General features: G+C 36.4%; 2 protein-coding genes and 1 pseudogene across 3 annotated transcripts; 2 read left to right on the forward strand and 1 right to left on the reverse strand.

Moving 5' to 3' along the window:
* The first annotated feature begins 34999 nt into the window (after window positions 1-34999).
* LOC150099195 (uncharacterized) lies at window positions 35000-52289 on the forward strand. 2 transcript variants are annotated; one of them, XM_090403778.1, is made up of 2 exons: window positions 35000-35488; window positions 49382-52289. In XM_090403778.1, exon 2 carries the CDS (start codon window positions 50225-50227, stop codon window positions 51581-51583), a length of 1359 nt encoding a protein of 452 aa, XP_090259904.1. In that variant the 5' UTR covers window positions 35000-35488; window positions 49382-50224; the 3' UTR covers window positions 51584-52289. The 2 variants fall into 2 exon arrangements, with proteins under 2 accessions (XP_090259904.1, XP_090259905.1); XM_090403779.1 differs by having other exon boundaries at window positions 35000-35181.
* An 18276-nt stretch (window positions 52290-70565) lies between these two features.
* Window positions 70566-97659, forward strand: LOC150099196 (uncharacterized). The gene is made up of 2 exons (XM_090403977.1): window positions 70566-70755; window positions 95414-97659. Exon 2 carries the CDS (start codon window positions 96178-96180, stop codon window positions 97372-97374), a length of 1197 nt encoding a protein of 398 aa, XP_090260103.1. The 5' UTR covers window positions 70566-70755; window positions 95414-96177; the 3' UTR covers window positions 97375-97659.
* A 33881-nt stretch (window positions 97660-131540) lies between these two features.
* LOC150099197 (5S ribosomal RNA) lies at window positions 131541-131659 on the reverse strand (annotated as a pseudogene).
* Window positions 131660-144179: the final 12520 nt, after the last annotated feature.

Genomic DNA, 144179 nt, shown 5'->3' on the forward strand with positions numbered 1-144179 from the left:
CCAACACAAAATACGCACCAAAAATATTCCAAAAGGTCACAACGGCGTAGGGAAAGAAATTAAAAACTATGTTTATGTTTATTTTAGTTGTAAGTATAGTTGTTGAAAAGTAATTATCAATTAAGTAATACAATTACTAAGTTAACATAAATAGAAGAATCTTCGAAAAATAAAATTGTGTCTTACATGAAAAGTGCCGCCCGGAGCGAACCGCTACCACCGAACCCCCTAGCTACGCCACTGCATCGGAGGTGTGAAGAATAATAATATTACCCCTTGCTATTACCAAATTCGTGATATGTTAATAGGTTTAGAAGGTACGTGATAGTGTTACACGATTCATCTAACATCTAACAATTATTACTGTTTTTCAAATTAATCAGGACCACGATAGCAGTGGTCCTGATAATTCACATAATTGATACACAGTCAAAATAAGATATAATGTAAACAACAATTTGACTGGAGATACAGAACAAATCAGATTCTACCCAAGAATCTAAAAATAGTCCGTCAGGTAGCGCTGTAAAATATGGACTTTTCCAAGTAATGCTGTTTTTTTGTAGGTCATATCGGGTCACTTCGTTGATGTTTAATTGCTGTAAACAGTTGGATAGCTTCTTTGAAATTACACCAATAGCACCAATAACTATTGGGATAACTTTTGTGTGTTTTTTAAGCCACAACTGGCCAAGTTCAGTTTGCCAGATCTCGATATTTAGTAATTTTTTTCCAGTGCTTTGTTGGTGATGTTGTTATCACTGGGTACTGCGATATCAATAATCCAAACCTGTCGGTATTCGACAATTGTGATGTCAGGTATATCCTGTACCAATTACCGATCAGTTTGCATTCTAAAGTCCTAGAGAATTTTTGCTGTTTCGTTTTCCAATACTGTCTTTACATTGTGCTGCTACCAGTTATCAGAAATAGGAAAGCCATATATTTTGCATATATGCAAATGAATTATTTTGGGCACTTGATCATGGCGGTATTTATAGTCAGTTTGGCTATCTTGCTGCAGGCACATATTAGATGTTCTACACTCTCATCTGTCTGATCGCATAATCTGCATTTGTTGTTATTATTGATGTTCAATATTTTTGCTTTGATTGTATTAGTCTGTAATGCCTGTTCTCGAACTGCTAGAATAAATCCTTCTGTTTCTGTTTTAATACATTCATATTGTAGCAACTGCCACGTCTTGTTCATGTCAATTTTGTCCTCAGAATCTCGAAGAAATTGGCCATGGAAGGGTTTATTTTTCCAGCGCATATATCGGATCTTTTGTTGTTATTTTTGTAATCGTATTCTTTTCCTATTACTTTTAGAAGTCTCTCTTCTGAAATGCCTTAAAGCATTGATTCAGAGCTATTGTCAATGTAACTTCTTAAACTAATTTCTTCTTCTTCTTCCACAGTCTGTCTCACTGGTAGCAGACCTCTTCCACCTATTCTCCTTGGTAGGTACAACCGGAAACATCACTTCGTGGATGTAATGCACGATGCATAGTCATTAATTTTCTAGTTTTGTGGTCCAATATTTCCAGGTGTTTTTTTGTATAATCTATTATGCCAGCTGTACATCGAATCACTGGTATATCCAAGAATTCATTGCTCTAATTGAGTGTCATCTATTTACTTTTGATTTCAGAATATTTCTAACTCTTTTGGTGTATGCTGTTTCTGCCTGTTGTTTAACTTTCAGGTGGAGAATGCCACTGGCTTCTAATATTCCTAGAGATTTATAGTGTTCAACAGCTGAAATTGCTTTTATATTTCTCTTGATCAAAATTAAAATTGCTAGAGTGTCATTATTTTTTCCTTGTTTAATAGATAAAATTGTGCATTTATCTAAACCAAATTCCATTTTGATGTCCTGACTAAAAATACAAACTGTGTTCAGTAAAGAGTCTACTTGCTGGGCCGATTTTCCATATAACTTCAAGTCATCCATATACAATAGATGGGAAACTTTAATATTACATTTAGGAATTTCACGTCCTAGTTTTGTTTTGTTCAGAATCATAGATAAAGGTATCAAACAAATGTTGAAGAATAATAGTGACAAGGACTCACCTTGGAAAATTCCACGTTTAATACTGATATCTATGAATCGTTCATTATTCACTATTAAAGTTCTTTTCCATGATTTCATAGCAGCAGCCAGAAACGAACATATGGTTTTGCTAATTCCAAATATTTGTAGTGATTTTAGGATCCAGGAGTGTGAGAGGGAATCAAATGCTTTCTTATATTCTATCCATGCAATGTTTAAGTTAGTTTTACGTTTTTTTTGAATTTCTGAGAATCATTTTGTCTTTTGTTCCTCTAGATTTTTGAAAATTGCATTTTTGTTTAATGGAATAAATCTGATTATCTATTAAGTAGTGATATATGGAGTTTGCTATGATTGCAGCAAACAGCTTAAGCATAGTTGGTAGGCATGTTATTGGACGATAGTTACTTGGGTCTGCACCATTATCCTTATTTTTCATGAAAAGAAAAGTACCCCCAGAGATCATCCAGTCTTCCCCTGAGCATGACCGTAAGAAATAATTAAAATGTTCTGCCATTCGATCATGTAGACTAGTTAGATGCTTTAACCAAAATCTATGTAGTTATTCTCTGCCAGGTGCACTGCAGTTTTTAAATTTTCTAGCTTGTGCACTGACCATTTCTGTAGTGATAATGACATTTTGCCATTGTTTTAGTTTCATTTCCGATCATATTTCCTTAACCCATGCGGCATCTTTATTGTGTTCCATAGTGAAATTTATTATTATTTTTTTTATTTTATACGTATTTATTTAATTTATCGTCAAACCTTCAAACTGCGCATTTATCTTCTTTTCCCGGTCAGTCGTATTACCGAGTTTGTAGTCGTTGCTTGAGCTAGTTCGATCACTCTTAATCCTTTCTGGTTATTATTTACTTTTCCCACTTTTTCAAGGTCGCAGTTATGCTAATTTTCACTTGTTCTTAGTCTAGACTCAGGAAGTGCTTCAAGTTGGAACCAGGTTCCCTTGTCTATATTGCTGAGTTTCACTTGCACTGATCTTTAAAAATTTATTTGATTTTTGACTGTGCCATGAAAGTAGAGGAATTGTATGTCTTTTCCATGCATGCAAGAGAAACATCCAGCTCAACACGGAAATATCTCTAAAGTCTAATTCTAATTCAAGCAACGTTAAAAACTTAAAATCAGTCAGTCGTGGCTATTCTATGTTCAGGACACACAGGTTCTATGTTTTATGAAACAGTGCATTTGCAAATCAGAATCAGACAAGCAATTAACAAACAAAATTGTTTATTCATTCTAAATATAGGTAATTACAAAGATTAATTTTATACATATCAAAATATCTATCTCTGATTAACTCAGCTAAATAACAATGGTGACAATGTGAAACACGTGTCTGGTTCTCCACGCGATTAGATTAGAATTTCTCGCTTGAGCCTTATGGTATTAAACAATATACATGCTCATAACAATCAGACACATGGATAGACATATATATACTCTAACGTAATTTAACTCAGTCTAAAAAAGAATTAGGCATAAGTAAACTTTACAATCAATTTCCCGTTCATCACATAACATTAGTAAATTTCTCTGAACTCTGTAAACAATTAGATCACCGTTAATTAGAAGTACGGCTTTCCGAATTCACCAATGTACTGTACACTAACTAACCATGGGATCAGCACTCTGTGCATTATTTTTTACAGTCTAGGAAAGTTCTGGAAACTTCTTACTTGTAACTTTCTCAGCTAGTTCAGCACACTAGATCCTAGAGATCATGGCCACGTACCTCTTCCTTCCGGTGAAAACCACATTCGGGAACTAGTTTTCGGCAACGATGATACAGCATACTCGGAGATCGTCTAGAAACTTCGCGGTGGGACTTCTGCAATAGCCCGTCACTGCTGTTACATAACTCCTATCCTCGTTGGACTTCTGCTGGCAGGACGTGACTCCTTCATCCTTGGAACGACTGGACACAGGAACCTCTTCGAAACGAGACCGGAAGCGAGAGCCAGGAACAGAGCGCTTTGGCTCTTCGATTTCTCCCTTTTATCCTACTCTCACGACCTTGGAACGGCCTCAGATTAAACCGCCCGGATATTCTTGGAGGGTTTACTCTGCCACCCCGCTGTTCCTGAGTCCTGGCGGGAAAACCCGTAGCCCGTTGACCATCGCGATTTTTGCTAGCCTCAGGTCAAGATGTCTAATCCAGTCTGAGCTATTTCTTTGTCAGTACAATTTCAGTGGTTCTTAAATATTTCAACAATTTACTGTAATATTTTAACAGATTCAATACACAAAAAAAATTGAGGTAAACGTTAGTTCAATTACAAGTATTTTGTATAATTTGTTATTTCCAAGTAAAATTGGTATAGAAAAAATGTTGTTCTAATTTTTCTTCATACAAGATTTTACAATAGGATGATTATCGCAGATTGACTTCCAAAATTTGATTGTTTCTTCTTTTTCTGGTGAATTATTATTTGCATATGTATTTCTCTGGAGAGACTGAAAGAATTGACGTTGATTCTGTCGAAATTACATATTTTGCACATATTTGTTTATTCTTGCTTCATATCTTTTAATTTTCTGTGCAGTGCTACAATTCTTTGTTTTAGCTCTTCAGTAATTTCAGCAATTGTTTCGTTGGTCAAAGTATATGTGTTAATCAGTTTGTTTTGGATGCTATTATTTTTCAGCCGTCCTATAAAACTCTTTAAGTTGTCAGATCAGCTCGAAGTGTGTTGACTTTCGCTCCAGCCGGATTTTTCATGGTGCAGATTGTTTCATTCTTGGCTTTTGCACTTGTGGCTTGCAACCAAGGTTCACTATAATTATAAAAGCTGTGCTGTATAGTAGCTGATTTGTTTCTTTTTTACTGTTGGTCGCGATGGTTTTAATCACAGCATTTGTGTCTAAGAGAAGCTGTTTTAACTCAGATTTATGTAAAGATTTTAATGGTAGTAGTCTTATATGGCCATTTATGTAGTTCATATGTTCCAATATCCCTGACTTCATTTTACACTGCGCTTCTGTCAAAACATTCTGAGGTATGTTGTCAGCTTGATATTTACTGAGTTGATTTCCAAAGTTTGATATATCTACCACCTGATGATTTGCTGTTACTGAAGTTGTTCACTTATTACATAACTCTTTCGCTCAAGTTCCGTAAATAATTTGTTACGAAAAATGAAATTATTTTGATTCATAAATCTTTGTTCTCTTATTGCAGATTCTGGGAGTTTTTGTTTCCAAATTAAATGCATACACTTTCTAAAACCTCGTTTTTCTGGTGTTGAACTGTAAAATATTTTCTAACTTCTCTGTTTTCATATACAGTCCATGTTTTGCATTGGTTTTTGTCCAGTCGCTTTTCAGCTTTCTGCTCTGATTGCCCAGCAAGGAGAGCTGGGTCCTGTAGCCACTTATCGCCTGATGCCCAGGATTCCCAACATCTGACGTAGACCTTGATGGCCCAGGCATCGACTGATCCGGTATGGATCTCTTCTTCCTTTTCACTATTAAGATGGGAGATAGAACACTGTTAGTCTGGCTTCTCAGTTGAGACCTGTCTGAGAAGGGTGGCCCTGCTGGCAGCTATGCTACCACCAGAATAGCTCTCAACATCACTGAAGCATGCAAGTTCCACTGTCACGCCAAAGCGGTGGAGCTTGCATTCTTCAGTGATGTTCTTGCGTGCTTCAAGTAATATAATAATAATAATAATCCCCCTTCGGAGATTATTATTATTATATTACTTTCATTCTATAAGAATAAAAATATTTAAAAAATCTAATTAAAATCTAAATGAATAATGCATAAAAAATATATTTTGTGAATTTTATCTGGCACTGCATTTACTTTATGTATACTAATTACAATGCAATAAAAAATCAGCCAACACCTTTTATTCCCATATAGGGAGTAGGTGAGGCCTTTATACCTTATCTAGCTTTTGGAGACTGAGTGGGCAGTTCAATCTCCACCGGTACCCAATCAGAGATAGCTTGCCCATGTCTATCACTAATTATAGTAGCCACCGATGAAGAGGCTGGCAAACAAGTGCTGCCATCTCTTGGTACATAACCCTAACAAGATATGTTACTATCTGAAATAATGTGGGTATTACCGTCGATTTTCTTGAGTTTATGGGATAAAAAACCTGCTTGCCAATGTCAGAGATCGACTAACTCGGGAATCGGTCGAAGAAAGGCTTAGAAAAAGTTCCTCCAGTCGGCAACTAGACTTGAACTTAAGTCTGACTTCGAGCGACCAAGCACAGAGGACGCAAGCGCTACTTCCTCTAATCTCACAGGCCTCTGCAATATCATTTCAATTTTCCTGCGAATATTTTCCGCGATGAATTTTCCTGCAATGAATTGTCCATGAACGGATGTAAAGCAGTGTGTGTTGGATTTTAACAAAAATACTTTAAAAAAATAAAATAAAAAGAAATAACTTCTATGAAACCAAATTGGGGACGCAATTTTCACTTCTTGTCTCTGGCGGAAAAAGAGGTAGTTAGGATCCGATCACCACATTCTTATAGAACTCGCTGCAAGATGTACAGCAGTGCTTGTTGGATTTGCACAAAAAAAAAAAAAAAAAGAAATGAAAAAGAAATAAATATGGGGTGATAAATAAATGAGGGGTCATTATTGGCATATATTTTGTCGACATGAGTGTATTTTGTAAAATTCTTCAGTTATAATAGCACGGTTGAATCGATACCACAAATTGTACGAGTTATCCAAAAAAAAAACTAATAAACTCAGTGATGGATTATTACTGTTTCGAATCCTTTTAGGATAAAAACGCTTCAATAATACTGAAAAAACAAACTACTTTGAAACCATGCACACAGCGTAGCAGGTGGCGATATAATCATTAATTATTTTTATTTTTTTTGACAAAAAAAATTAAATTTACCTTAGGTACAAAGAACGAAACTGTTACTAAAAAAAACTGGCTGAGAGTATCTTTCTAAAACTTTTCATACTGTATATTACACTAGTTTTTAACTTTCTGAAGAAGCTATTCTTTTAAATAGCACAAAAGGCGGTAGTAATACATTTAATAAAATATACAATGAATTCGCATGTATAAACTTAGAAACTCTGCATACAATGCACTTCAATATTGTCCACATCTGATTTCTATTTCATTGAAGACAACATCAGGACTACATTTACAAGGACTAGAAGCATGTCATTTTTTGTGTTTAGGTAAATGCAGTATAGACACTGAAATCTGAGTATCTGTGATTGAATGAAGCTGATTTGCAAGTTTACCTGCCGTGGTCCATTGATTAAGTTTTGGTGCCATGACAAAACATTTGTCTACATGCTCGGTATTAGACCGAGGGCGATTCGTAGCCAACGTCTGGAACTGGTTTGAAACACTGACCAGAGCATGGATACAAGTTCCAGTGGCGAGCTATAAGAGGTTCGTTACGGCTCGCGCCAGCCCTTGGTTAAATTTTTCTCAAATTTTCGAGCCCCTTGTTCTTCTTGTTAACTTTTTTATTTTTTCAAAAAAAAAAAAATTTTTTTTTTTTGAAACATATTAAGCGACAAACTCACAAGGTAACCTAACAAAAATTAGTCTGTTCGGCAGATTATTTGGAATTATTGTTTCAACTCCTGTATAACGAATGCGCCCAAGTTTGAAAATAATATAATCGCATGCGCTATCTTTACCCTTCTGGTAGCCAATTGCATGGTAAAACTAGTAGCCAATCAAATGTTTTATAAAAGATTATAAAAGTTTTCATCCTTATTATATTTTGATAGTTTAAAAATGTTTTTCTTATGTAAGATAAATTAACACAGTTGATTGTGTGCAAATATTTCATGTTTTGATCATGAAATATTTGTTTAAAATGATAGCCTTCAGAGGTTGATTGTCCCTTCATACTTTTTGATTGGAATTTGTACACAAGCAGTATTAATAAAAGTCATTATGTGAAAAACGGCTTTTTTATTGCTCGACGATGCGAGCTCTTTGTTAAAATTTCCATAGCTTACCATTGGATACAATGTTGTGTGAGATTTCGATCTGTCTGGCATTATCAGTCATTCTGAGCCCTTCCAATAATTCTTCATTGTGTGAAACCATTGATGCGGTACAACACATCCAAGTCTGCAACTTTATTCCTTCGTGAAAAGAACTTCCTTGAAACCAAATTTGTTTAGCGGAATTTTTTGCCTATTGAATGTTACCACGTGACTCCTTTGGCGCAATTCGAATATTTGAATGTGTACCCGCTTTTTACTCAAATTTGTCAGTCACACAAATTGCAGCAATCCGATTCCACTGAAATTGGCTTTGACACCAGCGTGAAAGTTAATAAATTACAAACTCAAGACAGACCTTAAACAAAACCACGTACCCCTCCCCACCACCACACCCACCACCCACCACTTCCAAACAGAGTATCATATTTTTAGAAGCCACTTCCTAGAAATAATTGAAATATTAGATACGAGGGAAGAGTAGATTAAAAGCATGCAATCTACAGATTTTGGTAGACAATTGAGACTTAAACTGTTGTGAGGTATTTAATATCTAGATACAGGAAAGATTTTTCGAACAGTAGAACAAGTGGTAGGAAAGGATTGGTGAATAAGAAAGTATGACTTTTTCTCTTTTCAAGTGAAGTGAAGAGAGTGAGCATAAATATTGTTATTATTATTATTACAAGACACCTCCAATGACTCATCGCAGGAAGGCACTTTACTCTACTCTTATCCACTACAAACATCTCACCATCTTCGCTACTACTTAATTCTCCAAATACACACAACTACAATACTACTATTACTACTACTGTTTCCATCATCGCCATCTAGTGGTGCCCATCTCTACCAACTAAGGGATTTTCAGTCTGTAAATTGTGTGAGTTCTCATTTCATACTAATATAGGATTAGTGTTATACTACATAATGTAGGATACATAATACAGTAGAATCCGCTTATTGTGATCGCGGATAATATTATCAATAGGCTACTGTTATCAAAATCAGTCGGTCCCAAAATATACCATTTAAAACGAATTAAAAATAATCCTTCTATTATAATCAAAGTTCCAGTTATTGTTAAAATTATGGAATGCTTAGCCTTTTGCCTCTCAGAATTCTAAGAAATAAGGGTTAATCTGGGGAAAATTTGAAAAAGAACATTTGTTGAAACCTAACGTTTTTGTTAATATTTTAATCTTATTCTTCCGTAAATATCTTTCAGACAAATGCAGATGGGTAATCTTAATCTTTTTTTAATCTTAATCTACCGTAAATCTTAAATCTTCCAGGCAAATACAGGTGGGTATAAATACAGTCTAATTGTGATTTTTCGAGTTTATTTTCGTGCTCTCTTTTAGTAAATGAATTTGACTTTAAGTGCTAGTTAAAACAGCCCTTAGCATTATGGCAGAAGCAAGTAAAAAACGTATACATTTATCTTTTCAAGAAAAGCAAAAAAATTTGGAGTGCTACAATAAGTTGTCCAAAATGTGTCAGTGTAGTGTGGCATACATGTAAAAATTTCACTACTACTCTTGTGTAAGATCTTAAAAACAGATCAAACACTGAAATTTCAGCCTTTGCTAATGAGAACATGGATTGGAAGAGAGCTCGATTTGGCAAGGATATTCAAGTTGAATCAGCATTAAAAGTTTGATTTAGTGATGTTCGTGAAAAGAATGCTTGGATTAATGGGCCTTTGATGCATCAAAAAGCAGAAGAACTTACAATTGTTAGTTAAGTGGAATCTTAAACTAAAGCGAAAACGTGTCTCGTTAGTAGAGAACTGCACTGCAAACACAAACAATTTATCGTTAAAGAACATCAAAGTAATTTTCTTGCCTTCGAACACTACGTCGTTACTTCAACCATGCGACCAAGGCATCATACGAGCTTTCAAAGCTAATTATCGTTGGGAAGTTCGTGTGAGAATTATATCTGAACTCGATTTTATAAAAGACCAATCTGATGCAAGTGCAATTGCAAAAAAAAACATTTCCCTTCTTTATGTATTGCATTTGGTAGCAATATCATGGAAGCAAGTCTCAGAGAAGACTATTGAAAACTGCTTCTAAAAAGGTGGTTTCTAAGATATTCAAACTCTGAATATCTCCTTCTTCTTCAGAATTTGAATATCTTAGAAATGAAATTTTTGATAAACCCTCAGACGGTATGTCAAAAGGAGAATTTGAAAATTTGTTGGATATTGATAACAACGTTCAAGTGGTAGTTACAATGACTGTCGGAAATATGTCAAGCTGCTTCCAATGAGAACTTTAAACTAATAGAAGGGAGCGAACCTAATACAAGTATAGAAGAACAAATTTTTGAAGCTCCTTCAGCCAATGGCTAGAATGCAAGAAGCTCTACGAATACTCCGTCGCGATGTGCAACATAAACCTCAAAAAACATTCTGAGTATGAGTATGAGTATTATTTATACATGAACTGTTATATTCAAAGACACGACAGGCAACAGTAGAAAATTTTTTTAAATAAATTTTATGTTGTGGCTTATTAAAAAGTTATTTATAACAATAAATTGAAATAAATGATGCAATTTTTTATATCCTTTGCTTGATGTTATCAGCCGGTTATTGTTATCGAAAAGCAACTGTCTCAAAATGATCACAATAAGTGGTCTACTGGATATCCTACATCATGTATCGTACAGTTTAGGATACAAAGAGAGCTTACCTTACATGGTGAAACTCCCCAACATATTCGATGTAGTGCTGTGCATGTCATAATGCATGTCATAATTTTATAGTACGAATACTACCATAGTAAATGATTCTTCTTCTTCTTCTTCTTCTCCCATAGTCCTAAATGAACCGTTGGGTCATTAATGGCTGGTAGGTGATACTCTTTGCTAGCCTCCTCCACTCGTCTCGGACTCTTATTCTTGATGTCAATTGAAAAAGGGAGGAATTTATCCATTTTTTGATGTTATCAGTCCATTTTAATCGAGGTCGGCCCCTAACCCTTGATCCCAGAATGATTCCTTCTAGTGCTTGCTTTGGAATGCCATTATCCTTTTCCACGTGTCTGAACTATTTCATCTGTCTTCTTCTGATGACTGTCAGAATATTTTCCCTTTTTCTCCCATCTATGGAATCAATCACTTTTCGGACATTTTCATGTTGTAATGATTGTAACAAAAGACAATTGTGTATAGTCATTTTATAAACTCAGTTACCTAGTATATATATCCACCGGATTCTGCACTTTTTCATTTTGTTAATTTTAATATTTTTTTTAATTTATATAAATCCAGTGGATAATAAATCCAGCATTATTTCAAAGACGAATGTAGAAACTGTATATCAGGTTTTATATTTATCAATATCAATATCGTAGCAGTTAAAGACGTAACTATTCTGACTCCATTTGGCGACAGTGATCATGCGGTACTCACAAGGAAAGTGACTGAGTTTATGAATGCTCCATTCAGAAAACTTTACATCCGGAACTACAAAGCGAGAAATTATGGCCAACTGAGGAGTATACTGAGTTCAGTGGAATCGGATCGGTTGCTGGATGGAAAGAATATCGACAGTACATTAGAAGCATTTAATGATGTGATATCAGAATGTGTCCCGAAAGTTTGAAGAATAAATAGAGTAGGAGTCAAATAGATGTGTAATCTTATTAAGCAAGAGATTCCTAAGAAAAGGACAATGTGGAAGGAATACCGTTTGCATAGGGATGACGTACGTTGTGAACGTTATAAGCAGCTGGCTAGAATAGTCACAACTGTTATACGGAAAGAAAAGTCTGATTATGAAAACAAACTGGCTCTGCGTGCCAAAGACAACCCACAAGAATTACATCGATATGCTGCAAATAAAAGAAAGAATGAATATGAAATACTAACTTCTAAATACAGATGGCGTGAAGGTTACAGATGTAGAAGAGGTTGTTCAGTTAATGAGTACCCATTAAATTAAAAGCTATCAACTTGGTGAACGCAACATTGAGCTCAGTGTTATCTCTTTACTAGATGAAGAAACGCAGGTATGTGAGGTATTACAGCTGTCGCACAAACTGAATAAGAATTCTGCAATAGGGACTGATGGAATATCAGCACGTGTGATAAAAGTCTTCAGCTGAACTGGCCATTGCTTTGACAAGGATGTTTAATATGAGTCTCAGAACAGGGAAGATTCTACAGGAATGGAAATAATGTGTGGTAATTCCATTGCAGAAGGTTGGTGCAAAGATCGATGTATCAAATTATCAATCAACCCTTTATTATCTCAAGAGTGATGGTGAAGATTTTGGAAAAATTGGTTAGGGCCGCATTCAGAAATGGGTTGACAGTGAATCTCTACTTTGCAATGAACAACATGCGTTTACTAAGGGAAGGTCATGTTTTAGCAATTTGCTCACATTCTATAAGTTACCATTAAACTAGACAAGGGGAATGGATACACCATGATACGTTTGGATTTTGCTAAGGCTTTTGAAAGAATACAACATGACAGACTACTGCATAAATTGGAGAAAATGGGTTTGAGTTATACAATATTAGCATGGACAAGAAGATGGCTGACTGACAGATATCAAAAAGCGGCATATGGGGATCTGAGTCTGCACGGCTTAAGGTAACATGTGGTGTACCACAAGAATCAGTACTTGGTCCACTGTTATTCAATATGTACATAAATGATATTGGGAAGGATTTGACAAGCGACATACAGTTATTTGCTGGTGATGCAAAGATAGGTAGGGTAATAAGAAATGCTGGTGATATACAGTCTTTGCCGAATGATTTGAATAGGTTGGAATTGTGGGCATGAGAAAATGGGTGTCAGTTCAATGTCAATAAATGTAAAGTCTTTCACTTCGGCATGATTACCTATCCAATGTCGTATTATATTGAAGGGATTAAGCTAGAGGAAACTGATGAGGCTGGGGATCTTGAAGTGTTAATAGATAGGAAGTTGAAGTTCAGGGGCCATGTGACAAACATTGCAAATACAACTCAAAAGATAATTGCAATGGTGAAACAAAAACGTTCATATTTAAAGAAAAGAATGTTATTTGCCTCTTTACGAGGCCTTTATAAGGCCTCACTTGGACTATTGTGCACAGGTCTGGTTTCCGTTGTGATTCTGATATATTGGAGAGAGTACAAAGGAAAGAGTTAAATATGATATCAGGATTGTGGAATACTGATTATGAAGAGAGATTGAAAATTTATAGACTACAGACACTAGCAAACAAGAGAAAGAGGGGTGATATGATTGAGATTTACAAACTTCTGAAAGGGTCATGAGGATTTCAATTGATGGAATTTTTCAATTTATGGAGAGTGGGGAAAGGACGAGAGGGCATCCTTGGAAGCTGAGAATGAAGGGCTCTATGAAGGGTGTGAGGGCTAGATTTTTCTCTCAGAGGGTGGTGCTTGATTGGAATGGATTGCCATTCGATGTTGTGAGTGCAAACAGTGTGAATGAATTGAAAAATAAGTATGATAGCTGGTGTGTGTAGTATCTGGCCTCCTTCGATGGGTCTCTGACTCCCTGGAGGCGTCTCTTAATAATAATAATAATAATTAAAATAATAATAATAATAATAATATTCAACATGTTAGATATTGTCATATATAAGATTCTTTTCTTCTAAAGCACTTCTGACTGAATCAGTCCTCCTGTTTATTGTCAGTTGAATTTTATTCTTCAAGTAATCAGATAAATAAAAGTGAGAGAGAACTTACACCCTTTTTTGTTTGCTTTTCTTTAGAATTTAACAAAAAGTAATTCTTTATTAATCTGTTTTATATTCAAGTTCAATATATACTATTAAAGAAAACTGGCGTGTTGTATTTCTTTCATCAGTAAATTAGTGAATGTTATTTTTATAATAGAACAGTAATATTAACATTGAAAGAGAACTTAAGAAGTGAAATAAGAAACAACGCCCTTTTGTACTAGAATAGCTACCTCCCTAATTTGAATAGGAATATTTTTTATGTACTGAAGATATAAATGGCAGTTTTTTTATTTATTTATACCACAGACGGTTGGAGGAAAATTCATCGAAAAACATTTAATCGAAAGACAATTCATCGAAAAAGCAATTCGCAGAATAAACAGTTCATTGAATGACAATTCGTCGAAAACACAAATCATCGAATTACCAATTCATCGAACGACAGTTCATCGAAAATGCAATTGATCGAAAAAACAATTAATCGCAAATCCATTTTTATTGCGAAGTATTGTTTAAAAATGTTCAGTAACAACACGGAACATTACTCATGATACAGAGAAGATATGGAAGTGGTGGTCATTGAAACGCAATAATTATTTTCTTGCATTTTAGAACATTTAATGTAAGTGCACAAACTGCTTCATTGGGCAGATAGCGATTTATCTGTAGAGAACACATTTTGTTCTACCAAATTTTGTGACAATAACTCTAATCCGACTGAAATGAAAAATTTCATTAAATTTCATCCAGCCAGAACGTAATTGCTAATATCATTTCGGAACTTCTTTACGGAAATGTTATGATAAAAGTGATCTATTTGGAACTAAAACTGAACTGTGCAGACAGCTTCTTGTACTGAATACTTCTGCGAATTCTGCTAAGTCAGCGAGTTATTGTAATACATAATTTCGACACTTTTCTTTGTAGCCCCGAATAGAGCTGAACTGAAAACTGGAACGGTTCGACAATTTTTTGTAAAAGTTTCAAATACGGAATCCGAGTAAAATTTGTCCATTAATAAATGTACGAGGCAAATAATTTTTATCAGTCCTCTTCAACTGAAGGTAAGTTAGTAGGCCTAATACGGAGATGACTAGGCTACTCCTCCTAGAAATAGGCAAATCAGTCCCATGAACACACATATATACAGACAGGAAACACTTATCGGACAAGAAACACAATAAGAATCCATATTGTTCTATAATTATTCCTTAGTAAAGTAGCATTGCTATACCAACAATCATTATATTGAGTAGAATGAGGGAAAATAGTATTAATCATTAATATTACTACTACTACTACTACTACTACTACTACTACTACTAATAATAATAATAATAATAAATTGATTCTTTGATGTAAATATTTTTCACAATATAATAATAAAATATACAAGAATTCAGAGTAAAAATATTGGAAAACTTGAAAAAAATCATACCTGAAGTTTTTCAATCCTGCTTAGTTTCTCGCAACGTTTTTCCTTCAGTACCTCCTTCAATTCCTTCAGAGCTGCTGTAACCGTTTCTCCTTACCGAGTACCTCAAAAAAGGTGAAACGGTTACAGCAGCTCTGAAGGAATTGAAGGAGGTACTGAAGGAAAAATGTTGCGAGAAACTAAGCAGGATTGAAATACTTCAGGTATGATTTTTTTTCAAGTTTTCCAATATTTTATTATTTATTTATTCCACAGACGGTTGGAGGAAAATTCATCGAAAAACAGTTAATCGAAAGACAATTCATCGAACAGCAATTCATCGAAAAAGCAATTCGCCGAATAAACAATTCATTGAACGACAATTTAACAAATGGCAATTCGTCGAAAAGGCAATACATCGAATGAACAATTCATCGAACGACAATTCATCGAAAATGCAATTGATCGAAAAAACAATTCAATGTTCCTAAGAAACCTAAGGGACAATGGCAAGAATTTTCCCTGCTGACTTTTTGGTTCGAAACTTCTATGGCCATGGAGAACCTTTGTGTCTCCACTCCATTGACTGTTGTTTGTTCTCTGGGCCATAGTAACGAGGCCATGTTTCATCAACGGTCAGAATACGAGCTAAAACTTTTGCACCTAATTTCTCAAAATGATCAAAAATCCCTTGAGATGACAGCATACGTTTTCTCTTTTGGTCGGCATTCAAACCTTTGGGGACACTTTGCTGAGAGTATCTGCATGTCCAGAGTTTGGTAGATAATGACACAAACTCGTTCCTGTATGTCTCGAGAATCTTTGCGATGTTTTTGGCTGGCATTTGTTCATCAAGGATCATGGCATGCACTGCATCGAAGTATTCAGGTGTGATCGCTGTGAAAGGTCTCCCTGACCCGATAGTATCTGTGTCTCAGGATGCCCAGCTTTCAGTTGTTGGTTATACTGAAAGACACAGTCCCTTAAATTTTCACGCAATGTTTGGTGAATCTCAGCTGCAAACTTTTCTTTCAGCACGAAAAACCTGATGGCCCGCACCGCTGTGACTTCGAATTTCTTCAAAACAACCAACATGTTTTCTTACATAAACTAAATGGAAAACAATAATTATTACGATTTCGGGAAACATAGGTGTTAAATGGTTTTAAGATATGGACTTCCTTGTGGTTTATATCAGATACTTTAACATCATTTTTGTTCTAGGTGTTTATCAGAACTTATCAGTACCCCCCCCCCTCGTACAGCTTTCAACTGGTCCTTTCACCACATCACTAGTGACTTCTTCTTCTGTGATATCGCAAAGACACATGTTGATATATCAACAAATCCTACATGCTGATTGATATCGAGTTTACTGAATTCCTCATGTAAACCTCCAAGTCACTTACTACCATCAGTGTTCCTTCTCCCTCCCCACTGATCTTAAGTTCTGAAGGATGTTATTTTCACGAGGATGAAATATCTTTATGAAATGTTCATTTAACATCTCAACTATATCCGCCTCAGTGGATATCATTCACTGCAACCAGTATGCCCCGCAAAAAAATCGCTTTCCGAAAGAAGTAGTATAAATAGTACTTTACTGTATATAAGTGAACTGAAAGTAATATCCCTCTCAAAACAATTAAAAAAAAAAAATTGCACACACATCTTCACCCCATATGCCTTATAATTCATCTTTTGATGAATTCTGATTTTTTTCAATAAATTGTTGTTTTTCGATCAATTGCGTTTCGGTGAATTATGTTTTCGATTAACTGCTGATCGGTGAATTGCTTTTTCTGGGAATTGCCTTTCGAGGAATTGCTTTTTCTATTAACAGTTGTTCGATGAACTGATTTTCGATGAATTGTTTATTTGGTGAATTGCTTTTTCGATAAATTGTCGTTCGATGAATTGCATTCGATGAATTGTCTTTCGGTTAACTGTTTTTCGGCGAAATCTCCGGATACCCCCACAGACAAGGGTAAACGAACCAGTAGCATTAGATCGTTTATCACACTCTTGCTTGTGTAAGACGCAGATAAGGGTTCAGAAAGAAGAAATCGATTCATATATTTCATAAAAATCTGGAGGCGGAAGTTTTGGGGAAATACGTTATGAGAAGGCTGTTCGAGGACAAATACAGATGGAATAAATGAGAAAGCGGATAAGCATGTTTGATATGCTTGCTGTTGGAGCAGGGATCTTGGAAGTACCTGTGGAAGAGACAGAGAGCTTAAGCATTGCATCTGTCAGATGGAGGATGAAGTGAGCCTGTGAGAGAAGGGTCATCTTTAAGCCAAATTGCTCACCTCTGGCGAGCTTCAAAAATTTGGAAGGAGAATTTAGGTAAACTCTCTGTCTCTCTCTCTCTCTCTCTCTCTCTCTCTCTCTCTCTCAGTAACCAATAAAGTACACAAGTCCATGTTAAAGTAAAATAAACTAAAAAATAAAATTAAAATAAAATAAACTTAAAGCTAAAATTTACACTTTTAGAAAAATAAAACAGTAACAATTAGGGATGACGACAAAGAATTAAGGAAACTGACTAATAATATTATTATTACGTGACATCTCTAAGGAGCACAAGGACTCTTCGCGGGAAGACACCCTGCTTCCCTCCGCTAAACACATTTCCCCGCACTATATGGAACTGCCATCATCGTCATTATACCACCCATCTTTACCACTAGCAGTATTTATTGTTTGTAAATTGCATGGGTTCGAAATGCCGATTTGCGTATCCGCTGGATAAAAACCTCCACATTCCGTGACAACACACCCTGTCTTCCCTACTACTCAATTCTTCCACTACACACTACAAAAATCACCGCCATCTACCACCAACTCTATTTATAATAATAATAAAAAAAAAAATCAGCTAACGCCTTTTTATTCCCGTATACGGGAGTAGGCGAGGCCATTTAGCTCTATCTAAATTTTGGAGACTGAGTGGGCAGTTCAATCTCCACTGGTACCAATCAGAGATAGATTGCCCAAGGCTATCACTAATTAAGCGGTACTCAGTGAAGAGAGACGGCTCAAATGTGCCGCCATCTCGTGGTCCCTAACCCTAACACAATATATTTAATGTCTGAAATAATGTGGGTTCTACGGTCGATTTTCTTGAGTTTACAGGACGAAAAACCCGAGTTTCCGGGAGGAAAAACCTGCTTGCCCGTGCCAGAGATCGACTAACTCGGGAACCGGTCGAAAAAAGGCTTAGAAAAATTTCCTCTAGTCGCCGACTAGACTCGAAACCAAGACTTCCTTCGTGCGGCCAAGCGCCGTGGTTGGCAAACGCCACATCCACTGAGCTACACAGGCTCTCAATAATAATAATAATAATAATAATAATAATAATAATAATAATAATAATAATAATAATAATAATAATAATAATAATAATAATAATAATAATAATAATAATAATAATAATAATAATAATAATAATAATAATAATAATAATAATAATAATAATAATAATAATAATCAGCTAACGCCTTTTTATTCCCGTATACGGGAGTAGGCGAGGCCATTTAGCCCTATCTAACTTTTGGAGACTGAGTGGGCAGTTCAATCTCCACTGGTACCAAATCAGAGACAGGGCCCAAAGCTATCACTAATTAAGCGGTACGCAGTGAAGAGAGACGGCTCAATTGTGCCGCCATCTCGTGGTCCCTAACCCTAACACAATATATTTAATGTCTGAAATAATGTGGGTTCTACGGTCGATTTTCTTGAGTTTACGGGACGAAAAACCCGAGTTTTCGGGAGGAATAATAATAATTTATCTGCATGCAGGATGAAAAACCAGATTTTCCGGGAAAAAGAAACATGTTAGCTCCGTATGAGATCGGCTAACTCATCTTCATATTGAAAAAAAAAAAAAAAAACACTTCTTATAATTCCTCTCGTCACGACGAAAGAACTATTTTATAACTGAGAAAATGTTTGCTGTGATTATTTCTATTGGCATTATTTCAAATAATTCTGTGTATTCCTTTTAATTTGTTATTACACGGCATCACCAAGAGGCGTAGGATTCATAGTAGGAAGACAGTCTGCTCTTTCGTTTCAATTATCAAGAAGATAATCTATTGCATTTTAATGAAAAATTTGTGAATTTCTATATCTTTAAAAAATGAAAGCAATGCATGTTAATTTCTCCAATATGCAGATTTTTTTGGTGTGTTTTGGTTTCTGAATGGATCTTCGTAATTTATAAATAAACATATCCACTTAGTATTCTGATTCCGTACGATATCCTTAATAAAAACGATGTTTATTGTTCCTCTCAGAAGCAACTGGAAGAACGAGTTACGTTACACCCCCCCTCCCCCTTCTACTGGGCACAGGCCTAAGTTCGTCTCTCGTAGAGACGAGAAGATCCTTTATATGGGTTTTCAATTCAAGGTTAGATAGCGGATCTCGTAATAATCTAACGTGTTTTTTACTCCCGGAAACTCGGGTATTTCATCCAACATAACAACCATTATCATGATTATTATAAATACTGTTCGTGGAGGTGATTGCCAGTAGATGACAGTGATTGCAGTTGTGTGTAGTGGGAGAATTCAGTACTAGGGATGACGCTGTGCAGTAGAGTATCCTCCTGCAAAGGTTCCTTTCCTTGGACTCCTTTGAGTTGTCCATTTTAATTCTAAGGGCATCTCCATGGATTCATCGCAGAAGACCCAAACATTTACACAATAACAAACCTCTTCCTAACTTCATTCACAGACGAAACACTCATAAATGAGTCAGGCAACGCATTCCATTCATTAACCACTCGCTAAGAGAAAAATCGAGTGCTCAAACTCTTATTAAGCACACTCTTAATTTTCTGAGATGATATTTTGTTCTTCCACCGCTAGTCAACTGCAGAAATATTTATTAATAATAACAATAATATTGGGGGTGTCAGGAATTTTTTTTTAAATATATTTTATTGATTGTTAAAATATTCATACATACAATAAACATCTTGTGTGACATTGCATCTTATAATTTTACAGAGTTCAGCACTAAGTGCTGCAATTCTTACATTGGATTTCAATTAAAATTTTTAATAATACTTTTTTTGTTATTAAAAGGATAAAAATCCTATGTTGTTATATAGCCATAGCCAGTAAGTGAAACTCAAGATCGAGAACTACGATCTATGAGTTTCAATTCCGAAAAACTATCGGCGAAGGCAATTCGAAGCAAAGGTGGAGCAAGCTCCCTCACTATTCTTGATATTCTCTCATAATGTGAAACACAGCTCCTAGGAGATGTAATACTGTCATTACATTATGAGGAGAGGTCACTACCCAGACCGGTTTCAACCTTTTTTGAGGTCTCATCAGTGAGTAGGTAGACCTGGAAGATATCAAATTGACAATTGACATTTATGTCTTTAGGGGTGAAGCAAGATGCTTTTCATATTCCCCGCTATCTGTTGTGGTTGCAGTGAAGGTAAAATTTATGAGCAGAATGCTCGCCCTGATTGGGCATGGAGATTATGCATCACTAAAGGAGGCCAATATAGCTTTTGGTCTTCTATATTTGAATATGTCCGTTGGATCGTATGCTGTAGCTTGTTGAACCAAATCGTTGGGATGTGTGGACGTCTTTAGGAAAAACTTGGTGGCTAAGGATCGTAGAAAAGAGAAAATATAGGGAATATTTGTGTCTCTGTGGAGTTGAATGTTTCTAACATACCACGGGGCGTTCAATATCATTCTCAGGCACTTGTTCTGCACTCGCTGTATTTTGATGATGTTAGCATTAGAGGTGTGGCTCCAGGCCGGAGAGGCATAGGTGATTATAGGACGAATTGTCATCTGGTATAGTTGTAATTTGATTCTGTTGCTGAGCTTGCTATTTCTATTAATTAGCGGATAGATCTGTGCTATGGCTTTAGATGCCTTTGTGCATGCAGACTTGGTGTGCTGATTGAAAGATAGCTTTTTGTCGAGAATTACACCCAGGTAATTTGTTTCTGACTGCCAGGGAATTTTAGTATTGAATAGTAACAAATCTCCTACAGGAGACATTGGCCTTTTTGAGAAAAGAACGGCTGAGCTTTTCTGGGGGTTGACTTCCAATCTCCACTTAGAGAAACAACCCTCCAGCTTTAGAATTTTCTTGAAGCCTTCTGGTAATGAAAAGGGGTCTGAGAGATCTGGTTAGAATTGCCGTATCGTCCGTATATAGGGCCAAAATGGAAGTCATCGGATTGTGCGGGATGTCTGACATGTATATAGAGAACAGTAATGGAGCCAGTAGAGATCCCTGCGGCACTCCAGCAAAGATGTGGCGCTGGGAGGAAGTAGAACCGTTGATTTTTACTTGCATTGATCTATTTTGAAGATATGAGTGGATTAAATGAACCATTTTAGGTGAGATGCCGGCTGAGATAAGCTTGTGCAGGAGTCCAAAATGCCAGATTTTGTCAAATGCTTTGGATAAGTCTAGGAAAACAGCGCCTGTGCACTGGCGCCAGTTGTAGCTGGTTGTGATGTATTCAACAATTCTGTGGATTTGCTGGGTAGTACTATGGTGTTGCCTAAAACCAAACTGTTCTTTTGGAAGGATGTTTAGGTCATTTATTGAGGTCTGAAGTCGTGAGAGGATGACCTTCTCTGCAACCTTACCCAGATTTGAGATGAGACTGATTGGACGATAATTTTGGGGTAGGTGTGAGTCTTTGCCTGGCTTATGTATGGGAATTACGTCAGCCAGTTTCCAGGTGGAAGGAAAATAGTGAAATCTTAAAATTGCATTTATTATACTGGTCAGGTACACTACTGCCCTCTGGGGAAGAAGTTTAATCACACGATTAGTAATGCCGTCTGGTCCAGGAGCTTTTTTGTTCTTTAAATTTTTAATAATGTCTTATATCTCAGCAGGTGGTGTTGATGCAATATGGTCAGTGCTGGTGATAGGAAGTTTGAGTGAGTGTCTGACCTTGCTGTGAATCTTATGTATGTGGTCAAAGTCAAGGTTTCCATACGAAGGCCTGCATTGCTCTTCCAAGCTGTGCGCTATAACCTCTGCTTTGTCCACATCTGTGTGAGCAAGGCCCTGATCAGTTAATATTGGGGGAAGGGATCTGCCTTTGTTTTTGGTATTTTTCAGTAGTCCCCAGATGGAGTGATCACTAGGTGAAATGGAGGATAACTTTTCATCCCATACTTGGTCTCTAAGGGCCTTGAGTGCATCTCTTACTGCCCCATTTAGTCTGTTTAGATTTGTTTTGTCTTGTGGTGCACACGTGTTACGGAATCTTTTTCGAGCTCTGATTTTATCTCTAATTAAGTTCATGATGTCTTCAGGCAAACGATCTGGCTTGCGGGCAGATTTGTAGGAGGAAGCTACCTTTATAGCAGAATTAATTTGTTGTGTGAGATTTGTAACTGCAGTTTCTACTTCTTCTTTTGTGCGTATGTGAGGAACAGGTCCAATATACTCCTTGAGTGCGGCTGACAGTCTTTCCCATACAATGTAGGAGTAAGAAGGAGGACACAGGAATTCATGATTTCCCAGCTGTAGTAGAATTGGATTGTGATCGGATGATAGTTCATCCATAGATATGATACTGTACTGAAGTTTAATATCCTGCAGGATAGCTATATCCAGAATGTCAGCAGTGCCGAACGTACTGAGATGAGTTGGTTCGGTGGGGCCCGCCACAACAGCGTTGCTTGATCCTAAGTAATTGAAAAGGATGTAACCATTCTTGTTTGTGGTTGAACAATTCCATGCAGGATGCTTGGAATTCAGATCCCCGGCAATAATGGTGGGCCCTCTGATGCCTAAGATGGCATTTAGATCAGAGTGAAGTAGAGATTTTTGGGGAGGGTTGTAAGCTGAGTAGATTTTCAGTTTGCCAGTGGAGCTGGTGACTACTTCCACTCCTGTGATCTCAAGGTTAGTGGTTGAAGGAATGCTCACAGAGTGGTGCTTAATGTAGTTTTTAATGAAGATGGCAGTGCCACCGCCTCTGTAGAGTAGTCTGTCATTTCTGTATAGGCGATAGCCCCTTATTGTAGGATTTTCTGAGGGTCTTAGATGAGTTTCGCTAATTAGAATAACATCTGGCTGATACCTAGATGTGAAGGCACGGAGTTCCAGGATTTTGTTTTTGAGGCCATTTGCGTTCCAAGCAACTATTTGAAGAGATGCTGGAATGAGTTTGTTTCTATTCATTTATGAGAGCTGTGAGGATGACCTGTGTTTCACGAAGAAATCTTTTAGTGGAGGTTTCAGTAGGGTTTGATAGGCTAAAATTTTGTAGCATGTTTGCTAGTGAGGTCGTGATAATAGCTGTTAGGTTTTTAGGTGCTCTTGGTTGATTTTGTTCTGGAATTGGCCTAATTGTACGGGTCACATCGGCATAACTTCTTGTTTTCTTTTGGTTGGAGGTCTCCGACTGTGGCCGCAGAGTCTCCGGTTTTGATGTCTGGGCCGCTGGTGTTCTTGTACTGTAGGAGGAGGGCTGACTGATTGCCTCCATCCGTCTGTTCTTTGGGTGTTGAGCACATCCTTTGTAGTTCGCCGGATGAGGGCCACTGCAGTTGGCACATTTGGCCGAGGTGGTCCTTGGCTTAGTGCAGGTATTGGTTGGGTGGCTGTCTCCACATTTTAAACATCTATATTCTGCTCTGCATAGGTTCTGGGCATGGCCAAACTTTTGGCACCTGTGGCACTGTCCAGAAGATGATCTTTTACGGAGTGGTTCCGGTGTGACGATGAGACCACAGACTGTTTTAAGTTGTAGATATCCTTATATATTTTGTGAATCTCAACAAGTACTAATGGCATGGGAGTTTTGTCTGTTTTGTACATTCTGCTCACCTTGACAGGTGGCAGATTCTGAGAATTTAGGTCAGCAGCGATTTCTGCTGTGTCAATGTCTTCACAGACACCAGGAAGGATATATAAAAAAAAAAATATCAGCTAACGCCTTTTTATTCCCGTATATACGGGAGTAGGCGAGGCCATTTAGCCCTATCTAACTTTTGGAGACTGAATGGGCAGTTCAATCTCCACTGGTACCCAATCAGAGACAGATGGCCCAAGGCTATCACTAATTAAGCGGTACGCAGTGAAGAGAGACGGCTCAAATGTGCCGCCATCTCGTGGTCTCTAACCCTAACACAATATATTTAATGTCTGAAATAATGTGGGTTCTACGGCCGATTTTCTTGAGTTTACAGGACGAAAAACCCGAGTTTCCGGGAGGAAAAACCTGCTTGCCCGTGCCAGAGATCGACTAACTCGGGAACCGGTCGAAAAAAGGCTTAGAAAAATTTCCTCTAGTCGCCGACTAGACTCGAAACCAAGACTTCCTTCGTGCGGCCTACCGCGGTGGTGTGCAACAGGCTACTCACCAGGAAGGACTACTTTTAAATTTTTTTCGGAACTGAGCGCAAAGGTATGATACTGGATGCCTCTGTCATCCAGTTCCTTGGTCAACCTTCTATAGTCTGTCACTGTTGCTGGCTGAATTTTTATGCCTTCATCCATGTTTTTGGGCTTAACCCTGAGAATCCTGTTCCATTACAGTATTGTCATTGTGCGGTTCTTCTGTTGTTCTTCGCTTTTTGCGAGCACGCACTTCTACAAAGTCTGAAGGAGTAGAAGGCATCGACTCTAAATGATCTTCAGCGACAGCGTCTGAGACACATTCGGGGGGGAACGTGTCATACAGTTTAACTTTTCCCGGCCAATTATCACTCAGTAGCTTTCCCAGTCTGAGGAATTCCCTGTAAACTTCTTCGAATTTGGTCTCATTTAGAAGTTTTGCCATTTTTTAAAATGTGTTGAGACACAGGTGGAGAAAGAGTAGAGATCCCTCAGGTGCCCCGAGCAGGCAAAGACAATCCTGTGGACTTTTGAGGGTCCACTAGCAGATCCCGTAGACTCTTAAGTGTCTACAAGCAATAAAATGTTACTCTATATATATATATATCCTGTAGATCAAATCGATCTACCAGCATCGGTAGCAAATATTTCACCTTAAAAAAAACCCAGAAAATGAAGAACACTTACCTCTGTATATATTATTTATCATTCAAAACTATCGCCACTAATTAACAACACAGTGACTCATCTGACTCTTAATTCCATCATCAATAATACACGACACAAAACACTAACATTCGGGCCGCCATTTTCAATTGCCGCAATCCTCTCCGAATCTGGAAGATATCAAAGCTTAGTGAAAAGAACTTGCATACCTTCACTATACGAATGCCATAAAGGTGTGCTTATATTTTGTAATTAAAATGAAAAGCCAAACAGCTAGTTTTCTGGCAACTTAATAGATATTAAAGGGATAAAAATCCTATGTTGTTATATAGCCAGTAAGTGAAACTCAAGATCGAGAACTACGATCTATGAGTTTCAATGCCGAAAAACTATCGGCGAAGGCAATTCGAAGCAAAGGTGGAGCAAGCAAAGCCGATAGTTTTTCGGCTTTGCTTCAAAATACAGCGAGTGCGGAATAAGTGCTTGAGAATGATTCTGAACGGCCCGTGGTATGTTAGAAACAATCAACTCCATAGAGACACAAATATTCCCTATATTTTCTCTTTTCTACAATCCTTAGCAACCAAGTTTTTCCTAAAGACGACCAACACATCCCAACGATTTGGTTCAGCAAGCTGCAGCATACGATCCAACGGACATATTCAAATATAGAAGACCAAAAGCTATATTAGCCTCCTTTAGTGATGCATAATCTCCATGCCCATTCAGGGCGAGCAATCTGCTCATAAATTTTACCTTCACTGTAACCACAACAGATAGCGGGGAATATGAAAAGCATCTTGCTTCACCCCTAAAGACATAAATGTCGATTGTCAATTTTATATCTTCCAGGTCTATCTTCCAGATCTACCTACTCAAGTTCGAAGTCCAGCCGCTGTGTTTTTCCCGAGATCGAGAGTGAAGATCCTGTGCGAGCCTTGCTGCATGATACCTGCAAGTCAACTTCGTAAGACCCCTATCTTGTTATTTTCCTTGTTTTTCTGGTATTTTGGATCTTGCATGGTGCCTGTCTGTCAGTCTTCCGCCTGTTAGTAGGAGATTTCTGCGGACGGGGAACGCTTGGCGTTTCTCTTTTTTTTTTTTCCTGGAAGGCCCATTGGTTCCTTCCTTTTTTTTTTTCGGGAAATTTTAACAAGGATATTCTGAACTTTCTGATATGACTTCCTTCTTACCTAGAGTGAAAACCCTCGGTTTCTAGGTAAAATCTAACATCGAAAAGCGGACGTTCGCGAAAGCTTTAATAGATACTGTAGGGATTAACAATATATTCGGATTTACCCCGTACGGGGGAGGGAGGTTCCAGGTCGTTGTAAAAGACAAAACAACGAGAGAAAAACTCTCTTTAGGAGTTCAATGCGAAGGACAAAAATACCTCTCTACTATAATAGGAAGTATGTTAAAAACGATCAGAATAGACAGGTTCTCAGTCGAATATTTAGAAAGCGGGGATGCTCTAATTAAGAATCTTTTTTTCCAAATGGGGAACAGTTAAAGAAGTTAGAATAATGCAGGACACTGACTTCCCAGAATGGAAGTCGGGGGGTGGTATACGTCTCCATGGAGATGAAAACACCCGTTCTCAACTTCGTCTTTATCGGTTCAGCCAGGGTAATGATCAATTACCCTGGTGTCAAGAAGCAGTGCTTCAGATGTGGGTCCTTCGAACATATGGGGGCAGACTGCCACAAAGGAAAATGCCAAAACTGCTTAACAGCAGGACACGGTCTGGATCAATGCGATCAATCATGTTTAAAATGCGGGGACACAAAACACAAAGTAAATGCATTCCCGCAAAGAACACATACGGAAAGAATAGGAGGGAAAATAACCCCTGTCTCTCTGCAACACCTATGGGAAACCCTGAGATGGCAGAGCAAGAAGCAGCTCCATCCGTACAACCACCACCTGACACGATGTTGACAGCAGATCCAAAAGTGTTGAAACAAACCACACCAAGAAAAACAGAAAAGAAGAACCGCTCCGCAAAGATAGAAATCCCTACTAGTAAAACAGAAACAGGAGAGAAAAAAATGGAAGCAAACAGTGCCGCAAAACGCACGAGAGACTCGGATGCCATAATTGACAGGTCTGCGGAATGCTCCCTACCAGGATAGGTTAAGGTTTTGTAGGTTATTACAAAGTTTAGTTGATAGGTGGAAAAGAGGGCACACGATAGACACATTAAAGATATTAAAGATATTAAAGGTTCTGAATTCCCTGATAATGAATGGATTCAAGGGGAGTTGTGATAGGATTTGTGTGTATGATGGGTCATTTGTGTCTCCCACGATATGATTCTCTGGCTTCCATTGAGATGCCATAAAATAATAATACTAATAACCATACTTTTTTGACATTGACGTTTCATAATAATAATAATAATAATAATAATAATAATAATTTTTTTAATCCACCAATAAATAATAATAATAATAATAATAATAAAGTCAATATGAAATCTATGACATTGGAGCAGACTCTAAGGAGCTTAAAGGAGCTACTGATTATTGGTTTAGAGGAAATTTTAAATTGGAGAATGGAATCATGTTTCTCAGTAAAAGTAGCATGCCTGTCCACAGAACTAGGGTGCCCAAACAGTGTCGACCCAACTTGATTTCTACTCGGCGACCAAACGACTTTTTCTTAGCTTTTTTCGAGTGGTACCGCAGTTAGCTGATCTAGTAAGGAGGAGCTTAATTTTCCACCCGGAAACTCAGGTTTTTTTTCTTCCTGAAAACTCAAGAAAATCGACCCTGAATGCACACCACATCAGAGAATAAATATTGTTAGAATTAGGGATTATGAGAAGACAGCAGTTGCCAGCAGCCTCTATTCACCAAATGCTGTGTATAATTATTAATACTTTAGGTCAGCTTTTTCTAATTGAATACGGATGGACATAGAACTGTTGCATTCTTAATCACGAAAAAGTTAGATATAGCTAAAGCCGATCGCGCCTACTCCCCATATGCGAATAAAAGGCAGGTTAGGGTTTTTTTTTTTTTTTTTTTTGTATCATCACGAAATTTGCTGATTAGATAAAATATGATATTAATCTGATGCAGCATATTCTTATGTCAACTTTCACTGGATGATAAAGTAAACATTGCAGAGTTTAAATGTTTTAAACAAATATAATTTACCATTGTTTATTTTATCCCTTAAAATTTTGTATGTCATTCTTTTATTTCTGTATATACATTCATCCCATCAGTTCAAGTCTAGTCGCCACTAAAGGTACATTTTTTCGAACTGTTCCCTGTTAGCCGTTCTCTGGCACGGCAAGCGGCTTTTTTTTTCCTGGAAACTCATATTTTTCGTCCCATAAACTCAAGAAAACCGACCTTAGAACCCACACTTATTCAAACATTAAAAATATTGTGTTAAGGGAGACGAGATGGCGGCACTTGTTGAGCTGCTTAATTAGTGATATCTTGAGCCAGTTATCTCTGATCGGGTACCCACTCAATCTCCAAAAGATAGGGCTAAAACGGCCTCGGGTACGCCCTATACAGGAATAAAAGGCGGTAGCTGATTTTTTGCTGATACATCCCAACTGGCAACTGTTTAAGGATAAACAGTAATTTCTCAGTTAAACTAGGATAGTTGTTTGGTGTGCTCTGACAGAACCCTGATTATTTGCCGATTTCCGTATAGAATGAAAACTCATATTTTATTGCAAGTTGCATGCATCCAACTGTAATCAGTGGCGTACTCAAGATTTAATCTTCGGGGGGGGGGGCCGAGTTGGGTAGACGATTTGAGAATAGACACCACGCCTTGCATATGACCTATGACTGAGCATCTGCAGTGATCGCCAATACATGAAACCTGTGACCTCCTCTGACCCGGCTCTGGCAAACGAAGTGGTGCTCGGTCCGCCCGAGCACTACTGCGTTCGTCTTGCGTTCACAGCAGCCGTGATTCCCGAGAGCTATAGGGTATTCCCACCTTATGTGACTATTAATTCATAAGTAGTATAGAAATAGAAGAGACGACACAACATAAATAATAATATTAATTTTAATTAGGAAAGGATTTTTGGAAATTTTTCTAGTGTTTTTTCCTTTCGTTTGGGGGTGGGCCTGGAACCCCTGGCCTCCCCGGGTGCGCCACTGACTGAAATATATTTAAATACACTCTTAAATTGATTCCAATAAACATCTTGAAAATAATAAACGATATTATTATTTTACGCGCCACCTATTTACATTTTCACAGCACGCACTGTTTATTGAGCTTAAACTTCAGGCATTTTGCGGATTCAAAGTTTCATAAAAGGACGACACCTGTAAACTACATAATATATAGCGTAGGGATTAGCGATTGACTTTATTATTATTGATTTTGCAAAAGGTGATTTCGAATAGCAGTCGCATGAACTCGACAAATTACCTAAATTCATATTTATGCGAAATGAGTTCAAAGTTAGTTTTACATGTTCTGTGATGCACTTAGTTCCGAAAACCCGTTTTTCCATGAAAAGGAATTGTTATATACCGAAGTGATTAAATTTCCTCAATTATTTTCTTATTATTATTACGTAACACCTCCAGGGTGTATCATGGTTATTACGTGACACCTCCATAGACTCATCGCGGGATGAGCACAGTACTCTACTACATGTAACTATAGCTAAATACATCTAACCCTCTCCACTACAACTTTATTCTCCTACTATGACTACCATCAACACCAGCTACTGTCCATCATCGCCAACAACAGTTTCTTTTTGTCTGTGAATTGCGTATATTCTGAAGGCCGATTTGTCTGTACCTGAGATGAAAAACCCCAGTTTCCTAGAGAAAAAACCCTGAAAATTGAAATAGCCCATAGGGCTAAATGGCTTCGCCTACTCCCGTATACGGGAATAAAAAGGCGTTAGCTGATTTTTTTTTTAAGTTTCCCCCCCTCGTCACGACGAAAATCGAACCCAGGTCTTTTCCAGGTCGAAGGGCGCAATGTTCCACTGTTCTTCCAATTGTGCTACGGAGGTATATCATAATAAGAAATAGGTTGGAATTTTTGTTTTCATGTGGCGAGTTGATTGTGACTAAAACAAATAAAACAATTAGCTGATTGAAATCCTGTAGTAGCGTAGCTCTGAATACTCTCCGGAATGATTCTTGTCCGAGTTATTCAATATTTTTAATACGGGGTGTGTGTGCAGTGCTGCCGGATTTACATATAAGCTAAAAAAGCTACAGCTTAGGGCCTCGCAATCTGCCGGGGCCTCAAATAAAAAAACAAAAAGACCAACTGATGTAATTTAAAACAGTAGGGGGCCACTGGGTTTTGTATAGCCTAGGGTCTCAGCAACTCTAAATTCGGCCCTGGGTGTGTGTGTGTTAAGTTTGATGAGTGTGAGATATTTGTTGTCGTTTGTTGTTAAGTATGGTATTGGTATTTGCTTTAGTTCATATTGTTTTCGTTTCTGGTGTATATTGTTCAGTCCATTTTGCTCGTATGAAGAACAGCGGTAAACAGTGAGAGCTTTGGTCACTTGGTGTCGCACTGATTAGATCGTCGGCTTGTCGAGAGCTCCTGATAAGATTAGTAGTATTTTGTGTTCACATTAGATATTTTACTAGAATTTTAAGTAGTATTGTTTGCTTTTGTTTCTTGGTGTGTCTGTGCAATTTTTGCGTGTTTTCTGTTATTTTAATTATTATTTTTAAGAAAAGATAGCATACACATGGCACCAATAAAGAAAAAAATGGCGGCCAGGTCGCCATGTTTGTTTAAGAGTTTCGATGTAAACGAATTTATGCAATGTGATGTCTGTGGGATGTATGCCTTGCAAAGAGCGGTGGGAGTCTGGTTAGAAAGTGATAGTGGAGTTAATATGTGTAGAAAGTGTAAAGAGAATGAGGACTTAAAGCGTGTTTCGTGTGTCGATAGTGATATCGTTAACGATAGTCAGCATGTAGAAAATGGCGGTGTGCTAGAGAATTGCGTGGTAGTGCCAGATAGGTGTGAGAGCGTCGTTGAAAGTGTAAATGAAGGTCGAAACACAGAAAGAATGGATGATTTGATCGATAATGAAAATGGTGAGATAAATGCGAGTAGCGAAATTGCCCTTTTGAATGGTGCGATACACAGAGCTAAAAGACAACTGGAGCGTATGGGAAAATGTGTGTTGAACGTACCGACAAATAACCGGCGGAAGTCTGTGACGGCAAATAATAGAATGTTCGGAAACGTCAATAAAATGAAGGAGCGAGTGCTGTATGGAGATTCGCTATTAAGAGGCGTAATAATTGAGAGTTTAACGAAGTCGTACCAGCCGGATGCGAACATAAAGGACGTCAGCGAATCTATTCGACTGCAAAAACAGAGAGTGAAAGAGATGATAATCGTGGCAGGAACGAATGATTTGAAAGAGGACAAAATGGAAATGATAGAGGATGTGAGGGAGTTGTTTGAGGTAGCAAAAGAGAAGAGTGAGAGAGTTAGGATGGAGAGTATCTTACCGCGGTATGACAGCGAAGTGTTTCGAAGGAGGGCCATAATTGCCAATGACTTTATGCGTGGGTTATGCATGGAGAGTGGTGTGGAATTTGTGCATGTGTGGAATGAGTTCGATGGGCGAAAGGACTTATATAAGATGGATGGGTTACATTTGAATGGAGTTGGTGTACGGAGACTTGAAAGAGTGTTGAGGAATGATGTGAAAGTGGATGTACGGACTCAGGGAAACTAGATTTATTAAGAGGGGGGGGAGTATATATGCAGACTTTAGGGGAGCAGTTAAGTGTATGAATGAGTATATTATGCCCGAGCGAGTAGGAAGGACAACAAATCAGAATGGGATAGTTAGAATAAGGCATTAAAGTAGGGATGGGACAAATGGGCTTCTGCAATTCATGTACACTAATGCCAGGAGTATTAGGAACAAGAAGGAAGAGTTTTTGGCCATGGTTGGCACTTCCAGGCCACAGGTTGTCGGTATTAGTGAAACATGGCTGACAGAAGATGATAAAGCTAGTGGGATTGAATGTGATGGGTATAGCGTGTTCAGGAGCGACAGGGTGAATAAAAAGGGGGGGAGGAGTGTTATTGATGATAGCTGATGAGCATCATCCAAGGAGTATAGAAGTTGAACTGCAGGATAGGGAAAAAAGCACATTTGAGGCTGTTTGGTGTGAGATAGAATCTAGCAGAACAAAATATACAATTGGGTGCTGCTATAGACTGGGTGATGGAGTGGATGGTGGGGATAGTATGCATAAGCAAATAGAAGAAATGAGTGGAAGGAGGGTAATTATTATGGGTAATTTCAATTATGGTAACATTGACTGGAAAGAGGAGAGGGCACATGGGAGGAAGGAATTGGATTTTATGCGGTTATTAAGGGACAACTATATATGGCAACATGTATTGGAAAATACCAGGGGGAAGAGAGTGCTGGACCTAGTAATTGCAACTGAGAATGTGGCTGTAACGAACATGACCATGTTGCCACTAATTGGTGAGAGTGATCATAAGGTCATGACTTGGGAGGTGGCTAAAGGAGTCGAATTTACAATTAAGACAGGGTACATGTGGAATTACCGGCTGGTAATTATGACAAGCTTAGGTGTGTGCTTGGCTCAATGTCATGGCATGTAAAACTGCAAGGGCTGGATGTTGATAGTGCATGGGAGGTGGTTAAGAACTGCTTGCAGGAGGCAATGGTTGACTGTATACCAAGAGCCCGAATAATAAATCATGTAGGGGTTAAATGGATGAATAACACTATTAAGTTTGATCTGCAAAAAAAGAAAAAACTATGGAGGGAATTTAAGGAGAAGGGTGACCATCAGGTGCAGGAACAATATAAAACTCAGGCCAGGATGGTAACAAGGGTGGTAAGAAAAGCAAAAGCAGATTACGAAAGGAAATTGGCCACGCAGGCTAAAGAGAATCCCAAACAGTTTTTTCAATATGTTTCAAGTAAAAGGGAAAATGCTCATGGTAGAATGATCTTAAAAAATGCTGAGGGTAGGGAGGTAACCGAATCAGTCGATATTGTGGAATTACTGAGCTAGCACTTTGCAAGAGTATATAATCCAGGTGGTGACTTTGTAGGAATGGAAGAACCAACAGCTTATACTGGAATTGTGATGAATGAAGTAGAGGTAACTAGTCTATTACAGAACCTCAATGTCAATACATCTGTGGGATTGGATGGTATACCAGCTCGTGTCGTACGTGAAGCGGCCAAAGAATTGTGAAAATGGTCAAGGGGACACGGCCCTTGACCATTTTGTTTAATTTGAGCCTCAGGACTGGGTCAGTCCCAAGTGGGTGGAAAGAGGGGAAAATAGTTCCACTGCACAAAGGTGGTTCCAAGGCTGCTGTTGAAAATTACCGGCCAATCAGCATAACAGGAATCATTATCAAGGTCTTAGAGAAAATAGTCAAGAGGAAAATACAAGATTGGATAGAAGAAAATGGGATACTGTATCGGGGACAGCATGGTTTTGTGAAGGGTAGGTCATGCCTCAGTAACTTGCTCAAGTATTATAACACAGTGACGGCTGAACTGGATAAGGGTAATGGGTTTACAGTGATTCTACTGGACCTTTCTAACGCCTTTGATAGGATACCACATGGAATTCTAATCAGTAAATTGCAGCATATGGGAATGGACATAGGGTTGGTGAGATGGATAGGAGGGTGGTTGATGGAGAGATATCAGAGAGTGGTTTACTCAGGAGTAGAGTCCACAAGACGGCCTGTGACTAGTGGTGTACCACAAGGATCTGTTCTTGGACCACTGCTGTTTAATTTGTTCATAAATGATATAGGAAAGGATCTGAGAGGAACAGTTCATTTGTTTGCAGATGATGCGAAGTTGGGTAGTGCAATAGTGAAAGAAGATGACGTCAAAATTTTGCAGGATGATTTGGATAGATTGGAGGTCTGGGCTAAGGAGAATGGATGTCAATTTAATGAGGCAAAATGTAAGGTTATGCATTTTGGGGTGAAAAGATTGGCCGCAGTTTACTGCATTGGTGGAACCGTGCTCCAGGAAATTGATGAGGCACGAGATATAGGAGTGTTGGTGGATAAGGAATTGAAATTTAGGGGATACATTGCAAAAGTGGCCAAATCAGCACATCAAATCACTGGGTTGCTGAAGAATACGTTGACAAGCAGAGACAAGCAGGTTATTGTTCCTCTGTATCGAGCCTTGATAAGACCCCATCTCGACTACTTTGCTCAGATTTGGTCACCTAGGTTTCTTCTTGATGGGGAGGAAGTGGAGAGGATCCAGAGGCGAGTGACCAAGATGATAGCAGGTCTGTGGAATGAACCGTATGAGAACAGGTTGAGGATTTGTGGGTTGCAAAAATTGGTTGGTAGGCGGAGGAGGGGAGATATGATTGAGACATTCAAATTACTGAAGGGTTTCTATAAAATTAATTCAGAAGATATTTTTGAGAACAGGGCTGGTGGTGGGAGGACTAGGGGACATCCATGAAACTGGGCAAAAGTGTGGTTAGTAACGGTGTTAGAGCTGGGTTCCTTACTTTAGAGTAGTGAATCAGTGGAATGCGCTCCCTGAGTCTGTGGTGGATGCTGTGACAGTGAATGAGTTTAAGTCGAGGTATGATAGATACTGTAAGAATGTCGAATAGTTGTGATGAATATGATTTGGGGCCTCCCTCGATGAGTCCAATGACTCCCTGGAGTTGCCCGTAATAATAGTAATTGTAATAATAATAGCTTTCTGTTTATGCCGTTAGGTGTGTTTCGCCATCTCATTAGAAAATGGCGGCTTAAAGAAATAGCAGATGACTTACTGCTAATATGAGCATTTTGTCAACAAAATCACGTGGCAAATAAAACAACGGCCCCTTTAACAATGTCACCAAGTGCTCATGGATTAGATTAAGTAAACAAATAAAGTAAAAATAATAATGATAAGAAGAAAGAAGAGGAAAACAAGTCATGGAAAATAGGAAGAAAAGTGAGTTATGTGATCGCGTTTTCTCTCTCTAAGTTTCTGGTATCGAAGATTGCGGTACTAGCTTATGTTATCTATGTATTTATGCCGTACGTGAAATGCATAGCACTCAACTAACGAGTGCCATCAGACTACCTTTGTGTCGGCTTCAATGCTATAGGAGCATATCCACAGTTTTACAAGGGATGTGTATTGGGTAAGAAGACATCGTCGTGTAGCTCAAGAATAGAGAGGCCACCGACAATTTTAAAACAAATCTGACAATTGGTCGGAATTTGTTTTATAATGTGCTCTTTTAACTTTACTTAAGGTAAGGAATTTAAATCGATAACTTCCCTCCACCACCTATTTATGATTAGTATATCAACTTAAGCGAATTCAGTGTACACCCTGCCCCGAAATAAATATGTTTTCTTCCTGTTTTGCATATTATTTATATTTATTTACTATTTATTGCTCACTGCATTAATACGCTATGAGTGATGTCCTTTCCAGTCATGTCATTCACTGTAAAAAAAAAAAGTGAAATGGGTATTACTGTACGCCGATAAGCTTATCGGGTGTACGACGCAGACGTCAGTCACCGAAAGTACATTATTAGGCGAACGGTACGCTGCCGAGCCATAGATTGGGAACGATTATGCGTTACCGCTCCAAATAAGGGAACTTATTAAACTTATTATTATGTGACCTCCAGGGAGTCCAAAGACTCATCGATGAAGAGTGTGCTAACAACATCGAACCATTTAAACCCTTCCAACTACTAACCGCGCTCAAACTTGCTTAACTTTCAGATGAACCATTACTAGCAGAGGTTCTACCAATTGACCAACCTTTGCAATCAAAAACTTTCATTTCAAAAGAAATGCTAACCCACAACTTAGTTCATTTAAATATAATTTATGGGTATAATTTTTTTTTAATTTTTATCGGGCTGTTTTACTAGTTATTTGCTATTCGTACTTAAGTGGTTTCTTAAGTGTTTGTGATGGTTGTTTTGTCGCTTTGTATTTGCATTATGTAAGAATTGCAGTTAAGTTTTTTCCCACTGGGAGAGGGGTGGCGGCAAGATATGGGTTACTGGGTTTTAAGATCGTAGGTGTGTCTTCCGAAGGTAGCAAGCAGGATGGCTTTTTTTTCTTAGGTGAGGCACAGTGAGTGTTTGCATTTTTTTAAATTTTTGTTTTTTAGCTGGAGAGTATTTTACTATAAATAATATTTTAAGGTGGGAAACCGACAGGTGGAGGTGGTTTTGAGCTGGAGAGGATGCTTGGTTGGGTGGGGATAAAATGGCACGTTGATTGCCCAGTGACATTATTTCCGGTGATGTGCTGAAGTGAGCCTTCATAGCTCAGTCAGTAGAGACGAAGCCTTTTGGGCAGAAAGACCTGGGTTCAATTACCGTTCATGACGTGAGAAACCTTTATCTGCCCTCTTTCAACTAAAGTTGAGCCGGGTCTCATACTGTAGTAGTGGATTTTTCAATTTTAACTCGTATTTTACATTCCCCCAGAACAGGCAAACCGGCCACTAGAACACATGCGATTTACAGACAAGAGTACTCGGAGGCATAGGGTAACTGCCTTATCCTCATATTACAGTTAAGAAATCCAAGAATACTTGGAAAACTATGGGCACTTAAGTAGCTGTTAAAGCCACTGATGGATGGATGTGCCAAAGTGGTGAGTAGGTTGGTGTTTTTGAGGTGGGCACAGCAGGAGGACAACTGGATCAGTATTTTTGGTGAAGCAGAGCTGGTTAGTGTAGGTTAGTCTCTGAGGGCCACAGGTGTTTGGTACGGTTGCATTTCTGGTAGTAGTTTTTTCATGTTTTTTGGTGTTTCGTTTATATTGAATTGGTGATTAGTTCATTTAAGTGATTTAAATGGTTAGGTTATCACTCTGACCTCAGATCCTGTTCATAGTGTTGCTGATGATAACACTATTCTTCCCATTCATCTTGCAAACTCTGCAGTGCTGGAACATCTAAAGCTACAAGATCATCAATTGTTTGTGTTCTGAACATTGATCTCCTTAGTTACCTTCAGTACTTCCAGCCAGTCATTTTTTGTTGTGTGCTCGTCTGGCTAGAGCCACAATTTTGAAAACAGCAGAGCTGACTGGTTTCTCAAAAGGTGAGATATCCCAGGTGTTTAATCAGTGAAAAAATAGCCTAGATTGTTTGTCTAAGAGACCTAACTGTGGTCCTAAGATTTGTTTGTCTAAGAGGCTTAACTGTGGTCCTAAGATAGTTTGGCTAGAATGAGATCACTGTTGTCTTCAGAAGGCAAACAGACAAACTGATCTTTTTTGTGTGCAGCAATTGACCAAAGCATTTAATAAAGACTGTTTCTGATCTACATCTCAGCAAATTGAAGAGGATCAGTATTGATAGTCACATGCCCATATGGAAATGATTGGTTTCTACAAAGAACTGGAACGTTCATCTACAGTAGTGTCAGGAACACTATGACTGGACCCTAGAAGACTGGGAAAAAACCATGGTCCAACAAGTCACAGTACATTTTGTACTATACCAATGGTAGACAGAGAGTTTGGTGGGATCCTCATGAAGCGATGAACCCAGCTTGCCTTGTAAAACCAACCCAATGTTCGGAGGCAGTGTCATGAAGTGGGGCATGTTCTGTTGGTATGGAATGGGTCAGTTGATATTGCTGGAAGGTCAAGTGTCCTCCAAGGAATATCTGAACATTGTTGCTGATAAAGTCTATCTTGCAATGTTGACTTCTTATCCAGCAGGTGGTGATTGTTTCATGGATGATAATGCTACTATTCACCGAGCATGATAGCTACTTCCACCGTCTTCCCCACCAGGCCAAAGCCCAGATCTTTACCCCATTGAGAATGTAGGAACTTGTTAGAAAAACAGATCCAGGAACAAAATCCTCTCGGATACACTCAAGACTAGATTTTTCTTCTTGAACTTAATCTTAGTCCCAGCTTTCCCTTGAACGGACACATCACTTCTATAGCGTTCTTGCTTTTAAAAAAACTGCCCATCCTCTTTTGCTTAAGATGTTACTTTGCATCTGTCCAACTACGTATTCTCTACAAATCCCAAATCTGCTCATCTTTGGAATTTATGGTGGGTTCACCTAAAACCTCTCTAAAAATTCTTGATGCTGTTAAAGTAGTGCAGCTGATTAATGGCATCGTACACAGACTCTTGAGCCATTGGTCACAGATACTCAGTTTCTGCATTGTCTCTTCTACAGATATTTCTGTGGACACCGTTAAGCAGAATTGGCATCTGTCATATCACTAATTTCTGCTATATGTATAATAACACAAAAAATAGCTGCCCAACAGTTTTTGCAGTTGAACTGCTGATTCACCAAACCTGCTAATCCCATTCATTCATCTGTTGGGACAATCTCCCTGAAAGACAACAACCTCTAGCTCTTAAAAAAAAAAAAAAAAATAACATCAGATTATTTTGCTGTTGCTCTCAGCTCACACACGGCATTTATTGCAACAGGCCTTGCAGACTCTTTTGTGTGTGTAGGAGTGATGCCAAATATATATTTTATATATACAGTCATCTCTCAACTTACATCCATTTATTTCCGTCTGTAATCCCATGAGGGAATAAATAACATTTCCAACTATACTTTCGAACAAAACGCAAACAAGATTAAATTAAAAATGTTTCTATTTAGCAACAATGCATCATTCACAGTGGCAACAGCACATTCAGCAGCAACCTCCCTCAGCAGTCGGCACATGTCTTCAACAGTTCCTCTGTTGATTTTGTGTTTGAGAAATAGGTCATTTGTGTATTTATCATTAAATATTTCATGATATTTTGTGTAATATGACTGCTTGTTAATTTGTGCAAATTATGAAGTCAAAAAGCTGATAAGCTCCTCAATGAATCGCACGTGACTTCATATGGTCACACGGTGATGACCATTTTGAAAAATAAGGATAAAATCGTAAAGGCTGTGAAAAGAATCTGCTTTCATTAAATCGATGATAGTGACGAAGCAACGACAAGATCCTATCTGTGATATGACATTGAAATGGGTAGAGGACCTGAATCAAAAGCAATATACCTTAGTACTAGGACCATAACCACCAAGGTACTAAGTCTCATCAGTTTGTTGAAGGAGAAAGCAGGGTCCAATTGTGACTACAAATTCAATGCTGCTTCTGGTTGATTCATGAGATTCAAGCAGCGTTTTATGCTGCATAATGTGAAAATGTATGGCGAATCTGCAAATGCCGATGTCAAGACTGCCAAGGAGTTTGTGGAGAAATTAGATAAAAGTATTACAGTGGAAAATTATTCTCCACAGCAAATATTTAATACGGATGGTTCTCCTTGTTTTGGGAAAAAGAATGCTCAAGTGGACATGCATCCACAAAAAAGTTAATATCTATGCCTGGTTTCAAAGTTCTTAAAGACCATATTACAATTCAGTTAGGGGTAATGTGGCTGGATATAAACTGAAACCATTTGTGATATGGTACAGTTAGAATCCTCGAGCCTTCAAAAACATTAGGAAACGTACATTATCGGAGAAATAAGAAGTCATGAATGACTCAAAAATCATTTGCAGATGCTTTAATCAACTGTTATACGAGTGAAATGGAAAGCTGTTGTGTGAAAAAAAATGTAGAATTTAAGATTTTATTAATTCTAGATAATGCTCCCAGTCACCTACCTTACATTGGCAATCTTCACCCCAAGATCAAGGTCATGTTTCTCCCTCCAAACACTACTTCATTGATCCAACTGATGGATCAGGGAGTTCATGCAGTGTTTAAGGCTTTTTATCTACGTTGAACTTTTTCGGCCATTTCTGCCGCTGAAGGAAATGACCAGACTCTCATGCAATTCTGGAAAGCATTCAATGTTTATCGTGCTATTAAAAATACTGCTGTGGTTTGGGACGAAGTGACCTCTCAATGTGAGTGGTATATGGAAAAAGACATTAAAAAGGTTTGTGCACGATTTTGGAAGTTTTCTCAAAAATGAAGACCTTTGTAAATTGAGTGAAGAAATAGTGGGCCTAGCAAACAATCTGAAACTTGAAGTGAATGATGACGACATAATTCAATTCATAGTTAGTGTCCCTGAAGAATTGACCAATAAAAAATTGGTTGAACTGGAGGAACATGTGGCAGAAGAAAAAGAATGAGAAAAGGAAGAGGGAAAAGAGGTAGTTAAACAATTCACAGTGAAAGATCTTGCAGAAATGTTCTCTATAGTTATGTTTTCAAAATGTCTGAAAACATTTGTCCCAATGTTGAACGCTACTTATTAGTAGAAAAGAAAGTGAAAGTACATGATGCGTTTGTTTGCTATAAACATATTTATGATGAATAGAAGAAGAGGAATAAATGAAGCACATTGGACATTTTCATCCAAAAAAACAAGATTACACCAGAATAGCCACAGCCTTTTCCTTCACATAGGGAAGGTAATGAAGATGTGATTGTGGAGGAAGATTTGGGTGATTAATCTCTTGTTGTATAGTGGTAGTAATGCACAGTACAGTTTTATAAGGTTTTCAAATTAAAATGACAGTATACTTATTATGGTTAAATCCCTAACCCCTATAACTCTGTTGATTTAATGTATCGACTTACTTCCTGCTAGATGGAACGGAACCCCGACATAAGTCGATGGATGACTATATATATATATATATATATATATATATATACACACACCTCAATGCTATGTCCCATGATCTAGGGTGTTCTTGCTGCCTTCAAGGCATATTGTTTATGATAGCAGGAGTGGCGTCTTGTGGGAATGGGTACTTGGGAGAAGGGGGACGACATCAGGTAACGCTGAGTCCAGTGGAGTCTGGAGGGGATAATGCTGGGTTTAGAAACAATGGTATTTTTATGCTTTATACCAGTGCCAGGAGTATTCGGAATAAGGGACAGGAATTGGTGTCACTGATAGCATCAGCCTGGCCAAAGATTATTGGGATCACAGAGAGGTGGTTTACAGAAGAGGATATAATAATAGGAATAGAAATTGCTGGGTACAGCATTTTTCGGCAGGATAGGAAGGGAAAGCGTGGTTGTGGAGTACTGCTTATGATAAGTGACAACCTATGTCCTCTAAGAGCGGAAGAGCTTTGAAAGGCTGTGACACTAATGATTTTGAAAGCATATGGTGTGAGGTGGAGGTGGGCAAGACAGGATATTTAGTGGGGTGTTGCTACAGACCAAGGGCCACAAAGGTTGGGGACCAGAAGATGTTGAGACAGTTGAGCGTGGCAAGTGCAAGAAGAACCATTGTAATGGGAGAATTTACAGCAATATAGATTGGGGAAAGGAAGATGCATGTAGCAATAAGGGAATGGAATTTCTAGAATTCTTGAGGGACAAATGTCTTAGGCAACATGTAACAGAGGGAACAAGAGGTTCAAGAGTTTTGGATTTGGTTATAGCATCAGAAGAACTGATAATAACTGAGATGACATCTCTCCCACCAGTTGCAGAGAGTGACCATATGGTTTTGACTTTGAAAATGAATAGACATGCAGGAGTATCAAAGAGACGGGAACGTATGTGGAATTATAAAGCAGGTGATTATAATAGACTTAGACGTTAACTTGGGGAACTTTCGTGGAGGGAGGAATTGGAAGGCCGGGATATCATCAGTGCTTGGGAAATTGTGAAGGAATATTTGCTAGCAGCAATGGTAAGCTGTATTCCATGAGTGAAGAAGAGGACACAATTTGGAGTAAAGTGGATGACAAACAATATTAAACAGGAGCTACATACGAAAAAGAGGCTATGGAAGAGATATAAGGAGGCAGGTGAAGAGAAGATGCATGAAGAATATAAGAAACAGGCCAGAAGAGTGACTAGTATGGTGAGGATGGCGAAACTGGAATATGAGAGGAGATTGGCCCTTAGATCCAAGGAAAATCCTATGGAATTTTTTAACTATGTGGCCAGTAGGAGGAGAAATGATTGTGGAAGAATGACACTGTGGGATAAAAATGGGAATAGAGTGACTGATGCAGAGGACATAGTGGAATTGTTCAGTGAACACTTTATTGGAGTATTTCATCCTGGAGGACTCAATTTGAATTCTAGACGGATAGAGCAGGTTCGAGGTTTAGAGATACAGGAGGAGGAGAGTGTGTTCCACATACTGAGTACTCTGGATGTTAGTAAAGCTGTGGGACAGGATGGTATTTCACCACGAGTTTTGAGAGAATGTGCTAAGGAACTGACAGTGCCCTTGACCTGGCTTTTCACTGAAAATCTGGCTATGAGAAAGGTGCCCAATGAATGGGAGGGAGGTAAGTTAGTGCAATTGCATAAGGGCGGTAGCAGACTGGAAGTGTCTAATTATAGGCCAGTTTGTGTGTCATCAGTAGTTAGTAAAATCTTGGAGAAAGTAGTGAGGGACCATATACAGCATTGGACAGATGAGGGTAATGTTATTAGTGCGAGTCAACATAGATTTGTGAAGGGGCGCACTTGTTTTAGCAATATGCTAGCCTTTTATGATAAAGTTACAAGAACATTAGATGAGGGAAAGGCATATACTGCAATTTTCTTAGACTTGGCGAAGGCATTTGACAGGGTGCCACATGATAAGCTGATATTTAAGTTGCAGCACATGGGTCTGGATGTCAGATTGGTCAACTGGATTCAGGATTGGCTGTCCAATAGGTATCAGAGAGTAGTGTATGGTGGAGTAATATCAAAGCGGCATAGGGTTACAAGTGGGGTTCCACAGGGCTCAATACCGGGACCTATATTGTTTAACCTTTATATCAATGACATTGTCTGTGGATTGCAAGGGGATATTCAGTTGTTTGCGGATGATGCGAAGCTGTGAAGGTTTATTAGGATTAGTGCAAATGTGGTAGCCCTGCAAGAGGATTTGAATAAGCTAGATGGATGGAGAAATGAATGGGGGTGTCAGTTTAATGCAGCAAAATGTAAGGTCTTGAGGTTTGGTACACATCAATGGGATGCTGCATACTATATGGGAGAAGTTAAACTGGAGGAAGGAGGAGAGACGAGATCTGGGTTTGATGATTGATAGAAACCTGAAATTTAGGGGACATATTGCAAAGGTAGTGAAGGTAACGCAGAGGTTTGCTGCAATAATGAGAAGGACACTGATCTGCATAGGTAAAATGGTTATCATTACGTTGCATAAGACTCTGATCAGACCACACTTAGACTATTGTTCTCAGATCTAGTCCCCATGATTTGAAGGGGATAAAATTAACGATAAATAAATTTGAAGGGGATAAAAAATCTGCCTTTGTACTCTTTCCACGATGTGGAAAGAGTACAACGGCGGATAACAAAGATGGTGTCGGGCCTGTACAATGTCAGTTATGAGGATCGGCTGAGGGAGTATGGACTGCAGAGTTTGGTGGATAGATGAAGGAGGGGTGATATGGTTGAGACTTTTAAACTGTTGAGAGGTGGTAACAGGTTGACACTGGGGAGTTCTTTCACTTGGTTGAACAGCAGGAAGGAGTGATGACAAGAGGCCATCCCTGAAAGTTACGAAAGGAAACTGTGAGAAAGAGGTTGAGGAGTGGTTTCTATGCATCGAGGGTGGTTTAACCATGGAATGCATTGCCTGATGGAGTGGTGAGAGCAATAACGGTCAGTGCATTTAAGGAGCGTAATGATAGACTTTGTGTTTCCTAGGAGGGACCTCCCTCGATGAGTCTTGATAGACTTGTGTTTCTTTTGAAAGGACCTCCAATGATGAGTCATTTGACTCCATTGAGACCTGAATAATAATAATAATAATAATATCAATAACAGTAGTTACAAGTTATCACATAGTATATGGAATTGAAATCTTCTTAAAGAAGTTTGTCTTCTATCCCAAAATATTGAAGAAAACATACATACAGTAGTGATATAAGCCACCTAGATTATCTTGGCCGGAAAAAAATTAATTCCTATTGCTGATCATCCTGCAGTTTATATTGGGGACTTTAATAGTTTCCAATATAAATTGCGGGATTTAGTCACCTGTATTCCTAGGTGACTAAATCGATAAATCACAAAAGTTCAGGGGTGAATAACAAAATACTGACATTTATTTGTGCTGATTTTATCACCATTTTAAGACTATCTTCCACCAAGGAAACAAAACTACAATGCCAACAATACAAGAAAATAATGATCACCCAAAAATTTTACAAGAAGAAGTTAGATATGCAATAAAACATATGATAAACAATAAAGCACCAGGCATTGATACTATCCCTACTGAACTGTGGTCATATGGAGGCAGCATATCAATAGAATATTTAACAACCCTATTCAATAAAATACTACAAACAGGAGAGATCCCAGATGACTGGAGAACTGGAAAGATCATCCCAATATACAAGAAAGGAGACAAAAGAGACTGCAGAAATTACAGACCAATCAATTTACTCCCTCACACCTATAAAATATTCATAAGAATTATACAAAATAGATTAAAAAACACCTACGAAGAAATGATAGGCATAGAACAAGCTGGTTTCCGAGGAAACTATTCAACAATAGACTAAATTTTCACATTGCACCAACTAGCAGAACTCAGCTGGGAAGACCATAAAGAACTATATTGTTGTTTTGTGGACTTTAAACAAGCTTTCGATAACATCAACAGAGAAATCCTTCTCAAAATTCTACTAGAAAAAGCAATAGACAAATATATAATACAGTTTCTGATAAAATATTACTCTAAGACAAATGCAATAATTAAAAAGGACACACTCACAACAGAACCCATAGAGATCCAAAAAGGAGTAATACAAGGATGCCTATTATCCCCATGCCTATTCAACATATATCTAGAAGTTGTAAAGAAAGCAATAGACAATGAGCCAGAAATCAATGTCAACGGTTTAAACATAAATAATATCAAATATGCAGATGATCTCGTCCTTCTTGCAAGAACCCCAAATGAACTACAAAAGTTGATCATCAAGCTAAATGAAACCTGTAAAACATATGACATGACACTAAATATACAAAAGACAAAAGTGATTATAATAGGGAGGAACAGAACTACCATCTCAGCCACCCTAAACGGAGAACAATTAGAACAAGTAGACAACTTCATATATCTTGGATCAAAACTAACAGAAACAATAGATGAACTCAAAACAATCAAACACAGAATAGCGATAGGATGGCCCACCATGGAAAAATTACAGATAATCTGGAAAACAAACAAGATATCTAAACAAGCCAAAATCAAATTATATGAAGCAATAATTATACCAACAGTCATCTATTGAGCAGAAGCGTGGACAGTTAAAAAAGAGAGGAGAAAAAACTGCTGGCATTTGAAATGAAATGCTTAAGAAAAATAAATAGAACAAGTTGGATAGAAAAGAAAACAAACATCACAGTCAGACAAGAACTATTGTATAAAAAGACAATAATAGAAAAAATTAGAAAACAACAACTGAGATGGTTTGGACACACTGTACGCATGGATGCAGACAGACTTCCTAACGACCTAATCAATACTTTTCCAACTGAAAAAAGGAAGACCTGGAAGACCAAGAATTACCTGGCTGAAATTAATAAAGAACATCTCGGGATGCAGAACATATAAGGAACTTTTTCGAACAGCAAGGAATAGAGAAGACTGGAAGATCCTGCCCAAGAGAAGACTCAACCCGTCTTAGACGGAAGAGAAGAAGAAGATTTTATCACTTTTGCAATATGTCCCTTAAATTTGAATAATGAACTTTTTTTACTAAGGGTTAGGAGCATTCCAGAAATTCAAACCTTATTCGTCAATTTTGGGAGTCTTTCCTTAAATTTTTCACCAGCATTTTTATATATTTTCATATTTTTATTGCCTTTACTTTTTCTTTTCCTAATTTTCATTTTATTTGTTGTATTTTTTAGTTCTGACATTGTAATATTTTATGTTAAGACATTCTCTCTTTTATAAAATTTTAATTTTTATTATCCAGAGATTTTTAAAATAGGTTTTCAATTTTTATAAGTTTATTCTTTGTGTTTTGGCTTTTCTTTTATTTCTTTGTCCATGTATTTTATTTAGAGGTTTTTATTTATTTTTAGCCATTTTGGTTTATATCAGATTTTTGCCATAACCTTCTAATAATCATACTTTAATTCAAAACTTCTTACACATAAGATTAACTCAGCTGTATTAAAATTTATAATAACTAGCATATATCGTCTTGCTGATTATGTATATTTGTATATTTATGTTCCAATATTGAGTTCATTATACTCATATTATTTATCATCATCATCAAATTCCTGCCATGTACCCTCAAGGGGTGTACAGGATATGACAGTACCACATGAAAAAATTACATCATTACTAACTTCCTATCTACAATTTTCCTCCAAATTAGTCTGTTACTTGTCAAGACTCGAACATTATCAGATCTTATATTTCTATCGTCTAAGACACTTTTTACAGTATCAATCCACCTATATCTTGGTCTTCCTCTGGGTCGTTTTGCTGCCAACCTGGCAGAGAACACTTGTTTTGCAAATCTTTCCTCTCCTATTCAATTTAAGTGACCATACCACCTCAGATTAGCTCTGCTAACGCATTCCTGGATGCTGACAATGTCAAGTTCTTTCCTAATATACTCGTTTTTAATATGATATTGCCATTGATGCCATCTGTTCACGCCTCTAATCTTTCTTAGGACTCTCATATCTGCGGTCTCTAGTCTTTGGTCAAGTGTTTTATTTCTGACCCAGCTCTCAGATCCATAAGTTAAAACTGTTTTGAACACTGTCTTGTATATAGCTAATTTAGTGTTCTGATTAATTTCTCTCTTATTCCATATGAATTTATTCAGTTGACTTCCCACCATACCAGCTTTGCTGATTCTGTTGTCTATTTCTATATTTAATTTACCATCTTCAGTAAAAATCGTGCCCAAGTAGCTGAAATGTTTTACTTGTTCCACAGGTTCTCCATTCAGAACACAGCTGACATTTTCAATGATTCTGACTATTATCATCGTCTTTGTCTTTTTATTGCTGACCTTCATGCGATATCTATTACAACAGTTATTCAATTTAGTCAGAGAATCTTGCAGACTTGTAGCGGATTTATTTAGAAGTATAACATCATCCGCATAAAGCAAAGAGCTGACATTAACATCTACAATTCTGATATCATGTTTAATACCACTTTCTTTCATAATGTTATCCATATAGATAATGAATAACAGAGGGGATAATGTACATCCTTGTCTCACACCAGATTTGACATTAAACCATCTTCCTGTACTTTCAATTCTAACTGCTGACTTACAACTCAAATACAGAGTAAATATTGCTTGATATAATGCCCCATTGACACCATATAACTGTAGTGTATTGAATAGCTTCTCTCTTGGCACCTTGTCATATGCCTTTTCCAAATCGACAAAACTGAAATACAGATCTTTGTTATATTCCCATGATTTCTCAATTAATCGTCATAAAGCGAAGATCTGATCCTGACCGCCTCTATTTGGCTGGAATCCAGCTTGTTCTTCACCCAGTTTTTCTTCCACAATTCTTCTCAATCGTTTCTTAAGTATACTTGCATAGATCTTGCCAGGAACACTTAGTAGGGAAATACCTCTGTAATTCTCACATTCAGTTTTATTTTCCTTTTTATATATGGGTACTATGAGAGCTCTACTCCAATCATTGGGAATTCATCCTTCTGTCCAGGCTTTCTGAACAATGCAGTGCAGCCACTGTAAGACTTTTATACCCCATACTTCAGCATTTCTGGTCGAATATCATCTACTCCTGCTGCCTTTCCACATTTTAAGTCTTTGATGACTTTTTCTACTTCAAGTATAGATATGTATTCCTGACTGCATGCCTGGTCAGTGTTTTTACCACTGTGCTGTCATCGCTGCTTGTTTCATTTAGCAGTTTTTCAAAGTAATTACTCCGTACTTCAAGGATATCTTTTTCTTCCATTTTCATGTCACCTTTATCATCTCTAACTCCTGATACCGCACTCTTTCCTTCATTCCTAATCTTCTTCAACAACCTCCAGAATATTTTGCTACCTTCTTGATATTTATTTTCTATATTCTTGCCAAAGTCCTCCCATGATTTTTGTTTAGCTAGTTTTACACAGTGTTTAGCATTCTTGCATTTGTCTCTGTATTCTCTAAGAGCACAAGCTGACTTATTTGCCAGGAACTTTTGATATGCTTTCTTCACCACATGCCTCTCTACCTGAATCAATCAGGGCTTTCTTCAAGGCTTGCCACTGAATCTCCAAGGTTTGATTCCTGTTCTCAAACTCTTTCAATTTTTCTTCAATAATCTTTGTGTATTTTATTTTACAGTTCACATCTGAGAGCTGCTCAACTTTTATTTGCTTTTAAAACTTTAAAACTTTAAAAAAATCAATATGAAATTCAATTTTATCCTGCTCAAGACTAAATAGTGATCACTTCCAATTTCAAATCCTCTGTACACTCTGGTGTCCTGCACCAGGGAGAAAACATCACTTTCAACAATAACATAGTCAATGAGACTTTTCTTTTTCCTTGCCTCTTCTCTCCATGTGAATTTGTGCACATTTTTATGTTGGAACATGGTGTTAGTAATAACCAGTCCATGTCCTGAGCAGAAATCCAACAGATATTTGCAATTATTATTGGCTTTGCTGTTTTCTCCAAATTTTCCCAAAATATTTTTGTATGTCTCACAATCATTTCCTACTCTGCTATTTAGATCCCCAACAAGGACCAATTTTTCCTTTTTCATTGTGTCAGTTGCTTTTTCTAAAGCCTCAAAAAATTCCTTCACTTCTACTAAGGTAGAAGTGAAGGAATTTTTAGTAGAACCTTCTGTGGGACCATAGGTACAAATAAGTCTCATTGTCCAGTTCCCCATTCTCATATTTGCCCACATTACTCTATTTGAGACTGCCTGCCATTCAAGAAGATTAGCCTCTTATTTTGTGTTGAATACTATGGCTACTCCCTCTTTTCCTAGATTGTCATTGCCTGAATATAACATTTTGTATTGCTCAGAAAGATCTCACCAGTTTTTTTGTCTTTTTTTAATTTATTAATTGCATCCTATTTATTATTATATTATGTCCTATTATGGGTATGTAATAATAATCGATTTAATTTCTTGTTCAGTGTTTTTTTTTTCTTATATTAATTATATGGATAATAATCTAATAATTTTTCTACTTTCAGAGTAATTGATCTGACTTCATGGAGAAACATTGAAATTCTACTTAAACATCATATTTTTATTATTATTAGTGAATGTTTTTCATGAAACTTCTTTCAAAATAATACAGAGTTATCTTTTCTGCAAGACAAGTAATTGGCCTCTCTGTTTGGTGAATATAAAACAGTGTATAATCTTTCAGATCCTTCGGAAATCTTTTGAAATAATGAAGGAAGATTTACTTTCCATACGATATCAGGCTTAAAGGTTTAAATCAGCATGCTAAAGTGGAAACTTTTAGCTCTAGCACTTGAATTAAATCACTCAGAAGCCTGAATTCTTGAAAGAGATTTCATCTTAATTACAAATGTTTTCCCTTTGGATTTCATTTTCATCTCTATTAATTATAACACAAAAAACTGTAATTGGTATTATAAATCATGTTATATTTATGTAAAGAGACATGAAAGTTCATAGAAGACTTCACACAAATGAGAAACCCTTTGCATGTGTAAAGAGTTTCTCATTAGTGGTATGATTTTCACAAATTTTAAACCAGAAAAAAGCATACAATGCTTCACACTAATGACAAATCCTTTATTTGTGAAATATGTGGTGAATCATTTTTGCAGTCACATTATCTTAAAGATCATGTAAAAGTTCATGCTTATGAGAAACCTTTTAGTTGTGAAAGTTCTGAACCACACTTTAAAGATAATACAGAAGTTCATACTAGCAACTCTGTTAGTTGTCAAACCTGTGGAAAATCATTTTCTCGTGCTTCTTATCTAAAAGTGCACACTGATAAGAAACCTTTTACATGTGGTAAATCATTTTTGTAGTTGTTATACTTTAAGGAACATTCAATGATTCATGCTAATGACAAGTCCTTTATGTGTGAAATATGTGGAAAATCATTTTCTGAATCATACTTTAAAAATCATACAAAAGTTCACACTAGTGAGAAATCTTTTAGTTGTGAAACTTGTGGAAAATTATTTTCTCATGCTTCTTATCTTAAAGTACATGCAAGACTCCACACTGATGAAAAACCCTTTACATGTGTAACTTGTGGTAAATCATTTTCACTAATGTTATATCTTAAGAAACATTCAATGATTCACAGTAATGAGAAGCCCTTTATGTGTGAAATATGTGGAAAATCATTTTCTCAGTCTCATCATCTTAAAGATCATAAAAAAGTTCACACTAAGGAGAAGTGTTTCAGGTGTCAAATTTGTGGTAAATCATATTCAGCTGCTTCCTATCTTAAAGTACACACAAGACTTCACACTAATGAGAAACCCTTTAAATGTGAAATTTGTTTGAAATCGTTTTCTCGTTCTCATCATCTTAAAGAACATATAAGAGTTCATACTAATGAAAAACCTTTTAGTTGTGACACTTGTGGTAAATCATTTTCACACAGTTCACATCTTAAAACACATATTAGGGTACACACTAATGAGAAACCTTTCAGGTGTGAAACTTGTGGTAAATCCTTTTCTCAAGCTTCTTATCTTAAAGTACATTCAAGACTGCATTCTAATGAAAAATCCTTTGCATGTGAAACATGTGGAAAATTGTTTTCTCACTCTCATCATCTTAAAGAACATACAAGAACTCACACAAATGAGAAACATTTTATTTGTGAAACTTGTGGTAAATCCTTTTCAAAAGTTTCAAATCTTAAAGTGCACACAAGACTTCACACTAAAGAAAAGCCCTTTATTTGTGAAATTTGTGGGAAATCATTTTCTCAGTCTCACCATGTCAAAGATCATATGAGAGTTCACACCAATGAGAAACCTTTTAGATGTGAAATTTGTGGTAAATCATTTTCACAAGCTTCTTATCTTAAAGTACACTCAAGACTGCATTATAATGAAAAATCTTTTGTATGTGAAACATGTGGAAAATTGTTTTCTCACTCTCATCATCTTAAAGAACATACAAGAACTCACACAAATGAGAAACATTTTATTTGTGAAACTTGTGGTAAATCCTTTTCAAAAATTTCAAATCTTAAAGTGCACACAAGACTTCACACTAAAGAAAAGCCCTTTATTTGTGAAATTTGTGGGAAATCATTTTCTCAGTCTCACCATGTCAAATATCATATGAGAGTTCACACCAATGAGAAACCTTTTAGATGTGAAATTTGTGGTAAATCATTTTCACATGCTTCCAATCTTAAGGTACATAAGAGGAGTTTACACCAATGAAAAACTGGTGTTACTTCAGATTAATCATTTCAGAAGATCCAGCTCCAACAACTCCAGAAATCTGAGCTTATAATTACTCTGATGAATTATCATGAATGAGGATGAGAATTGTGAATAAGTTGAGGATAAAAAATATTCATCATTCATAATTTCACTTTCATCTTAAGTGACTGATTGAAATAGGCATCTTTTAAGATGCCTATTTCATTAGCACATCATTTTATCAGTGAACTGAAAGTAATTATTGGGATTTTTTTAAAAAAAAAAATGATCTGTTTTTATTCAACTGTGTAAGGAATTGTTTTGACTTTTGTATATCTGAAAATGAACTAGTTTAGAATTACTTTGAAAAGTTATTCTTTCTAAATGTTTCTCACAGATTGTGAATTTTTATCAATTAAAAAATTCATGAAACTGCAAAACATAAATCATTCAATGTGTTAGTGGTATAATTTTATTATTATTGTTTTACCAGTTTGAGTGTCTGTCAATTATCTATTAGATTACCAAGTTTGATTACCTGTGGATGTAGAGAATCTTCTCATAAGCATTTGGTCATTTTGGATTAGAATAGTAACCAACTAAAATGAAGTAGATTTCATTAACTCCATTAGCAATGTAAAAATTTTTATGCACTCAGATTGTGGATTAGTTCATAATCAAAGTAGGCTTATTGAGTTGCTTATATTGAGAAATATTGTTATTAAACATTACCACCATGAAGTTCAAACATTTATCATGATATCCACTACACCCTCTAATCTACCTCTAACCACCACTCCATGCTACCTGATCTGTGTCATGGCATCATCTGCAGAAGTTTTTCTCTGTTAATTATATGTATTCTCTGGCCAGTTGGCCTGTTTTGCACAAAGAAAAGCTTACATTTTGGGGAGAAATAATGCTGCTACCTCAGTAGAAGACCATTTAACTCACTTTCAGTTCATAAAATACCCTTATAATGCATCCTTGATGAAATTTAAACTTGCATATTTCCAGCTGAAGGGCATTGTCATAACCTAATTAGCAGTGTTTTTATGTAAATGAATTTTACTTCATCCAGTGAATAGAAAAATTATTTTTTTTTATTTAACAATCCTATTTAACAAAAAGGTTGTAAACCTTGAGCACATGTTTATGAATGAGTACATTTTCAAGCCACTTATACCTCAAAATCACTTACTGCCTAAATATAGGAATCCATGCCACATGATTGAAACTCACAGCCTGTAGATAAGAGAGCAGGAGTGTTATTCATTTATATGTGGGGTTCCCATCCTGGAAATTTGTTTTTCCTTTTGCAAATGCAATTAAAAGACAGTTGCTTCAGCCATAACTTCAAATAGATCAAATAGCTATCTGATAAACCATCCCAGGCTAGCAATACACCATAAAAATGATTTATTTTTAAATACTATCAGTTATAAATAAATAAAACTGGTCATTAATAGAAGGAAGAAATCTTTGAAATAATTATGCTGAAATATTGTATCAATCTGTAAAAGAAATATCAGTAATTATTATTTTATTGAAAATGAATTAATGAAATAATAATATATTTTTCTCTGAAAAATATTATTTCTGCATTAGCTCTCAGGATCTTCATGGATCTTGCTTTCACTGAGGAGACCTTAATAAACATTGAAATTTGTCTGAGTACTGATCCTTTCCATAATGCATAGCAATATATGCATTATGGAAAGAAATTGCCTTTCATTATGGAAAAAGGACAATTTCATGTAAATTCAGATGCCTCTATATGTAGATAGACTAGTCATAAAGATATTTTGCACATATCTTCATGTGAAGATATTTCATCCAAGCTTTGCTCACACTTAGATAAATGATTAAAGAAAAATATAATTTCTTCTCCATTATGATAAATTTATCATAAACTTTATTCATTATTTATTGCAACTGTTAATGTCATTGAATCTTTTTGACTAGCAAAATGAATGTTACAATGAAATTATTATACTTGACTGAGCAGTTAGCATATCTGCTCCCCAGCCAAAAGGCTGTGGGTTCAAATCCCACCATGAGCATGGAAGTTTGTGATTGTCTGTGGAAATACTAGTGGTGGTGGGTGGTAGATAGCATTGGCATAGTTGATGGATCGAGTGGCAGAAACAGAGTTGTGGAGTAGGTGTCTCCTCCCCTTGATGAATCTTTGGACTCCCTGGAGGTGTCATGTAATAATAATAATAATAAAAGATGCTCATTGCCACTCACTTATTATTTGGGATAAAGTCTGTGACACCTTCAAGCAGATCTATAACATAGTTGCAATGGTACAATGAGTTTTGGTACTTTGATTGGGAAAATCCAAGTTAGAATCCTGGCTAAGAACTGTTAAGTGTTTTTCAGTTGAAGATGAGAACCATTTTCATATGGAAGTTGTAGGAGTTTTCATTCCTCAGAACCACTGCCTAGAGAAGGATGGTTCTTTAGTAAGTTTGCCAGGGTAGTGCAAGAAAAAATCCTAATTTCCTTTGCAAGATCTAAGTTTGAATCCTGACTAAGACATGGGAAACTTTTACAAGGCTTTTCACTTGTAGGTGAATTAGCCTAGCCACTCATATCAAGTTGGCAGAGGTTTTCATCTCACATACCCAGAAATCCTTGAGTTTACCAATTATGGGAAGACTTCAGAGTATTACAACTAACTTGAAACCAATATTCCAGCATCATACTCAGCCTATATTGTGACATGCAACAATTGTACCAAATTAATACTGAAAAATAAAATGCAGAAAACTTTCTTCTCTCAAATGGCAGTTCAGCTTATTGGTATTTTGCAAGGCTGTTGGATGTAATCTGCCCTTTCATGCTTCAATTTCTCACACATCCAGATGGTATTCATTTTTGACAAATTATAGAGTCTACAACCATCTTAGAAATAATTACTTTAATTTTCTGATGTTTTGATCTTCATATTAAGGTCATCATCTGGCATTGGCCGAGTGGTTAGCATATCCACTCTCCAGCCAAAAGACTGGGTTCGAATCCCACCGTAGGCATGGATGTTTGTGATTGTCTGTGAAACCACTAGTGGTGATGGTGGGCAGTAGATGGCATTGGTGTAGTTGCAGTTCGTTGTAGTTGTTGGATTGAGTGGTGGAGACAGAGTTATAGAGTAAGTGCCCTCCCTCGATGAGTCTATGGACTCCCTGGAGGTGTCACGCAGTGGTGTGTTGGTAAATTTTTAACAACTAGCTCGCTTTATGAAAAATTTAATTCTTCACAAAACTCTATTGTGTCTTCAGATGTCTTTATTTCTGCTTCTTCAAATTTTGTCCTTTTAATATTTAAGAAGTTTCATTCTGTTTCATTTTTTCAACTAATGGCTATCTGCTTTTTCGACCGAAAACACTAACCCTGATTAAAATTATTTTAATTATTAAAAAAAAAAGAAAAAAACCGAAATAAAAACATATATTAAAGAAAATTTTCCTATATTACCTACAACTTACCTATTATCAAATGAAATCCTGAACAAAAAAAATGTAACACTAATATTACCACTCGTAGTTGATCAAATGACCAGAGACTGTAGCCGTCGTGATGAATTTTTGTATTTATCGATAGTGCATTCCAAGAACTTAATGTTGCAAGTTCTTGGAAATTCGCTGAAAAATAAGGCATTATTGTTTATTCAAATACCCAGTTTGGGAGTTTTGATAACGTGTTTGTATTTTAATGAATACAGACATTGTTTAGTAAATAAAATCGTTTCCAAATTCCCATTCATAAATTGAGTTTGTGTTTTGTGAATTTTCCTTTATGCATTTATTTTTGATGATAATTATTATTATTTCGGGTGCCTCCAGGGAGTCCTTAGACTCATCGAGGGAGGCCCTAAACATCTAATAATATATGTAAGTGTTTATTATACAATTTCAAAATATTTATGAGAAAAAGTATATACCACCATTCTTCATCTATTCTTTCATAAAGAATTTTAATCTGGCTTGCCTGACTTAAAAACATTAACAACTGCCTCGCTGAATTTGAAAAATTTTAACAACAGGCTCGCACGAGCTGGTCCCAACACACCACTTGTGTCACGTAATAATAATAATAAACAAAGACAAACTATATTTCATTTCAAACAATATCTAAAGCGACCATGATTTAATCAACTAGATTACGGTTAAACACAAGATTGGGGTGGTTGATAAGATCTTAACAATAATGATGGTCTAAAAATCCCAAGAATATGGAAGGTGCGTGTTCTACCCACATAATCTTTTCATCAGAGAGTTAATTATAAAAAGGACTATGAGTAATCCAGGATCTTAATTTAATATAACTCTCATGATAAATTAGGACATTACGTTTGCTATAATAAAACTATCTATATGAATTTGTTCTCTGATAAAGCTATAAATAGAATAAAGATTTGATGTAGTTTTTTTTTTTTTTCATTAGAGATCAGGACAGTCTTAACAGGTGATCAAATCAGTCTCTTTGGCATACTTTGAAATGTAATATAGCTTGTCTCTTTATATATATATATATATACATGTGTATACTCCAGATGATGACCTTAGTCAAAATGTTGGGATATTAAAGTAATTATTTCTAACACATTTGTAGTCTCCATAATTTGTCTAACATGAATGCTAATCACCATGTAACACTAAAGGAAAGGATCCAGATTGTATCATTTTAATAGTACCCAAAGATGTCTGATCTGGCATTCATCTTCATTTCCCATGGGCAAATTGTCTTCTTCAAAGCCAATAGCAGTTCACTCTATCTTCTTTGGTCTTTTGTCAGAAAGAATTAAGAATCCTGAACAATTTGAATTTCAAACAAGTCTTTTAGTCTGATGTCATTGCATCATGATCATCAAATTCCTGATATATACCCTCAAGAGGTGTAGAGGATATGATAGTACTACATAAAAAATTACATCATTACTAACTTTCCTATCTACAATTTTCCTCCAAACCAGTCTGTTACCTGTCAAGACTCCAATATTATCAGATCTTATATTTCTATCTTCTAAGGCACTTTTTACTTAATTTTTATATCATCTACTCCTGCTGTATCAATCCACCTATATCAGTGATGGCGAACCTATGACACGCGTGTCAGCGCTGACACACCTGAGGGTTTCAGGTGACACACCTTGGATGTTGAAAGATATTGGTATTCTGATGAAAAAAACTGCGATAAATTGTGTAAGATCGCTCTCAGTTAAGGTGAAGGAACAGAAAAGTCATTAAATATAATGCAAGTTGGTAATTTCACTTTATTAAATCAATTGTATAATATGAATTCATTGATTTTATATCAGTGTCCTGTTAAATAAATAGCCTAATATGATATGTATAAGTCACCATCTATGATTATGTAGTTAATTTTATAATGCATGTATGCAAGTGGCACATCAACAACGTCAATATTTAAAAAAAAAAAAATTTTTGACACACCTGGGTATAAAGGTTCACCATCACTGACCTATATCGTGGTCTTCCTCTGTTCATGCTCCTAATCTTTCTCAGGACTCATATATGGTGTCTCCAGTCTTGTGTAGAGTCTTAAGTGCTGTGAGGACATTATGTTGGAGGTTTAATGGATTTTTTACAACACTCAGAAAGAATTTAATTAGAATTTAATACTCCTATATTTCGTCCTAGTCACTAGGACATCTACGGGGATTACAAAAACAATTAATGTAACATGCACACAAAAACTTACAATACTAAGCCCAACCACGTGGGTGACACTAAAGTCCTATCTAGGTGGAGCGCCCTCTAAGGGCGGTAGTAGGTGGCCTGGAATGTAAAGTGGGACCTCTGGTGATGGGTGTTTCCCAAATCTTCGGAAGCTTAATGCAACCGTATTTGTTAAGATTTGGTTGGTTTCTGAGAGCTGCTGCTGCTTCTAAGAAAAGTCTCTCTTTCTTGAATTTGCTGTGGTGGAGCATGGTGGTTTTCTTCCATGATACTCTGTGGGTGGTGTCCAAAACATAGTCAGCCAAGCCTGAATGGCCATAGTTGTGTTTAACGATGTACGACTTGTGTTCCTCCAGGCGGATGGATGCTGATCTGCCTGTCTGTCGAAAGTACGCAAGCTTACAGGAACAGGGTACTTTGTAAACTCCAGGCAGAGAGAGAGAGGGGGGAGCTGATCTTTCGTAGAACGGATGAGGGTAGCAAGTTTGCGGTAGGGCTTATATGCTGTGTGTAGGTTATACTTTTTTAGTATCTTTGCTATTTTTTCCGAAGTGCCTCAGATGTAGGGTATAGTGATGGCATTTTTAAATTCTTGTTGATGAGAGGGACGGGGAATGGGGGAGGAATTGATTATTTTTTTGATACTGTGTTCACTGTAGCCATTGGAGAGGAAAGTTCTGTGTATGTGGTTAAGCTCAGTAGTGAGGGCGGTTCCACTGGAACAAAGATTGTGGGCTCTCTTGGTAAGGGTTTTAATGATGCCATATTGTTGTGAGGGGTGGTGGTGGGAGAGTTTGTGAATGTATCTGCCTGTGTGTGTGGGTTTTCTGTATACAGTGAAGGCAAGTGTATCATTGGGCAGGCGCGTGACTAAGGTGTCTAGGAAGGGTAAAGAATTGTTCTTTTCCTTTTCCATAGTAAACTGGATTCTTGGATGTAGGCTATTGAGATGACCGAGGAAGGAGTCTAACGTGTCTGGGCCATGAGGCCAAATGGAGAACACATCATCTACATATCTTAGCCAGATAGAAAGATTTCGAAAAATGAGCCATAGACTCAGCCCCACTCAAACCTTCTAAACCCACACACACAGGCAGATTTTTTTCTCATGGATCGACGCAGATCATATAAAAATCATAATCCAACAAAATATACAGAGGTTCAGAAAATTATTAAACACAAGATCGAAGAAGCAAAAGAAATCTGGATGAATGAAAAATGTAAAGAAATAGAAATTCTACAGGAAAAGCATGACAATTTTAATCTACACAAAAAGATGAAAGAGACCTCAGGTATATGTAAGAAAAAACAATTCTGTATCCTTCGAAACAAAAAGGGAGAAATTATATCCAAAAAGGATGACAAAATACAAGAATGGGTGAAATGCATAGAACTCTTTACTGATAACAGACAGAACCCAGAAAATACTTATGAACATATGGAAGGTCCATGATCAGAGGTAGAATGTGCACTAAACTCAGCTAAAAATGGTAAAGCCCTAGGACCAGACAGATAGAATACCAGCAGAAATAGTAAAGTTATTAGAAGGTGACAACATTAACATATTAGTAAAGATATTTAATAAGATCTATGATACAGGCATAATCCCTCAAGACTGGTTACAGTCGACCTTCATCATGCTACCTAAAAAAGTAAATGCGAAAACTTGTAATGACTATAGAATGATCAGCCTAATGAGTCACGTTCTCAAAATGTTTCTGAAAATAATTCAAAAAAGAATATACAGAAAATGTGAAGACACCATCAGTGATACTCAATTCGGCTTGGGAACAAGAGAGACCATTTTTTGTTCTCAGATCTTATTTCAAAAATATATTGACCAAAACAAGGAAATATTCATTTGCTTCATCAACTTCAAGAAAGCACTTGACAAAGTCCAACATGCTTAAATGTTGGATTAAAAAATATTTAAAATATTAAAAGATATTAAAAAGAATTGGATTAGATGGTAAAGACATCAGGATCATTGAAAACTTATATTGGAACCAAAAGGCATCTGTTCAAGTTGACATTATTACAGATTCCATTAACATCAAACGAGGAGTGAGGCAAGGATGTGTGCTGTCACCTCTTTTTAACATCTGCTCAGAAGCCATATTTCAAAATGTCTTGGAAGGAAGAAAGGAAGAGATTAGTGTAAATGGTGAAATTACCAGTAACATCCAATATGCCGATGATACAGCTCTTCTGGCTGACAATATTCAGGATCTTCAAAATCTTTTGGAACTAATAAATGAAGAGGGTGAAAAAATGGGATTAAAAATAAATATCACCAAAACTAAATTCATGGTCATAACCATGAATTTAGTTTTGGTGATATTTATTTTTAATTCCAATTCTTCATTTAGCACTTTCTTTAAATAGGAAACAAATAGAAAGAGTGGCAAAGTTTAAATATCTCGGATGCTGGTTAAATGAAGATTGCAATCCAGAAATGGAAATAAAAGTTAATTTTTTCTTGCCATTTCAATTCTTTCTCTTGATGAAATCAACACACTGTGTAACCACAGTTTAAACTTAGAGCTTAGAGTACGCATGGTTAAATGATATGTATGGTCTGTACTGCTGTTACGGTGCAGAAACTTGGACCTTAAAAACAACATCAATAAAAATACTTGAAGCCTTTGAGACGTGGTTATACAGACGAATGTTAAAAATCCCATGGACAGCGAAAACGTCCAATCAGGAAATACTGGAACAAACGAGGAAATCACGTGAACTTTTAGATACCATAAAAAGAAGGAAAACTGCATATCTTGGTCACCTACTTTGTAATGAAAAATATAAGATACTTCAATTGATTATAAAAGGGAAGATAAATGGAAGAAGAGGACAAGGAAGATGAAGAAAATCTTGGCTGGCAGACATCAGACAGTGGACTGGTATGAACTCTGAGCGATTCTCAGAGTAGCTGAAAATCGCTCAAAATTTGTGAAGGTGGTCGCCGACCTCCGATAGGAGATGGCACTCAAAGAAGGAAGAAGAATACTTGAGCATATCTGGTCGAATATTATCTACTCCTGCTGCCTTTCCACATTTCAGGCATTTGATGGCTTTTTCTACTTCAAGTATGGATATGTATTCCTGACTGCATGCTTGTAGAGTGTTTTTAACCACTGTGCTGTCATCACTGCTTATTTCATTTAGCAATTTATCGAAGTAATTACTCCATACTTCAAAGATATCTTTTTTTCTCTTGTTTTCATATCACCTTTATCATTTCTAATTCCTTTTATAGCACTCTTTCCTCCATTTCTGAGCTTCTTCAACAACTTCCAGAATATCTTGCCACCTTGATATTTATTTTCTGTTTTTACCAGTCTTCCCATGACTTTTTTGTTTAGCTAGTTTTACACGGTGTTTAGCTTTCTTACATTTGTTTCTGTATTCTCTAAGAGCACAAGCTGACTTATTTGCCAGGAACATTTTATATGCTTTCATCTTTTCCTTCACTGTCTCTAACTTCCTGTGTCCACCATAGAGTTGTGATTTTTCTATCCTTGCTGACAACCTGCCCACATGCCTGTCTGGCTGAATCAATCAGTGTTTTCTTCAAGGCTTGCCACTGTTCTCAAACTCTTTTATTTTTTCTTGAATAATGTTTGTGTATTTTAGTCACTTTTACTTTTATTCGCTTTAAAACTTTCTTATATTTTCTTCTTTTCAATGTGAAATTCATTTTTACATACTCAAGACTAACGTCTTGAGCAGGTAATAAAGGTCCTGAAGATACTTTCAGGTGCAAACTTTGTTTGCTCACACTTGGATAAAGGATTAAACTAAATTTATTGTAGTCTAACCAAGTGAGAAATAAACTTTCAACATCATTCTCTAAATCCAGAGTAATTTAATAAAAAGGTGGCACACTTTTTGGCCACTTGTATAGGTAGAGATGACCTTGCTATTGCTTCTGCCTGGTATCTCCCTGGCTCTCACTGAAGAGACCTGAATAAATGTTGAAACTAGTCTGGGTAGTGGCCCTCCCCTTAATGCATAACATTATACATATCTGCAGAGAGATCTGTTTTACATTATGGGAGATACTGAGATAGGAGGGATGTTATCTTGCTCCACCGTTGCAACGAGTTGCCCGGTGTTACTACCTTACCGCAGTCCTGAAGATACTTGCAGGCTTTGTTCGCTCACACTTGGATAAAGGATTAAACTAAATTTATTATGTTTCCGTCTTGGTGGAGGAGAGTGTTCCTAACAAACCACGGGGCATCGAAGATCATTCAGAGGTATTTATTTTGGAGTACTTGTAGTCCTTTGATGTTGCTGGGGAGCTGTGGCTCCATGCTGGCAATCCGTACATTAGTGTGGGTCTGATGATTGCTTGGTATATTCTTAGTTATACAAAGTAGTCACGATGTTACACTTTGTATAACATCGTGACTGCTGCATGGTGGGTTGCTTTCCTTGTAAAGAGTATGGCCGTGCTCTTGTCAGCGTTGACGTCTATCCTCCATTTCTGAAACCATTTTTCAAGATTTGTTGTTTTGTTTTGTAATCGTGTGGTCTGAGTGATCTGGGTAGTATCGGCATGTCATCTGCATAGAAAGCCATGGTGATTGATGCAGTGCTTGGGACGTCTGAGATGCAGATGTTAAACAGTAGCGGCAATAGGAGGGAGCCTCATGGGACACCTGCTGCGATGCTGCTCACAGAGGATTTGAGGTCGTGTATCTTGACTTGAAATTTTAAATCTTTCGTAGAATTCTATGATTCTGGTGAGGTTTAGTGGGTATTTTGCAGTTATTAGTTTGTAGATAATACGGTGGTTATGAATTCTATAAGTCTGTGGACCTGTTGAGTTGTGCAGTGGTCTGTGGGAAATCCAAATTGTTCTTTCGGGATTAGGAAGATCTTGTCCGTTTCGTCTTGTAAGCAGTTTAGTATTTACTTTTTTGGCGATTTTTCCCAGACAGAAGGCTGATAGGTCTAATTCTGGGGGAATTGAGATGCTTTCTCTGGTTTATGGATGAGGATTATGTCTGCCTGTTTCCAGCAAGTGGGGAAGTAGTTGAGGCTTAACATTGCATTGATGGTAGCCATTAGATGCACAACTGTTTTATGAAGGAGTGTTTTTATGATTTTTTTTGAAATTTCATCAGGACCTAGGGCCTTTCTGTTTTTGAGGTTTTTGATGATTTGGTATACTTCCTTTGGTGTAGCATAGCTTATGTTTTTTTGGCTGCTGGGGTGATGGAGTACAGAGCGGACATGCCTGTGAATTTTTTCAATGAAGCGTAAGTCCGCATGCGTGTAGTTTGGACTGAATTGCAGCTCCAGGGCATCAGCAAAGGCTTCTGCTTTCTTGTCGTCTCGGTAGACTGCCCTTTTCTCCATGGATTGGTTGTATGTTGGGGCGGTCGCAGCGAAGGGCTGTAGTCATTTTCAATAGCGAGTTGTCTTCGGTGTTTAAGGAGTTTAGCTTCCTCTCCCGCATATGCACGTCATAGTCAGATGCGAGCTGTTATAGTATGCCCACAGATACGAGACCCTTCGACACTTCTGCGCATCTCAAAAGAAGGAGATTCCATTCCGATAATAGGATAATCAATCCATATTGTGGGATGAGTGTTTATTATTACAGGTCGGAAAATTTAATTCCCATTTATGATCATTGTCGTTTTTAAAATGGTAACTATTTTGCTTGTATAACAGTTAGAAAATTTTACGTATAAAGCATGTGATTTCGCGTGTTGGTGACCAATTCGTACATCGCCTTATTTCTTTTTCCCTTTCAATATGAATTGACTCTTCTTGGTAGTCTTCCAACGACAGCCCTCTATTATGTGGTCGGACTATAGCATAATGCGGCACTGTCCGTCGCGCAGTTCCACTGTTGTTTATATGCAGTTTGCACTAGTAGTAGTGTGTTCGTATATCGTGTTTACTCCGTCTCTTTAAATATTTGGACATTACAATAAAAGACAACATTTGTTTTCATCTTAGAACATTATTGGGGTTATGATAATGGATTTTATTTTAGAACATTATTGGGGTTATGATAACGGATTTTATTTTTAAGTAATTTTGAATTATACTAATCTATAATTTTATCAGTAATAAACAATGTTTTTTCTTGAAACAAAACAAGAATATATTTTATTTAAAAGTAATTTTGAATTATATCAAAGTATAATTTTATCGATAATAATATTTTTTCATGTTTATTTTATTTTTTTTTTAATTTTTACCATAATTTTGATATTTTATCCAAACACCAATAAACTGTACTTACAGTGTGTATATTTCGAAAGTTGCAGCACTCACGATTTCAAGCCACGAGCCGCCATTGCTAAGACGGACATCTGCAGTTCTGAAATCAAGTTTATTGCCACTTTTCTTCATAATGTGATTCATATAGATAATGAACAAGAGAGATGGCGACCTTGTCTTACACCTGATTTTACATCAACCCATCTTCAATTCTAACTGCTGACATACAACTTAAATATGGGCTACATATACATTCATGTAATTGTACAAAAAAGCTTTCGGCATCTTCCAGTGAACAAGCTATTGACATTCAGCCAATTATATTACTATTGTTGTTTACAAAATAATGAGATAAAGGAGACAAAACGTGAAATATTTTCAATAATTATAAGTTGTTATATTCAGGAAGATGTTGACGGAGAGATATCAGAGAGTGGTTTACTCGGGAGTAGAGTCCACAAGACGGCCTGTGACTAGTGGTGTGCCACAAAGATCTGTTCTTGGACCAATGCTGTTTAATTTGTTCATAAATGATATAGGAAATGATCTGAGAGGAACAGTTCATTTGTTTGCGGATGATGCGAAGTTGGGTAGGGCAATAGTGAATGCAGATGACGTCAAAATTTTGCAGGATGATTTGGATAGATTGGAGGTCTGGGCTAAGGAGAATGGATGTCAGTTTAATGTGGCAAAATGTAAGGTTATGCATTTTGGGGTGAAAAGATTGGAGGCAGTTTACTGCATTGGTGGAACCCTGCTCCAGGAAATTGATGAGGCACGAGATTTAGGAGTGTTGGTGGATAGGGAATTGAAATTTAGGGGACACATTGCAAAAGTGACCAAAACAGCTCATCAAATCACTTGGTTGCTGAAGAATACGTTGACAAGCAGGTTATTGTTCCTCTCTATCGAGCCTTGATAAGACCCCATCTAGACTACTGTGCTCAGATTTGGTCACCTAGGTTTCTTCTTGATGGGGAGGATGTGGAAAGGATCCAGAGGCGAGTGACCAAGATGATAGCAGGTCTGTGGAATGAACCGTATGAGAACAGGTTGAGGATTTGTGGGTTGCAAAAATTGGTTGATAGGCGGAGGAGGGGAGATATGATTGAGACATTCAAATTACTGAAGGGTTTCTATAAAATTAATTCAGAAGATATTTTTGAGAACAGGGCTGGTTGTGGGAGGACTAGGGGACATCCATGGAAACTGGGCAAAAGTGTGGTTAGTAAAGGTGTTAGAGCTGGGTTCTTTACTTTTAGAGTAGTGAATGAGTGGAATGCGCTCCTTGAGTCTGTAGTGGATGCTGTGACAGTGAATGAGTTTAAGGCAAGGTATGATAGATACTGTATGAATGTCAGATAGTTGTGATGAATATGATTTGGGGCCTCCCTCGATGAGTAATGACTCCCTGGAGTTGCCCGTAATAATAGTAATAAGATATCGTATTTAACACTAAACTCGAACATAATCTTTAGAATTGCATATAATTTCAAAATAAAAGACGTATGCAAATTTCAAAATAAGGATATTAAAAAAAAAGAACTTCAAGCAAAGTACTAACGCTCTTTATTTCCTTATAGGGAAAGCGAGGGGATACCCAAAAATAACCGAATTCTGACCACTTGGCGCATGTGCATTTTCTAGTTACGAATACTGCTGCAAGGCATTGTGGGTGTGCAGTTATGGCACCAGTCTGGTTGTGTTATCCTATGTGAATATTCGTTATTGCGACTGCTTTTTTGTCTTTAAGGATGCCGATTTGTTGTACCACGACAGTGTTCCAGTCTACATGGTCTCGTCTGTCCAACAGTTCTTGGCAAAAAAATATGTTGATTCCCTACCCACCCTACTTGCCCAAACTCTCTACATGTGACTTTTATTTCCACGGATAAAGAAAACCAAGAAAGGGGTAGCGATTCTTTGATGTGGAAGAAAAGTCACTGGAGGCCATAAACAGTATTTCAACTGAACAGTTCCAGACCTGTTTCCAGCAACGGAAAAAAGGAACAAGTGCACTGACTTACATGGAGAGTACTTTGAAGGAGACTAGAATACTGAATTAAAAAAAGAAATTCTGGTTATTTTTGGGTGCCCCTCATACGTGAGGCCTTAGGGCAAAATTACTTCTGGAGACTGAGTTGGCTGTTTTCTCCACCAGTATCCATTCAGAGAGGTGGCCCAAGAATATCACTAATTTTAAGCAGCATTCATTGCAGAGAAGGTAAACAACTGCCACCATATCTTGGTCTCCAACAATATATTTATTGTCAGGGTGGATTTGTCTGAGATTCCAGAACAAAGAAAAAAATACGCGTTTGAGAGTAAAAAAAAAATCTGTTTGCCAGAGATCGGCTAACTCGCGAATGGGTCGAGAAAGTTCTAGTACTGGATTAGAATTGAACTTGAGTCTTATATCAGTGGCACGGTAAACGCGAGCATCACTTCCACTAAGCTACACAGTCCTGGGCTATTATTATTATATTGAAATACACTTGTACTGAAATGTTTCCTTTCTGTTAGTGTTATAGAATCCCCATTAATTAACTTATTTCATGTCTTCTCCTTTCTGCCTATTGCATAAATTTCAACACACACAACATCAATACGCAGTATCTTCATAGGGAGCAGCCATGGAACGCTCCCTATAATCAAATGGAGCTGAATCATAGCCTTATAAAGAATGATAATACCCTCCCCCATCTTTACTTGTTAGCATTCAACATTTAAACAATCCAAACCTTAGAGCTTGCTAACTTTTGCAATATATGTTGTCTAACTACTCTGTTCGCTATTGCCACAAAGTTCTTGTCCCCATCCATTCCCTGTAAACTCAAGTATCAATGTACTAAATTACATGAAAGAATGGTGTGGACCACTGAAAGTTCTGAGACAAGAAGCAGTGGATTTTTTTACTAGAGTACAGCTTGTTAGAAAAGAAGTGAAAGAGTTCTTGATGAAGTTCTAAACAGGAAATGAATCCCAGAGATGACCATGTTTTCCATTTTAAAAAAAAAGTAAGATAATATAAAAATCGGGAGTACCTACTCAGTATTTGTTTCGAATCACTAGCACCATGTTTCAACCGAATATTCATATTGGGAGAAAACACAAATTTATTAACCCTGTTATTCATATCTTTACGAGTTCAGGATATGAGTATACGAGGCATTTCCAATAAGAAGTGATCACCGTTTAATTTAGTTTTAAGTATGATAATAATGAACTTATTAAAAAGAAAAATATGCATTCGAAGTAAAAGTATCGAAAGTAGAGTAGCTTTCAGACGTGAAATCTATACTCAGATATTGTATAGTGCAATTGCTATTAGAGAAAAAAGGTATAAAGGCTGAAAACAAGTACCAAACCAAATGGCAATTGTAAAGAATCGTCTAGTGCACTGAAGAAGTCAGAGATAATCATAAAAATGTAATACTGTAAAAATTCCTGCATGTTAGCTGGTGGCCTCTAGAACAGTGCTTCCCAAACTTATGGATGTAATGGCCCCCTTAGAAAATTTAAAATATTTCACGGCCCCCATCAAAAAAAAAAAAAAAAAAATCGTCATACAGACATATTTATTGTATTTATATTCAATACAAAACATACACAGCGAATATTGCAAAAATCAAATGCAAATATTACATTTTTAGCATCTAGCATCTTACATTTGACATGCCACACTTAGTCTTAAAACATTTTAAATTTGTTTTCATTATTCCATGGCCCCCTCAACAAAACTAACAGCCATCAAGGGGGCCGCGGTCCACAGTTTGGGAAGCGCTGCTCTAGAAGGCAAAAAAGCCAAGTTATCTGTAAAAGTAGAATTATTTATTTGGGCGGGGGCAAAACTGTTCGTGCGGATATTAATAGTTCCGAAGTGGCCCAATCGAAAGTTATGGAATTTAGTTTGGTATCATTGTTAAATCTGTTCGAATCGGACAATTTATAACAGAATTAGTGAAATATGTCTATACTTAGGCTGACCATACGTACCGTTTTTTTTTTTTTTTTTTTTTTACCGGCCGTCCCGTCGTTTTAATAAAAATGTCGATTTTGTCCCGTTTTTAATAAAAACTATAAATTTATTCCAAATTGTCAATCATGAATTACTATTCATAACCTATAATCGTATATCAATATCATGGATACCAGTAATTTGTATAACCATGGAGTCGCATCGTTCCATACTAAATATCGATATCTGTAGTGATTTATTCAGAGAAAATAATAGATACATTTTGGCAACACTTGCGCATCTCAGACGTGGCGTCTGTTTTGCTGTAACGTTAGCTTTTGTTTTGCCTGTATGTTAACCGGTGGCTTTGTTATTCAGTGCCAGTGGTTTAAATTTCATATTTTTTAAAGTTTTAAGTCTTATTTTTTAAAGCTTTAAATCTGTCCTGGCAATGTCAAAGAGGCGAAACTGGAGATTTAATGACGATCTCAAGAAAGAATTCAAATTTATTAAACTGGACAAGTTGTGTAGCGATGAAAGAAAAGTGACATGCCAACATTATGTTGTCTATTTTCCTGTTGCTCATGGATGCAGAAGCGACATCAGCAATATCTACGTAGCCAGAAACATAAGGATGCTGAAAAGACTGGATTCAGTTAAAAACATCAGCTCGTTTATGGTGAGACGTGATGGTGATAGTGAAAACGATAAAATTGCAGCAAGCGAAGCTCTTGTTGATTATCATACTGCCCGTCACGGCCAAAGTTTTTGCGCAAATGACTGCCTTGTCGACATTAATAAATAAAATTTATGAACCAAAATTTTCATCAGCATGTAACAAATCAGAAGCAATAATTCGGTCTGATCAAAGCCTTATACAAAGGAATCATAAACATCCTTACTTCTACATGTCGGTGTTCTTCACATCATTCCCACAATGCACTGTGTTGTCCTCACAATTTCAGCAAAACGCCCCGAAATTTCAGATCGTTATGTACCAACATTCCCAGATATCCTTCATCTCCTCCACTTTTAAGACATCCCCATCAATCTTATATTCTGCATCTAATGTTTGCTTTCCATACTTCAAAACCTTACACATTGCTACGTTTAAGTGGTAGCCCTGTAGATTTGCCTATTCAGTGAGTCTATTCAAATCCCCTTGCAAGTTACAACATCCGTTGTACTCCTCACAGTTCTTCCTAACATCGCATCATCTGCAAACAATTGTATACCACCATTCAAGCATTAGCTAACAATTGCATAGAAAATAAACATGGTATTGCCAAGTTAGCTATATCCATAGGATTAGGATGTGAAATGTGAGAAAAAATTAGGGGACAGCCAGAATCGCATTAAGAACGCAGATTTTAGAAGCCTATACTCTCGGCATTCAGGAGTATGTGAATATAACTAATTTTATGAGATGGTATGATCCGGAACGAACGGGTTAGAGTATGGGGAAATTTTTTTCTGTTCCTCTACAAGAAAAGTAGACCAGCTAATTTTTAACGTATTCATCCTCCTTCTCTCTCATCGTTCCTGGGTGTGTGGGCACTTAAAAGGATTTGGAATGTATAGGCTCCCAAACATGAGTTTCATGCCAAGAAAAAAATGTCCTGGTAAAGATAAATTCAATGTTGGTTAATGCAATTAATTCCTTAGAATATGTAAATCGATGCTCTGAGGACCTGACACTATTATTACTATTTTGAAAAATAGTAATAATTTTTAGATTATCAAGTTTCCTCTAAATCTATTTACTTATCACGAATTTGATGATGGCAAAAGGTAATAATATTATTATTTTATTATTATTTCGTGACACCTCCAAGGAGTCCAAAGACTCATCGAGGAGGGCTCCTACTCTACAACACTCCGTATCCACCACGTAATCCGCCAACTACGCCGATCCGCCACTACTATAATCATTATTTACACCACCCCGCTCTCTCTCTCTCTCTACTATTAACCATCACGGCTAGTATTTTTGTCTGTAAATTGGAAGTGTTCTAAAGGCCGATTCGTCTCTATGCAGGATAAAAAAATCCAAGTTTCCGGGAGAAAAAACCTCGCTACCTCCGTATGAGATCGGTTAACTTACCTTCAATTGGAAAAACCCATATTAAGATTCCTCCCGTTACTACGAAAATCGAACATGGGCATTTTCCAATCGAAGGGCCCAACATACCATCATTCTTCCAATTGCGCAACGGAGGCGCTAATATGAGATTATTATTATTCCTGATACCTCCAAGGAGTCCGAAGGCTCATCATGGGAGGACATCTTCAACTGTCTCTACACTTTACCTCTACTACGAATCAACGCCATCTACCGCCCACCTCCAACACCACCACAACTAGTAATTTTTGTCTGTAAATTGCGTGTGTTCTGAAGGGCCGATTTGTATGTATGCGGGATGAAAAACCCGAGTTTCCGGGAGAAAAAACCCTGCTACCTCCGTATGAGATCGGCTAACTCACCATCGATTGAAATCGACCAGATAAAGATTCCTCCCGTCGCGACGAGAATCGAACTTAGGCCAATTCCTATCGAAGGGCGCAATGTACCGTCGTTCTTCCAATTGCGCTACGGAGATTGTTTGTTTTTGATTGATTGATTGAGATGGTGATTGTTTTCTGTGTTCTCTCATCGTCCAGAAATCTGCTAATCGGCAGGGGTGAAGTCAAATTCCGATAACATAGTTAAAACATACCGTCATGCAGTGGCGCACTCAGGATTTAATCTTGGAGGGGGGGGGGGGAGAGTTGAATAGACGATTTACGAAATAGAAGACACAACATAAATTAAAAAAAATTAAATTTTAATTAGGAAAAGATTTTTGGAAAAATTTCTAATGTTTATTTCCTTTTTCTTTTTTTTGGGGGGGGGATGCCCCTTGGCCCCCTCCCTGAGTGCGCCACTGCCTTCATGTTATAATTTATGATAGTTGTTATACCCTGAATCGTATGTTTGTATGATTTATCATCCCATCGATACTAAATTCGCCTCTGCGTAATGTCCTGGGAGTTCACTGCTCTTACCGGTAGACAGCAGCAGCGTCGTGACGAATTGTGGATGGCATTAGTTAGTTGCTCACTTATGGTTAATAACGTTTATTGCAATATGGTTATTTTTTAACATGGAAGTTATATTATAGAGGATATGTTTATTTCATTTCAGAAATATTCTTTCAGATGCGAACATAAAAAAATAAAAAACGATAGAATGTCAAGAACCACTTCTGTTTGGCCTTAAATCTTACGTGCCTGAGTGTTATGTAAGTTTATTATTATTTGACACCTCCAGCTGACGCACGTTATATTTAAAATATAATTAAATATATTTTAGTGATATAATTAATAGTTATAATAACTTTTTAGTAACTATCTCATTCACAAAAGATAAATCCGCATATTTAATTTACTTATTATACAAACACCTCCTGGAGTTCAGATTAATCAAGGTAGGCAAGAGTAAATACAATCGATATTTATACACTCACCATCTCATTTAGCAAAATATTCCATTCACCAACATATCCACGTAAAAAAAAAAAAAAAAAGTTATACCTCACTATCGTATGCACCACACCCTAATCTTAATGTACTTTCCAAGAACGACCTCTTCCCTAATACAAAATTATCTTCGAACTTATGTATGGTTCATTTTATGCTTCTTTTTCTTTTTTTTTTTTTTCAGTGATTATGTCCACAAAGGTTGTAAAATGCACATATGTGTTACAGTAGCCATGATGACACCATAACTTCAGTTGGAACGAAGCATTTTAACAAGAATAAAACTGAATTTGTGCATCGATTTATTACTATGGATGAGACTTGGATTCACCATTATACACCAGAATCCAAACAGTAGTCAAAACAGTGGACAAGACAAAGTCAGTCCCATCAGCAGGAAAGGTCATGGCATCGATGTTTTAAAGTCATTTTTTATTAATTATCTTGAAAAGGATAAAACAATAATCGGGTGATATTATTCTGATCTTTTAACCAGAGTAGATGAAAAAGTTTGTGAGAAAAGACCCGGTTTGTAGAATAAAAAAATTATTTTCACCAGGACAATGCACCTGCCCACAAGTGTTTTGGCGGTTGGAAAATTGAAGAATCTGCACTATGAATTGTTGGAATATCCACCCTACTCCCCAGATTTGCCACCCTCTGACTTCTATCTCTTCTCAAAACTAAAACTCTCTGCGCTGGTCAGCATTTTTCTTCAAACCAAGAGGTGATTGCAGCTTTAGAGGGTTATTTTACAGATCTAACTGAAAACCACTATAGGGATGGGATAATGGTGCTGGAGCATCACTGGAATAAATGTATTAGTCTTAAGGGAGATTATATGAAAAATAAAAATAATTTTGAAATTATAAATTTGTTTTTTCATCGTTAGGCCGAGAACTTTTCAGACCACCCGCATAACATTGAATTGTGTCAATATCTAATTTCATGGTGGTCACTTTTTACATGAATTACAGCGTGTATATACCTGGCATTGCTGTATAATGAGGGTTGATTTGGATTTGATATGTAGTATGTATACATGGTATCTCATAATCACTGAATGGAGAGGGAGCAGCATAACAAATTTCAGAATATTCCATAGAAGTTTTTTACTGGATTGAGTTGAATTTACCCTACCATTCAAGATGAATAATGTGTTACATGTGTTGTTCAAGCATTTCTCTACACAATGAGCTCAGTGATATGATACATTTGTTCTAGGATACTGTATCTATAAGCTGGATGTATGTATGTATGGTCTTCTACAAACTGCTAGTGGGCAGTTTGTAGAAGACCATCAATCATACATTGGTCATTATATAATAGGAAATCTAATTCGAAACATTCCTGATGATATCACCTACATTGACCTAGATAGTGTAACCATGCATAAAGAGACATTGACTTGTACTATTTGTATAATATTGATTGACTGACGATTCCTGTGCATGTTTCAGTAGGAATTGCAGCTTGTTGAACCAGCATGTGGTTGACAATACAACAGCTGCTTTTGATGACTTTCAGTACGGAGAGAATGTCTATTGGCACTGGAGCTCTATACTTCCAAGGGTAGGATATATTGCCATCACTGATATTCATTCACTTAAATATGTAACATAAATTAAAGATGCCAAGAAATTATATTCTTGTCTTCATCCTTTATCAAGTGTAAGCAAACAATGTTTGCGCATAAAGTAACTTCATGACAGGGCCACTCGTATATAGAGGCTAATGACTTCACATGAATTGCCTTAGTATCCCATAATGCAAAGCACACTTACAGACATGTATAATGTTATGCATTATGGGAAGGGCCACTACCCAGACCAGTTTCAACTTTTAATGAAGTCTCATCACTGGAAGCCAGATCCAGAAGGTTACTAAGGTTGAAGTAATGCAGAAGTCATATTTCCATATGAACTGTGACTATGTCACCCATATGAGTACACAAGAGGCTATGTGCAAATTTTCACCATGAGCACTCACTTTCTGTGGTCCTTAATAGTTTTGTTAGTCACTGTGACATTATGCACCTCATGGGACATGAGCAACCAGCAATGTGTGCCATATCCAAGATGGAGGTACTAAACACTCATGCCTAACCTGTGTCTTGTGACTAACACTCCAGTTAGCACAGCTATAGCCAACTGCTATATTTTAGTGAACACTAACTTGGTTGGTCAAGTGGATAGCATCTGCTCTTCACCTGATAAGTCATGGATGTTTGGGAATACATGTACTGCTCTTTTTTTTTGGGGAGGGGGTTAAAATTTATCATAATCAAATTCCTGATGTACCAGATAATTTTGATAGCACTACATGAAAAAGTTACACCATTACTAACTTCCAATCAATAATTTTTCTCCAAATTAATCTGTTTGTCAACATTCCAATATTATCAAGTCTTATATTTCTGTCTTCTAAGGCACTTTTTACTGTATCAATACATCTACATCTTGGTCTTCATCCGGGTCTTTTTACTGCCAGCCTTGCAAAGAACATTTGTTTTGATAATCTTTCTTCTCCCATTCTGTTTAAGTGACCATACCACCTAAGATTGGCTCTATTAACACATTCCTGAATGCTAACAATCCCATGTTCTTTCCTAATGTTCTTAATTTTAATGTGATACTGCCATTAATGTCCTAGTTCTTCAACCTGTGGTCTGTATACCGGTGCACGCCCATGGAAATTTCCTGGCAGTCCGGCAGAAATTTCCCCCAATCATGTAGTGGCTACAGTGCAGGAAGCTGCATGCAACGATGTAGCACCCAAAGAATAGGCAAAGTGTGTGGCCTTCAAATGCTAGTATTGCATCAGCTTGCCTGTCGAGGACACATCACAAAATTCTTATTTTATCGTGCTCATCTATATTGTCTTCTAATATTGTGTTATGGTATTTCGGAAATCAAGTTATTTTTTTCATAAAATTTGAAACCCTACAAAATGGAGACAAAAAAAGTCAAATAGCAAAACTTTTTAATCTTCTTTAGTACAGGCAAGGACAACATTCAGGAGAAAAGTAGTGATGTTACTGAAAGTATGCCAAGTACTAGTGCTTCAAGTTTAGAAGAAACAGAGAAAAAGAAATATGTTGGTACTTCAGAATGTGCAGTACAAACCAAAAAAATGAAAAGGAAACTTTGTTAGGTGTTTCGACAAGGACTATTTAAAGCTTATTTCATTGTAGCCCCTGGCAGTGAACTATCACCATGGCCTTTGTGTGTAGTATGTTCCGAAATTCTGTTAAATGATGCTATGAAACCTTCCAAACTTGCTCATCATTTGTATTCGAAGCATAGAGATTTTATTGATAAGCCACTGGACTTTTTTCAAAGATTACATGACCAGATGAAAAGTCAGAAAAGTGAAATTTAAATGATGACTAGTGACAAGTCGCTGCTTTGAGTGTATTATTTAGTTGCTCTTTGAATAGCTAAAACAAAAAAAACCGTTTACTATTGGTGAGGAGTTAGTAAAGCCTTGCATCTTAGATGTCGTATGAGAAATTTTGGGTCCTCAAGCCACTAAACAACTGGAGGCTATATAACTTTTGGACACCACCATTCAGAGGAGAGTTATTGATATGGCCACTGATATTGGAAAGCAAGTTGTAGAGGGGATAAAGAAAGCTAGATGTTTCACTATTCAACTTGATGAATCAACTGACGTGGGTAACCATGCTATCCTACTTTGCTTCGTGAGGTATACTGAAGATGAAGACTTAAGGGAAGAACTTCTTTGTTGCCTCGACTTACCTGGACGGACCACTAGTTCAGAGATATTTAATGCTCTTGATGGGTATTTTCAAGCGCAAGGCTTAGACTTGAGGAATTGCGTCGGGGTGTGTACGGACGGTGCTGCGAGCATGACTGGACATTGCTCAGGAGTAGTTGCAAAAATAAAGGAAGTCGTGCACCCAGAAGTTTTGTCCACTCACTGTATGATCCACCTGGAGCACAGTTCAGTAGAAAGAAGCTTTCTACTGAACTAAACACTGTGATGAATGATGCGGTGAAGATCAATAATGAAATTTGTAGTCGAGCTATGAACTCCAGGCTGTTCATGACACTATGTGAGAGTATGGACTCACACCACCAACATCTCCTTCATGCAGAAGAAAGGTGCTTGTTGAGCAGGTTCTTGCATGCCTTTTCTAACTGAGGGAAGAAGTAAAGTTTCTGCGAGAGCGAAAATCTGACCTTGCAGAGCCTTTGTTGAATGAGGAATGGATGGCTAAGCTTGTGTATATGACGGAGATATTTATCCTTCTTAATGAAGTTAATATTTCTCTTCAGGGGTTTTGTACAAATATCTTTACACTGAGAAATAAAATGGATGCGTTCAAAAAGAAGCTGGCTTTGGGATAGTCGTGTACAAGAGGAAGATATGGAAATGTTTCCACTTTTTGGAGAATATTTTATTGCTGCTGATGTCAACAAGAAAGTGATAATCAACATAATAACAACATAAATCTCAGGTCTGGGTTAGTCCCGAGGGGGTGGATAGAGGGGAAAATAGTTCCACTGCATCAAGGAGGTTCAAAGACTGCTGTTGTAAATTACCGACCAATTAGCATATCAGGAATAGTTTTCAACGTCTTGGAGAAATTAGTCAAGAAAAGAATACATGATTGGATAGATGAAAATGGGATATTGTGTGGGGGACAACTTGGTTTTGTGAAGGGTAGATCATGCCTCAGTAACTTGCTCACGTTTTATAACACCGTGACGGCTGAACTGGATAAGGGTGATGGGTTTTACAGTGATACTGCTGGGCCTGGCTAAGGCCTTTGACAGGATACCACATGGAATTCTAATCAGTAAACTGCAGAACATATGGGGATGGATATAGGGTTCGTGAGATGGATAGGCAGGTGGTTGATGGAGAGATATCAGAGAGTGGTTTATTCAGGAGTAGAGTCCAAAAGACAACCTGTGACTAGTGGTGTGTTGCAGAGCTCTGTACTTGGACCACTACCGTTCAATTTGTTTGTTAACGATATAGGAAAGGATCTCAGAAGAAGTGTTCACTTGTTTGCTGATGATGCAAAGTTGGGTAGAGCAATAGTGAGTGCACAGGATGTAAAAATTTTGCAGAATGATTTGGATAGTTTGGAGGACTGGACTAAGGAGTGTGGATGTCAAAATCTTGTGGCAAAGTGTGAGGTTATGGGGTTACATTTTGGGGTGAAAAGATTAGCAGCAGTATATCACATTGGTGGAACCATACTCCAGGAGATTGACGAGACCAGGGATTTGTGAGTGTTGGTGGATAGGGAGTTGAAGTTTAGGGGGCACATCGCAAAAGTGGCTAAATCAGCTCATCAAATTGCTTGGTTGGTGAAAAATACTTGAACAAGTAGAGACAAACAGATTATTGTTCCTCTGTATGGAGCCTTGATAAGTCCCCATCTAGACTACTGTGCCCAGATATGGGTGCCAGGATTTCTTCTTGTTGGGGAGGAGGTGGAGAGGATCCAGAGACAAGTGACCAGTAGGATAGCAGGTCTATGGAATGTACCTTATGAGAACAAGTTGAAGATTTGTGGGTTGCAGAAATTTGTTGATAGATGGAAAAGGGGGAATATGATTGAGACATTCAAATTACTGAAGGTTTCTATAAGATTAATTCAGAAGATAAATTTGAGAATAGGACTGGCAGTGGGAGGACTATTGGTCATACATGGAAGCTGGTCAAGAGTGTGGTTAGCAAGGGTGTTAGTGCTAGGTTTTTTTTACTTTAAGAGTGGTGAATGAGTGGAATAAGCTGCCAGAGTCTGTTGTGGATGCCATGACTGTGAATGAGCTCAAGGCGAGGTATGATAGATACTGTGTGAATGTCGAATAGTTGTTCTTGACATGATGTTAGAGCCTCCCTCTATGTGTCTATTGACTTCTTGGAGTTGCCCATAATAATAATAATAAGTCAACATTTAAGGGTTAGCTGAAAACTTTGTTTCCCTGAAAATGAGGATCATCGTAAAGGTAACCTCTGGATTAATAATACCTTCTTGGAAGAAATAAAATCATGCGCACTTGATCCTCATGAAAAAGAAAAGCTGATCGAGTTGGCTTCTGATATCACTCTGGTGTCCAGACATAAAATGCAATCATTGTCTCAATTTTGGATATCATCAAAAAAGAATATCCATCTGAGTTATATAGCTATCAGATTGTTGGGTTTTTTTTGACTTTCTATTTGTGTGAATAGACTTTTTTAGCCATGTCAGTAATAAAAACCAAACAGAGAAATCAAATGCATGTTATTGCAACACTTCATCTCTCAGAAACAACACTCCAGGCCACCTATATTATTACTATTATTACGGGCGACTCCAGGGAGTCCTTAGACTCATCGAGGGAGGCCCTAAACTTTATGTCCACACAACTATACGACATTCTCACAGTATCTATCATACCTTGCCTTGAACTCACTCACCGTCATAGCACCCTCAACAGACTCTGGCAGCTTATTCCACTTATTTACCACTCTAAAAGTAAAGAACCGAGCTCTAACACCCCTGCTAACCACACTCTTGCCCAGCTTCCATAGTTGTCTCCTAGTTCTCCCACCACCAGTCCTGATCTCAAAAATATTCTCTGAATTAATCCTATAGAAACCCTTTAGCAATTTGAATGTCTCAATCATATCTCCCCTTTTCTGCCTATCAACTAATTTCTGCAACCCACAAATCTTCAACGTGTTCTCATATGGTTCATTCCATATACCTGCTATCACCTTGGTCACTCATATCTGGATCCTCTCCACCTCCTCCCCATCAAGAAGGAAGCTAGGTGACCAAATCTGGGCATAGTACTCAAGATGAGGTCTTATCAAGGCTCGGTATAGTTCGCCCACCATTTCTAGATCCCTTGTTGGATTTGTGCCAAGAATAGTCGATTCATGCTGAAGGGGAGAAAGAAATGAAGGATGTACGAATTGGTCGCCAACATGCGAAATCACGTGCTTTCTTGTCTGTTGCTGTACTAGTACTAGCTTGATTTTTGTTGTTCTCTTTTTGCATTATTTTTTTATTATTAATTTGTATGATGGATCCAGTACAGTCAACAAGTTCTATTGTTACACGTTTCAGTAGCTCTTGCAAAAGAATATTGAATAATGTGCTGACATTCTGCGAAAAAGAATCGTCAGAAGGCCGTCTTCTTGTTCCCCTTTCTCAAGTCATAAAACGTGCAAGTGCAATTGCGGGCGTATCGGGGTCGACTGTTAAAAGAATTCGTAGGGAATCAAAAGGTGAAGGTAAGCCAAAATTTAAATCTCCTAAAAAAAAAAAAAAAAAAAAAAAGCGACAGAGTAAAACCATCGAAACCATAGCTTTGAATGATTTTGATGTAGACGTTATAAGAAGAGCTATTCATGAATTTTACGTGGTCGAGAAAAGAGTGCCAACTGTTCCGAAATTGATTCCTGTGCTTAAAGAAAAAATTAATTTTCCTTGGAAAAGAGAAACTTTAAGGAAAATACTTCATGAAATCGGATTTTGTTTTAAAAAGTCCCAGAATAAAAGGAAACTTATCATGAGCGAAGTGACATTGTTTTATGTAGAACGTAGTATTTGCACGTATTAACACTCTACGTACATTTTTCCAACTGTTATACAAGCAAAATAGTTACATTTTAAAAACAACAATGTTCGTAAAAGAAAAGCTAAATTTTCCGACCTGTAATAATAAACTCAATTTGTTTATTATTACCTCCCAGAAGACAGACTGATTACCCTATTATCGGAATGGATTCTTCTTTTTCTGACATGCGCAGTAGTTTCGAGGGACCTCAAATCGGTGGGCGAACTATACAGAGGTACAATAACTTGCTTGTCTCTGCTCGTCAAGGTATTTTTCAACAACCAAGTGAGTTGATGAGCTGATTTAGCTACTTTTGCAATGTGCCCCCTAAACTTCATCTCCCTATCCACCAACACTCCCAATTCCCTGGCCTCATCAATCTCCTGGAGTACAGTTCCACCAATGTGGTATACTGCTGCTAATCTTTTCACCCCAAAATGCATAACCTTACATTTTGTCACATTAAATTGACATCCATTCTCCTTAGTCCAGAACTCCAATCTATCCAAGTCATCCTGCAAGATTTTGACATCTTCTTCATTCACTATTGCCCTACCCAACTTTGCATCATCAGCAAACAAATGAACTGTTCCTCTTAGATCCTTCCCTATATCGTTAATGAACAAATTAAACAGCAGTGGTCCAAGAACAGAACCCTGCGGCACACCACTAGTCACACGCCGTCTTTTGGTCTCTACTCCTGAATAAACTACTCTTTGATATCTCTCCATCAATCACCCACCTATCCATCTGACCAACCGTAATTTTCTAGCCTCTAATCAACAGCAGATGTAGCCCTAGCTAAAAATTGTAATTTTATAACATTGGATTTAATAAATAAAATACTATCTACATTGGTTTATGTTTCTGTCTTAGCCGTCAGCCCATCAGCGAAATATTTCTCCCATTTTCCCTGGTCTGCAGGTGTAAAAAGGTTGAAGAATGCTATTCTAAGTCAATTTTTACTGTATCAGTCCATCTACATCTTGGTCTTCATCTGAGTGTTTTTCCTGCCAGCCTTGCAAAGAAAATTCTTTTGATAATCTTTCTTCTCCCATTCTGTTTAAGTGATCATACCACCTAAGATTAGCTCTACTAACACATTCCTGAATGCTGACAATGGTAAGTTTTTCCGAATTGTCTCAATTTTAATGTGATACTGCCATTATCACATTAAAATTAATGCCATACATGCAATCTATCCATTCCAATAATCTTTCTGAGAACGCTCATATCAGAGGTCTGTAGTCTTTGATCGAGTGTTTTATTTCTAACCCAGCTCTCAGATCCATAAGTTAAAATTGATTTGAACAATGTCTTGTATTACAGCTAATTTAATGTTTTTACTAATTTCTTTCTCATTCCATATAAATTTATTCAGCTGACTTCCTACCATGCGAGCTTTATAAATTCTGTTTTCTATTTCCGTATTTAATTTTCCATCTTCACTAAATGTTATGCTTAAATAGCTGAAGTGTTTTACTTATTCTATAGGTTTGCCATTCAGGATACTGCTGATGTTTTCAATATTTTAGCCTACTTTCATTGTTTCTTTCTTTTTATTGCTGATTTTTATACAAAATTTATTACAGCAGTCATTCAATTTAGTCAGGGAATCTTGCAGACTTGTAATGGATTCATTCAGAAGTATAACATCATCAGCATAAAGTAAAGAGCTAAGATTAGCATCACCAATTTTGATATTGGATTTAATACCACTTTCCTTCATAATGTGATCCATATAGATAATGAATAACAGTGGAGATAATGTGCCTCTTGTCACACACCTGATTTTACCTCAAACCTGTACCTTCTTCAATTCTAACTGCTGACTTACAGCTTAAATGGAGACTGTAATGCTTGATATAATGTCCCATTTACACTATATAACTGTAGCTTTTTGAATAGTTTTCCTCGTTGCACCTTGCCATATTCCAGATCAGCAAAACTTAAATATATATCCTTCTTATAATCCGAAGATTTCTCAAAAAAAAAGTATTGTGGGTGGATGTTCTGTTGATGAGGATAGTTATGATTCATTGTCTTTTGCAGTAGGGAAGATATTGCAAAGGGTTTTAATTAGCAGCTGGTGAAAAAATTCGGTAATCTCAGAAAGCTGTGTAAAGTTGCTGACCAAAGAGCAACAAGTGGATGATTGTTTTGTGAAGAGAAGTTGGTGGTTGTGGCATTCGTTACCTGTCAGAAGTGAATGTTCTGACAATGAGTTTGAAGTGAGAAAAAAAAAAAATCTGTTTTAAAAAAATAAGTTGTATTCCCCAAAGAGAGTAGGCAAGACAGTTTAACTCTAACTTTTGAAGGCTAAGGTAGCTAGCCTCTACCTTTAGCCAATCACATAATAGCTGCCCCAAGGCTATTAGCAATTTTAATCAGCACCTGGGGATGAGAGTATGGCAAACAACTGCTACTGTCTTGTGGTCCCTAACTGTAGCATTGTATATTATTGTCTGAAATAGCTCAGTAGTTGATTTTCTTGAGTTTATGGAATGAAACACTCAAGTTTCTATGAAGAGAAACCCATTTTCCCATGTCAGAGATATACTAACTTGGGAAGCAGTTCAAGAAACCATTAGAAAAAAGTTTATTCCTCTATTTTGTGAAGAGAAGTTGGTGGTTGTGGCCCCTAACTGTAGCATTGTATATTATTGTCTGAAATAGCTCAGTAGTTGATTTTCTTGAGTTTATGGAATGAAACACTCAAGTTTCTATGAAGAGAAACCCATTTTCCCATGTCAGAGATATACTAACTTGGGAAGCAGTTCAAGAAACCATTAGAAAAAAGTTTATTCCTCTATTTTGTGAAGAGAAGTTGGTGGTTGTGGCATTCGTTACCTGTCAGAAGTGAATGTTCTGACAATGAGTTTGAAGTGAGAAAAAAAAAAAAATCTGTTTTAAAAAAATAAGTTGTATTCCCCAAAGAGAGTAGGCAAGACAGTTTAACTCTAACTTTTGAAGGCTAAGGTAGCTAGCCTCTACCTTTAGCCAATCACATAATAGCTGCCCCAAGGCTATTAGCAATTTTAATCAGCACCTGGGGATGAGAGTATGGCAAACAACTGCTACCGTCTTGTGGCCCCTAACTGTAGCATTGTATATTATTGTCTGAAATAGCTCAGTAGTTGATTTTCTTGAGTTTATGGAATGAAACACTCAAGTTTCTATGAAGAGAAACCCATTTTCCCATGTCAGAGATATACTAACTTGGGAAGCAGTTCAAGAAACCATTAGAAAAAAGTTTATTCCTCTACTATTATTCCTCTACTTTCTTCTAAAACTTTAATAACAAAAAAGCAGCTGTTGGTCAACACAAATTTACATTCCATGTCCAAACTTATCAAATCAACTTTCATCTGCCTCTTTTATTACATGTGCCTTTATTGTTTGGAATGACTTCCCTGACTGTCTTCCCCAAAGACAACCATCATATGGTTAAAAATAATAATAACAAAACCCAACAAATTCTTCCTTTCTTCTTACCCTTTGCACATACATGGTACTGATGTACTATAGATCTTGTGATCTTTCATTTGTGGATTAACTGTATGTGCATGTGCATAGAAGCTGCTGTTTAACCAACAGGGTTAGAGTTTGAATCCATTTCTCTCTGTTGGAGTTCTGAGATGGTTTGAAAAAATTCTGCCTGTCTCTAAAGCAGGATTTTCCAGATTATATAAGATAAATTCTGCATGTTTCTTCACACACCACCACCGTCCATTACAGGAATAGGTATGATAAAACATTAGGAAACAGAGCCTACAACATAATCTGCAGTGCCATTGATATACATAATAAAGAACTTTGTTACCTCAAACATATTGTTTCCTTTAATAAGTAACTAAAGACAATTAACAAAATTTTAGATTCCTCCCAAAGTTCCTACCAACAAGAATTCATGTGGTGTTGGACTTAAGTGCTGGGAGGACATCATGTTGGAAGTTTAATGGAATATTTACAGCACTAGGAAAGGATTAAAAACTAATTTTAATGTTTCCAATATTTCGTCTCAGTAGCTGAGACATCTTCAGGGATTACAAATAACTCTTGTAACACACACACTCAAATACAACACAATACTAAGTGAAACATGTGGGTGACTCAAAGTCCTGTCTAGGTGGTGCAACCTCTATGGGAGGATGTAGATAAGACTTGAGAGTCACCCACATGTTTCACTTAGTATTGTGTTGTATTTGAGTGTGTGTTACAAGAGTTATTTGTAATCCTTGAAGATGTTTCGGTGACTGAGACAAAATATTGGAAGCATTAAGATTAGTTTTTAATCCTTTCCTAGTACTGTAAATATTCTATTAAACCTCCAACATGAAGCAAGAATTCAAATGAGCTATAATCTTACCCTGCATCCAAACTGGAACTGAAAAAATCACACTATGTAGTGGTGACATTAAAATGGTTTTCATCCTGCTTGACAAGACTTCCAGGTTTTACAAACTCCGAAGTTGTCACAACCATCCATAAAAAAAGAAGGAAAAAAAAACAGGTGTATATAAATTTGCTGCTCTTTCAGCATTGTTACATCAACCAGATAGATTATTCCAGAGATTCACTCATCAGAACATGTTAAAAATGTTTAAAAGGAAACAAGAACACAGATCACAATTAAAGATGTTAAAAACAAATGCAAACATAGATCAGGATTAACTTTTCATACAGCCAACACCTGCCACCAAGTATATGATAAAAAAATGGAAATATCATGTATCGATCACAGCAGTTTTGTAAGAAAATTCAAGGAAGCAACAGAAATGCTCCATAGCATTTCTGTTGTTTCAGCACCAACAAAAACCAAGGCTTGATACTGCGCCAAGTGTGGTCTTCACGTATTAAAAATTTTGCATCCTTAGACCTTGGCTATGCCACACGATGCCACAGAATATGACAATATTTAGTTTGCTCTGTTCAGTTCTGTTTCTTTTATGTGCACGTTGTTTGATTTAATCACCATTCTGATACCTTGAAGTTCACGGTGTGTGTGTGGGGGGGGGTATATTTTTTCATTTTTAATCATTTAACTTAACACATTTTTTTCTGATGCTCTAAGTCCTATGGCTTATGAAACTAGTTTATTTCATTTTTTTTCCCCATAAATAAAGCAATTTTACATTTTCAAATAATGTGATCTGCATACCTGCATTTATATCAACAGCTGCCAAACCATATAAATCTAACACCAAAATTGTACACTACATTTCTCTAACTCATTGAACAAACTTTTCAGTGTTCAACGTTCCGGGCACCAAGGTCTTTAGTGAACAATTCTAAATGCTAATTATGTGTAATACTTCATTGGAATGAAAAATAACCTAGTTATCTTCACTACTTCAAAACATAATCCTATTCTCTTTCTTGGAAAAAAAAAAATCGTATTTTGCCTCCTTATACCTTTCATCGTGCACAAGGCATTCAACAAGATCAGATCACTAATTTTTACATTTATCCAGTATACAGTATGAGTGGTATCTTTTTGCAGTTAAAAACCTGTCACCAATAAGAGAGACCCCCCCCCATATTTCTTCATGTTTGGAGGGTACAGCTTTAAAATGGCTATTATGCATCTCAATCACTAGATATTAAACTGGATTTAATTATGATAGGAGGTTTCCAGCTCAACAGGAGAAGAATTTTCTTTATTTTTGCGGAGAGGCTGTGGTATCTAAGCATCCTACTCTTGACCAAACTTGGTACTTTTTTCTCAAGGTACTTCAGGCCTACAATGTTAAATTTTCCAAGTGAATGTCTATATGTTAAAGTTTTTATATCTTTATACCTTCAACGGTATGTTTCTTGGAGAAACAAAAACCTGATATCATGGTATAGCATAAGTTTCCAAATTTCTTGTTTAATTTGCCTGTGAAATCCTCGTACATTTAATGAGGCAATGCAAAAAAGGAGATGCTATGGTTAGTGAAGTGTCAGTGGTAAGTCTTTAACTTTTATAGATTTTGGATGAACCTGATGAGGTCTTCAATCTGTGAAGAAACAATTGTGTAGCCTCCTTCTAAACTGTTTTCCATTTTTTTACAGTTGCTTTCGATTATTTCAATTTCTTTCCTATCATTCTAGATTTGGATGCTAGTTATTTTCTTTTCGTGCAGATGATAATTGCACCGAGACAACTTTGAATCAGTAAACTTTATTTTTCCTTTAATTGTATCTCTTGCTTTCCCTTTATTAGCATGAGATGGTTCTTCATAGTCCATAAACTCTTCTGAGCCTGAAGAGTCTTCATTTGATGATCCACAACTTTCTTCATCTTTACATTTTTAATTGCTTTTTCTTTCAGATTTAATTCCTTTTTTCAGCACATCTTTTAATTTTTTTGTTTATCCTCAAAATTTTTTAATTCATCTTTTCTTTTTGATGATCTTGTCTGCATATTAAGTTCTTTCAGTTGTCTTACTTGCTTTACTGTTTCTTCTCCAGTTTCTCCTTGTAGAACAGTTTCACGTGTTTACATTTCGTTATACAGGTCTGTTATTGGTAATTTCAACTGATGTTGTTCCATTCATATTTGACTGGGGCTAATTTCTGGCTGACTTGGTAACTCACACTTTTTGTAATTTGTAATTTTACCAAGTATCGTTTGTTTAAAAGTTTCATCTTTACTAGACTGAATTGGAAGATCAAAGAACTCTTCTTTATGCCTCTGATATATATATATATATATATATATATATATATATATATATATATATATATATATATATATATATATCTATCTATATATATATATATATATATATATATATATACAGTGTTCAGAACTTTCGCATTTCTGACAGGGTTTGAGACACTGATTAGCGATATGTCTGATCTCCATTCATTTGAAACATTTAGATTTAGGGAAGTTGCCACCGAGTGATCGTATGAACCACAATGCAGACACTGCCTCTGCACTCTGGGATACTTTACATACGGGCATCTTCATATCCACTGTGAAGATGACCTCACCAGAAAACCAGTTTGAATCTTCACCTAATAAACCCTTTTGTATATTACTAATTTTTCCCCATTTCGAGAATGTCATATAAGAATTTCATTACTGTTCTAAATATATTCCATTGGAAATCTTTAGATTTTTACTGTTTTAATCTGGCTTCCCACCATTACAAGGAATAAACTATTACAGGAATGTAATAGTTTATTCCTTGTTTCCGTCTTTAACTACAATTAAATATTTCCCTCTACCATGCGGCATGAAAGAATAAATCTTACTAGCACCAACTGTCTCTTTTAAAATCTTAGTCACCCGTTTCGCTTCAACAAATAACAAAAATCCTGTTAACTTATTGGGACATATCATTAACAAGGAGAGGGGGATCTTGGGCAGGTACATTTTATGCATGCCGAGTAGGATCTTGCATAATTTCTCAAGCACCTGATATGTATCAAGAGATAGAAAAGAGAACTGAGAATGATACTTGTGGAGGTTTTTGTAATTTTACAACTAAAATACAGAGTATGAAAAAAATTCAAATAGATATTAACTAATATTAAACTAATATTAACCTACGGCTTTGAAATATGGTCAGTAACAAAGGAAGATAATATAAAACTTATTACATTTGAAAGAAAAATACCGAGAAATACTCCATCACTTGCGGGAAGTAAGAGAATATGAGTGGCTTGGACATGTTTGGAAGATAGATGGTGAGTACACAGAGCAATTTATTTCAGGTAAAATTTGTAAGAAAAGACCTGGAAAATCCAAAACAAGATGGATAGATGTAATAATGAAATCTCTAAGACAACTGTATGAAGACTTCTTTAGATTAAACCATGATAGAAGCAGATGTAGGGAAAACTTTGATGGCTGCATTAGACCTACATGGTCTGATGCTGTCATCCATTAAGCTGTTAAAGAAGAAAAACAATATCTATTTCTGCAGACTGAGAAAGAAAGGATATCTTAGGAAGATGCCTGATTAAAATGTCTGGAAAAGACAACTATTTTCTTTTTTTTTTCTTTTTTTTTTTTTTATTACCCAGATAAAAAGTTTAAGAATAGTATCAAGAGTATGTTTTTTTTTAAATGTTAAAATATAAAAATTGGCTAGGGGAGGAGAGTTCATTGCTATATCTGTCATCTGTTTGCATATGATGATGCTCTTCCAACAAAAGCAACCGGTATAGGTGATATAAATGAAGACATATGGTCGTGGGAGGGAGCATTTTTAAAGCTAAGGTTGTCAGAAATGTCAGATATTATAAATAAAATGTCATATCTTAACTAACCATAATATTTCTGCTTTAAAGTAAATTTTGGATTAAAGATTTGAAGCAGTAATTTTTTTTAATAAAAGATGAAAATATAGCCAGTTATAATTGTTTAAAGATTTACCTAATTGTTTGACTAATTTAAAAGATTCAGAGTCAGTAACATATAGTGTGGTCAGAGAGGGTTATTGAGTTTATGAATTTTCAGTTCTCTATATTTCTTCTTCACCTCTTCAGTTCTCTTCATTTCCATAAATGAAGGAACAAAGATAAAAATCATAACTTAAGAAAACTGTATGATGAATTTTTATGTAATTTGGTGAAAAGAAGTATATGAGATATGAAAGAAATGTTTTCAAAATTGTCAATAAATAGTTTAATTCAGTTACAAATGGTTACATGAAGACAATGGTAAAAAACAAGAGGTCAAAATGAGATTATCAAAGTGCCTCAATAAGGAATGTGGTCACCCCCCCCCCCACACACACACACACATACGCAGCCACACATCTCACAATGATGGTTTATACTATATAGAATGCTGTCCAGAAGCTCAGTTGGTAATAACAGCCGTTGCTCCTACAGATCTCTCTTGTGTCCCTCAAGGTTTTGTGGGGGGGGACAGTTGAAAGCAACAACACCTCTCTACTTAGAGCATCCCAGACATGCTCAATGGAATTATGGTCAGGAGACCTAGCTGGTCGGACCGTATGCATGATAGTCTTTTCTTGATGATTGGTCAATGAGCTGTGCTCAATGCAATGCATTATTGTCTTGTGGAATGTCTACCATGTTGAACCCACATACAGATGAACGTATGGGTCCAGGACATTATCTCTATAAGTTACAGCATTTGTGGTTCTGCTAGGAAGTGCATATAGGTTGTTGTGTCTGCCCAATGATATGCATTGCTTCCTCAAACCACAGTACTACCACCATAAATGTCGCTTTCATAGATATTAAAAGGATAATGACATTCTCCTGGTTCTCTCTCAAAGCAATACTAGGCATGCTGGAGAGAACAAAGAGAAAATCAGGGATGGTGTATAATGTGCCTTTGTCAGCATTATGGTCTTATGTAATTTAAAGCAAGCTCTATTTGAAGACAGCTTAGCAAAAATTTTTTACATTCCTTTGGGATCTGAGCAGATATTATTTTGTCTGGGAAGATAGATCCCATATATCATCTGATTTTGTGTGTAGACAGGCACAAAATCAGAATAGTCACTCTGTGTGCTTAAATAGCTGCTTATAGATAAGAAAAGTGAAATGTTTTTGGGTAGCCCTGCAAAAAGAATTTACAATTTTTGTGGGTGTTTCTTTCACATCCCATGTTATACTTATTTTCACTAAATTGCATAAAAAGTATAACATATTTTAACAGTATTTTGACAACACCAAAAATAAATAAAACTATTTTATTTATTTTTATTTTTTAAAAAGATGTTTATTTTATATTTGACTGAATTTCAAAGTAGCATGTTATAGTTTATACGTGATAATGAGTAAGTGAAACAATTCAAATTGTAATAGACAAAAGAGTTTAGTCTTATTTGGCACCCTCTAATGTTAAAAAAGAAGTAGTAAACTATGTAGAAGTTAATCTTAAGATAACAGTCCTCCGAATTTTTGGCAAATGAATGCAGCCATACTTGTTCAGGTTAGGGGAATTCTTCATAGCCGTGGCTGACTCTAAAAATAATTTTTCTGATCTGTAATGACTTCTCAATAGCACATTAGTTTTCTTCCATCTAATCCAAGAAAGTATGGCACAGATATTTAAGTTCTGTAGAAAGAGCTGTATCATTAGAACAAATCACTCTCTCTCTGTAAGTGTTTTTAAAATAACATACTGTTAGGTTGGATGATGATGATGTAATTGGTTATGTAGATATCTTCCTGTCTGTGTGTTGGCTTTCTGTAAATGGAAAAAGATAGTGATCCATCTGAAAGGCAGGTAAGTAATCTGTCAAGAAAAGCTGAACAGTTATTAGATTCTTTTTCTATTGTGAAGTGAATTTTAGAGTGTCGCCTGTTTAGGTAGGTGACAAAAGCATCCACAGTGCCCATAGCAGTACCGTTAATCTGTTTGTAGATTTTTCCTCCCCATATAAAGTAACCTGCATACATAGTAAATTTGGATAATTCAGTTAGTAAATATTAGTTCAGAGCTGCATCAGAAAAGATAACCAAAGTACTAATAAAATATGGCCTTTGCACCACATTCAAATTTCATGTTAAATTAGTGACTCTGATCTGCTCTCCTAAGGATAACTTCATTCTCTAGCATCTTGACCTGCTATGGGTAGACAGGAAGATGTTTTCACATCTGCCTTAGAGAACATAAAAAATACATTCGCTGCCATTCTTATGGTAGATCCGGACTGGCACTCTATGCTTTGGACACCCCTTCACACAGGATTAGATTGAAAAAAACTCATGTGCTATTTAGAAGTCATTACAGATCGGAAAGATTATTTTTAGAGTCAGCCTGGCTATGAAGAATTCTCCTAACCCAAACAGGTAGGGTTGCATTAATTTGTCAAAAATTTTGGAGACTGTTATCCTAAGATTGACTTACATAGCTGTAATACTTCTTTTTTTTACATTAGAGGGTGCAAATTTGAACTTTAGATCGTTTGTCCGTTACAATTTGAATTGTTTCATCGTTGTTTTGTATAAACAATAACATGCTGGTTTGAAATATTCAGCGAAATGTAAACCAGTTAATAAGCATCTTTTTCATAAAATAGTTTGTGTTGTTAATATTGTTAAAATAAGTTATGAATAATGCTCAACGTCTAAGCTTGTCTGTTATATTGCATAAAAATTCGTCATGAAATTTTTGAGTTATCATGATTTTACTCTTTGTTCGTTAATTTATCGTTTGCTGACTGATTTGCATACCTGCTCTCCAACTAACAGGTCATGGGTTCAAATCCTGCCATAGCATGGGTGTGTGTGTGTGTGAGAGAGATTGTCTTCAGGTGGAAAATGAATTTCATTGCCCCCCACTTATTGGAGACCTGAAGTGGCTTGAAAAAGTTTCAAGTTCAGTCTCTAGAACAGGGTTTCCCGACTGTGTAAAAATAAATAAAACAAAAAAATTGATAAAAATGGGGAAAAAAATTCCTTGTGTCCTAGGCATCTGTTAGATGAGCATAACTGTTGTGATATATATATATTGCATATGTTCTTCAAGATCATGTCGTTTGTTCATAAAATGTATATATGAACAAGGTTTCTTGTTCTTGCAATTTATCATATTATGAACAAACGACATGATCTTAAAGAACATATGAAATATATATATATCACAACAGTTATGCTCATCTAACAGATGCCTTGGACACCTTGCACAGAATCAAATATGGGCGGGGGGGGGGGGGTTGGAAAGTTCTGATGAACATCTAAAAGAAAAATTATATTAAAGCAACTTATATAACCACAAGAAAGAAAATATATATGAGGATATAAGAATAACTGCTACTAGTATGTTCTTTCTTGTGGTTATATCAGTTGCTTTAATATAATTTTTCTTTTAGATGTTTATCAGAATTTTCCATACCCCCCCCCTCCACCTTGTTGAAGGGAAAATATGCTACTATGCATTAGTGAACATATGGTGGAATAATAATGAAGCTATTAAGGGGGAAAACTACAATAAAACTTAACATTGCTAGCATTGTAATGTAAAAGTATGGTCACATAAACAGAATGGATGAGGAATGGTAAAAATAACTGTATGATGCTAGAAAAAATTCCCAAGCAAAGACTATGTATCATAGCAATTCAGATATAAGCTCTGACAATAATGAAGTCATGACATTAGGAAAATTGTTGATTATTAATAATGCAAACCTGTGTGGCACAATCATAGTATCTTCTACAACCCTTGAGGGTACGTATCTGGAATTTGATGATGATGTTTCAACTGAATGAAGATTTATTATATCGATATATATATATATATATATATTTTTTATGAATACCACCTAGTACAGGTTTTAAACTTATTTTATGTATGGGTAGGCCAAGTGTTAGATACTCTGAAAAACCTGCTCTAGGAAACTTTCAAGCTACTTAGTCTACTACCCTTAATATACAGTATTTAGTATCTTGTATTGATCTGATAAGCACACAAAACTTTTTAAGAGTTATAGTTATAGCACTGCGGTATATGGAGAAATGACCAATTGAGATATAGTATTAAGATATTCTGTACTAAATTTATCATAGTGATAAATTCAATCAAGAAATTCATATTTACGAATTTAATGACACAAAAATGCACGTGTTGAAATGATTATTTTACTAATTATTAATAAAATAACATGTGACATTTCGACCCTTGTATTGAGGTCATCATCAGAAGGATACATGTGTATAGGGAACCAAGCTACATGCTCTTGCACTCTATAAAGGTAAATTAAATCTATGCTGTTGATTAATCTTTTTCTTAGCCTGACCTCCAGTGATAATTAAATAAAATTAAATTAAAATTAAAAAAATAAATAAATAATAAAAAATTTTAAAAAAATAAATTAATAAATAAAAAAAATTAAAATAATTAATAAATAAAATAAATAAAAAACTACAATAAACTGTTAAAGTTTGCATGTACTAAGATTCTTCTGGATTTGTACAGTTCAGATTGTTATACTACGATTTTCTTCAGGACTTGTACAGTTCAAGTTGCTACTGAATGTTAAAAAAAACACTTCACTAAGTCTTCTTGTAGTGGGATTTTTCTGTGGCTTGTTCTGATGACTGCAAATGGATCCTCCACATTCTTGGAATGGTTAGGCCATCATTTTTGTTCAGATTTGGATTATGTTTGGGCATTTCACATACTTCTTTAAATTTCCTCTCGAACCAGGTTTTGGTGCAGTGTAGGGACTTGGTATTTTTCCAATCAATTCTGTGGTATGTTTGGAGTCCATGTTCAGAAAGGCCGGTTTTTCCAAAATGGAGGTATTTGATGTGTTGTTTGTGTTCGTCTTTCCTAATTGGGATGGTTTGCCCTGTTTCACCTATGTATGGTATGTTATATATGCATTGTATTTTGCATACTCCTGGGTGGGCTAGGTGTGGAAAAGAATCTTTGGAAGAACTGAGTAGGTTTCTTAATTTTGTCGGGGTTTTAATGGTAGTTTTGATGTTCTATTTGTGTAGTGTTCTGTCTATTTTTTCGGAAATGCCTCTAACATCAGGTATGGCAATAGCATTCTTGAAATCTTTTTCGTTTTTACTAGTATCTCTGTGGAGGATCTTGCAAATAGTTTTTTTACTGTATCCATTTTTTATAAATGTATGGTTGATCTTGTATTCCTGGTTTAGAGCTTGTTCATTTGAACAAATAGTTTGAGCTCTGTGTTTAAGAATGCTTATGACACCTAGTTTTTGTGTTGGGTGGTGATAAGAATTTTTGTGTATGTACTGGCCTGTGTGTGTAGGTTTGTGGTGGACTGAGGAGAGACAGCCTGAGGGAAGACGTGTGACGAGTGTGTCTAGGAACGGAAGAGAGTTGTTTTTTTTTTCTATTTCAATGGCAAATTGGATACGTTTATGTTGTTTGTTCGGGTGGCTAAGGAATGTATTTAGTGCTTCGTGACCATGGGGCCAAATGGCAAAAATTTTGTCGACATATCTGAGCCAAATTTTGGGCTTTAGGCATGCTGGCTCTAGAGCTCATTGCTCAAAGTCTTCCATATAAAAGTTAGCTATTGGGGGGAAAGTGGTGAGACTATGGCTGTACCCTCTTTTTGAAGGTAAAAAATTGTTTTGCCACACGAAATATCCAGAGTGGAGTAAGTGGGCAAAGAGGGCCATGATGTCGTGTGGAAATATCTTCTGTAGGAACAAGATAGATCAGGACATTGGTGAAAAGGGAAGTTATGTCAAAGCTGTCTAATAAATCTTGGTCATTGAGTAGAATGTTTTTAATTTTGTTTATGAAATGTGTATTTTTTATGTAGGAAGGGGACTGACCTACCATTTCCATACATTTATAAAAAATGGATAGAGTAAAAAAACTATTCACAAGATCCTCCATAGAGATACTAGTAAAAACAAAAAAAAAGATTTCAAGAATGCTATTGCCATACCTTATGTTAGAGGCATTTCTGAAAAATAAATAGAACACTACACAAATAAAACATCAAAACTACCTTTAAACCCTTGACAACATTAGGACACCTACTCAGTTCTTCCAAAGATACTCTTCCACACATAGTCCACCCAGGGGTATACAAAATACAATGCACATGTAACCTACCATGCATAGGGGAAACAGGGCAAACCATCCCAATTAGGAAGGATGAACACAAACGACACATTAGATACCTTCATTTTGGAAAAACCGGCCTTTTCTGACCATGCACTCCAAACATACCACAGAATTGATTGGAAAAATACCAAGTCCCTACACCGCACCAAAACCTGGTTCAAGAGGAAATTTAAAGAAGCATGGGAAATGCTCAAACATATTCCAAATATGAACAAAAATGATGGCCTAACCATTCCAAAAATGTGGCGGACCCATTGCAGCCTTTATAGCAACCAGAACAAGCCAAAGAAAAATCCCACTACAAGAAGACTTGGTGAAGTGTTTTTTAACATTCAGTAGCAACTTGAACTTGTACAAATCCAGAAGAATCTTAGTACATGACTTTTAGCAGAGTTTATTGTAGTTTTTTATTTATTAATTATTTAAATTTTATTCAGTGGAAGTGGCACTTGCATCCTCTGCGCTTGATCGCTCGAAGTTTGACTTAAGTTCAAGTGTAGTCACTGACTGGAGGAACTTTTTCTAAGCCTTTCTTCGACCAGTTCCTGAGTTAGTCAATCTCTGGCACAGGCAAGTGGATTTTTCCTTCCGGAAACTCAGGTTTTTCATCCCTTAAACTCAAGAAATTCGACCGTAGTACCCACATTATTTCAGACAGTGACATATCTTGTTAGTGTTAGGTACCAAGAGATGGCAGCACTTGTTTGCCAGCCTCTTCATCGGTGGCTGGTATAATTAGTGATAGACATGGACCAGCTATCTCTGATTGTCCACCGGTTGAGATTGAACTGCCCACTCAGTTTCCAAAAGCCAGATAGGGTATAAAGGTCTCGTCTACTCCTTATAAGTGAATAAAAGGCATTAGCTGATTTATTTTATTTTTTATTTAATTTTTATTTTATTTAATTATCACTAGAGGTCAGGTTAAGAAAAAGATTAACAGTGTAGATTTAATTTACCATTATAGAGTGCAAGAGCATGTAGCTTGGTTCCCTGTACACATGTATCCTTCTGATGATGACCTCAATACATGGTCGAAACGTCAAATGTTATTTTATTAATACTTAGTAAAATAATCATTTCAACACGTGTGTTTTGTGTCCCTAAATTCGTAAATGTGAATGCCGATCACCGTGTAACCTTAAAAGAAAGAGTCAGTCAAGAAATTATTTATTATTCAATCAAGAAATTATTTATTATTTGCCTCCATTTACACCACCATTTAGTCAAAGAACTCATTGTGGAAATTGAGATAAGATGGTATACAAACAAGATTATCAGTTTTTAGGTATTAATAATTTTGGATATATTAATAATAATGATATATATGATATCATGCATTATTACAGGAGCCAGCAATGTAAGATTGACAACTTTTTTTGAGTGAAGAGCCATTTTTTATTTAATTTAAAAAAAAAAAATCTGAAGAGCCATATTTCAACTTAGACTTTGGAGAGAGGGGAGGTTTCTAAGAAATGGAATTGAGTGAGAAGGTGTTTTACATAAAATATATATATATATATATATATATATATATATATATATATATATTGATATATTATTTATTAATACCAAAAAAAAAAAAAAATGTAAGAAACATCCAATCATGTGCAAATTAATGTGCCTTTTGTTGAGTAAGTCTCTCAATATCAGATAATTTCATTTCTTTAATTTTTGTAATTATATCTGTTTTGTTTTGTTTTGTTTAGACAATGCTGAAAAGATTTTCTGACATTTTAAGATTTGAATTTTTTGTTGACATTAATTTCTGTTTGAACTTGTTTGTGGCCTTTTTTCTTGGCTTGCCAGCTGGAATGTTTTTGCAAATGTATTACATTTAGTCAAAAAAAAGTTTTTGTTTTATTTGAAAGTTTTTCGATACGATATTAAACACTCTAATTTCCCTTTTTAAAAATCCCAACTCACTTATTTAATAATTCAAGTAATTTATAATATAAATTTACATACCTATCACAAACACAATATACACACGGCTATTATTTTCTTCATGTTTTAACTATTTTATACTTACCACTGCCTCGACTGTTAACTTTTGATACCTTGCGGTACATGAGCTCTGCTTGCAATGCGAAACTAAATTGAGAAGTGTTTGAGACAATCACTTGTCATAGTAGTCTAAAAATTAAAGAGCTGCAAGTGGCTCACAAATTGCACATTACCGACCCCTGCATTATTACTTAATTATACTATATAACCTTAGCATAATTTTTAGTTATGTTCTTTTTAATATGAATTGTTCATTGATCTAATACTGTTCTTCTCTTTCAGGATGATTGACCATAATTTATAGATAGAGGCAATGAAAATCTGCCTGTCATCCTTTTTATTGCTGATATCATATAGAGAGCCTCTCACTTCAAAATGCATATGTTGTGTGGAATAAAGATTTGCTTTGAAAGATGTTATTGTAAATCGACTTTCCTATTGGGTGATATGAAATAACATAGAGAGCTTCAAGAATGTGCATTCGGGAATATATGAAATATTTTTTAAGTAATGACACTGTATTTCCTTGCTTTGCATTAGGGATAAAATTTTTATCTGTGAAACTTTTTATAGATGGAAATGCAACAATTTCATATTTTCAAACTTAGAATAATTTAGCCCAAAGGACCTCAAAATATGAGGTTCTAAATGATTATGCTGATGAGACAATTATTTCCTCATGAAATATTTTGATTTTCAGAAATCATAGAACACAGCAAATTGTTTAAACAAATGTGAGGACCTTTTCATTTTCATGAGTGAAATGTGTTAAATCATTTTCATATTCCTTTCATCTTTAAAGACACATAAGGGTTCACATGGTTGAAATACGGTAAATCACTTTCATGCACGTCACATCTGAAAACACATAAGAGTTCACACTAAAGAGAAATCTTTTTATCTGTAGAACTTGTAAATTGTTTTTCAAAGTCTTATCTTAAAGTACACATAAGACTTCACATTAATGAAAAAATATTTACTTGCATAACTTGCGATAAATTATTTTCACAAATTTCATATCTTGAAACTCATAAAATGATTCATAGATGAAGATACCTTTCAATTGTGAAAACAAGCTATCACAAATTTCACAGGCTTATGATTTGAAAAGACACTTTGGAGTTTACAGTAATAAGAGACAGTTTAGGTGTGAGATGGCTGAAAACTCATCTGAAGAATTTGTTCATCTGAAAGAGCATGCAGTGATTCACATGAATGAAAAAAACTTTAAAAAGGAAATTTGTATCCAAAAAATGACACAGCCTATTGCAGTTCATACTAAGAAGAGGCTTTTTATCTGTGAAAGTTGTGGGAAATCATTTTATAATTCTCATCATCTTAAAGCTCATAGAACAATTCACACTAACGAAAAAGCTTTTCATTGTGATACTTGTGGTAAATCATTTGCAAGAACTTGCTGTCTTAAAGTACACACAAGACTTCACACCAATGAAAAACCTTTTATATGTAATATTTGTGGAAAATCGTTTTCACAAACAGCACACCTTAAATCACACATTGGAGTTCATACTAATGAGAAAACTTTTACCTGTGAATTTTGTGGGAAGTCATTTCTACGTTCTCAAGAACTCACTCAACATAGAAGAAGAATCCATACTAAAGAAAAACCATTTATTTGTGTAGAGTGTGGAAAATCCTTTTCTCTCTCATCTTCTCTTAAAAATCACATAAGAATTCACACAAATGAGAAGCCTTTCACATGTGTTACTTGTGGTAAATCATTTTCACATATTTCAAATTACAAATCACATGTAAGGATTCACACTAATGAGAAACCCTTTCCGTGTCCAGTCTGTGGTAAAGGATTTGCACAAATATCACATGTAAAAATGCACTCAAAGGTACACACTAATGAAAAACCTTTCATCTGTGAAACCTGTGGTAAATTATTTGCAAGGTCTTATGATTTGAAAAGGCACAAAACTGTCCACACTAATGTGAAACCCTTTACATGTATAGCTTGTGGTAAATTATTTTCTCAAATGTCAAATTATAAAACACACTTAAGGATTCACACAAATGAGAAACCCTTTACTTGTGTAACATGTGGTAAATCATTTTCACAAATATCACATCTAAAAACACACACAAAGCTACACACTATTCCAAAACCCTTTTGCAAAATTTGTGATAAATCATTTATGAGACCTTATGATTTTAATAGACACATGAGATATCATGCTAAGATAGATTTTCACTGTGAAATTTCTAGTAAAATTTAAATATAGGATTTTCCTTGTGTGCTCTTCCAAAAGTTGAAAAAGAGAACATAATTAGATTATAATGATAAGAAGTATAAGAAGAAACTGTTATTGCCAATTTGATCAACTCTTTAAAGGTATAGTCTTACCAAAAATCTGGTATAAATGTAGACTATGAATGGTTTGGAAGAAATGGGTTTTCCATTATATTTTATTTATTTATTTATTTTTTTTTTTTCAATAATCAAATTTTGTAATAAATGTTATGTTTGAAATGATCATGTAATAAATTTTTAAACAAAGTAATATTTCTGGTAAAGTGCTTTTCCCCCCCAATAAAATGCCATTTGAGAACCAACTACAAAATATAATTTTTAAAACTTATTTTATTTAAAACTAATTATATCAGCTGACCTTGACTTGAAATTCAAAACCAGTAAATACAGTATTGTTCAAATCTCTCTCTCTCTCTGTTTTGAATGCTTCAGTTCATTCATTGCTTTTGCTTTCACCATAACTGAAGAACAGAGGTTGTTTTTTCATCTTCAAAAGTTAGGACTACAGGAACTATATGTATTCTCTTTGGGAATAAAAAGCATTTGATTTATTTAAATAAACATGTAACTTAAGAAAATCGACCATAGAAGTAGTGCTTATTCAGACAATATGTAATGTTAGGGACCATGCAATGGTGGCATTTGTCTGCTGTTATCTTGTCAAATGGAAGTTAAAATCATTGACAGACCAAGCTATCTGCAATTGGCTAAGGGTAACCACACCCATAGATGAGGCTATACCTAACTTTCCAAGTTAGCTATGTCCTTATCTAATCCCTTTTAAGAAATCAAAGGCATTAGTAGATTTTAATATTGTCACTATTTTGATGGTTATTTAATGTTACATTCCCATGGAGTCCATGGACTCATGACAGGTGGACACTCCACAACATATGAACCTAGCATCTGCACATCTATATAATTATTATTAGACCTCCAGAGTCAAGGATGTATCAAGGAAGATTACACATCACCCGCACCAACAGTCATGCCATTTTTTAAACAAATTTAGTTTCAATCAGGAAACACTGTGAGTAGGTATATTTAAATAAATTATAATACTGGAATAAACTCACATAACATATTATTTTATTAGTATAATTTTTGCCTAAGTATCAAAGGAATCTTCAGTACATGTAAAAAGCTAAACGAACAATAACTGACATAATTTTTGCCTAAGTATCAAAGGAATCTTCAGTACATGTAAAAAGCTAAACGAACAATAACTGACAATTCCAAAAGATGCCACCTAAGTATCTAATGTAAGATAACTAAAAAAGTAATTAAATTTCTTAACTTATTGAAATATATGTACACACACACACACACACACACACACACACACACACACAAATAAAATAAAGTTAGTACTTTTTAAATCAGTTAATCTTTCCTATCTCTCACAAATGGGATAGATGTAGACTATTGGATCTGTTTGTAAGTTAGGAGAGCAAAGTAAAGTTTCACATGTTTCTTTATAAAGCCATTCCATTAGGAACCAATTTTTGTGTGGGACTTTTGTCTTGTTCCAATAAACTCTGTCTAGTGTTGATATCATGCTCCACAAGTCCAGACTGTTCAGGCTCAAAGTATTGAATGTAAGACTTCTGTTCTTCTAGCCAAATAAATGCAAATCTTCCTGTTTGTCCAAAATAAGATAACCCATAGGAGCAAGAAATCTGGTACACACCTGGATAATTGATATGGAAGCTTCTCCTTTGGAGAAGTGAGTAAGATGGAGATTTTTCTGATGGGATGAAAGATGTGCAAGGCATTTGTGAATGCAAAGGAAAAGTTTTAAAACCACTAAACATCTTTGTTGCCTTTCATCCCATCAGAAAAATCTCCATCTTACTCACTTCTCCAAAGGAGAAGCTTCCACATCTCAATTATCTAGCTGTCTACCAGATTTCTTGCTCCTACAACCACTACACAAAATTTTAAAACCACTAAACAAAGATGTTTAGTGGTTTAAAACTTTTCCTTTGCATTCACAAATGCCTTGCACATAAAAGATAAGAAAACTGTTCAAAGCTCTTTTGATGATGGAATTTTTATAACAATTAGATTTTAAAAAAAGTGGAAATAATATGTTGTAATTCTTTCTGTAATAGTTCATGTGAAGAACATAAGGAGTGAGCCAATGAACCAGTGTTTTAATAGTTTTTGCTTTAGTCACTTTTTGGCTAGAAGAACGTAAGTTATATTCACTAGCATCAGTCTAGACTTGCTGAGTATGCTATCAACACTAGACATAGAGTTCAATGGAACAAGGCATGAGTCCTTCACAAAAATTGGTTCCTCATGGAATGGCTTTATTAAGAAATATGAAACTTTACTTCACTTTCCTAACTTAAAGAAATCTGATGGTCTAGGTTTATCGCCTTTGTGAGAGGACCTCAAACCGTTCACAGGATAAGGTCAGCCCTATACCCCGGTGTATCCTATGTCCATAGTGTTGAGTTCTCAAGACCAGTTTGCCTGCTTTGCAGGATAAACGGGGAAAAACTCTGCTGTTCATGCCCAAGACTGACTAACTAACTTGGCTATGGCTGAGGAAGATCCTTCATCTTCTCACTCACAGATGGGAATCGAACCTAGGACACTCCTTCCCCGGGCATATGATTGTGAAGTGCACAGCCACTAGGCTAACTGCACGTATTTTTTAAATCAGCTAATCTTTTCTAACTTTATTTTATTTAATTGTATATATAGGAAATTTAATTACCATTTTTAGTTATCTTACATTAGCTATTTAGGTGGTGCCTAAATAGCTAATGAATTATTGGATTTTCAGTTTGAATTATCAGTTCTTGTTCAATTAACTCTTTGCATGTACTGATACAGGCCTTTGATACTTAGACAAAAATTATACTAATAAAATAATATTTATGTGAGTTTATTCCAATATTATAATTTATTTAAACAAATTTACACCTGATGCACTCACTAATTCAACAGGCAAACTATCCATTCACTCACAGCTCTGAGAGAAAATCTAGCTCTCACCCATTTCTTGACACCACACAACTTCCATGGATGCCCCTTTTCATCTCCACATCTTTTTATATAATGAAAAATTTTATCAGCTGATGAAATGACTGGGAAATACACTCCCAGAAGTTTATAGACCACTATAACTCTTTCTCCTATCAATCTGTACATCCTCAATCTCTCCTGTTTATCCCATCAAGATCCAGGAGACCAAGTCTGAACACAGTAGTCCAGGTGCATTCATCCTATTAAAGCCTTGTAAAGAGGCAAAATGACTGATATTCTTGTGCATAGCTTTACACTTGTTAACATTGAATTAACAGCAGCTATTGTTTGCTCACATTTATAGCCTGTTCAAATTAGTTCCCCAGTGTTGGAACTGGTTAGTGTGCAGTACCTATAAGATGGTACTTCTGAGTAATGCCAAGGTTGTAAGTTCGAGCCTCACCTGGGTAAAATTTTTCATGAATGTTATATGTATGCTTGAGGAGAGATTGAAGATGTTTTTTGTGGAGATGAAAAATAAGAGATGGGAGAGTTTGGGTGTGTAAGAAGTGCAGCATATTTTTTGATTATGAGATATTGTTGAATGTAAGTGGCAGCAAGCGAAAGATGATGTAGCTAAGGGAGTAAGTACAGCTGAGTGCTTGAACATTAATGGTGGGATAGGGTGCATAGATGATGATGAGTTAGTGACAGTATGAGAGCTGGTGTTGAGCAGTAAGGCAGTGGACATGAAAGGTAGTGACTGCGATTTGCATAAATGGCACTGAAATACTAATTCAAGATATTAAAATGGATTTGGATTTCATATCTTGAAAATGAATTTGCATGGGAATGTGAAGAAGAATGGGACCAAAGATTTGAAATAAATATCAAATGATATGAGAGTGGCAATGTATGAAGATTCGATGATAAGTGTGAATGAAAATGTACACAAGGTCTGTTTTCCATGAGGTAGAATGAGCAGGGTGGTTAAACCACTGGATAAGGAGTACATGAGCGAAAGAGTTAGTAGTGGTAATTGGTATGAATGATCTGACTGGTAACAAGAATGTAAGGAGGGATGTCATTATGATGTTAAGGAGAGTGAAAAATAACAGTGGTAGGTAAGGTAGTCAGCATGTTGCTAGGTATAGTAATGAGTTTGAGAAGGCAAACAAAGATTTTGAATGGTGTGCTAGCAGAGTTGCATGCAGAGAAAGAAGTTCATTTTGTGAATGTGTGGGATGAGTTTGAGGTGCAAATAGAGCTGCTATGTAAAAGATGAGCTACATTTGAATGGTTTTGGTGTAAGTCTGTTGGAGAAACTTGCTGCAAGATAGAATGACAAATGAATATAAGAAATGAGAAAGCAAGAGATGTTACAGATGAGTAAGGTAGGCAGGTTTGTGATGGGAGCAGTGAGTGATGAGTGGAAAGAATAAGAAAAGGAATACATAGTGGATAAAAATGTGGAGGGGTTAGGGTGAACACTACGTAAAAAGTGTAGATGATGGTTTCAGGAGATATGTGCTTGCACAAGAAAGGTTTAAGACAAAGAAGTTGGATATATTTAGGTCTGGGGAAGGATGTACTACCAGTGATGATAGGAATGGTTAGGGAGAGTGTAAAGGAGTCAAGTCTGAAAAGTTGGGTTAGTGGGACTTGATATAGAAACAGAAATGAGCTAGTGTGTATGTTTATTAATGCTAGAAGTACCTCAAAACTAGGGGAATGAAATTGAAGCATTGATAGGGTTCATTGTCCAATGAGGATGACATTCTGACAAAAATAGAGATTGAAGTTTTTAAGGGATAACTACCTTAAGCAGTACGAAATGGAGGCCACACGAGGATGGAAGGTATTGGATTTGATCATCTCATCAGAAGATACTAATGACAATTGACATTTATTCTTTAAGGGTGAAGCAAAATGCTTTTCATATTCCCCGCTATCTGTCGTGGTTACAGTGAGGGTAAAATTTACGAGCAGTTTGCTCGCCCTGAATGGGCATGGAGATTATGTATCGCTATAGGAGGCTAATATAGCTTTTGGTCTTCTATATTTGAATATGTCCGTTGGCTCGTATGCTGCAGCTTGTTGAACCAAATCGTTGGGATGTGTGGACGTCTTTAGAAAAAATTTGGAAGCTAAGGATTGTAGATAAGAGAGAATATAGGGAATATTTGTGTCTCTGTGATGTTGGCTGTTTCTAACATACCAAGGGGCGTTCAAAATCATTCTCAAGCACTTGTTCTGCACTCGCTGTATCTTAATAATGTTAGTATTAGAGGTGTGGCTGCAGGCCGGAGAGGCATAGGTGATTATAGGACGAATCGTCATCTGGTATAGCTGCAATTTGATTCTGTTGCTGTGTTTGCTATTTCTATTAATTAGCGGGTAGATCTGAGCTATGGCTTTAGATGCTTTTCCACATGTAGACTTGATATGTTGGTTGAAAGATAGCTTTTTGTCGAGAATCACACCCAGGTAATTTGTTTCTTTCTGCCAGGGAATTTTAGTATTGAATAGTAACACATCTCCTGCAGGAGACATTGGCCTTTTTGAGAAAAGAACCGCTGAGCTTTTCAGGGGGTTGACTTCCAATCATGATTTGGAGAACCAACCCTCCAGCTTTAGAAGATTTTCTTGAAGCTTTCTGGTAACGAAGTGGGGTCTGAGACATCTGGTTAGTATTGCCGTATCGTCCGCATATAGTGCTAAAATGGAAGTCATTGGATTGTGCGGGATGTCTGACATGTATACAGAAAACAGCAATGGAGCCAGTAGAGATCCCTGCGGCACTCCAGCAAAGATATGGCGCTGGGACGATGTAGAACCGTTAATTTTAACTTGCATTGATCTATTCTGAAGATATGAACGGATTAGATGAACCATTTATAGTGAGATACCGGCTGAGATAAGTTTGTGCAGGAGTCCAAAATGCCAGATTTTGTCAAATGCTTTAGATAGGTCTAGGAATACAGCTCCTGTGCATTGGCGCCAGTTGTAGCTGGTGGTGATATATTCCACAATTCTCTGGATTTGCTGGGTAGTACTATGGTGTTGTCGAAAACCAAACTGTTCTTTAGGGAGGATGTTTAGGTCATTTACTGAGGTTTGGAGTCGTGAGAGGATGACCTTCTCTGCAACCTTACCCAGATTGGAGATGAGACTGATTGGAAGATAATTCTGCAGTAAGTGTGGGTCTTTGTCTGGCTTATGTATAGGAATCACATCAGCCATTTTCCAGGTGGAAGGAAAATAGTGAAGTCTTAAGATTGCATTTATTATACTGGTCAGATGCACTATATCTTTTCGAGGCAGCAGTTTGATCACCCTGTTTGAGATGCTGTCTGGTCCAGGAGCTTTATTGTTCTTAAGTTTTTTAATAATATATAATTCAACAGGTGATGCGGGTGCAATATGATCAGCACTGGTATCCAGGAGGTTTAGTGCATGCCTAACCTCTCTGTGGATTTTGTACAGATGATTGAAATCAATGTTGTTATAAGAAGGTTTGCACTGATGCTCAAGATTTTTAAGTATGGCTTCTGCCTTATCTGCATCTGTGTGGACTAGGCCCTGGTTTGAGATTATAGGGAGGAGGATCTGTTTTTATTTTTGATGTTTCTCAGTAGGCCCCAGATAGAGTGATCAGTAGGTGAGATAGAGGCTAACTTTTTATCCCAAACTTCGTTTCTATGTGTTTTAAGTGCATCTCTTACTGCTCCATTCAATCTGTTAAGCACTGTCTTATCCTGAGGTGCGCGAGTGTTATGAAATCTCTTCCTAGCTCTGCTCTTCTCTCTGATCAGATCCATAATGTCCTCAGGCAAACGATCAGGCTTGGGAACAGGTTTCTGGAAGGTTGCAACCATTAAAGCGGACTTAATCTGTTGGGTGAGGCTAGTCACTGCAGATTCCACATCTTCTGGTGTGCATATGTGAGGGACGGGTCCTATTTGATCCCGAAGTGCTTTAGACAATCTCTCCCACGATATGCCTGAATGAGAAGGAGGAGAAGATACTAATGAGATAATCAAATTGCTGTAAATTGTAAATGAATTGTCATATCATCCTTCAGTTGGTGAAAGTGTCCATGAAGTGATCATTTGGGTGGTCACCAGCCATATCAGGACTTTCGTGAGAAAGAGTTATGTAGTAGTTAGGTGATTATTTGCCATAATCACCTGCCTATAAAGCAATCGACTATGGCATACTCAGGAAGCAGCTTTCAACAATATGGAATAAGGGATTGCATGGAAAGAAAATCAATGCTGCTTGGTCTCTACTCAGGAATTATTTGCATAGGCCATGACTGAGTGTATTTGAAAGGACAAAAGATTAAATAAGGTAGGTGTAAAATGGATGACTGAAGAGGTGAAGCATGCAGTTTTGAAGAAAAACATTGTGGATGTGGTACAAGATAATTGGAGATAATCAGTTACAGGAGTACAAAGCGCAAGCAAGGAAAGTAACTCAGCATAGGTAGCAAAAGTGCGGTTTGTGGCTGGTCTGAAAGGTTCTTGTCCTAACAACGACAAAGAATTTATAATTTCAAAATTATTTTTATTTGTCAACATAATCTTCCTTAAGACATGCATTTATTCCAGCGATGCTCCAGTGCAATTCTACCTCCCTGTAGTGGTTCTCAGCAAGATCTGCAAAACACTCCTCTACAGCTACAATCGCCTCTTGATTCGGAGAAAAATGCTGCCCAGCGAGGAAGAGTTTTAGTTTTGAGAAGAAATAGAAGTCAGGGAGCCAAATATGGGGAATAGGGTGGATGTTACAACGATTCATAGTGCAGATCCCTCAATTTTCCCATTGCCAAAACACCTTTGTGGGCAGGTGCGTTGTCCTCATGAAAGATGATTTATTTCTTCTACAAACCGGGTCCTTTCTCACGAATTTTTATTTTAATTTTAATTAAAATAAAAATTCGTGAGAAAAGACCCGGTTTAAATTAAAAATCGAATTTTAATGCACCGAACGTCTAGTTTGGTTAAAAGATCGCAATAATATTTTCCTGTTATTGTTCTACCCTTTTCAAGATAATTAATAAACAAAATGCCTTCAACATCCCAAAACACTAATGCCGTGACCTTGTCTTCTTTGGCACACTGGCATCTGTCCACTGTTTTGACTGCTGTTTGGATACTGGTGTGTACTAGTGAATCCAAGGCTCATCTATAGTAATAAATCGATGCACAAAATCCGTTTTATTCTTGTTAAAATGCACCAAGCACTATTCGGAGATTTTCATGCGAGTGCGTTTTTGAAGAGTACAGCACCCACCTTCCGTAAAGCTTTTTCATTTGTAATTCTTCATGCAAAATATGTCCTACCCATTCTTTGAAATGCCTATAGTCAGCAATTTCGCGCACTTCAATTCGATGGTCATCCAAATACCATGTCGTGCACTAATCAATGATTTCTGGTGGTGTTACACTTTTTGGACGTTCTTCAAGTGGATCAAGGCTGGTACAGACACGTTTAAACTCGGCAGCGAACTTTTTCTTAATTGTCGAAAACAAAGGCGACGAGTGCCGTTAAACTTTTATTAACGTCGAATGAATTTCTTTCGGCGTTAAATCTTTTAAAAAGAATTTTATAACAGTATGATACTCAATTTTATCCATTTCAATGGATACAGCCAACACTGCTTCCGACAGCTGTATATATATATATATATATATATATATATATATATATATATATATATATATATATATATATATATATATATATATATATATATATATATATATATATATATATATATAAACTCGGCAGTTTATATATATATATAAACTACTCGATAGAATGACTTGCAATTTCACATGGATGCTTATCACAGATGTACCAACTTAGAAAAAAAAAAAAATCTTGCCGATAGTGTTGCCATTTATGGTCGAGGCCAAGAATTTTCAGACCACCCACATATGAGCAGCAGTTAGCTAATGATTCTAAATGAAATCCCAGAGAGTTTTTTCAGTGTGCCGAGTAGATAGGATATAATTGCAGTGTTAATGAGCAGTTCATTAAAGTGGGAATTTCCACTGTTCATTTCATTAAGAACAGTGGGAATTCTCCCATTCCCACTGTTCTTAAGTTGCATTATGTTACAATCACAAGGATGCAAAACTTAAGAACAGTGGGAATGGGAGAACCAATGAAGGTGAGTGAGCAGGACGTATGAGGAATTGTGTAAACTTGATATCGACTAGTCCATGGGACATGTGGTGATATACCTGTCTTGAGGGAATATTCCAGGGAGTTAACAAAATCTTGAATGTACATTTTCAACATGAGTCTTAAGTTAGTCCAGGTCCCAAAGGAATGGAAAGATAGCAGAATTGTTCTGTTTCATAAAGGAGATAAGACTAAGGCTTCGAATTATAGGCGCTAATCTGCTTGTCTGGGGTTATGGTCAAGGTGTTGGAGAAGCTAGTGAGGACAAGGATTCAGAACTGGTGGATAGCAGTAGAATTCTCTTTAATGGACTTGCTAAGGGAAGATCGTATTTTAGCTATCTTCTGTCTTATTATAACAAAGTGACAAATACATTAGACAAGCACAATGCATATACAGTAGTATATTTAGATTTTGCAAATACTTTCAATAGATTACCACATGACAAACTAGTAGTTAATTTGAACAGATGGTGTGGATAGTACATTAGTGAGTTGGATTGGATATTGCCTGTCAAACAGGTATCAACAAATCGTGTTTAGGGGAGTGGTATCCCAGAAGAGGAACTCGCTAGTGACGTGCCCCAGGGATGGGTCACACCACTAGTGGATTTTTGGGTCTGTTTTGGGGCCATTGTTTAATTTATGTAAATAACATTGGAAAGAACTTAAATGCTATACACTTGTTTGCAGATGATGCAAAGTTCGGAGAGATGAGAAGTAGAGCATATGTAGCTTTGCAGGAGAACCCAAATAGACTGAATGTACGAGTGTGTGTGTGTGTGTGTGTGGATGTCAGTTTATTGTTACAAAGTGTAAGAGTTTAAAATTTGGAATGCAACGACATGATTAGTGTGGATATTAGGTAGGAAGTGGAGGAGATGAAGGATTTGGATGTAATGGTGGATAGACACTTAAAATTTCGTGGACATATTGCTAAAATTGTGAGGATGACAGTGGATTATGGAATGATGCAGAGAATAGTGATGTGTAGAAATAAGAATGCTTTGATTCAATTGTACAAGACTTTGATTAGACTGCATTTGTATTACTGCACACACATTGGTTCTCTGGCTTTCAAAAGAATGATGAGATATTGAATGTTGAAGAGGGCCCAGATATGATTTGCTAAATTAATTTCTAGTCTCTGGAATGTGGAATGGGAGGACAGATTGAAAGAATAAAAATTATAGAGCTTAGTGGATAGAAGGAAGAGGGGAGACATCATAGACATATAAGTTGGTAATGGCTAATTACCAGGTTAACACAGATGAATTTTTCATAGAATATCTATCGTGAGACAGGAGAATGAGAGGCCATCCCCTGTATAACGTGGGTGGGTAGATTGTTTGCATGGAGAATAGTGGGTGATTGGAATGCATTATCTGAGAGTGGTGAATGCATTTAAGTCGAGGGCATGATGAGCAGTGCATGTGAGAGTGGGATCTCCCATGATGAGTCTCTTGATTCAATGAAGATCTGTTGATAATAATAGATAAACCCAGAAATGTATATCAATAGCATCTCTTGATTTCTATCTTGCATTCTTAGCAAACAATCGATCTCTCAGGCCTTTTCCAATATCATTACTATATAGATTAAAGAACAATGATCCAAGGACTGGTTATATTAAATCTGGTAGTTTAAATCTACTCTACCCAGATACCATTTTCTGATAACTGTCCATTAACCACCTACTTACTGAAGCCAATAATTTATATTCTAGTCCCAAATTCTTCACTTTATGAAACAGCCTTGCATGTAATGTCCTATCAAATGGCAAGTCTAACATTATCTTAAAAAGTGACCCTGTAGTGAAATTAGAAGAACGACAGAACAGTGCACCCTTCAACTGGAAAATAATAGCTTAATTCTTGTCATGAGAGGAATTTATATGGGCTTTTTTAATTGAAGGTGAGTTAGCGAATCTCGTATGGATCTAATAGAGTTTTTTTTTTCATCCTACATACAGGTAAATATGCAGTGAGTACACACAATTTACAGACCAAAACCGCTATTGGTCATTATGGGTAATAGCCTTTTTGTGATGATGTTTGCACTTCACATATCTTAGGTTATGCAAGATTTTTCAAAATTTTGTTCTATAATATGAAATTCAGAATAAAGAAAGAAATTTAGTAATATCAAGTAGTTGGAGGATTAAGTAGAGGAGTTGACAGTCAGTTATGTAGTGCAGTAGTGTCCCTTCCACAATGAGTCCTTGAAGGTGTTACATAATAATATAATGTATCTATTCTTTTTATCTAACTCAGCCATAATATAAAATTTGAGAAAACTGCTCAGACATGACCTCCCTTTAATTAACTCATGCTGTTCTTTACACAGTATGACTTGTTTGTCAACCCAATGCTGTATGCAAGTACTTACTAACTTCTCTAAAATTTGCATAATGGATTCAGAGAAAAAATTGGTTGATAGGCACATTAGCCTTTGCATCATCCTTGTATAAGGGTATTTTCATACATTCTATTTCTCTGGGATCTTTCCTCAGCAGATTCAAATTACAAACATGTCAAGGGCCAGTTTGGCTGAATTTGGCATACATACTTCATACATATTTCTATCTGTGTGTTGTCTTCATCCTGCAAAGCAGGCCAACCAGCTATTAGAATACACACAATTACCAGACGCAATACAATAGTCTCAAAAACTGGGTTGTTTTGACAATAAATCTAAATAAACCAAATGAAACATTGTGTTAAGGCTAAGGTGCTTGGAGAAACTCATGTTGGAAGTTTAATGGAGTGAAACAGCACTAGGAAAGGATTAAAAATATTTATTTATTCTAATATTTCATCTCAGTTACAGAGAACATCGTCAGTTAGTACAATATGAGACTTTTTTTGTAACACGCACAAAGGCTACACAAAACTAAGTGAAATGCGGGATGAAAGATTATTCCTAATTGGGGATGTCTTCTATAGACACCTGTCAGCAGCCTAGGTATTAAACTGGGATCTCGAAGTACTAGTGCTTCCCATATTTTGGTAAGTTTTATGTAGCTCAGTGGAAGTGGCGCTTGCGTCCTCTGCGCTTGGCTGCTTGAAGTTAGACCTAGGTTCTAGTCTAGTCGCTGACTGGAGGAACTTTTTCTAAGTCTATCTTCGACCGGTTCCCATGTTAGTCGATCTCTGGCACAGGCAAGCGGGTTTTTCCTCCAGGAAACTCGGGTTTTTCGTCCCGTAAACTCAAGAAAATCGACCGTAGTACTCACATTATTTCAGACAGTGACATATCTTGTTAGGGTTAGGTACCAAGAGATGGCAGCACTTGTTTGCCAGCCTCTTCATCGGTGGCTGCTATAATTAGTGATAGACATGGTCCAGCTCTCTCTGATTGGCTACCGGTGGAGATTGAACTGCCCACTCAGTCTCCAAAAGCTAGATAGGGTATAAAGGCCTCGCCTACTCCCTATTAAGGAATAAAAGGCATTTAGTTGATTTTAGTTGATTTTTTTTTTATGCAACCATATTTATTCATGTATGAGTGATTTTTAAAAGTACCTGCAGATTCTAAAAATGGTCTTACTCTTCTAAATTTACTGCTTGGAGCATGGGGACTTTCCCCAATTGATTTGACTCTTATTCAAAGCATGGATAAAAGGTTTGATTGACCATAGTCGTGGCTTCAGATGTGTTTTTTATGTTCTTCCTTGCAGATGTCAGCTGATCTGTCCATGATAGGTCAACTTCAAGGAACAAGGAACTCTATACACACTAAAGACAAACTCCCTCCTCTCTCAGTTCCTGGTGTATATATAGAGTTCCTTGTCACAGAAGATAAGATTAGCTAGTTTTAAGCTTGAAAGTTGTGCAAAAGTTGCATTTAAGAATCTGGCTATTTTTTATGATATGCTTCGACATGGAGGTTAATAAAATCTCTCAGAAGAGGTCATGGATTGGAGGAAGGATTTTTTTTTTTTTTTTGATACTGAAAGGACTCTATTCATTAGATAAGAAGGTGTGGTGTATATGATTGAATTCTACTGTAAGTCTTCACCGAAACTAAGATTATATGCTATTGGTTAACGTTTTAATGATGCCATATTGTTGATGGGAAATTTTGAATGTATCTATACAGGATATATTTCAGTATACAGGAAATACTGTATACTGGAAGGAAGTTGGAACTTGTGTATAAATAAAGTAATGTTCTTCATGGATCAAAACTTCATCGGCATTCTATCTTTTATCAAGTATTTACCCTCCTCCGCTGTTAATCCTTAACGGCGATTTGAGAGCCATTAGTGGATTAACTGTGGTCAAGCGACTTTTGTGTCACTTGTCTTTACATGTGCTCTATTACTTCGAATTTTCTTCACTGTACTAGGATATTTGATCGTTTTTTTTTTGCTGAACAATTTATTTCTTGTGTCTCTTTCCAAAAATAGAAGTTTCACATCTGCCAAAATAAATAATCAATCCTGAAATGACCATAGATCAGCCTTTGCAATGAATATACTTTAGTAATAGTTAATTTCCTCCACTTTACTGACAATTTAGATTCTTTTTCGCGAATTTTCAAATGTCTGTTTACGTTTAAAATATTTTGTCAAATATTTATATTTTTAAATAACATTTAGTGAAATAAATATGACATTTTGCTTTCTTTCTTTGCAAAATACCTTAATATGGATTGTCACATTTCAATTTCAGGAACGATTTTTTTTTTTTATGAACAACATATGATTATAAACTGCATTGCTCGGTTTCCGATATTGTATCTTTTTTAGTATCAAAAATTTATACCTAATTGTATTTTATCAGAGACTCTTCGCCTTCTTCTTTTGCTGAAAATTGCAACAGAGTTTTTTTTTTTTTTTTTTTTTTTTTTTTGAGGATGCACATTACTATAATATCCAGTGCTTAACCACTGTAGATATGTTGAAAATATAATAGGAAGGATATCCTGTATGGAATGATTAAAAATTTATGCTCATTTTTAGGATTTTTTTACCAACCCCCCCCCCTCCTGTCCTGGAACTGAGTTGCATAACTACTTTAAATTTCTACAGCTTTGAAAGCTTTCAGACGGTATTCAAAATCTCTTATTTCAGTTCACCATTTTGACAAAAGAAATAAAGCAATAATATTGTTGTATATCGAAGCTTCTAATTCTGTACTCTTTCTTTGAATCTGAAATCAGCGGTCTGAAATTATTCTAAAATTTAGAAATACTATGCTGTATTTTCAACATGTAAAACTGTATACCACCAAAGAAATTTAAATTGTGTTATTTCTGTTTCTTTTTTTTTTTAAAAAAAAAAAATCTAAATATTACTACTTCTATTTCTGCTGATTGCTATTTCTGAAATATGTCATATGTCTTAGAAATGCTGGACCATAATCCTCTTACCTAGAGGAAAAGCTAAACGTCTTAGATTACTCTTTTGAGAAACACAAGACAGAAAGTTTCCTAGAAGTCGCACTAAATAGCCTCAAGCAAGAATGTCTTGTTTCGTTTTCTGTTGTTGAGATAGCCTAACACAGTAAAACTGACATTTCTTTTATAGGCTGATGAAGTATTTATGCCAAAAATGATTTCTTTATTTATAGTGATCAGTTTCACTTTTATTATCGAAAAATTCTAAATTATTTGATAATTATCTTGAAAAAATTACTGCTGTTGCTGCTCTTGCTTGCCATCTCACAAATGAATTGTATATTGGGTATACTTTCTAATATTCCTTTCTGCCCAGTAACAAGATGTAGACTAACGGATATTACCAACTCCCCCCCCACCCACCCACCCACACACCACCACTGGGAACTAGATCAAAAGAACATGCCCAGAAGGCAGCACACTAAAGTACCTGATGCAATAACTGAATATTTTACAGGCAGAAATTCCTTGTTCTGTTTTTCCATCTTTCTGATTGATTAGCAGACATTCGAAGCATATTCTGATATTGCATTTGTAGGATGTTAGTGTTTTAAAATATTAATTTCCCCTATTAGCCAACGTCACATAACTTCCTGATTTATAATAATAGGGAAATAATATGTATATTTCCTTATTTATAATTTGCAAATTTATAATAATCAAAACTTAGTTTCTTTGTCGAAAAAAATAAACGTTATGTGGAACAATTATTATGGAAAAATCACGAATGAAATAAAAACTGTTCCTATGTTTCTTAACAGCTTTCGGGTGTCTGGTAATGTTGCAACGGGAGTGTGTGTGTGTGGGGGGGGGGGGGTAATGCTATCAAAGTCGAAATAAAGTTCATTTCTATTGTGAAAATGTGAAATTTCATATTTGATGCATGCGCATATACATATTTTGTATTAGAGAATATACGCAAAAGTATCACTTATATTATAAAAGTAGCAATATAAGGTACAGGCAAAGAGAGTAACCTGTATGGTAAGGAAAGCCAAAGCTAATTATGAGAGGAAGCTAGCTGATGAATCCAAAAGAAACCCTAAAGAGTTCTTTCGCTATGTGGCTAGTAAAAGGAAGAATATCCATGGAAAGATCACTTTAAAAAGTGTTGACGATAGGGAAATTACTGAAGCTAATCAAATAGTTAAGTTGCTTAGTGATCATTTCGCAAAAGTGTACCATCTTCGTAGTGATAGTGCAGTGTCAGATGTGCCATTGACTGATGAGAGTATAGAGACAGATGAAATTGAGGTGCTTAATATATTAAAGAACCTTAATGCTAACACTGCCATTGGGTTAGATGGCATATCGGCCCACGTGTTACGAGAATGTGCAAGAGAATTAGCAACTCCTCTAACCAGAATGTTTAATTTAAGCCTCAGTTCTGGTAAAGTGCCAATAGATTGGAAAGAGGGGAAAATAGTTCCATTGCACAAGGGAGGCTCTAAGACTGAGGTTGCAAATTATAGACCAATCAATATATCTGGAGTTGTGGTTAAGATTTTTGAGAAATTGGTTAAAATTAGAATTCAGGACTGGGTGGACAGCAATATGATACTTTATAAGGGGCAAAATGGTTTTGTGAAGGATAGGCCTTGCCTAAGTAATTTGCTTACTTTCCATAATAAAGTAACAGTGGAGTTGGATAAAGGAAGTCCTTACTCAGTGATACTGCTTGACTTTGCAAAGGCTTTTGACAAGATTCCACATGGAACTCTGTTACATAAATTAGAGCAAATGGATATGGATCCGAAGGTGGTGATTTGGATTAAAGGATGGCTGGTGGACAGATATCAAAGAGTGGTTTATGGAGGAGCTGAGTCCAGGAAAAGGCAAATGACTGGTGGTGTACCTCAGGGCTCAGTTCTTGGTCCTCTATTGTTTAATTTGTACATCAATGATATTGGAAATACCTTGAATGGAAATATCCACTTGTTTGCTGATGATGCAAAATTGGGAAGAGCTATAATCAATTCAAATGATGTGGATATTTTACAGGATGACTTAAACAAGCTGAAGGTATGGACTGAGGTAAATGCTGTCAGTTCAATGTGGCTAAGTGTAAGGTGATGCACTTTGGCAGGATGACCACATGCTGTTTACTATATTAACGGAACTGAACTGCAGGAAGTTGATAAGACAAGAGACTTGGGATGTGGACAGAGAACTAAGTTTAAAGGGTATATTGCAAAGATTGCCAAAACATCACATCAAATTACATGGTTGTTGAGGAACGCACTAACAAGCAGGGACAGGGAAGTTATTATTCCACTCTATAAGGCATTAATAAGGCTGCATTTGGACTATTGTGCATAGATCTGGTCGCCATGAATTCATTGGTGATGCGGAAGTGGTGGAGAGGATTCAGAGGTAGGTTACAAAGATTGTTGCAGGTGTGTGGGATGTTCCTTATGAGGATAAATTGATGATCTGTGGGCTCCAAAAACTAGCTGATAGACGTAGGAGTGGAGATATGATAGAGGTATTTAAATTGTTAAAGGGATTTTACAGGATTGATACCGATGATATTCTTAAGACCAGTGCAGGATGTGAGAGAACGAGGGGCCATCCCTGGAGATTGTGGAAGAGTGTGTTTAACAAGGGTGTTAGGACTAGATTTTTTACTTGGAGGGTTGTGAATGGGTGGAATGCTTTGCCAGAGGGGTTGTGAATGCTTCAACTGTGAAAGAATTTAAGGAGAGGTATGACAGGTATTGTGTAAATAATGGTTAGTGTGTCAATGTCGGGTCTCCCGCGATGAGTCTTTTGACTCCATGGAGACAGCGTTAAAATAATAATAATAATAATAATAATAATAATAATAATAATGATAATAATAATAATAATAATAAAATTGGCGAAAAATATATAAACTAGCAGAAAATATATACATATCAATTTAAATAATAACTGTTTATTTCATTTTATAAAGACCGATTATATAGGGAAATCAAGAAAGTGAAAGTACAAAGAACAGTAGATTACTATATAATATAATATAAAGAAAAAAATTAGTGATATGATTAAAGAATTTCATGTTATTCTCTATAAAGCAAAGTTGCTACAGCATGTCCTAAAGGAAATCTGTGAAGTATTATTCGATTTCGATGGTTTTATACAAAAATAAAACTAATATAATCTGGAATGTCAGCAGCCGGTTTTCTTTTCTTTTTTTAAAAGAATATTTCAAATAATTATCGTGAATTAATTTCTTCGAGAACAAAGCAAAATGTTTTTTGGGAAAGCGATTAGAAAAAAATTAGCGCAAAAAATTAAAAATGATATTGGTTCTCCAAGGTAAGGCAATATTTAAGTGAAGAAATTATGCAAGACTTTTATTTTGTCCAGAAATTAAAATTGTATTGTACAATAAAAAGAGAAAACAAAAATATAAATAATTTCTCTATTTTTAGTCTATCCTATATTCAGCCTATCCTATATTCATAGGCCAGTCTATCCTATATTCAACTAAAATCCAGTTGACCCGCATAGAACAAGGATATGAGTTTCTTGTTATAGGCAACTGAGAGGTAGCTAGGAACGTGAGATAATCCGATTAACCGTTCTCTTCAGCGTGAGGATTTTTATCACACCTTCTAATGGACAGGACGGTCAAATTGCACTTCTTATCCTGGTTCTTTAAACAGGTGGGCTGAATCATATCAAGATTTAGCTGGGCGTCTATAGACGTCATGGCCGTTTCGAAGGTTAAAACAGTTATTTCAGCCTTTCTTTGGTACACCCCGAAAAATAATAATTTTCCAAGTGATTTCTTTTTCCGATTTCTGTGCGTATTATATGGGTATATTTAAAAATCGTATCAAAATTCAAATTATCTGTGTCTCACTCTAGTATTTTCCAATGAAAATCTAATTTCACCACGAAGTGTAAATCCTTTCTGCTACTCACATAAACGGCGCGCATGAAGCATAGTCACTATTCATTTGATCTTTATGCTTTCCATATTTAAAACTGCATTAATTGAAAAAGTATTCAAAGTTATCCTACAGTTAATTGCATTGGACCGATTAAGACGAGGGCTGATGCGTTATACACTCTTAAAACTTTCATACATCGATAAAAATGCAATCATATGGTCGAACTGACGTCAATTTTGTGGCGCAGATTGCATAAGCCACACGACAGCACACCCAACATACACATTGTAAGCACAGTGTATACGTGTTTGGATAAAATATCAAAATTATGGTAAAAATTTTAAAAAAAAATTTAAAAAAATCAGCTAACGCCTTTTTTATTCCCGTATACGGGGACCAGGCGAGGCCATTTAGCCCTATCTAACTTTTGGAGACTGAGTGGGCAGTTCAATCTCCACTAGTACCAATCAGAGATTGATAGCCCAAGGCTATCACTAATTAAGCGGTACACAGTGATGAGAGACGACTCAAATGTGCCGCCATCTCGTGGTCCCTAACCCTAGCACAATATATTTAATGTCTGAAATAATGTGGGTTCTACGGTCGATTTTCTTGAGTTTACGGAACGAAAAACCCGAGTTTCAGGGAGGAAAAACCGCTTGCCCGTGACAGAGATCGACTAACTCGGGAACCAGTCGAAAAAAGGCTTAAAAAAATTTCCTCTAGTCGCCGACTAGACTCGAAACCAAATCTTCTTCGTGCGGCCAAGCGCCGTGGTATGCAAACGCCATATCCACTGAGCTACACAGGCTAAAAAAAATTAAACATAAAAATATATTGTTTATTATCGATAAAATTATACAGTTTGCTATAATTCAAAATTAGTTAAAAATAAAATCCATTCCTTTAATTGTGATGTCCAAATATTTAAAGAGACGGAGTAAACATGATAAGCACTACGAACACTCTACTACTGGTGCCAACTGCATATAAACAACAATGGAACTGCGCGAGAGACAGTGCCGCATTACGCTAATAGCTCGCATCTCACTATGACGTGCATATGCTTGCATGCGTAGCAATATGACACTGGTAAACACAGTGCTGCTAGCGTCCTTCGCCCTCCTAAGTGCTACAAGATGGATTTTTATTATTTTTTATACAAAATAAGAGAATTGTATAGGATTGTTGATGATAAAATTAAATATTACAAACAAATATAAATAAATTAATAAATATATTTATATATCGAGAAAAATTGGGGGGGGGCTGCAGTTCTGTAGTGCCTATGCACAGCCGCCCCTGATTATTAGTTTTTTATTCCATAATAAATTGGGTTCAAGGGTGAAGAGTATTGTGATGACAGGGGAAAGCATCTAATGAGTCTGGCCCATGAAACTAAATAGAAAACACATCAACTACATATCTTAACCAGATAACAAGTTTCAGAGGGGCTTAGTCAAGAGTTTGTTTTTCAAAAATGTTCCATGAAAATATTGGCAATTGAGAGATAGGGGGAACCCATAGGGGTATCATCTATCTGTTTATAAATTTTGTTCTTCCAAAAGAAATATCCAGAATAGAGAACTTTGTGATATCAAGAGAAAAGAGTTGTTTAAAGTAATAGGTGCCATTTAGTTGAACAGTCAGGTGATGTCAAAGCTCATTAGGATATTAGCATCATAAAGAATTAGATTTTCAATAGGATTTTTAAAATGGGAAGAGTTTTTTTATGCATGATGTGGTATGACCACTAAAGGTGACAAGAGATTTCTTAACTATTTGGATAATTTATAGCAGGGAGTTATTAGTAATCTACTACGGGTCTTATGCGGAATTTGATTTCTGATTTTTAGTTAGCGATATATCCAGGGAGGATGGCAACTGAAGGGCTTACTTTTTTTCCTGAATGCCAGGGAAAATTATTTTATTTATTTATTTTTTTTTTTTTTTGTGGAGTTGACTTAATTTCTGGATCTGAGATTTTAGTGGGGTCATAATCTAAAGATTCAGGTGGAGCAGTCTCTGAGAATAATATCCATCTTCTTATTGCATTCACTAGCATTAAGGATAATGGTAGCAGTTCCTTGTCAGCTCTGGTGATGAATATGCTGTTATCTTCACATAGTTTCCAGAGGCATTGAGCTGGCAGAATGAAAGATTTCTTTTAGAAAATTATGACGGAAGCTGAGATATCAAGCCTAATGTTAACTGTCTCTGGAGATAGGTTAGATACTTTATTCGATGTTGAACATTAAGTCTACAGCCTCCGTAGCACAGTCTGTATAGACAAAGCCCTTCGGTCCGAAAGACCTGGGTTCGACTCTTGTGTGTAACGTGAGGAACGTTTATCTGGTCTCTTTCGACTAAAGGTGAGTTAACCTTGTCATACGGAGATAGAGGGTTTTTTCCTTCCGGAAACTGGTTTTTCATCCCTGGAACAGGCAAAACGGGCTCCATAAACACACGGATTTACATTGAAAAATACATACTTAGAAGTCCCTCATTGAAGGGCACAACCTCAACCGGTTCTGACGAACGGATAAGGGAAACCCCACACGACGACGACAACAACAACAACAACAACATTAGGTCTAGTACCAGTACTTGTTTAGAAACGGTAAAATTGTGGCCGAGACTTAGGATGTTGATGGCAGCTTCGTTAAGCCTCTTTGACGACAGGTTAACTGCTGTATGAAGAGGTTGAACTTCAGACATGGGTTTACAATCCAAAAGACAGTTGTAATTTTTATATGTTTAATTTAATTTTCGAGAATTCTTGTTCAGCAGAGGCTTCTGAAATATTAAAGAGAATAGTGTTGAGTTCAGTGTGTTGAGAATAACTGGAAGTTCAGACTAATAAGTTAATGGCTGTATTGTTAGTAGCGATCTGGCACGTTTATAGATAAGGTTAAACTTTTTTTTGGATTTGAACTTGATTTTTAATTTGACTTAATTCGGTATCGTAACATCTTTTATGGAAGGTCAGTTGGTTTAATTGTCTAGTCCAGTTATTCTCAACCTTTTATGGTTGAGAACAACTGAAAATGTGTATGTAACTGGCATATCCCTTGCATAGATAGATAAAACTATAGTAATAAAATAACAATGGGAATAAAATAAAGCATATATACAGTATATACACATTAAATTTTGTATTCATAAATTACATATATCGATAAACACAAAGAGTGACATAAGCAATTTTACAAATCTTATAAAATTATAAACATTCTACTGGATAATCTGTGAAATGGTTGCACACATTCACTCACTTAGAATGGATGTTTTGACTGGGCAATCAGCTGTTCTGGGGTTCGGTTCTTAGGTAGGAAAGGGGAGAGAGGATTGACAAACGAGTATAGACATGAACTACAGCGCCGAGCTTCGTCACTCAGTTCTTAGAAATTAATCAGTATCAGCTTTGCCAACATAGTGACTTTGTTACTAGTTCTAGCGACTTTTGAACTCTCCCGGCGTATCCCCAAAAATTTTAACACGTAGCCCCAAGGGGTACGCGAACCACACGTTGAGGAAACCCTAGTCTAGACCAGAGTTTCTCAAACTGTGTTCCGCAGAACACTAGTGTTCCGCGGTGAGTGAATAGGTGTTAAGCGAGAAGTTCTGAAATTTGTCATTTTAGTTTTTTAAGCATTTTTCATGAATAAATATTTTATAGTGGAAATATTCTGAGGTGAATAATATTCGTGAATATGTCGAAAAGCTCAGACCCAGAACGCCTAATAACATCTGTGTATCGTTAATTTTCACACATCGAAACCTTTCAACATTTGAGAAAGGGAATACCACTGTTTTTGACGAATCATAAAAATTGCCTGCAAGCGAATTGTAACAATGGTGGCATATCCTCTGTTCTCAAAACTGAAGGAAATGACATCCGTGTCAGTGATCAAGCGACATAATTTTAAACATGGAAATATTCATGAATTATCGTTAATTTTCACACATTGAAATCTTTCAGCAATCGGGATAAAGAATACCGCCGTTTATGACCGATCATAAAAATTGCCTGCAAGCCGATTACAACAATGGGCGGCGTAAACTGAACGAAATAACATCTGTATTGCAAATGTTAGTGACCAATCAGCAAGGAAATATAAAGGAAATTTTTCCACTGAAATTGAAGATCAACGTAGTCTGTATCTGGTTCTCAGATCTATTAATACTGAATACTTTCTTCGCAAGTTCGTATTGCAGTGTGTAAGTGCTGGTTCTGAAACCGGACTGTCGTGATTTTTTTAAAAGTAATAGGAATACCGATTTAAATTCTAATATGAATAAGAGACAAGGCACTTTGTTTAATTGTGGTATTAAGAAATCTCTTATTTAAGGTGTTTGTGACGGAACAAATAGTGAGTCATCCACCTCAAACCTACAGAGCGATCTCCAGGATGTACAAAAGGAGGGGAAAACTGCCAGCACACAGGAGAAAAAATCTGCATTCGCTCGTAAGTAATTATAATATAAATTTTTGGTGTGCAGAATAGGATATGTCAATGAAATCAGAATTTAATTATCTGACAAATAATTAATAAATTATTAATTCATAATAAAAATCAGCTAAATTACCAATTAATTATTAATTAATACATTATAAAATAACCAGGGTGTTTCGTGTTACGTGGATTTGTGAAGTGTTCCGTCGTAGATAAAGTTTGAGAAACCCTGGTCTAGACAATAGAAGTTTCAGCTTACCACATTGTTTTACTTTTTGTGCAATATTTTCACCATGAATGATCAATTATCCATGTGTTAAGGCTTAAGTGCTGAGAGAAAGTCATGTGAGAAGTTTAATGCAATGAAGCAACACTGGGAAAGAACTAAAAAGAATTAATTCTTCCAATATTTCGTCTGTTATAGAAACATCGCCCAGTATGAGACTTCCTTGGCGATGTTTTTGTAAGTAGGTTGAAATATTAGAAGAATTAATTATTTTTAATCCTTTCCAGTTTTTTTCACTTCATTAAACTTCTAACATGGGAATGCTGATATCCAATTTGCCCTTTTGAAGAATTGTTATCCAACAAACCTAGAATCTCCCTCTCATGTACCAAGTAGTGGATGTAGTGGTAGCACTGTACATTGCTGCATACATCAAGTTGATAGATTGTGGTGAAGTGAACACACATTATATGAAATATTGCATCTGCTTCTCACAGATGGGCACCATATGCATTAAGAAGTTATTCTTCCGCGTGCATTATTTCTTTTACTTGAAGCCTAATGATAAAATTAATCTGGGTAACGTTAAGCATGTGATACATTTGCAATTTTTCTCACCTGCATTTTACATGTTTTATAACTCCTCTCACTACTATTCTCATGATATTCCTTCCCCACCATCTCGTGGATCTCTTTCTCAATAAATTTGCATTTCGCTCACACTCTATTTGTTTAAATAGGATGAGAGCGAAACTCGAATTCTGCACACTTTGAAATACCTCATTATTTAAGCATATTTTCGAAGGTTCCCATGCACTGCTCAACTCTTTTCATTCAGAAACATGTAATATACCATGGGTTCAGAGAATGTTATCCTGAGAGAAATTATGAGTGCCATAATTTCCAGCTTTGTTGTTCAGAATGCAACCTATCCTGATTGGAACATCCATATGGTTGGCCAATAATCACTGTTAACAACAGGTGAAAGAACAGTCTTATTCTTAACTAAGACTCTTACACTGATCAAATCTAACATTTTTTGTCCTCATGTTGCTTCTTTGATGCTTCTTTAGAAAGTTGTCTCTCAACAGCGCAATAAATTCTTCATTCTTATGATTTTTCTCTGCTATTAATCAGATGCGGTTATCCTGTTTGCCCTCCACTTCACACCAGACAGCCTCAAACTCATTTCTACATGGAACATTTTTACAAATATTTCTTTTACTTAAAATTATAATAATGGAATTAACTCACATCAAATATTATTTATTAGTAGAATTTTCGCCTGAGTATCACAAGCATCTTCAGTATATGTAAAAAGGCTAATTAAACAATAACTGACAATTCCAAAAGGCGCCACCTAAGTAGCCAATGTAAGATAATTAAATAAGGTCATTAAGTTTTTTAAAAAATAACATATATATATATATATATATATATAAAAAAAAAAATCAGCTAACGCCTTTTTTTCTTTTTTTTTTAAATTCCCGTATATAGGGAGTAGGCGAGGCTGTTTCAGCCCTATGTAACTTTTGGAGATTGAGTGGGCAGTTCAATCTCAACTGGTACCAAGCAGAGATAGCTGGCCCAAGGCAATCTCTAGTGTTGATATGGAAGTCGTTGGAACAAGACAAGGGTCCATCACAAAAGTCGGTTCCTCATGAAACGGCTTTTTAAAGAAACATGAGAAACTGATCCGATGGTCTACGTCTATCCCGTTTGTGGGAGCTTATTTAGTTATCTTACATTAGCTATTTGCACTTAGATGGCGCCTTTTGGAATTGTCAGTTATCTTTAATTAGCCTTTTTACACCCTTTGTCCAAAAAGAAACCGAACTTTTCGAAAATAGAAGAAACTAGGGGAGCCACCTGTATCTTTTTGTTGTCGAAAACCGCAACCTTCATTAGTGTTGTGTCCACTGCTTATGACATTTGTTTCATTAGAAGCCGAGTTATAATGCCACGAGTGACAGTTTGTGTTGACGAACGGTCAGAAAATGAGTTTCAAACAGAGAGCTGCGATTGACTTTTGTGTTAAACTTTGTAAACGTTTTATCGAAACGCATCAAATGCCTCAAAAAGCATACGATGATGAACGCTTATCCCATACTAAAGTTTACGAGTGGTTTCAGCGATTGCAACGTGGTCCTGAGACGCTTGAGGACGACAAAAAGCCTGGCCGTCCAAAAACTGGACTGAGCGAAGTTAACATCCAAAAGGTGCGTGATTTCATCAAAGAACACCCGAAATCGTCCTTGAGATTGATTGAAGATGAATTGGAGATACCAAAATCAACTGTGCACAACATTTTGACCGAGAGTTTGGGCCTTCGTAAATTGAATTCGCGATTTACTCCCCACAAGTTGGCCAACGACCAAAAAAATATCGCATTGGACGCTACAAGGACCTCATTAAAACTGGTCGTAGGGACTCAAACTTCCTTGAAACGATCTATACTTGTGCGAAACGTGGTGTTTTGAGTATGAGCCTGAAACTAAGTGCCAGAGTGCTGAGTGACACGACCAGAAGAGGGGCATCTGAAAAAGAGTCGCTTGGAGAAGTCAAAAGAAAAGACAGTGCTGATTTGTTTCTACGATTCCAAGGGCATTATCCACAAAGAATTCGTTCCACCAAACGGTCGGTGCTGAGTTTTATCTCGAAGTTTTGATGCGATTGATAGCAGCAATTCGTCGCGTACGGTATGAACGTTGTGACGACGGGCAATTCATCAAAACACTGTCATTCTTGGCACTATAACTCGGCTTATAATGAAACAAATGTCATAAACAGTTGACACAATACTAATGAAGGTTGCTGCTTTCGACAACAAAAGACAACAGGTGGCGCCACTAGTTTCTTCTATTTTAGAAGGCATTTCGGTTTCTTTTTGGACAGAGAATGTACATGTACTGAAGATGCCTGTGATACTCAGCCGAAAGTTATTATTATTATGTGGCACCTCCAGGAAGTCCAAAGACTGATCGAGGGAAAGTGTGCCAACAGCATCGAACGATTGATCCCTTCCAACTACTAACCACGCTCAAACTTGCTTAACCTTTTGCTGAGCCATTAGTAGCAGAGGCGCAACCAATCGACCAACCTTTGCTCTACTAACGAATAATATTTTACGTGAGTTAATTCCATTATTATAATTTTAAGTAATATGTCTACTCATGGTATTTCCTTACTGAAACAAATATTTATTTTATTAGTTTTTACCATAACGTAACTGAAATAATCAGATATCATTAGTAGTACTCCTCTCCTGTGTTCTGTCATTCCTAAAATACTATAGCATTTACACTCGATTTCTGTTACTATTTTATTTTATTATTCTTCGTACTGATAGAGCAGTACTACTCTTACATAACGTCCAAAAGGACTTAAGAAGGCCGAAGCCTTTACAATAGGCAAAAGCCTTTACATAAAAAGAAAGATTACAAGGTATCACCCGAGCCCAGTCCTTCGTATCCTATTTGTGATGTGCTCATGGTATCGCCAGGACACCAGTGTTTCATTTAGGTAGTTTTTAATTCCAAGTTTTTTTCTGATTTCGCTGCTTTTAATGTTATTCATTATTGTGACTCGTTCAGTTCTGCGTAGAAATTTTATTTCGGATGAGTCATTTCTTCTTTCATCTCCTTTTTTTTTTTTATTGGCCATAAGGTAGGTTTAGCTACTGTATTCTAGATTCTTATTCTACATAATGTGTGTTCGTAGATAATTCGGGTTTAAAAATTTTATTTAAATGTCTGTTACTTTTACGAAGTTTAATAACTTCAGTTCTATATCATCTTCATTTTCATAGGAGCCTGTGCATCCTAAATAATTGAAAGCATTTAGTTGCTCTATTTTGAATATTATTATTTTGCTTTTATTGGTTTAGCACCTTTGTCGGCCATGAGTTTCGTTTTGTCTGTTGATATTTCGATACATATGGTTTAATCGAGTTAGACTGCATAATGATTTTTGTAGTTCATCTTCATTGTTTCCAAGGATTATTTCCTCATCCACAAAAAGTAGGGTAGGTAATCTGTTGTTACAGTTGAATCCTCCTTCATTAGTTATCTTCTTTTCTTTTATGATTTTATCTATGTATACATTAAATGAAACCTCAGAGGGGCAGTCCTGACATACTCCTCCATTTATTGGTTTCCAGCTTGATGTTAAATTATTGTACTTCACAGATATTTTATCTTGATATATCTTAAATAAGGCTCTAAAGAGTTGGTTTGGTGTTTCATACTCTTCCAGGATTTCCCATAGATTTCTCTGATAAATGTTTTGCTAACACATGACCTTTCTTTACTAAGTCCATATTGCTCCTTGCAGAGTATAGCTTATTTGTCTACTCATTTCTGTATTTGAGTTCTAGCCAACTTCTCTAAATTCTTCACCACCACACACCAAAGATACTGATAGGTCAGTATCTCTGGAAATGCTCTAATGAATTGGGTGGTATTTCATATTCTTCCAGGATTTCCCATAATTTTTCTGTTATAATTTTATCAAATGCTTTGGTATAATCTATAAAACTATGCGTGTGTCTATGTTCATTTCACTGTTTTTCGATTAGTAACTTTAAACGCAGAGTCAATGCAAGACCTGCCTTTACTGAATCCATTTTGTTGTATTAATTTTAAGTCCACCGTACGTTTAAGTTTATATGCTAAGATTTTTGCACATACTTTTTAATAAGTACTAACTAAGCTGATGCCACGATAATTGATACAATCAAATTCTTGTCCATTTTTGTACATGGAGCTAACTACTGCTTTTGTCCAATCTTGTGAGTAATTTCCTTCTTTCCAAATCATATAAAATTTAAGTAACCTGAGCAAGACTTCAAGTCCTGCACAGGGACGAATGCTGGGCTTGAAATTCACGCTTGCTCTTGTTATCATTCAGGGAGTGAGGGGTGTGATGGATATCTGATTAGCGAAATAATGAATTACTGACCATTTAAAACTATATGTTTAGAAATTTATATCCACTTAATCATACAAATATAACATTTATTTTACAAATGATATTGTATTTTTTTCAATTTAGCTACATGAATACAAATTCCTCCCTACGGTTCTTCTTTATGATCTGGTCAATAACATCGTCATAAAAAGTTGGTTGTAGTTTAATTTTCCCAAGTAACACGCACACTTGTAAAGGCTAGCTGAAGCTCACTGGCTAGAGCTACTTTGACTGCATATGGCCTGTGTTTAAGGCGTAGTGAAGGGAGCGGAAATGACAATGCGCACGTATGAAATCACAGTGCTTCAGCGTGGACCAGGAATCTCCTACAACCGAGCAAGTCAAGGTAGTTTTGACTAGACGAGCAAGCATCGGCCTTCGATACCCAAGCTCAATTATTGCTGCGCAAGCTTAAGACGTCTTCTGTCTACAAAAAGAAAAGCCTAAATGGAATGCTTATAAATGCATGCATTTATTAACAAATAAATAGTACTTCCTTCTCAATTAATGAGCTTGTGCAGCAAGAATGGAGAATTCGCCCCTGGTCCTTCATCTTTGATAAGTTTCAAGTATATATTGTCTTCTCCTGGAGCTAGTCCTGTTTTACTTTGAGTTAATTTTTCTGTTTTGTTTTTTTCTGCGTGATTTTCTGTTTTGAATGTTTCCATTTTACCTCAGATCTTAGCAGTAATTTTGTAATGCTTTTATTTTAACGGTATTAATATCTGCTTTATTTCTAGTTTACTTATGTAGATCTTAAACGATTTTATGTTAGGTGTTTTGAGTGTACACACACTCTCTAATTTTTTTTTTTTTTACAAAATTCACCGATCTGTTTCTGTTTATTCTCCTGCATGCTGCTTTTGCTATTTCTCTTTTTCTGCTGCATTCCATTTGAAGTGTATTGTCTTCAGGTTGAATCATTTTTATGTTTTCTTCAATAATGCATTTAATTTCGTCGTCCCAGTCCCTACGGCCTCTTTTCTTTTCCACTTTTTCTTTGCCCCTAAACTTTATTTTGCAGTTTTTATCATTATGATTTTTACGTTTGACCGTTCTTTTTCAATGTTGTGATTTTCTTTTATACTTATCAAACAGTTCGCCTGTTACCAAGATCCATAAGATTGGTCTTATTTAAAATGTTCTGCAGTTGTGTGTAGAAGTTTTCTGAGTCCTCCTCTTTTCCTTCTTCGGGTGCCTAGGTTCCCATTATTGTCATATAGCCTATGTTTATTTTAATTCTCATTTATATTATTCTATCACTTTAAAAGTTGTAATGCCTTTATATTATTTCTAAGAGATTTACCTGAAAAGGTCATTACACCAGATTTAGCTCTCTTTTGCTTTTACCTCAATGTACATATGGACGTAATTTTTAGTTTCGTTTGTTCCTCTGATTTTTCTGATTCTGTAATTACTGCTATATTTACATTTCTTTCTTTTAATGCTTTGTCCTGTTCTACGATTTTGTGGTGGATACTTCTCACAATACAGGTAGCTATATACAGTACAATATGTGTATTTCTACTTTTTCGGTTTCAATAGTTTCCTTCTGGAATCCTTAATCCAAGCCGGCTCGTTACCAAAAAAAAAAAAAAAGTCTGTCCATTTATATGCAATCTTCAAGAGTCTTTGTTATGTAAGGATGAGAAGTAACCTTTCGATCAGGTTTTACAGAGAGTTGTTTTAATTGGTAACTGGCCCCATTTCTGTTATTTTGTTAGAATTGTAATAAGTTGTAATTTGAAATTGAATTCAGAACTTTGAACAAATTTAATTCGGAATTTTTTTTCAAATTGAATTCGTGTCAAATTCAGAGCTACATATGATGTGGTCATAAGTAAATTTTCGATGTTTAAATAGACTTACATTTGGAATTCAAACTGAAAAACAGAATTCTAGTGATGTTTTGGAAACAGCTCTGAAAAGTAGATAGTTTTTATAGTTAGCATGAATTGGAATTGTCACATATAGTAGAAATGAAATTTTCTTTATAATTCTAATTCAAGTTGATGAATAAAATACAAATTTGAAATATCAAAACTTGTTAGTATATAAAGGAGCTTTTTTGCTCAACCAATTTTACTTGATTATGAACTCTTCAACCATGAGTCAGTTATAAGATATATCTGGCGGATATTTCTCCACTCCTCTATTATAGGATATTGGCTGGAGCAGCATAATATAAATTTTTCCAATATCCGAAGAGGAGATAAATCTGAATTAATATTTTAAGGGCACGACAGTAGATTAGAAGAAGGGCTATTTAAAAGTAGAACAAGATATAATATAGAGAAGCAGCGACGTAACAATACAGGAGCTGGTAGGAGTAAAATTGAGTAAGGTTAAAATAAGAAAGGATTAAATTAAGGAATAACCAATTAAGTATAAAGAAAGTAATAAACTACCATACGCCGATATATAATAAGTATAAACCACCTTAAATAAATATAATAACAAATGGCTGTGCATGCACATGAAGTCACAGTGCTGCTGCGAGGACCTGGAAGCTCCTACAACCGAGCAAGCCAAGGTAGCTTTGACTAGACGAACAAGCATCAGCCTTCGATACAGAATGCAAAGCTCAATTATTGCTGCCCAAGCTTAAGACGTCTTCTGTCTACAAAAAGAAAAGCCTAAATGGAATGCTTATAAATGCATGCATTTATTAACAAATAAATAGTATTTCTTTCTCAATTAATGAGCTTGCGCAGCAAGCATAGCAAGCATGGAGAATTTGCCCCTGAAGCATTGTTAGCTGGTTATATAAGGACAGGGGTTCTTTTGCTTGTAGAATAGCAAAATGTGTGTGTTGCCATAGGAGGGTACAAATTCTTTTGTCAACAAAGAAGTTTTAATAAGAATCACAATACCCATCGTGTGAATGATTGTTGTGGATGTCCAACAATAATCAGTAACAGGTAGAAATGTCCAGTTCTTCTTCCTGCTATCATGATTCCAGGTCAGGTGGTCTGTTTGGGTCTCAGCTCAGCATTCCATTTGTATGTTACATCTAAAAATCTTTTAAATAATATTTCTGACTCTTTATTTCCTTTTCAGAATTTATAATAATAAACCATCCATTGATAGTCATTTATCTCTCTAATATCTATTGTTTCTTTCTGTTAGAACATTATTACTTAATAGATTTTTGGTTGTGGTTCATATGTTTCTTTTTCTAATTTACTGATACAAATATCCTAACTTTTCCTGTGAAGTTTTCATGTCTCTTCTTGAGGTAAGCCAGTTAATCTGTGCAATTTTTTTTAATCTTCAATTATGTTTTTGATTTCATCATTCCATATTCAAAGTCCTTGTTTGCTTTTCTAATTTTACCACAACTTTTTTCTGCTGCTTTCATGCAGTTTTCCAAAGGAATCAAAAACCGTCCATAGATACCTGGTCACAAAATACGTTAGTTACAAATTACTAACTGAAACACACTTACCTTTGTTGAAGTAGGTCAAGGCACCGCATTAAATTTTTTATTCAGCTCGCTTTCTTAAAACAATCGATATACTAACTATTCACCAAATATAACCTTCCTTATGAGAAATAACCAAATAAATTCTGAAAGTTGCATCTTCGTAACCTTCGTTAGAAGATAATGAAGAGAACATTGTGCAGCATTTGCAAAAACAAAACAGCTTTTGCAGAATATGGAGCGGACATCGCTCGATGAATGTAACGACTCCAAGGTCTATAATAATAATAATAATAATAATACATTAATCCAAAAATATAATCGAACGAGAAAGTAAAAAAACAAATTTACTTTTCCAATAAAAACAACCAATCTGATAAAGTTTGCGAAACAATGCTGCCTTTAAAAATTATGTCTAGCAACCCTAAATATATGATGATCTTAAGATTAGAGATTACATAATTTGGCGGCACACATACGTTTGATTAAGAACGGAGAAAGCTGTCTCGCAACAGCTCAATATATTAAGTTGCGTTATTTTCGTGAAACTTAATTGCTACCAAATCAATTTTTGGATAATTGAAGTCCCCCAGTATGATTACTCTTTTCACGCCCATCGTCTTTATTTGGTGATGCATTTCTCCATCACTAGCAACCGATCCACCAGGTCTGTAACAACACTCCACTATATATTTGATCATGTTAGATTCCACCTCAGAGCAGATGGCTTCATACTCATTCACGAAAAACTGTTACTAGCCAGCAAAGGTTGGTCGATTGATAGAGCCTCTGCTACTAATGGCTCGCAAAACGTTAAGCAAGTTTGAGCGCGGTTAGTAGTTGGAAGGAAAGGAATTAGTTGGAAGCGATCGCTCGATGCTGTCGGCACACTCTTCCTCGAATAATAATAATTACAATCATAGGTCTCAACACCAGCTAGATCCAAGTCATTCGACATCATTAATAGCACACCCCTACTTGCCTATCCTGTCTATCCATCCTAAAAATACTGTACAGTTACACAGTTAGTATGTCGGATCCTGATAGGCAGGTCTCAATAATGCCTACAATCTGAGATCACAACGTATTGACCAAGGTAAGAAAATCTACCACTTTGTGTTTGATACTCCTGATATTCGTGTACAGACATAATAACCTACCTGCATGTTATTTTGCATACTCTTGTCTGTAGTCTGCTTGACACAGTTGGACAACATGCAGATCTCTTGAAACGTAGAACTTCTTTGGGAGATGGACCGATCCTTGATTCTTCATCTGATGTTAGCTTGTATATGAGAGGATTATTGTGGGTATTTACCCGCTCATTGTGAGCATTGTAAGCTGTATGAGCTTTCTCTTGCAATGAGCGATTTCGGTATTTTATGTTTGAAGCAGTGGCGGCTCGTGGCATGAAATCGTGGGGGTGCTTCAACTTTCGAAATATACAATGTGTGTACACACTACGTACACACAGTGTAAGTAATGTGTACGTGTTCGGATAAAATATCAAAATTGTGGTAAAAATTTAAAAAACTATATATAACGTGAAAACGTATTGTTTATTATCGATAAAATTATACAGTTTAGTATAATTCAAAATTACTTAAAATTAAATCCATTATCATAACTCCAATAATGTTCTAAAATAAAAACTATAACAAATGTTATGTCTTTAATTGTAATATTTAAAGAGACGGAGTAAACACGATAAGCACTACGAACACTCTACTACTGGCGCAAACTGCTTATAAACAAAAGTGGAACTTTGTGACGGACAGTGCTGCATTATGCTAATAGTTGTTCGCATCTCACTATGACGTGCATACGCTTGCGCGCGTAGTAATATGACACTGTGGTAAACACATTGCCGGTAGCGTCCTTCGCCCTCCTAAGTGCTACAAGATGGATTTTTATTATTTTTTATACAAAATAAGAGAATTGTGTGGGATTGTTGATGATAAAATTAAATATTAGAAGCAAATATAAATAAATTAATAAATATATTTATATATTGAGAAAAATTGGGATGCTGCAGTTTCGCAGTGCCTATGTACGAGTCGCCCCTGTGAATGAAGAAAATATATGCGACATAATATTACAAATAATAAAGTAACATAAACTGTTCTAGAAATAGGTCCATTTAATAAAAATCGGTGTTTTACACATTCACTGAAGTCAGTTCACAGTCATTGTAGGGGAACACCTACAAGTTTTCGCGGAATTCTAGGATTCCGTGGCAGGTGGAAGCGGTCATCTCGCCGAAGGAGGCCCAACACGTTACTAGGCAAGTGATCTTAATATTCTGTCTTAGGGAGTATACATAATTTATGAGTTTATAAATTTAATTACTTATGAGTGTATACATAATTTTCTTTCCTTGTGAAAAAGCTATACTACTAATATATTTTATAGCTTAAATGATAATTAAGAATAAATTACACATTATGCCATCATTCATAATGTGTAATTATAATTAATTAAAATTATAATTAAAAACCTAAATTCATAAGGAATTTTTTCCCCCGCTTCCTTATGAATAAATTCATTTATTCAATTATGAATAAATTCATAAGGAAGCGTGGGGGGAAAAAAAAATTCATGCCAACGGTACTCGGTATTCCCAGGTGGTCACCGTCCCAAGTACTAACCAAGCTCAGCGCTGCTTAACTTCGGTGATCGGACGAGAACCGGTGTATTCAGCGCCAGATGACCGTTGGCGTTAAGAGATTCCAAATAATATCTTTTATAGGTTTACACCCAGTGCAGAATTTATATATAAATCTTCTTCCCCCCTCTCTCCCCCCTTGCCAATTTCTATATGGAAGATTTTCAAAAACGAGCCATAGACTCAGCCCCACTCAAACCTTCCATCTGGCTAAGATATGTAGATGATGTGTTCTCTATTTGGTCTCATGGCCCAGACACATTAGACTCCTTCCTCAGTCATCTCAATAGCCTACATCCAAGAATCCAGTTTACTATGGAAAAGGAAAAGAACGATTGTTTACCCTTCCTAGACACCTTAGTCACACGCCTGCCTAATGATATACTTGCCTTCACTGTATACAGAAAACCCACACACACAGGCAGATACATTCACAAACTCTCACACCACCACCCCTCTCAACAATATGGCATTATTAAAACTCTTACCAAGAGAGCCCACAATCTTTGTTCCAGTGGAACCGCCCTCACTACTGAGCTTATCTACATACACAACACTTTCCTCTCCAATGGCTACAGCGCTCACAGTATCAAAAAAATAATTAGTTCCTCTTCCATTCCCGGTCCTTCTCGTCAACAAGAATTTAAAAATGCCATTACCATACCCTACATCCGTGACACATCCGAAAAAATAGCCAAGATTCTAAAAAACTACAACCTACACACAGCATATAAACCCCACCACAAACTTGCTACCCTTATCCGTTCTACAAAAGATCAGCTCCCTCCTCTCTCTCTCTCTGCCTGGAGTTTACAAAGTACCCTGTTCCTGTAAGCTGGCATACTTTGGACAGACAGGCAGATCAGCATCCATCCGTTTAGAGGAACACAAGTCTTACATCATGGAAGAGGGTATCATGGAAGAAAACCACCATGCTCCATCACAGAAAATTCAAGAAAGAGAGACTATTCTTAGAAGCAGCAGCAGCTCTTAGAAATCAACCAAATCTTAATAAATACGGTTGCATTAAGCTTCCGAAAATTTGGGAAACACTCATCACCAGAGATCCTACTTTATATTCAAGGCCACCTACAACCGCCCTTAGAGGGCGCACCACCTAGATAGGACTTTAGTGTCACCCACGTGGTTGGGCTTAGAATTGTATGATATTTGTGTTATGTTAGATTAGTTATTTTTGTAATCCCCGTAGATGTCCTAGTGACTAGGACGAAATATAGGAAGTATTAAATTCTTTTTAATCCTTTCCGAGTGTTGTAAAAAATCCATTAAACCTCCAACATTATGTAATCTCAAGCATTAATCATACAATTCCAATTATTAACTATTCAATCACTGTCGAAACATAAGCTGTAACCTTTAACATGTTGTATTGCGTTTAGATGATGTTGTAAGCTTTGTTATTATTTATAAACACAAACAAAATTTTAATTTCTAATTTTTTCCTTGGGGTGCTGCAGTGTCGCAGTGCTTATACCGGCCGCCACTGGTTTGAAGGGATCTGAGGGTTTGTAGTCTGTGCCTGTCGAATTAGCTGATTTGGGTGATTATCTGTGATTGTGAAGAATTTTTCTGCAGCGCCTATCATATAGATCTTGATATCTGCAAGGTTGGCTTCTTGATGTAACTGGAGGTTTCTGACGAACCAAGGGGCTTTAAATGCCATTCTTAGGCATTTGTTCTCTGGATCGTCTGTAATCTGCTGATGTTTCTTTTAGTTGTGCGTCCCCAGGTTGGAGAGGCATAAGTTAGTTGAGGTCTTATCACTGATTTGTAGAGGAGAATTTTGTTGTTCATGATTAGGAAGCTGTTCCTATTGAAATGTGGATATAGCTGTGCTATTGTCTAACTTGCTTGAGTGGAGACACCATTTATGTGAGTCTTGAAATTTAAGCGTTTATCAAGATGAACTCCCAGATGATTGGTAGAGTTGTGCCAAGGGATGATTTTTCCAAAGATTTGTATGCCTGTGTTCGGTTCTGTGTTACGTCTGATGAAAAGTACTGCAGAGCTTTTTCCTCGGTTGATTGCGATACGCCATTTGTTATACCAATTCTCTAATTCGTTGACTGCTCTCTGCAGCTTTTTGTGGCCAGATGCGCACAGAGGGATCTGACTATGATAATTGGATCATTGGCATAGAGGGCAGTGATGGATGGGGAAAATTTGTGAAGATCTGCCATGTACATGGAGAAGAGTAGGGGAGATAACAGACAAGTAGTAGGGGAGGCAGTTTGAACAAGATCAAGTAAGATAAGGAATCGTGACGTCGTTGGTTGATAAGAAGATGACGTCATTGTGGACATGACGTCATGAGATTGGAATGTTTGGAATTTCGCTGTGGGCATATTTGTCAGTGGTTCAGTTCTTGTGTTTTGTTCGCATATGGAATTATGGGTGATGTTAGAGATAAGGATTCGTGTCGTGATTGGTGGGGCACTTTGAACAAGATAAGATAAGCAATTGTGTCATGGGTACGTGTTGTTTTCAGATGTTGATAAGTGACGACATTTGTTAGTTGTAAATAAGTGACGTCATTTGTTAGTTGTAAATAAGTGACGTTATTATTTTGAATGGAAAGGAAGATATATTAGAGATAAGGATTCGTGTCGTGATTGGTGGGACACTTCTAACAAGATCGAGATCAAGGTAAGATAAGGAATCGTGAGGTGAGTGTCTGTTGTTATGAGATGTAGATAAGTGATGTCATTTGTTAGTTGTAAATAAGTGACGTTATTGGTTTGAATAGAAATGAAGATATATTAGTGTATAAGGAATCGGGTCGTCATTGGTGGGACACTTCTGACAAGATGAAGATAACCAGTCTGCAAGTTTCTCTGACTAAATTGAATAACTGTTGTAATAGATATGGTATGAAGTTCAGCAATAAAAAGACAAAGACAATGAAAATAGGTACAATCATTGAAAATGTCAACTGTGTTGTGAATGGAGAACCTGTGGAACAAGTGAAACATTTCAGCTACTTAGGCACGAAATTTACTGAAGATGGTAAATCAAATATAGAAATAGACAACAGAATCAGCAAAGCTGGTATGGTAGGAAGTCAATTGAATAAATTCATATGGAATAAGAGAGAAATTAGTCGGAATATAAATTAGCTGTATACAAGACAGTGTTCAAACCAGTTTTAACTTATGGATCTGAGAGCTGGGTCAGAAGTAAAACACTTGTCCAAAGACTAGAAACCACAGATATGAGAGTCCTGAGAGAGAGATTAGAGGCGTGAACAGATGGCAATATCATATTAAAAACGAGGATATTATGAAAGAACTTCACATTGTCAGTATCCAGGAATGCGTTAGCAGAGCTAATCTCAGGTGGTATGGTCATTTAAACAGAATGGGCAAAGAAAGATTAGCAAAACGAGTGTTCTCTGCCAGGTTGGCAGCAAATCGACCCAGAGGAAGACCAAGATGTAGGTGGATTGATACAGTACAAAGTGCCTTAGACGATAGAAATATAAGATCTGATAATGTTGGAGTCTTGACAAGTAACAGACTGATTTGGAGGAAAATTGTAGATAGGAAGTTAGTAATGATGTAATTTTTTTCATGTAGTACTATCATGTCCTGTACACCCCTTGAGGGTACATGGCAGGACTTTGATGATGATGATGATGATGATGGAATTTTTAGTGACTACATTAGCGAATTTTTTCTCTAAAGTTATAATGTGGTTTTTGCAATGGAATATTAAAAATCATGTTCATGATTTTCAATCTGTTTTGTGTTAAGTGTAATCCCATAAGTCATTATATATATATATATATATTTTTTTTATTTTTTATTTTTTTTGATAGGAAAAAGTTATTGAGTGTGGTTATTTAGTAGTATTGTGAATAGTGAAACCATCGCGTAGTGTCGAAATTGCAAAAAACATGATGAGTAACATTTCATGAAAATACTTCAAACTGTTTCCTGTTTAGTGAAATGCCCATAAAAGATTTTGTATTTTTATTTTTGGTTCTTAGGATTTTTGGGAAAAAATTTTGAGGGCTGATATTTAATAAAAGTGTGTTAGTGAAAGTCTCATGTAGCGTCGAAATTGCAAATATCACCTCAGGATGACATTGAGTTTTTTTATTTCTAAACGAAATTTCTGAAATCTAGAAACTAATTGTTATTTATTTTTTTATTTTTTTTTAATAGTGATCATCCATTATTCTTTTTGTTGATGGTGATGGAATATATTCATTCATCAACCCATTTTTTTAGAGGTTGATTTTTTGACAGGAGAAAATGCTGGAGAAAATGAACAAAGCACAGGACATGGTAGTAATCCTCATGTAACAATTGCTGGTGTGGCCGGAGAAAGTCGCGACCCACCCACTTCACACACAAAATTTATATAATTTGCATTCAGTTTCTGGATGTGAAACTAAACTCTCTACTTCTACTATTGAACTCTCACTCTACAGGGACTTTTATACTGTTTCCGTGGCCCGATCACGTAATTCTATCAAGTATCAAACTCGTCAATTGGAATATCAAATACAATTTCGTGATCTTGAACTCTTTACACCAGAGTGTTTTTTTGAAATATTTCGAGATATGCTTAATGAGATCATTCAGCGTTTATCGAGTTCAGGAACTTTTTCTCACGTTTGACGGTTGGGCGTTAGTGCATCCAGTTTAGAAAGCAATATTAAATTACCCTTCATGTTGCTTTCTGAATTAACTATCCAAAGGATAGTTGATGCTTTTTATACTGTCGCCCAATCTAAACATGAGTTTCTTTTGGCAAATGATCTTTCTATAGATATCATACTTATCAATATAAGTAACAATGGTGGTGGTGGTGGTAGAAAAATCAATGTAAAAAGAAGAATGCTGCTTTTCCTGGATGAATTTGTGAAAATGCAAAAAGCTATTGTGGAAATTACCAACAAAGACAATCTTTGCATGGCCCGACCACTTGTTCTGGGTGTTTCTGCACACACTAATGATGCCCAAACATACAGATAAGTGCAGTTAGATTGTTAAAAGTTACAATAAAAGAGGGCTTTATCTCTTCACAAAATTGCAGGGGTTCTGCTCATTTCTTGCGGTATTCCAGAAGCAGGTCTCTTTCAAAAGCATTTGACTCTGGAATACCAAATTGTAATTTTTTTCAGCAGATACTGATTTTTCTGTGGTATTTCCAGGGCCAAATGCAAGTAAACAGATCTGTCTTTTATATCACTCATCTCATTATGATTTTGTTCGTAGAGCCAGCGCTGTTTGGGAATAGCTATTATTGCTGCAGTTGCTTGAAAGCATTCAAACAATCTATCAAATTTCAAATGCATAGATGCCAAAATGTGTGGACCCATGGCTGCACAAAGGCCAATCATAGTGTGCAGAACCTTCTTTTGTGTCAGTCATGCAACAGATTTTTTTACGGCAACGAATGTCTGAATTTGCACATACAAAATAATATTTGTTCAAAAATCCATCGTTGTGGACAGTGTTTGGCTACTTTCCCTACAGATAAAAGCTACATCTGTCCACCTGAAAATTTCTCACTGCAAATTAGTTCACCCAAAACAGAATTGCTTTGTGCAAAAATCGTAGGTCTCAAATAAACAAGTTTCTATGATTTTTTGACACAGAAACTAAAGCTAAAAATCATCGTCATGTACCAGTCTTTTGCATAACTGGTTTTGATAGTCACGAACGTGTGTTCTGGGGTGAAAACTGTGTGAGTCCTTTCTGGATGAACTGTTTTTTCTGTCAAGAATATCATGAAACGGGGACAAGATGACAGGATCCTTCGGACTGTCAAACCAAAATACGAAAATGTCCATGTGATGGCACACAATTTTCGTGGTTTTGACAGGTACTTTATTTTGGAATATCGTTTTTCAAAAAATTTCCAACCCTGTGTAGTGTTTGACGGATCGAAGATACTTGCTATCTATTATGACCCAATGAAAACATATTTCTTGACAATTTTTCCTACATTAGTGTCGCTCTTAGGAAACTGCCAGCCATGTTCGATCTCCTAGAAGTTCGTAAGGGTTTCTTTTCTCATAAGTTTCACACATCCGAATCTCTGGATTATCGTGGAGTCATCCCCGAAAAATCATATTTCCAGCCGGAATTTATGAAGAAAGAAACTCATACAGAGTTCGAGACTTGGTACGAAAATCAGCTAGACACTGAATACTGTCTGAAAGTGGAACTTTTAGCTTATATGAAAGATGACGTGAGTATTTTGTGTGACAGTTGCAACACTTTTAGCACTCTCTTCATACAGCTCACCCAGATTGATCCCTTTCCCCATGACATTACAATTCCAGGAGTATGTTTGAGAGTATTTCTCCAAAACTTTTTGAAACCTAACACATTGGCAATACTTCCTGCTCGGGATTACATAGGGGAAAACGTGCAAAGTCGAAAGGCTTTGGCTTGGCTCAAATGGCAAGAACAACATAACCATACAACCTGCATTTTCTGTGGGGGGAGAAGTCTGCATCGGACCTTATTTTGTTGATGGGAAATGTGGAAGCTTAATTTTTGATTATTACAGTTGCTTCTTCCATGGCTGTCAAAAGCGCTACAGACCAAGTACATTCCAACCATACAGAAACAGAGACATGATTTCCCTTTTCGAGCAAACAAAGGATCGTGAAAACTATTCTCGTAGCAAAGGATTTGACGTTATCTCAATTTGGGAATGCAATTTAATACAGAAATTTCTGAAAACACAGCCTTGAAAAACTTTATTCTTGCTCTTAATATTCCAGAACCCATATTACCTTGTAGTGCTCTGCATGGTGGTAGAACCGACTGCTACAAAATGTATCACAAAATTCAGTCAGAAGGGGAAGTTATTCACTATTTGGAATGCAATAGCCTTTATCTATGGGTAATGAAATACCAGGTATTTCCTATGGGGAATCCCGAAGTTATTATCGATAATTTTGACTATTCTCCTGGGGTATACTTTTGTATTTGCCATGCAAAAGTGGAAGCACCTACCGATCTCTTTTTACCGGTTTTGTCCATCACAGTTAATGAAAAATTAATCTTCCCCTGTGTGGAAAGTGTGCTTCCAAAATGGCCCCATTATGCTCTCATATGGACCGTTCATTTACAGGTTATTGGTGCACTCCAGAATTAGATTTAGCACGTTATCGCGGTTATAAAGTTATAGAATTCAAACAAACCTTAGCAAGTGAACGTTTACCAGGGTTTTTACTAATGTGTTCACTATGCACACACACACTACGCACAAAATCATAATGAGATGAGTGATATAAAAGACAGATCTGTTTACTTGCATTTGGCCCCCAAAATGCCACAGAAAAATCAGTATCTGCTGAAAAAATTACAATTTGGTATTCCAGAGTCAAATGCTTTTTTGCCAACCATGGCACTTGGCTGCACGAAGGAAGACTTAGTTTCGAGTCTAGTCGGCGACTAGAGGAAATTTTTCTAAGCCTTTTTTCAGCCGGTTCCCGAGTTAGTCGATCTCTGGCACGGGCAAGCAGGTTTTTCCTCCCGGAAACCCGGGTTTTTCGTCCTGTAAACTCAAGAAAATCGACCGTAGAACCCACATTATTTCAGACATTAAATATATTGTGTTAGGGTTAGGCACCACGAGATGGCGGCACATTTGAGCCGTCTCTCTTCACTGTGTACCACTTAATTAGTGATAGCCTTGGGCCATCTATCTCTGATTGGTACCAGTAGAGATTGAACTGCCCACTCAGTCTCCAAAAGTTAGATAGGGCTAAATGGCCTCGCCTACTCCCCGTATACGGGAATAAAAAGGCGTTAGCTGAATGCTTTTGAAAGAGACCTGCTTCTGGAATACCGCAAGAAATGAGCAGAACCCCTGCAATTTTGTGAAGAGATAAAGCCCTCTTTGTTTGTAACTTTTAACAATCTAACTGCACTTGTCTGTATGTTTGGGCATCATTAGTGTGTGCAGAAACAACCAGAACAAGTGGTCGGGCCATGCAAAGATTGTCTTTGTCGATAATTTCCACAATAGCTTTTTTCATTTTCACAAATTCATCCAGGCTAAGCAGCATTCTTCTTTTTACATTGATTTTTCTACCACCACCACCACCACCATTGTTACTTATATTGATAAGTATGACATCTATAGAAAGATCATTTGCCAAAAGAAACTCAGGTTTAGATTGGGCAACAGGATAAAAAACATCAACTATCCTTTGGATAGTTAATTCAGAAAGCAACATGAAGGGTAATTTAATATTGCTTTCTAAACTGGATGCACTAACGCCCAACCGCCAAACGTGAGAAAAAGTTCCTGAACTCGATAAACGCTGAATGATCTCATTAAGCATATCTCGAAATATTTCAAAAAAACACTCTGGTGTAAAGAGTTCAAGATCACGAAATTGTATTTGATATTCCAATTGAGGAGTTTGATACTTGATAGAATTACGTGATCGGGCCACCGAAACAGTATAAAAGTCCCTGTAGAGTGAGAGTTCAATAGTAGAAGAAGTAGAGAGTTTAGTTTAACATCCAGAAACTGAATGTAAATTATATAAATTTTGTGTGTGAGGTGGGTGGGTCGCGACTTTCTCCGGCCACACCAGCAATTGTTACATGAGGATTAATACCATGTCCTGTGCTTTGTTCAATTTCTCCAGTGAAAAAAATCGACCTCTAAAAAAATGGGTTGATGAATGAATATATTCCAATCACCATCAACAAAAAGAATAACTGATGATCACTATTAAAAAAAATAATAAATAAATAAAAATTAGTTTCTAGATTTCAGAAATATCATTTAGAAATAAAAAAACTCAACGTCATCCTAAGGTGATTAAGTTAAGGGATATTGCATCCCATAACTTGTTTAAGTTTAACTTAAACAAGTTATATGTCGCCGAATTGAAGCCTTTGGCTCTTCATATATCTAATAATTTATTAGGATACCTCATGGCAAAACTCGTAGAAGGGTTGTAAGTTCTGTTCGCTACAAACTTGATATTAACTAGGTCTGCCTACTCACTGATGAGACCTCAATAAAGGTTGAAACCGGTCTGGGTAGTGACCTTCTCTCATAATGTCGAACAATAATACAGCTCCTAGGAGCTAAGTTCACATTATGGGTAAATATCAAGAATAGTGATCGGAACTTGCTCCACCTTTGACACGAGTTGCCTCAGCTTGCACTACCTTTAGGGTCAGTTGCTGCAGTGTCCAGGTATTTGTTTACGCTTGGAATCGCCGAACTTTATATAGTTTCTACTATACTATATTCGGCATGAAACTCTTTGAGTTTCTTATTCGGCTAAGAAACTATATGGGATGTAATATCCCTTAACTTAAACAAGTTATATGACACCAAATTGAAGCCTTTGGCTCTTCATATATCTAATAATCCTAAGGGGATTTTTGCAATTTCGATACTACGTGATGGTTTCACTATCACAATATTACTAAATAACCACACTCAATATCTTTTTCCAATCAACATATATATATATATATATATATATATATAATGACTTATGGGATTTCACTTAACTCAAAACAGATTAAAAATCATGAACATGATTTTTAATTTTCCATTGCAAAAACCACCTTATAACTTTAGAGACAAAATTCGCTAATGTAGTCACTAAAAATTCCACTGATGTTAAAGTTTCAATGACATTACTATAAAATGACATAAAATTAACTTTCTTTTTCTCCAGAAAAACACATTTTGAAACTACAATCTTCTGAATGCATAAAAATATTAGAAATACTAGAAAGTCAAATGGAACCAGTGAGCCCATTCGTCTATATATAAAAAAATCAGAACCAATGGATAACCAATAACGACAACATGTGACAATGAATAACTTAGTTCTCAACGATCACACAAGGTCAAATTGCAAACCTTTGCTACCCATCAGTAGTGTAATCAATTCCTGTATCACCTCGAAAACAATTAGTCACAGCAGAAAGCTTCAGTAATACATAATACAGGCAAAATTTAACTTTGAAGAAACCGCGATACGTAGAGGAAAAGAAGTGATTGAAACAACTTAGTTCTCATCATCACATGAGGTCAATGTAAACTTTGCTACCTAACACTAGTGTAAACATTAGTCACATCAGAAAGCTTGACTAATACACAACCCTGGGAAAAATTTTACCTTTGAAGAAACCGGGATATGGCTATGAAAAGAACCATGAGTGACCGGAAATGAGCCACTCAGTTATCTACAAACAAGTCTAATGAAAATTAACAGTATGAAAAAATAATTCACACACAATTTATTTATTTATTTTACTCAGTTATTCTGGTATAATATCTAGTTAACTAAATTTTAAAAGTAAAGCCTATAATGAAAAAGTGAACTGCATTTTTAGACTTGTGCTTGTGTTCTGTGAATATATGTTAATAATTAACAATTTGGAATATTCAGAAAACCTAATAATAGCAAGATTTATTCCCATTCTGGAAATAAATGTAAGTTAATTTTTTTTAACTTGAACATAACAATTGATAATTGTAATTTCAATAATCACTGCTCGTATGTTTTCGTAAGCAAAAGTCTAACACACTGAATAGTTTTTTTTTCATAAGAATAGTCATAGGGTATATATTAATCAACATGGATCTTCTTCTTCTTCTTCTTCTTCTGCAGCTTCTCCCACTTAAGTGGGGTCACTGTTTGTTATGAGTCTCCTCCACACCTTCCTGTCTTGGGCTGTCACCACATCCAAGTTCTTCATCTTCAAGTCCTCTTCTACCAGCTCCCTCCATCTCTTCTTTGGCCGTCCACGCTTCCGCCTTCCTTGCACATCCATCTGCATGACCCTTCTTCCCACATATTCGTCCTCCCTCCTCATCACATGACCAAACCATCTCAACCTTGCCTCCTGTATTTTCGCTCCTAAGTTCGTAACTTTCACTGTTCCCCTGACATAGTCATTTCTCAGATGATCCTTTCTGGTCACACCGCACATCCACCTAAGCATTCTCATCTCTGCTACTTCCATCCTGCTAATGTTATTTTTCCTCAGGGCCACAGTTTCTATAGCATATGTCATAGCTGGCCTCACTACTGTCCTATAAATTTTGCCTTTCAGATTGATCGGCACCCTCTTATCACATAACACTCCAGCCATCTCCCTCCAGTTCCTCCAACCTGCTTGTATCCTGCATCCCACTTCCTTCTCAGCTCCTCCATCTTCTTCCACTGTTGAACCTAAGTATCTAAAGTCTCTCACCTTCCTGATGACATTTCCTTCCAGCTCCAGGTCTGTCTCCTGGCCACCGCCCACTGCGCAACACATATACTCTGTCTTACTTCTGCTCAGTCTCATACCTCTCTCTTCCAGTACTTTTCTCCATCTTTCCAGTTTAGTTTCCGCTTCTTCTCTTGAATCTACACACAGCAAGATGTCATCTGCATACAACATTGTCCAAGGTGCATCTTCTCTCACCTCCTCTGTTACCACCTCCATCACAATATTAAACAGAAACGGACTTAATGCTGACCCTTGATGCAAGCCAACTGTTACTTGAAAACTTTCTGTCTGTGCCAAACAGGTCCGAACACTTGTCTTCACATTTCTGTACATTTCCTGCACCAACCTGACATATTTCTCTGGCACCTTCTTCTCCCTCAGACACCTCCAGACTTCTTGCCTTGGCACTCTATCGTATGCTTTCTCCAGATCAATAAATACCAGATGTAGCTCCCTTTGTTTCTCTCGATATTTTTCCATCATCTGTCGTAACCCAAAGATAGCATCTGTTGTTGATCTACCAGGCATGAAGCCAAATTGTTCCTTTGCAATCTCCACCTCCTCCCTCAATCTACCATCAAGAACCCTTTCTAGGATCTTCATTGTGTGGGACATCAACTTTATTCCTCTGTAATTTTTACAGTCTTGTGCATCCCCTTTACCCTTGTAGATGGGAACAAGAGTACTCTCCCTCCATTCCTCGGGTATATTTTCCTGTTGGCAAACTTTCATGAACAGGTCCCACAGCAGGTCAATTCCTTCTTCCCCCAGTGCCTTCCATGCCTCCACTGGAATTCTGTCGGGGCCCACCGCTTTTCCATTCCTCATCCTCTTCATGGCCTCCATCACTTCCATTCTACTGATGTTCTGCACCATCCCCTCAGAAGTCTGCCCATCTCCTCTGTCAGTCCTTGCATTTTCCTCATTCAGAAGTCCCTCAAAGTATATTTTCCATCTGTTTCTTATGTCCACATCCCTCCATAATACTCTTCCTTCAGCATCTTTGATCTGCCTCACATGTAAGATGTCCTTAGCTGCTTTATTTCTACATTTTGCTAGTTGGTAAATTTTTCTCTGTCCTTCCTTCGTTTCTAATTGATCATACAGATCTTGATATGCCATGGCCTTCGCCTGTGCCACAACTCTCTTGGCTTCTTGCTTTCTCTCTTTGTACACCTCTCTGTCCTCTTCCACTCTTGACTCATCCCACTTCTGCTTTGCCTTCCTCTTAGCTGTCACTGCCACTTGTACATCATTATTCCACCACCAACCCTCCTTCTGCTCTCTAATCTTTCCAGATGTCTCACCAAGCACCTCGATT

Source organism: Typopeltis vanoorti, chromosome 14 (genome assembly GCF_054136105.1).
Source record: "Typopeltis vanoorti isolate ZY-2024b chromosome 14, IOZ_Tvanoo_1.0, whole genome shotgun sequence".
Classification (NCBI taxonomy): domain Eukaryota; kingdom Metazoa; phylum Arthropoda; class Arachnida; order Uropygi; family Thelyphonidae; genus Typopeltis; species Typopeltis vanoorti.

Bases quoted from the DNA above. Each gene is read 5' to 3' on its own strand.
- LOC150099195 (XM_090403778.1), top strand. From the start codon at position 50,225: ATGATTCATGCTAATGACAAGTCCTTTATGTGTGAAATATGTGGAAAA.
- LOC150099196 (XM_090403977.1), top strand. From the start codon at position 96,178: ATGAAGATACCTTTCAATTGTGAAAACAAGCTATCACAAATTTCACAG.